General features: G+C 38.5%; 1 long non-coding RNA gene and 1 pseudogene across 1 annotated transcript; one reads left to right on the top strand and one right to left on the bottom strand.

Annotated features, from left to right (window-relative positions):
* Positions 1-17,675: 17,675 nt before the first annotated feature.
* LOC140518185 (trafficking protein particle complex subunit 14-like) lies at positions 17,676-29,542 on the bottom strand (annotated as a pseudogene).
* Positions 29,543-51,014: 21,472 nt separating this feature from the next.
* Positions 51,015-98,414, top strand: LOC140526561 (uncharacterized). Its single transcript, XR_011974428.1, has 3 exons — positions 51,015-51,144; positions 93,344-93,558; positions 96,227-98,414. It is a non-coding gene; the product is annotated as an uncharacterized lncRNA (long non-coding RNA).
* The last annotated feature ends 24,888 nt before the right edge of the window (positions 98,415-123,302 follow it).

Genomic DNA, 123,302 nt, shown 5'->3' with positions numbered 1-123,302 from the left:
TAATTCATTATCTTCCCTCTAATATATGTGAGTGGCTTCCCTTTTTTCTATGCACCATAGCGATTAAGTCGGGATATTGGAAGTTTACTGAGAAAGTATAATAGAGAAGTCTGATCTCCATTTGCATAAATCCCAGAATCCCACCTGTCGAAAACTGTAAGCTATTAATAGGTTATCAGACTGTCACTTGATGTTCATTTATAACATTTTTACTGGAACCTAATGAATATTTGGGACAAAATTTCAAAATCACTGGGATTTAGACCATTTCACTGCCAGAAAATAAAAAGTTTCTTTGTCAAACCAAGAACAATCACCAAGTTAGAACAGTATCTACCTGAGCTGCTTTCCCTTGTAACCTTTCCCTCTACTTCTCTTTTATAGAAAGAATTATAAAATTAGGTTACGTCAGAGTTTAGACCATGAAATGTTAGAGTCACCAAGGGATGTCACAGCTCATTTAGGCTCATTGTCTCACTTACAGAGGCCCTAAGAGATACCGTAACTTAGCCAAGGTCTTATGTGAAGATTCAAATGTAGGTCCCAGAGTTCCAACATGACTCTTTCACTCCATTACATGTACCAGTTTCTTAAAGCATGTTGAATAATGCCACAGATTTTGAGCTACAAGGGACTCAGTCATAGGCTCAAGGGCTCCTAAACGTAGAGCCACAACGGACTCAGGAGACAATTCAGTCCAACCTCCTCATTTATAGGTGAAGAATCTAAGTCCTAAAAAGGTTAAGTGGATTGCCCAAAGTGCTGGGATCTGAATTTAAGTGCTCTGACTCCCATTCAACACTTCTATCACAATGTAACTGCAGATGTGTATTGTCCAGAACTATGCATCTTCCTTCCTCTTCCAGGTTCCACATGGTGTGTTCATAAATGCCTCTGTATATTTGTATGTGTTAATGCCTTTTTGTTCGTTTCCATGGACAGGGTGGAGAAATGATAATCCAGAAATTATACTGGTAAGAGATGTTTATTTTTGAAATTCCATTCTATTACAAGAACCTATAGATCCAAATGAGCATTATCCTCTCCAAAATAGTCCTTTGAAACATAGTCCAGTGACTTCATTTGATTCAATTCAATTGTATTCCGAGAACATTTATGCAGCACTTATGCTGTGTTAGGAACTGTACTAGACACTGGTGACACAAAGACAAAAATTAAGCTGGCACCTGTCCTCCAGCAACTTACATTCTATTGTGGGGATAGAATGGGTACATAGATAAGTAAATACAAAGTCTTATCAGAAGAGAGAAAAGTTTGTTTATATAGGTAGGGATTCTATTAGGAAAAAGTAAAGAAGGACTGCTTTTTAGCTATGGAAACTGCTGGTACACAGGCATGAAAGGAGGAGGAGTTATAGCTACTTTAAGGATCTGTCACCTATCCAGTTTGGCTGGAATATAGAGTGAAGGAAGGAGAATAATGTAACTAGTAATTTATCTGGGAGCCATGGAGTAGAGTGCTTTAATATACAAATATGTATGTGTATGTATATATACACACATACATATACATGTATATATGTATATATACACATACATACATGCGTACATATAATTATAGAAATATATTTGTAGTATATATAATTATATAAGATCTAAATATTATAATCTATCTATATCTATCTACATCTCTATATCTCTATATCTCTCAATCTATACATATATGCATAGGCATACACATATGCATATACATACATGTATACACATGTATATGTGTGTATGTGTGTATATATATGTGTGTGTATGCGTATATATATATATATATATATATATATATATATATATATATATATATATATATATATATATATATGCCAGGGAAGATGTTTGAGCAGGGAAATGAATTGGCAAAATTGATCTCTTCAGAATATTTGTTCACCAGTTACGGGGAAGATGGATTGCAGAAAGGAGAGGATGGAGGCAGAGAGAATTAGAAGTCTGTTCCTCCAGAGGAGGTGTGATGAGGGCCTGGACTATTGAGACTGTGACGGAATTAGAGAAAGAGATGCTTGTGAGAGAGAGATTGGGTATCAGTAAGACTTCACAAATCATTAATGTAAATGTATGTTTGTGTGTATGTGTGTCTAGAAGTCTATATATCCAGGCCCCATTTCTCTTCTGAATTGTATTTTTGAAGTGTGGGTATCATGAAACTTTCCTTCATTTCCCACTAGCTACACCTTTTTCAAATGGATTCCATAATGATGTTGGGAAACTAATTATCCTGTGAAACTGTATAAACCATGGTACTCACACTTCAACACTACCATCACCACCTCCGACCGTAGGGCTAAATGAGAGAGTAAAGAATTCCTCTTAAGCTATCCATTTAAAGAAGACTTCCTGGTCAGTCATATCTATATTTCTCACCAGCTGCGTTACTTTGAACTGGATTCCATCATGCTCCCCCATCCATAGATAACTTCTATTCTACCACTTCCTTCTCTTTTCACGTTCCTTTTGTGTATTATCTTTTATGTTTATATTTTAAGCTCCCTGAGGGTAGGAACTGTTTTGTTTGTGTGTGTGTGTGTGTGTGTGTGTGTGTGTGTGTGTGTGTGTATCCTTATTGCTTATCACAGTCCCTAGCACCTAGTAGGTGCTTAATAAATGTTTACTAACTGTTGACTATGGGGTCATCTCTATTGACATCTCTAAATCAGTTCACCCAAAATAAAACTTACCTTCTCCATTAAGCCAATCATTTCTGTAAACTTCCCTTATCTTGTTGAGAACATTATTCTAGGTTCACGACCTTGGTGACCACCTTAATTCTTCATTCTTCCCCCATTCACATAATGAAAGAGTAGCCAAGTTCATATCTCCCCAGTATCTCTCATATCAATCTTTTTCTCTCCATACACAGCACTGTTTTCATTTAGGACCTCTCACCTCTCACCTAAATGATTTAAATAATCTCATGATTGGTTTGTCTTCCTCCCATCTCTCCTTTCTCCAGTCCTTTCCCCATGGTGATTGCCAGAATGATTGTCCTAAAAGCATACCATGTCACTTCCTACTTGAGAAACTTAAATGGCTCCCTATTCTTTGACAGGATCAAATGCAATTCCTCTGTTTGGTGTTTAAAGCTGTTAATACTCAAGCTCTACTTTATTTTTTTCAAGATTAATTTTATATTGAACCTCAGGACTATTTTCTTTTCCCTGAGTATAGAATTCTATTCCCATTTCCATGTAGCTATACAGGAATGTCCCCCATGTCTAGATTAACTCTCTACCTCCTCTGCCTTTTCAAATTTTTACTTCCCTTCAAGTTTCAGAACAAGTGTGGGAGGTCATTCCTGATCCCCTCCCCCACCTTACTTCTCAGGGCCCTGGGCACTCCTAGGTTTATGTCCCAAAGACATTCAAAAAAAGGGAAAATGATCTATTTGTACAAAATTTGTCCAAAAATTTATAAATTGTAAGTAAGAATTGAAAATCAAAAAGATGCCCATAAATTGGGGAATGACTAAACAAGCTGTGGTATATAATTGTGATGAAATATTATTGTACTATAAGAAATGAAAAGCAGGGTGATTTCAGGAAAACCTAGAAAGACTCACATGAACTGATGCATAGGCAAGTGAACAGAACCAGGAGAATGTTGTGCATAGTAACAGTAACATTGCTTGGTGAAGAATTGTAAATGGCTTAGCTATTCTCAATGACCTAAGACAATCCCAAAGGACTAATGATGAGGTATACTATCCACCTTCAGAGAAAGAACTGGCATTGACTGAATACAGACTGAAGCATGCTATTTTTCACTTTCTTTTTTTTCTTTTATTCAAGTCTTCTTGTACAGAATGGCTGATATGGAAATATTTTCCATATTTTCCTTAATTGCACATGTATAACCTATATCTGATTGCTTACCATCTCAGGAAAAGGGGAGGAGAGGAAGAGAGAGAATTTGGAATTCAAAACTTAAAATAAAAATGTTTCAAAATTGGGGGAAAAACTATAACTCGTATATCTCTGCATGTGTATTTACCATAAATAATCAGCTAAAATTATAATTAGCTCAAAGCAAAGGCTTTTGTGAGGATGGAATCATAAGAACAATAGTTAAACAAAAGCAAACCTGGGACGTACTCTCCCATAATGACACAGAACATTAGTGAGATAAATGGATATATATAAAAAGTTCCCTGGTAGGGAAATGCACATGTAGAAAATATACCAACCCAGGCCACTCCCACCTATGGCAATACAAGGCTCATGCCCTTTCTCCTTTTGTTGTAACCTCATAATTCTCCCCCTATGCAGGCACAAAAGATTTTAGTGAACACTTTGTACAGCTGGGATCTTTTGACCTGATTGTCTCCATGACTCAATTCTTAATTGCCAGGGTGAGTACTGTCTTGACTCACATGGATCTTCCAGTCTTGTACCTTGAATGAGTGGGCCCATTTCTTGATATCTGTTATTTTCTTCTGGGTTAATAGCTCTATTGAAAAACATCATAGACAACAGTGGGATAGAGAAAAGAGAAATACCTTTTACTCTTTACCCAATGCCCCAAGAGATGAAAGATGATTCATTCTCAAAAACTGAGTTCGTCTTCCATAGCTGACTCTCTTTTCTGCTCCCAGAGGCCACACTTCTCATAGCTATTTCCTGCTTCAACTACTTCTTAGAGAATGTATCTTACATTTTAAAGAGCCACCAGGGAGGGGCATGGTTGATCCTTCTGTAAAGCACTAATTCCCTCAAGCTTTACTGAAAAACTATTTAGCAAATAGATAACAAAAACTGCTTTGAAACGCATCCTGCCCCCTCATTTTTTGTAATTTTACAAACTGATCTAGGAAGAAATGTTTGGGTATTTTGCTTAGCTCTCCTTCCCCAACACATCCTAAATATGTATGTTTTTATTTTCTCATCCAAGTTCATGCAGTTTCACCCCAGTAGACTATAAACTCCTTAAGGGCAGGAGAAATACTGCCTTTGTTTTTGTTTGGGTAGCTAGGTGGCACTGTGGATAGAGCGCTGGGCCTGGAAGCAGGAAGACATACATTCAGATTCAGCCTCAGATACTTACAAGCTTTGTGACCCTGGGCAAGTTACTTAACCTTAGTTTCTTCATCTTGTAAAATAAGGACAACAAAACCTACCACGGATTTTTAAGGATCAAATGAGATAATCTTTTTAAAGTGCTTAGCCCAGTGCCTGGCACAAAGTAGGTGCTATATAAATTTTAACTATTATTACTATTAACTAATATTACTTATTATCACTTTTGTCTTTGTATCTTAAACACCTAGCACAGTGCTTGGCACATGGCAGGTAAATAATATTTATTGAATTCCATTGAATGAAAGAGATGAAAAAGTCAAGAATGATTTGAGGTCTGATAGCAGTTAAGGAGATAATGGTAATATTATTAATGGAAATTAGGAATTTTGGAGTAGGGATGGATTTCAGAGGATGGAAATAAAATGTTTTGAATGGGTTAAATTTGAGATTCTAGTTGGATATCTAGGAAAAAATGTCAACAAGTAGAGGGCAATATGGGACTGGAATTCAGAAGGGAGATCAGGACTAGATATATAGATTTTAGAGTCATATACATAGAGATATAATTGAATTCATCTGGATTCTTCTTTGGAACATGTACTTAGAGACAATTTATGAACCATATGAGGAAACCAGTCTCATTCACTCTAATTTATATTCATTTTTAATTACAATTCACTTTTGACTCAAAACACTATATGTCCCAAATCTTGACTATCTAACTTATATCAGCAGACTTGCTTGTCAGCTGACTCACTAGACTTGATTCACTGATCAAAGCAGGAGAATTGGAATACTCTTTGATCCTCAATTACACTTTCAGGATCTTCTTCTGTGTCCAACACTCTTTTGAAGTTTGGTCAACTATTTCTATTATCCAATCAAAATTCTAGTGGCTGTTATCTACAAAACTCTAGGACAACACACCCCTTTCCTCAAAGAGTTCAGTGACTGGCTCATAGTCTTTCATCCCCATCTCCTGTTCTCAAACTAGGGGACTTCAATACACATACTGATATTCACGCAAATATCCTTCCCTCCCTGCTCCTCTGCTTGACTATTTTCCATGAGAGATTGTCATTTTCTTCCTCTTGTCATCACTCATAAATGTTCACTTCTATGTTTCTGAATTCTGAAATTACCTCTCTGATCCCAGTCACAGTTCTACCTCTTCCTCTGCCTTGTAACTCCTAACCTGGTTACTCATTTTCACTGTGACCTCTAACCCAGACCTCTTGGTTCTTTCCTAGGCAATTGCCCCTACCCTGGCTAAACACTCCTCCCTTCTCCACCATGACCCCTTAGTGAACGAGTTCAATTCTATATTGTCTTTTTTCTCTTGAATCTCTTGCCCCTTTTCCTACCGCTGACCTTGCTCTGCCAGACCTCAGTGCTGGATTACTCACATCATCTGTTCCTGCTGACATGCTCCTGAATGAAACTGGAGAAAATCACGAAATTATACTGCCTGGATCTACTACAAATTTATGTTATGTAATCTTAACTGGGCTGTCACTGAAGCAAGACGATCCTTTTACACCTTCCTAATCAATTCACTATCCTACTCCCCATAGCAGCTCTTCTAAACCTTTTTTATCCCTTCTCAAACTTCCCATAATTCCCTCTTCCCCACCCTATTGGCTGAGAATCTTGCTAATGTTTTACTGAAAAATTGAAGCCATTCACTGAAACCTTCTCTTCCCTTCTCCTTAACTCATATTGCCCTGATGTCTTCTTCTACTATCTTTGTCTTCATCCCTATATCACCTAATAAAATGGCTATTCTCCTTGCCAAGAAAAATCTCTTTACAGGTACAAGCAAGCCCATTCTATCTTGATTAATTTACCAGATTGTCCACTCCATAATCCTCATGATCTTATCTTCAGTCTCCCCTTGTCTACTGACTGCTTCTTTATTGCCTGTAAATATACCCCTATCTCTCTCCTTCAAAAACCTTCACTTGATCCATCCATTCCCTCTAGCTATCATGTTATATCTCTATGGTTAAACTACTTGAGGAGGCTGCCTATAATGGGTGTCTCCACTTTCTATACTTTCATTCTCTTCATAACTCCCCTTCTCATTCATACTCTTCTCTGTGGGTTTTTTGTTTGTTTGTTTTTGTTTGTTTTTCCTTGTTTTGTTTTGGTGACATTCCTTTCTCCTGGTTCTCCTCTTTCCTAACTGCTCAGTCTTCTTTGCTGGATCTTCATCCAGGTGAGGTCCACAATCCATACGTGTCCCACAGGGTTCTATCCTGGACCATCTTCCCTTCTTCCTCTATATTATCTCATTTATTGATTTCATCACCTCCCATAGACTAAATTACCAACTCTCTGCAGATGATTATCAAATCTAATTATCCAATCCTAATCTCTCTGCTGACCTCAACTGTCTATTGGACATTTTGACTTGTACGTCTCATAAACATCTTAAATTCAACATATCCAAACATAAACCAATGTATCCAAAACTGAGCTCAACTTCCCTTCCCCAAAATCTCCCTTGTTTTTAACTCTCCTCTTACTATCAAGGTATCACAATCTTTCAAAGCTTACAACCTAGGTATCATCTTCAACTTCTTGCTCTGTCTCATTTTCCCATATCTAATCCAAGGCCTGTTGAGTGTCTCTTCATAACATCTCTTATATATATGGCCTTTTCTCCTCTGACATAGCCACAACCTTAGTGTTGGTACTTATCACCTCATACCTCAGCTATTGCAATGGCCTTTGGTTGGATTGCCTGCCACAAGTCTCTCCCCACTGTAGTCCATCCTCCACTCAGCTGCTAGTAATCCTTCTTAAAATTTAGATCTGACCATGTCATATACACCCTTCTTTTTCCTGCAGCATAGGTTTGTTCATGTCACAACTCAATAAACTCCTGCCTATCAAAGCAGGATCAAATATAAAATCCTCTGTTTGGTGCAAAATGTCTCTCATAACTTGCCACATTCACTTTTCCAGTCTTCTTATCCCCTGTACAGCCCTTTCCTCCATGTACTCTACAATCCACTGGCCTCTTTAATATTCCTCAGACAAGAAGCTCCATTCTCTGATTACGAGGATTTGCACTGGCTGTCCAACATGCCTGGAATTCTCTCTCTCCTTATCTCCCCCTCTTGACTATCCTGGCTGTCTTCAAGTCCAAACAAAAAATCCTATATTCTACAGGAAGCCTTTTATGATGCTCCTTAATTCTAGTGTCTTCTCCATGTTGATTATTTACAATTTATCCTGTGCTTAGCTTGTTTGTTCATAATTATTTATATGTTGCCTTCCCTATTAGACTGTGAGCTCCTTGAGATACGAGACTGTTTCTTGCCTTTCTTTGTATCTCCAGAATTTAGCACAGTGTCTGATATATGGTAAGTACTTAACATATGATTATTTTACTTTATGCTTATACTTTTGCTTGTTTCCTAAAGCCAAACCCATATAGGAGAAACCATCATTTTAGGGTATTTCAAAATTTTTCTGAATTTGTCAATAGGGGGTAATCTCTCCATTGATGCAGATCTCAACCCCATTCCTTATTTTTTACAATAGTTTATTGTGTTACAGTGACTCAAACTTCATTACCTCATGTTCAGTCTTTCAACAGGTAGGCTCTCCAGTCTTAAGTAGAGCAGTGCTTCAAAATTTGACCCAAAAGAATCTCTCAATAGGACTTTTCAAGATGCCATAGCATAGGTTTGAAGATCCTGTGCTCACCTGTACAGTATAATGTGGTATGCGTTTAGCTTATTATTGTAGATCTATGGAGGTTATTCAAAAGAAGTCAGACAGACTATGAAGGCCATTTCCAAAGAGCAATCTGAAAGGGATGTTAGCAGCCTCACCTAGGACCTCTGTTTAAGAGTGCCAAACCTCTGTCTGAATAAGTTCAGGTCTCTTTGTCAAACAGTCACAGTACTTTATAGTCACACCTCCTACGTACACTTGCATTCTCAAATAGAAAAATAGAAATCCATGTGCAGAGAGAGCTAGAAACAGAAACAAACAGAAATAGAGACAGACACCAACCTCCTCCTGCATATGCTAGCTCCCAGGCATCCACACACAGAAGCAAACCCAGATGTGGATAGGTCTACAATCCCTCATCTGGAATGCCGTTCTCCTCCGTGCTGGTGCTTGTCAGTGGAGGAATTACATCGTGGCTCTCTATAAATAACAGCCTCAATAGAGTGACATCCCACACAAGAGCTCCCTTCAGCCCACCCTGATAAATATAGACATTGGATCAGTTCCAGGGGGAGGGGACAAGTGGTTCCCAACTCAAAGAAAACGCTTATGATTTCCATTTGCAGCATGAATATGTTCAGTGGATGTTTCCTTCCAGAAAGACACCAAAATAGCAATTAGCACAAGGCTAATGTTGTAGCTTCTTCCATGCCTCCCCTCCTCCTTAACATTCTTCCCATCTGGTTTTAAATGTGGGCTCCATCGTGTTGAAACATGTATGTCAAATTCCCTCTCTCCTCACACCTGCTCTGTGTTTGCCTCCTCCTTTATCTCTGTCTTTGCCTCTTTCCCTCTCTGTCTGTCTCCTCCATCTATCTCTGTCGGTCTCTGTAGGTCCCTGTGTCTGTCACTCTGTTGGTCCCTCTCCCTCCCTCTTTCCCCCTTCTTCTCCCCCTCCCCCTCTGTGCCTGTCCCTCTCCCTCTCCCCCTTTCACCTTCTCTCTGCCTCTTCTGCTTCCTCTCTCCCTTTCTCCTCATCTATACCAGAAAGAAAATACTATGGTGGTCCAAAGGTCATAGGATCATGGGTCAATAGGTTTTAGTGCTGAAAGGGAACCTAGATATAATCAAATCCAATTTGTTCATTTTACAGAAAAAAAACAAAAACTGAGGCTGAAAAAGAAGGGATTTGCACAAAGCTACACAAAATCATCCAGAGAAAGAACTAATAAATAGAAGTATGTATAGAAGGATTTTTAAGATAGAGATGCATATTTGTGTCTTATGGTAGCCATTTCTAAGCTGGGGTGAAGAGAAGAAAAAGGGGGGAAAATTACATTACAACAATTATATTTAAAAGGAATAACAAGTTGTATACAATAGATTGCAGTTTCATGCACAATCATCTTTTTTAATTATACTGTGTTAGGGAAATGATTCTTTTATAACATAATTTGAAAAAAAAACAAAAAACAAAAGTAAAATCCTGGTTTCAAGCCCTGCTTCTGACACTTAATATCTATGTATCCCTGGGCAAGTTATTTTATCTTAGTTTCTCCAACTCTAAAATGGGGTAAGTAATCCATGTCCTGTTTCAGTAAAAGAGTGGTGCCAAGGTATAAAAGAAATAAACTCCTTAGGTTCAGGGGCTCTGATGTTTTTCCCCCACGTTTGTATTCCCATCATGGAGTTTAGTGCTTGGCCCAGAATAAAATTATTTAATAAGGGCTTGTTGAATTATATTGAAAGTTCTTTTTAAACTGAAAAATGACATATAAACACCATCAATCAGAATTAGAGAATTTCAGAGATGGATGGCATTTAGTTGGAAGGCAATAGAGACCAACTTGTACTTGAATGTGTATTTCCTCTACAACATCCCCCAGAATTGGTCATTAAGATCCCATGAAGACCTCCAGTGACGGAATTCATTATAATCCATACCTGTTTCAGACAGCTATCACTGTAAAGAAGTTTTTACTGACATCAAATAAAATCTACTTCCTTATATCTCATAAGCATTGTTCCTAGTTCTGCCCTCAGAGGCCAATCAGAATAAGGCTAATCGCTTTTTCAAAGAACAATTCTTCAAATACTTGAAAACAGTTTCCCTAGGCCTCTCTGAGGAGCTTACACACACACACACACACACACACACACACACACACACACACACACACACACACTATCTTCAGGTCAAATATCCTTACTTCCTTTAAACGATCCTTTTATGGTATGGTCTCCAGTCTTCTTCGCATCCTGATAGCATTCCTCTGGGTCCATTTCAGATTGCCACTATCATTTCTAAAATGTGGCCCAAGACCTACCTGTACACGACATCCTGGATGTGGTCTGACCAAGGAAGATCAGAATGAGGCTATCCATTCCCTCCCTTCAGACTCTTAACTATTGATGCAACCTTAATAACAATCATGATAATAATTATTATGTAACAGGGTTAGAGTGGTCCATGAGGAATGTGGAAGGAGTGGCACACGTCCCTGAAGCAGTTCCACATGTTCTCCCACCTAGTTTCAGGCCAAGTGACCATGTAGGAACTTAGGGTGAGCCATATGTGACTGAGTGGCTTGTACTGTGTGATGAAGAAACTTATTCTCATTGGTTGTGAAACTGGGGAAAAACACTGGTGATTCAGCAGTTGGTGAGCTAGAACTGCATAGGTATGCAAAGGGCCTCTGTCACTTTCTTTTAAGGGGAACAGGACTTTTTGAGTTGCTTTCTCACATCTTTTTCTCTCATCCATTTATCAGTGGCTGTGATCACATGGCCACTTTTGTCTCATTTGTGTTTGCCTTCCTGATTAGGTGGTGAAGAAGCAAGCTTGCATGGATGTGCTTGGGTAGTTACCTTGTGAATGGTGCAAAGTCTGGAGATCAGTGAGGGCCCTGGAATCTCAGAGAGGACCAACGGCAGTAGAGTAGGCTGGCCCAGCAAAGGAGTGACCCACAACAGCAGCACATTGACCTATGCATCAGGGATATACTTCTCTGTAAGGAGGAAGCCCAGTGGAATAACTCATTATTCACATATACCTGGCTGTGCATTGAAGTTTATGAGGACTATATAAAGTGGGGTGGGGTGGGATGGGGTGAAAGGACTCCCAGAATCAGTAGGTGGGAATTACCCTTTTGCCATACCTGATATCTACACCTTTAGCTCACCATTTTACTTTAAGTTAGTGCCCACTGTCTTCAGGGACACTGTATCTATTTGTGGAAGAATATACCCCAAGGTTTGGGGATGAATATTTTATACTAAATGTTTTTATTCTAGTTTCTTGGTAAATCTCTTTTCAAAAAAGTAAATTTGAATCAACCAGTTCACTGTTGATGAGATTCATAGAAGTAGGGGATTATGAGTGACTGGAAATCTGAGTTCTTTTAGGTTATCCCTAAAACTTCAAGAGAACAGTATCAGTTGAAGTTCTGGGGGGCCCAGATGGTCAAAGTGAAATTTGAGGGGAGTGGCCTCAGATGAATTACTATAATAACTAATATTTGAATAAATATCACCACATAAAATACAAATATTCTTAATCTCCAAGATATGTGCAATAATAAGCTTTCAAAATATAAAATCCTGGCAGAAAAACTCAAAATCCTATAGGAACAGCATTATATATTGTCACCATCATTCTTTCTGCTATTAGAGTTGTCCCCAAAATGCTTTTAGTGAGCTTAGGGAATTGAGTTTATATCCCAACATTTTTATCCAATTTATACAAACCAACTATTTTACCCATCTGTGTAAGTCTACATCAGTTCTTATGGGTTGAGTTGTCATCTCTGCAAATGATTTCTTGGTATCTATCTTCAGCCCTGGTCTCTCTTCTGAGCTCTAGTCCCTAACAACCAACTCTCATTTAGAAATCACCAACTGGATGTCCCATAGGCATCTCTAACTCAATGTGTTCAAAACAGAAGTCATTCTCCCCAAAATCTCTCCTTTGCTACGCTTCCCTATCACTGTTGAAGGCATCACAATCTTTCTAATCACCCAGGCTGGAAATTTCAATATCACTTTTAACTCCTCATTTTCATTTCCCTGATATAACCACTTATCATTTCTATTGTTGCAACTTCTGTTGGATATATCCTCTTCTCTCTTCTCTTCTACCTTCTCTTTTCCTTTCTTTTCTCTTCTCTTCTCCTTTCCTCTCATCTTTTCTAACCTGCTAAAATGCTCATCACTTTTTAACTGAGTTATGAATATAGCCTTCTGATTGACCACCCTTCTTTGTCAATCCTCATTCCATGTGGCCATCAAGAGATTTTCCTGAAACATATATCTGTCCATGTCATTACTCAATAAAATTTAGAGGCTCCCTATTACTTTCAAGATTATATATCAACTATTCTACAATCCAGACACATTCGCCTACTTTCTGCTCCTAATGTTCAAAAATTCACTTTTTGCCTCTATGACTTTGTACTGTCCATCTCTCAAGCCTGAAATGCTTTGCCTCATGACTTCTACATTTTAATTTCCCTCTGTTCTTTCAAGACTCAGCTCAAATCCTACCTTTTGTAGCAGTGTTTTTCTGATTTCTCTATCTGCTAATTCCCTCCTCACTAAGATTAGATTCTATCTACTCTGTGTGTATCATATATATACCTAGCTATTACGAGCTCTCTCTCCCCCACGGCAATGTAAGCTACTTGAAAGTAGAGACTCTTTTTGCCCTTCTTTTTATCCCTAGAGCTTAGCACAGTGCCTAACACATATTGAGTACTTAATAAATGTTTATCTATTGGTTCTTTGAATTTAAATATAAATGAATGATAGCAGGATACTATTTTTGAAACCATTTCTATCTGAACTCCAATAAAAAAGACGGGAAGAATGAAATCAATAGAATAATAATTTTAATTGTATTTTCATTGCAGATATCTACTCATAGAATAATATATTTAATTAGTAAATAAATATATTTCTTGCATTTAATTAGTAAATAGATGCATCACTTGCATAAAGAAATCTTATCTCTATAGAATATTATTACTGTGTTTAATTTTTAACAATTTTTTTGCAAGGACAGAATGTCCATGAATAATGATCCAGGATGGATAAAGATGTTTTAACAATACAACCATGAAGACATTGAAGACTGGTGACTTTGAAAATAGTCAGCTTGTGTTAGTGGGAAAAGTCCTGACTTTGGAATCCTGAGATTCCATTTAGATTTTAAGCTTTGCCGAAGCTGTCTGTGTGACCTTGGGGCCAACCCCTGAACTATGTATACTTCAGTTTCCCAATCTACAGTGTTGGGCATAATAAAATTTGTTTTATCCATCTCATAGGATTGTTGTTTCAAGGATCAGATGGGATAAGAAAAGTAAATATTTTGCAGTGATATAACACTATATTTAATTCAATGTAATCATTGAACCAATTTCTCTTAAGCACCCACTATGGGCCAGATAGATGGTGGCACATCTTCTAGTGCTGGTACATCTCCTAGATGCTGGGGGAAAAATAGAAAAGTTTCAAAGCTGCTTGCAATGAATTAAGTATTATATGGGTAAATACACTGATAAGTAAATATAAAGTAGAAACAAAATAATGGAAAATAATTTCAAGAGAAAGGGAACATAATCTAGCAGTGGGAAGAAAGTAGGGAAGTCTGCATGTAGAAAGCAATACCTCAGCTGTGTCTTGAAGGGAGCAAGGATTCTATCAGATATCAGGAAAAAGAAGTACATTCTAGACATTGGGGGAAAAAGTCAACCTGTGTAAAGGAATAGAGGTGGAAAAGAAAAGTCATGGGCAGGAATTAGACCAGGTTTACTGGAGCAAAAAGAGCTTTAAGGGAGTGATATAAAATAAGACTGGAAGGGTAGGAGGAATATGGAGGGCCTTCTAAGCCAGAAAAAGGATTTTGCATTTTATTCTGGGGGCAATAGGGAGCTCTTGCAGATTTTTTGAGTATGTGTGTATATATTTGCGTGTGTTTGTGTGTGTGTGTGTGTGTGTGTGTGTGTGTGTGTGTGTGTGAGAGAGAGAGAGAGAGAGAGAGAGAGAGAGAGAGAGAGAGAGAGAGAGAGAGAGAGGGAGGGAGGGAGAGAGAGAGATAATAGTATCAGATCTGCGTTTTAGGTATATCAGCTTGGCAGTTGCATGAAGCATGATTGTAGAAGATACATACCATAAGTAAGGAAAAACAATTAAGATTTTATGTAAAACTTTAGATGGGGGCGATGAGGGACTGAACTGGTATATAGGTTATTTAAGTAAGGGAAAGGGGGAGGATATGAGAGAAGACAGAAAATGACTATCTGATAGTAACTGATATTTTGAGATTGCTGAAAGCTTTCTTTACGTTAACCTTGTAAATTAATTCATTTCAGTAGTATTAGTTCTTTGCTGTATATGTCTATGCTCATTTCTTCTTTTAAACACTCAGACTTCCATGTATATGGCCATATAGGTGCTTTCCTCCACTTATTTGGTAAGATGCCAAAATGCTCTTTATCCATCCCTACTCTAGGGTCACTAACTATATTAGTCACTCTTTGAGGCTGAGGCATCGAAAGGGAGCATAATACAGTGTAAAGCCCATTGATATTAAGAGATAGAATCTCTGAGGTCTGGTCCCTGCTGCCCCACTACTTGCTATATGAGCTTATACAAGTCAGTTCTGAGCCTCAGTTATAAAGTGATAAAGGAGTTGAAATAAATGATGTCTAAGGTTTCTTAGAGTTCTAACATGCTTTATTATATGCTCTAACATTCTAAGTTCTACCATTTCAAACGTTTTTCTTCTGAGCAGCAAGCACAGTTCACATTTCAAGCTAGATGTCCCATAGGCATCTCAAATTCAACATATCTAAACCAGAATTCATTATCTTCAAAAACTTTCTTCTTCAGCTGCCCTCTTACTGCTGAGGACACCACAGTTTTCTAAGTCACTAAGGCTCACAATCTCAGTGTCACTCTCCAGATCTTGTCTCTGCTTTCACATTTCTCACATACATCCCCCTCACATACATGCATAGAGCCAACATTTTCATTCAGGCCTTCATTTCCTCTCTCCAGGACTATTGAAATAACATTCTAATTGGTCTCTCTGCCTTGTCTCTCCCTGCACCATTCCATCTTCCACTTAGTTACCAAATGGTGACTTTCCTTTTTTTTTTGGGGGGGGGGGCGAATTTGTTCAAAAATTTCTTTTATTTCTTTATTTTAAATGTTAATATTGTATTTTTTTCCAATTACAGGTAAAAGCAATTTTTAACATTCGTATTTTTTAATTTTTTAATTCCAAATTCTGTCCCTCCTTCCTTCCCTCCTCCCTTTCTTCTACCCTCCCAGAAAAGGCAAGCGTTTTGATATAAACTATATATGTGCAGTCATGTAAAGGATATTTCCATATTAGCCATATTGCAAAAGAAAACACAGACAAAAAAAACAAAGAAAAATAAGGAAAGTTTAAAAAAAAGTCTGCTGGGATTTGCATTCAGACTCCATCAGTTCTTTCTTTGGAAGTAGATGGCATTTTTCATCATAGGTCCTTAGGAATTGTCTTGGATCCTTATATTGCTGAGAACAATAACTCATTCACAGTTGATCACTGTACAATACTACTGTTACTGTGTACACAATTTTCTTGGTTCTGCTCTCTTTGGTTTACATCAGTTCATATAAGTCTTCCCATGTTTTTTCTGAAATCATCCTGCTCATCATTTTATCCCCAGGGCCAGACATTTATTTAATGGTCTCAATGTAGTTAGAAGCAGTAGGAGAACACATGAAAGAATTACATGGACAGACATAAACTTTTAAATTGAAGTGCTTGAGGATATAAACATGAAACATAACATTGCTGCCCCCCTCCACCTAAGTCTGGGGGGAGGCAACCATTGAGATTCACTGAAACGTTTCCACCTTCCAAATTCAGCCCCTGCTGATTGGGGGAGGGAAATATCATAGGCATAAGAAAAATACTTTGCAAACTTAGAATCAGAAAGTGGGGTGAGGGAAAGTGAGGAACAGAACTGAGAATGAAACCAGCCCTTCTAGGCAGGTACATGAGAAAACAGGGATTTTCCCCCCAGCCCTAGTTCCTAATTCAACTTTAACCCTTTCCTTTAAACAGCAGACACCTCTAGGTGAGGGAGGAAGAGCACCTTAGGAACAAGGGCCAGTCAAAACAAAGGCATAGAGACAGAAGATGGACTGGTGTGTTTGAGGAACATCCACTAGGTTGGGATAGCTAGTTTGTAGAATACTTGGAGGGAGTAAAGTGTCATACTGGAAAGAGCTAAGCTGTGCAGAATGTTAAGGCCAAAGGAAGAATTTTATATTTCATCCTGGAGGTAACAGGGAGCCAGTAGGGCTTAATGAGGTGGGAGTAGGGGGTGACATAGAGTGTGAGACTACTTTAGAAAAAATCACTTTGGATGTCCAACAACTGGGGAATGGCTGAACAAGTTGTGGTATATGATTGTGATGGAATATTATTGTCTCAGGTGGAGGGAGGCAGCAATGTTGTGTTTCATGTTTATATCCTCAAGCACTTTAATTTAAAAGTTTATATCTGTCCTTGTAATTTCTTCATGTCTCTTCCTACTGCTTCCAACTACTTTGAGACCATTAAATAATGTCTGCCCCTTGGGGAACGAGGGAGTAAAGTGTCATACTGGAAAGGGCTAACTTGTACAGAATTTTAAGGCCAAAGAGAGGATTTTATATTTGATCCTGGAGGTAATAGGGAGCCAGCAGGGTTTAATGAGCTGGTTTAACCAGCAGGGTTTAATGAATTTCTATTCATCTATTCTATTCATCAGTAGGGGATGACACTACATTATCTCCCACATGTTCCATAGGGAACACCCCAGGAGAGATATTAACCACAAAATGAGGATCCCTTCCAGGGAGTTTCCAGTTTCTAGGAGTGTTTGAATAGGGAATTGGGATCCAGCTTTCGCTACTTGACAGGTTCAACCACCAGGACCTTGCACTCATGCTTGGCAATCTTGTTCAGAGAGAATATGGCCTTATCTGGAGGCAAGTAGAAGGGAGGCCACAGGAGGCATGATGGCATAGCATTTACGCTGCCTGACCTCATGAGGTGACTTCAGAAGGACTGCTAATGGGAGAAGGACTGGGGCTACCCTGATGTCTCTCCATGAAGTCTCAAACAGCCTGGCTGCTAGGGCTGCTCTTGTCTCTTATGTGACAAAGGCCAGCACTTAGATGGAGGTGGGGGCAGGGGGGGGGGGGTGGTACACTGGTAATAAACTACAACTTCAGCTTCATGCCCTGGCTCAATTTAGAGCCCAGCTGTTAGGGCTTAAAAGGTCACACTGAAAGTGAGTGCAGTACCCTTTCTGGAGAAGCTGAGATTATCCAGGGGTATGTGACAAACAAGAGAGTCCGAGGCATACCTGCGTTCTTCTTCACATAGCTGCTTTCAAGTTTGTGCATTCTCTAGGGTCTAGACAAGTCTAACAACAAGGAAGTCCTGTAAATTGTTGAGCAGTGTATAGATAACCGTAAACAGTAAAACTTGTATATTCGCAAGGGGGATTTACATGAGGTAGTCATTACAAAACATGAGTGGTCCAAGCTAGTCAGCCATCAGCAGGTATGGATGCTCTGGGTAAATGGTAACTTAGGTGTAGACCACTGAACTATAGTGACCAGAGACACCTCTAGGCCCTCCTGGCCTTTTGGAGGGGCTTGTTCACCTGTTCCTCCAGAGCACTAAGGGGGCATGAGAAGCAGCCAGAAGAACCAGGGAAATGAGAAAAGGAGCCCATGGAGACCTCCCCAGCCTGGTGTCCACCAGCAACACAGAACCATCAGGCACAACAGGCAGATAACTGGCACTGAAGTTTGGGAGGGGGTGGATGTCTCATTTCCTCTTGTGAGGTACTATGCAGCACCTGGAGCACAGGTGTTCTCCAGCCACGATGATTTGTGGACATTTCAGAAAAGGACGGGGCAGTGGGGTCAGCAGGGTACCTACTTGGGCCTTGAATGCATTCTGTTCCCCTCACAACGTCTCCCCAGGGCTCCGGGTCTGCAGCAGTCTCAGGGAGCCAAGATCTCCGACCTCTGTTGTCTCAACCTCTCTTCTCCACACAGTAACTACAATCCTGGCCTTAAGTGTACCCGGGGGTAGTATGTCCGGTGAAATGGTCAGAGGAAAGGGGACTTCGTTTGTGGACACACTTGATTCTTCCACTGGCAACATGTTTGCTTCCCCGCCTGTGGCAGGGCCCGGGCCATAGGGGAGAAGGGGACTGCGGTATGCGAACAGCTCCTCAGCCTCTGGAGATTGCCCGTTCAGGTCTCCGCAAGTCAGTGCCCCATGACCGAGGCCAGAGCCGCCAGGGCAGGGGCTAGCTCGGCCCGGGTGCCAGCCTCGGCTCCCTGGATGGCGCTGCACCAGCAGGAAGCTCCCTATCTCCCCCAGGTAAAGGTGGTTCCTCCGCGGCAGCCCCAGGTAGGGTCCGGGACCCCAGCCGGGAGCGGGCGGAGTGAGGGATGGTGGACCTGAGACCGCAATGCTGCGAAGGAACGCCTGCTCATCTAGCACAATAATATTCCATCACAATCACATACCACAACTTGTTCAGTCATTCCCCAATTGTTGGACGTCCAAAGTAATTGTTTCTCAAATAGTCCCACGCTCTATGTCACCCCCTGCTCCCAGCTCATTAATCCTTACTGGCTCCCTATTACCTCCAGGATCAAATATAAAATCCTCCCTTTGGCCTTAACATTCTGCACAGCTTAGCCCTTTCCAGTATGACACTTTACTCCCTCCATGTATCCTACAAACTAGCTATCCCAGCCTAGGTGATCGTCCTCAGACACTCTAGTCCATCTTCTGTCTCCATGCCTTTGTTTTGGCTGACCCTTGTTCCTACTGTGCTCTCCCTCCCTCACCTCGATCTCATACCTATTTCTTTCAATTCTTAGTTCACATTCCAGCTTCTGCCTCAGTCCTTTCCCAGTACCTGCCCGCTGTTAGTGCCTTCTCATCTCACATTGCCTTCTATCTTGTCTGTAACACCTACCTCACAGGGTTGTAAAGATTAAATGTGATAACATATATAAACCTCTTTCCAAACCTTGAAATACTATATCAAGGCTAGCTGTCCTTTCCCCTCATTTGAATGGAACTTTTTTAATGGAAGGAATTGTTTCTACTTTTTTTGTGAGTCAGACACTTGATAAATGTTTGTTGACTGAATTCCTAGCCCTCATAGTCCAGTATACTGAGATTTTATATAAAAAAAAGTATTTGCCAAAATAGCCAGTATCTTTTTAATCCATTTATCAAGTTGTCTGAAATTTGAAGGCAGATGATACAACAAAAATAATCATAATATAATCGTAATAAAAGTTATACAGTGCATCTTGCCAACTCTGGTTTTTGCTTAACAGGTTTCCAATTAGCTTGTTATATCAGCTCAGTTAACCTTTTCTGAGCTCACTTCAGATTTTTTCCCCACTTCCCCCACCCCCTTGATCCTCAGCCCTCATTCCTTCATATTGAGTCTCTCTGGAATAGTTGGTTTCTAGCCTGCTGAAGAGCTCCTGAGCGCAGAATAATTGTGATATAATTAATGAATTAAAAGAATGAGATGTTTTTAAGTGCTTTCAATATTCCCGTCCCTATAATTATCTACAGGAAACACATTCATTAACAATCTCAGAATGAGAGTCCCAGGCACTGAATGAGACATCTCAATTTTCAATAAGTCTGTAGATAGATGACCTCTCTGACATCTCAGCTTTGGAGAATTGACACTGAACTGAGCATCAGGAGACCAAGGTACTTGTCCTTGCCCCATCATGGACTCATTCTGTGACTTCGAGCAAATCATATCATTTCCTTCAGCTTCAGTTTTAAAGTATCATAGGGTTTAGAACTGAAAGGGGCCTTAGATGTTATCTAGTTCACTGACTCAGTTTTACATATGATATTGCCCAAGATCAATATTACATACATAAGAAGTAGAACAACCGAACTTCAAAAGCATGTCTTCTTCAAATTCAGTTCTTTTCATCACATCACACTACTTCATTTTTCTTCTCCTCCCTTCTCTTCCTCCTCATCACTGGCATCTATAGAGTGCCTCAAGGTTTTGCACATTTAACAGAAGTTATCTCATTTGATCCTCACAAAACCCTATGGATTAGTTGGAACACATGACTTAAACAGCCTATATTGTTCTGTATTATAACACTCTATTTTTAAATGCTCAGCTCTAATAATCTATTTTTTTCAACATTCTAGATTCTAATGTTACATCCATAATTATATGTTAAAAGAATCCTTTAAGCCCTAGTGGTCTGAGTTTGAAGGTCTCTTCTAGGAAGTACAAAGGGTCTATGGGTTGGCTACACCTTAGAGGAGTACTTATTTACCTTTTAACCCCAACAGGAAAAGAGAAAAAAAAGGAATGTCAGATACTGAAGCAGGCCATTCGGCAGAATGCTTTACAGATGGAGTACCTTCCCAACAACCCTCACATCATAGCACATGGGCTGACTGATTCCTTCAACGTACTAGGTTGCAGGAAAATAACATTTTCTCAATTGCCAGTTTCCTTTATGGCAACTGAATGAAAGGATGAAACAAATTTAAGTTGATACGATGAAAAAGTAGGTGCTAAAAACAGTCAAAGTTTCAAAATATTACTCACATACAGAAGAATCTTCCTCTACTTTCTATCCCACTGCCTTTCCCATCCTTACACAAGAGAGAAAATACAGGAGGTCTTATTCAGCATCAAGCAAAGAATTTATGGTTAAATAAATAGTGGAAGTTTTTTTTTCTTAAGTTTTCCCCCAAACCTTTGTGTCGAACTAAGGAAAACTAGGCTAGAGACAAATATTTTATCTTTCTACTGTCTTTTTTAATGTTGTTGTTTTTGACGAGGTCTTAAGTCTGACTTGGTAGAATCTGTTATAATAACCAGATAGTATAGTGGATAGAGTGTTGGGCTTGGAGTTTGGAAGAGCTGAGTTCAAATCCTGACTTAAACACCTAACCATTTGTTCAAATCTGGCAAGTCATCTAAAGTCACTGAGTCCAAATTTCCTCATCTGTAAAATGGGGATATATTAGCATCTACCTCAAAGGATTATTGTGAAGATCAAATGAGATGCAGGTAAAACTCTTTATTAGCCTTCAAGAACTATTTAAATGCAAGCTATTAAGCATCAACCACATGATTGATATGTTACCCAAATGCATTTTCCCTGCTGTCATCTCCTTTATAGCCTTCCCAGGATAACAATAATAACAATAGCTTTCATTTCTATAGCATGTTGTAGCTTAGGAAGCATTTCCTTGGCAACATCATCATGAGGCAGGTGGGCCAGTTATTATTATCTCTATTTTACAAATGAGGAAACAGATTTCAGAGAGTTCAAGGAACTCTCCCCGCATCACACAATTGGTACACAATAGGTCTGGGATGAGAACCAAGGTCTCTAACTGCACTGGCCTAATTGCTATACTAATATTGTACTTTATATTACCTTTGGAAGCTAAGTGGTTATGTTAGGGATGTTATCAAGGGATTGCTGATTTGACTAGGGGAGAGACTAGATGACCTCTAGGTTAGTGGAAAAATGCTAGATTTAGAGTCAAAGGATTTGGTTTTGAAACCTAGCTCTGATTCTTATTGTATGTGTGAAATCATTAAGTTTTCTGGACCTAGATTTTCTCATCTGTAACAGAAAGGAGCTGATTAGTTTCGATGTAGGATCCATTCTTCTCCCCTCCTTCCCCAACTCTAAAACACATGATTTTAAGATTCCATAGTCCCATAGGAAGGTTTGGGATAGATCAGGCAATGCTGACCAATACAGATCCTCTAACACAACAAAAAGTTTCCCAATTTCCAGAGGTTCTGAATGGTCAAGTGTTATGATGATATCCAGATGTGTCTGGGTCTGGGGCAGAACTATTCATCTTTGACATTCAGTAATCCAATTTCAACCAAGGACAAGTGGCATGTCTTTTGGAAAGAAGCCAAACTGGAGTATCTGTTGAGCATTTCATATGGGGGTACAGAGAGGATGCATCACTGCGAACAAAGACAATTAGAAGGCCTTGTCAATCATGGACCTTATAGTCTAGTTGTGAAGAAAAGACAAATGCACCTGAAGAAGTCAGAGAATAATAAAGGACAGCTTGTGATCAAGTGTTAAATTGTGTGGTATGTGGCTTACTAATAAAGCTATCCAGCAATGGAAGAACCTGCTTTTTTAAAGCAATTGTATCCCTATTAATGATAATGTAGAATAGATGCTACTTCATCACTTGTGAGGAATATTTTAGAGGTCATTGTCAGGCCAGGTATTTGATTGGATTAGATGACCTCAAAAGCTTTTAACTCTAGGACTCTAGGATTCTCTCAAAATATAAATTGAGAAAAGGATGAGATTGTTGGGAATTGGAGTGGTCAGGTAAAGCTTATGAGTTTTGAGGTGGGCCTTGAAGGATAGCTAAGTTTCTGAAAGAATGGAGGAAGACAACATAGGCAGAGGGAAGAACACAAGTTTAAGTATGGGGGAGAAGAAAGCTCATTCGGTGATCAGATATGTGAAGTAGAACAGGAAATCTGGAATGGAGACCAGAGGATTAACTAGGGATCAATCAGGGCCATGTCCAAGGCACTGGCACTGACTGGGATGGGGTGAGGTGGGGTAGGAGGCGGGCATGCTAATACCATGGAGCATTTCTTCTTACAGTTCCCATTCCTCACGGTTCCCTGCACTTAGATGCAATTGCCCCTGCTCTCTTGAATGACCCTGGGCCACAACCTCCAAGGTTGTTTTCATCATTGTATTACTGTCTTATACCCTACCTTCCACCACTGCTGTGCCAATGACTAACTCCACTTCCCTCTGAAAATTGAGGAGCTGGGAAATGTTTGTCCCATAGGGACATGAGGCAGACTCTGTGGCACTGTCTGCCCTCCCTTGGTTATAACCGTGGTTGATGGTGACAGACTGTCTGTCCTTTATCTCAGTCCCTATTCGCAACCTAATTGGCCCTGGGTTCCAGAATTCATAGCTACAACTCTGGAGAGAAATGTACAATGGGAGTAGTGGCAAATTAAGATGGGGAAGCAGAATAAAGCCAGGTTGTAGAGAGGTGCAAATCCCAGGCTTATCTTCTATCCTTGTTCCATGTCTAAAAACAAACAGCACTAGTTCAGAAGCAAGGGGTAAAGCTGTGATCCTGTTTCAACCACCACTACTGACTGTAAGCAGGTCACAACCTGTGTTTTTTCCCACCTCCAAATTATAGAGACAAGTAGCTACCTCCTTCCCATCTTGCTCAGCAGGATGTTTTTAGCATAACAAAATAAGAAATTCAAGAATATTCTACCCACACCCCACTCCTACCTTTCAGTATTTATTCTGGTTTCTGGGTTTGGGGTTGAGGTATTTTTTTAAACTTCTTTTCTTCTTTCTTTGGTTTTCTTTGTAAATTGTAAAAGCTGTAATGGGAAGATGGCTAATTCTGGGACAGTAGCTATAAGGAAGAGTTTGTATTGTTTGGTACAATGAACCATTTTATAATTGAATAAAGACCTCAGACAGAATGAATGAGATCATGTCTATAAAGCAGTCTGAGCTACTCAGAGGCAGACGCTTTATAAATACAAGGTATTATTATTACAGTGATTGTATCAGAATAATGTGAACGTGGCTTATTGGAAGAGGAAAAGGATTCTATACTGGCTTTCATAAACACAAGTGCATGTAGGAACCCTCCCTCCCTTCATCGTACCCAATACTGCACAGCTTTTTAGTTGAGTACAGTGTAGTATCACAGGACGCTAGACATAATAGGGAAACCTGGGTTTGAATCTCACCCCTGCCATATATTAGCTTTTTTACCTCAATCAGGTCACTTGCCCAGAAAGGGGGAGAGCACCAGATTCTAGGCCAGAAGACATGGGTTTGAATCCCAGCTCTGTTCTTACTACATGAGTTGGGACAATTTGATTTATCTCTTGGAGATCCATTTTCTTCACTAAAATGAGGGAGATGGACTGCCTGAATTCTAAGGTTCCTTCTAGCTCTACATCCTATGATCTCATGAACTCTGTAAATCTCAATTTTCTTATCTAAAAAATGGAGATAAAAATGATTGCTGTAATCTCATGGAGTTATAAGGGAAACAGTCTGTAAACCTGTTATAAAAAAAGGAACTATTACTTAATTCCATCTGGCGTCTTGACCCTTTAAAGATGTAAACAACCTGGGTGATTTTCAGGAAGGGGTTTTCAATAGTCATTTAGGAGTTATCCCTGACTAATCCCATCCTACTTTAATTGTTCCCTTGCTGCAGTGGATAGAGCACCACTGCAGGAGTCAGAAGGACCTGAGTTGAAATCTCACATCAGACACTTGACACTCACTAGCTGTGTGACCTTGGGCAAGTCACTTAACCCCAATTGCCTCATCCTGGGTCATCTCCAGTCATCCTGATGAGTATCTGGTCACTGGATTCAGATGGCTCTGGAGGAGAATTGAGGCTGGTGACCTGCACAGTCCTCCCTCACTCAAAACAAAGTCAAATGCAAGTCAAATCATTATTTCTCTGATGGCATGGTCTTCTTCGGCAACAAAGGACAAACACATACACACACACACTTGGACTACTCAATATTGATGCACAGATAGTACCTCTTTTTCATAACAATCAGATTGTTAATTTCTTAAGGATAAGGTCTGGGAAAACAACATGGTGCCATGTGTGAGAGAATTGTCTAGATCAGGCTTTGCCACTAACTAACTTTGTTACTTTGGGCAAGTGACTGGGGCCTCTATTTTTTCATATATAAAATGAGACGGTTGGACCAGAAGATCCTTAAAGCCTAATATTAAGCTCTAATATTTTGTGATTCCTTAAGTCTGGGTTTGGACAGGAAGTAGTAGGTCTTCCAAGCAATAAGAATCTTAACCTTTTCTTAACTGCAAATAGTTTATTGATATCACTACCAAACTGTCTGACTCTCATCCCCTCAACCTCCTTCAGGGTTTCTGGTAGTTCCCAGTTCCTTGGGCTGTGTAACACTTGGACTACAGGTGAGGATCTAGATAGAGATCATCTCTTTTAACAAGCTTTATTGCTAAGGAAACTGAGGCAGAAAGCAGTTAAGGGTCTTGCACTTGGCCAAGATTACTCAGGTTGTAGTTTAAGTAAGAGAATCAAGATACATGCTCAGATGCTCTGATTGAATCCACATAACCAGCAGGGGAGTTACACACTCTAGGCTTGGGATGGTCAAAACATGTGCCTTGTCTCTAGTCAGCATGAGAGTTTCATGCCTTCACATTCAACAACAGTCAGCAACATGACTCATATGTTCTGGAAATAGTCCATTTTCTCTTATTAAGTGTCTGTGGGATAGCGCCAGGCCCACTTTGTGTTTATTCCTTTCTGCTGCCAAAGTCAAATTGACCCTTGTCACCCAGAGGAGCTTCTGCCCAGCCACCTGTAGTCCCTAGGAGTTATAGTATTTGTCCGTAGACAACAAGCCCTGTGAATTTCATAGTGTTCAATATGCTTTGGTAGATTAGAAAAAAATACACTAGGTAAATAATCAGAAAGTGTACATCTTTGGTGATTTGGTCAAGTTACTTAAACTTTCTGGGCCTCCGTATCCTTGTAAGTAGAATGAGAGATTTTGATCCTGTGAGCTTGAAAATCCTACCCACTCTAGCATATAGGTCAAAGAAGGTCACATGATTTTTTTTCATTTACTATTCAATGTTAACTTCCAAGAGATTGGCAGTGAAAGGGGGACACAAGTATCTACCCTTACTAAATGGCATTAGTTTTCCAAGGAAAATTTTTCAACATGTTCTAGAAATGGGTCTGAGGGGTATTTTGCTATGTGTCTTTTAACAGTCCAGTTTCCTGACTTAATAAATCCATAACTAAATAACCACCTTCCAAGAGGAGATTTGAGATCAAAGATCTCCGTGTACTCCTTTAAAAATGTGATACTGCATGAAAAATGCTATGCAAACTTGAAAGTGTCATTAAGTAAGTGTGAACTATCAGTATAACCATCTTCATCCACACCCAGAAGTAGTTTCATCCCTGAAGGCCCAGGAGTGACAGAAGCTAATTACCTTATTCAGTGGGGACCCATATAAGCTTCCATAATGGAATACCCTAAACTAGTTCCGGACCATCCATAGAGTTCCTCGCCAAGGTGGAGAAGAGACATATTCAATCAATCCCTTCTGTGTTGATCTCCTTCTTTGAGACTCTCACAGCTCAAAGTATCACGGAACATGAGAATGGAAGGGACATTGAGATGTCGAATGTCAGAGTTAATAATAGTAACTCACATTTGTATAGATGTTTACAAATGGCAAAGTACTTTCCACAGCACAACCCCAAGAGAGAAGCATTGCGAGTATTATGATTTCCACTTTTCACATGAAGTAGCTGAAACTGAGAAAGGTTAAATGACTTGCCCAGGGTCACAAATCTAGTGTCTCAGAAAGTATCTGAATTCCCGTCTCCTAGGAAGCCTTTGCAAATCCCTCTTAATTGTAGTGACTTCCCTCTGTTAATTATTTCCTATTTATCCTGTATGTAGCTTGCTTTGTATATATATGTGTGTGTGTGTGTGTGTGTGTGTGTGTGTGTGTGTGTGTGTGTGTTTATATATTGTCTACCCCATTCAAGTTCCCTGAGAGCAAGTACTGCCTTTTGTTTCTTTTTGTATTCCCAGTTGCTTAGCAAATGTCTGGCACATATAAAGTGCTTAATAAATGTTTGCTGGAGAATACTGTGTCATAACGGATCACCAAATGTTAGGTCATTAAAAGAAACTTAGAACATAGAATACTGGCATGTAGAAAAAAATGTGAGAACTGGGAGGGAACTCAATCCATAGATTATAAAAGCAGAAAAGGACCTTAGAGATCTTCTAATCTGACTGCCTAATTTTACAGATGGGGAAATTGAGGTCCATAGAAAGTAAAAGACTTATAAAAGGACTCACATGTAGTTAATGGTATGGCAAGTTCCGGGATTTGCTTCATCAGTAGATTTCTCAGGACCTTCCTGTATCAAACTAGAAGGAGGGGGGAGAGGATAGTAAGCTCATGGCTGTGATTTGCTGTACCCTCTGAGAAGGGTTGGTGGAAATTTTCATAAGTATTGGGTCAGCTAACAAATACCCATATGGTTTACTATCATCTCTTCCTATTATGATTTAGAGATATAAGGAATCTTAGATACTATAGATGAGGAAATTGAGGCCTAGAAAAAATTAAGTGACTTTCTCCAAGGTCACACAAGCAACAAGAGGTAAAGCCAGGTTTTGAACTCAGACCATCTGGTTCCAAAGCTCTCCTCTGTACCCTCCTTACTCCATCTGGAGAGAGAAGTGATTTAGTCTCAAGAGCATGACTAAATCAGTCCATCGTTCCCCTTCCTTGGACCAAGGTCAGGGATATAGGTATTTGAGTAACAGAGCAGACCTTTCTTCTCTCTGAATCTCAGACTATTAACTGAACTCCCACACCTCCTTCCTTAGTGAATCACAGCTGTGAACAGGAGTGGGTGGCTCCTCCCTGTCATCTCCTCCCTCCCCCATTCCCCAACAGAGAAGGTGCCTTTGCCAAGTCCCCCCTTTCAATGGCAAGGGACACCACCTGGTATACTGAGTCTTCCTCCTACTCAGAGAGTTGGCAGGCTCCACACACTGTGAGGCCAAGAATCATACTGTAATCTAGTAGGAAAAGCAGTGAATTTAGAGTCAGAGAGCCTGAGTTCGAATCTTAACTACAAAGGCTGTGATACTTATTTGCTTGATGACCTTGGGCACATTGTTTCACCTTTCTGGGTTTCATATGCCTCCTTCATAAAATGAGGGGATTATTTTAATCTATAGCATATTAAAAGTTGAGGGAAGGAACCCTTAACATCATCTGGTCCAGGGGTGGGGAACCTGCAGCCTGGAGGCCACCTGTGACTCTCTAACCTTGATCTAGTTCAATACTTTCCTATTACTGATTGGGAAACCCAGGACCCAAGAAGGGAAATGATTTGCCTAAGGCCTTGTAGCTAGTTAGTGATAGAACTGGGATTAGAACTCATGACTTCTCATTACGTTTCTTTCACTATGGTAAACAGAGTCATTCCTTCGTTCCATCCCCACTGACTTCTGATCCTACCTATCTACTTCTGTCCAGGACCAGGACATAGAAGGATCACCTCCTCAATAGAGAAGGCAACCTCTTCTCAAATCTTTTGGGTCCCCTATACTATTTCTTCCCAAATTCCTTCCTTCTTTAACTTCTCAGCTCCATATTCTTTCAAGATAAAACTAACTGAGTAAAATGTTAAGCCCCTCTCCTATTGCTCCCCCTCCATTCACTAGTCAAATAACTTTGATAGAGGCATAGTTTGCCTCTCAAGAATAGCTCACAATAATATTTAATATCTCTTCCTCACTAAAGTCAGAATTTTTCTAAGTCTCCAACCTTTGCCTCACCATACTCTTTTTCTTCTTCCTCTTCTTCTTTCCCCTTCCCCCTGAAGGTCCATCCCAATCAATGAGAGAAGTGTCTAATGATGCCATGAAAATTCTTTCAAAGGCTATTCCTGAACTCATTAAAGTTGCTGTCTGTTCTTAGCTGGATCCTTGTGTCCGCATTCCTATAAAAAGTCGTACCGTCTGAAAATTTAAAAAAAGAGAAAATGGTCTGTCAGCATTTTCCACTGTAATGAGGGGCCAGCTTCACCAAAATTAGACAGTTTACTTTATCTTTTTGCGTCATGAACCCCTTTGTAAGTCTGGTGAATCTTATGGACTCTTCAGAGAAAAAATATTTTAAATGCAAAAATGAAATTTATAGCATTACAAAGGAAACCCACTAAGTCAAAATAAAGTTGTACTTTTTTTTCCTAACCAAATTTGTGGACATCCTGAAATCTATACATAGACTCCAGTTTAAGAACCCAGCTTTAGGGAATCTGAGACACTCAAGATTACAGTCTTTGTGCTACAAGAGAACTCCCATCCAACTAATGTCTGAAGTACTATGATCCAATCGAAAGAGCACTGAAGGGATAGTAAGAAGACAGGTTGCTATGTTGCTATGGGTGACTGTGCAAAGGGTGACTTTGCACATGCATTTCCTTCTCAGTTTCCCCATTTTTAAACAGAGAGGAAGGAGTTACACTAAGTGATCTTTGAATCAATTCTAAATCCTCTGCTGTGTTGAACGCATATCCCTTCTATGGCATCTCAGACCGGTAGTCATCTAAGTTCTTGTGATTTCTAGGGATGGGAGCCCACAGAGCTCCAAACTCTCATCAAGCTCTTTAGAAAATGGTGTACTTTGATATCCCATTAGATCCTTTAGAACATGCGGAGCTAACCACCCACAACTCTCCACTCTGCTACCTCATCTCTAGTAAAAGTTAGCTATTCTGTTCTCACATTAAGCTGTGTTCATTACTGCTTTCATGTCTTTGCTTTTGATTTTGTTTTCCCTAAATACAAAACCCACTCTACTTTTCCAAGTTCTCAATGCTTCAAGGCCTAGTTCATAATCCCACATCCCCCATGTAGCCTTCCTTAGCCACTGTATTCCACAGTTTCCTCCTCTGAGGACTGGTTGTCTGTATCCCTCACTGAACACATATATCATGCTGCCTGGTGGCAAGATAACTTAGTATGTAATGTATGTGTCATTTGGGACTTGGAGATAGAAGACCTGAATTCTAACTCTCCAGGCTTTCCCACCTGCAGGTAAGTTCAGCAAATTCTAGAATGCTGAAAGTAGAAGAAACCTTAGGAAATAAGATGTTAACATATAGAATGCAGATTGTTGGAGCTGAAAGGGAATATGGAACATCATTTATTAGAATTCAGAATCCTAAAATTAGAATGAACCTTAGAAATCTAGCTTTTGGAACTAGACTTTAAGAAGTGGGAGAAAGGGGAGGGGATGCATCTTATACTGCTCCGCTTACCTTCACAGTGCCTAACACAGTGCCCTCAATGTAGGAGGTACTCAACCAATATTTATTGAAAATTAATGAGGCAGTTTGTCCTGCCATCTTTATTTTCAAAGGATCACAAAATCATCAGAGAATGATATTTAGACTTGAAGGCAATGTTGCAAATCAACTTTGCAGAATCCAACTCTTTCATTCTAAAGATAAGAAACTGAGGCCCAAGGAGGTTATATGATTTTCTTAAAGTCACACAAGCAGTGTGACAGAGCCAAGATTGAGATTAAGGTCCTTTGGCTCAAAATCCAGTGCACAAATGTCACCTCATCTCTTTGACTCTGTCTCTGCTATGTCTGTCTTTCTCCCTGTCTCTCTGTCTCTCTCTCTCCACACACATACACACACACACACACACACACACACACACACACATACACACACACACACACACACACAAGTATCCCACTATTTAGAGGAGAAAGGAGGAAGCCAAGGCCCAGAGATAGGGAGTGAATTGCCCCAGGTGGTTAAGATGGGACCACAACTCAAGCTTCCTGATTCCCAGTCTCGTATTTCTTATATTGCCTTTCACGAAGTGGAAAGCTTAACTTCTATGTTCTCCCACCCATTGAATCTCACTTGACAGCCTCTGACACAAAAAATGACAAATTGACTTCACAAATCCTGCTTTATGCCAGGATGAGGTTGTCTGGTTCACTGGGAGGTAAAAATCACACATGTTTCAGAGAAGACAATTAATACAGCACAGTGTGACAGTGAGCTCACCTCTGCACATGCTGACAACATGCTCAGGACTACAGTGCTGCCGGGCTCACCCAGGTGGGTTGTGAGCCTGGACGCACGCCATCGCCTGTCGAGTCAAAGAGGGGGGGTTGTGGGGTGGGAGGTGGAAATAGGTACCGAGAAAGGAACAGAGAAAGACAATAAAGAGAATATTTGGCAGCAATTTCTAGAGCAATGAAACCTACAAAGCCAGTGACATGCTGGGTTTTCCAAGAATGAATCATGGAATATAAAATCTAAGGAGCCAAAGCCATTTCTAATTAGTACTTTGGCCAAGGGCCATTAGTGCTGTGCTCCTTCCTTGTCCTGGGTCACTGAGAGAAGCCTAGAGTGGGAATGGAATCAATGACAGTTGTTGCCATTTCTATAGTATTTCCCAGTTGGCAAAATCTTGCTGTCATAGTCCTGTGAAACAGGAAGTGGAAGTATCACGACCTTTGTTTTATAGATAAGGAAATTGAGGCTTCAAGAAGTCAAGTGACATTTCCACATGTCATACATTAAATAACAAAGGTGGAAGTCAAGCCTAGGTTTCTTGGACCATAAGGCTGGAAGTGGAGGAAGCAATCTATACTACAAAAATTGTGTCTCCATCAGAGTGAAAGGTTAGACTTCTGTGTATTCAGATGAGGTATTTAGCTATGTGCCATGAACTCATGGACAGTGAGAAACCCTCTCTTTTCTTCCAAGTGTCCCTCCTATACTAGGTGAAATCCAATTTGCTATACTATCATTCCACTATCAGTCCTTTAGATTAAAAATCATTCATTACTTCAAAAGATTTATGATTTCATCAGCAAGGCCATGTTTTCCACCAATGCAGATCACAATCTTTCCTTTCCCTAATAGACATTTCATGACCTACCATGAGAGTAGTTAGATAGCACAGTGGATAGAATGCCAGGTCTAAAATCAGGAAGACTCTTCTTCCTGAGTTCAAATCCAACCTCACACACTTAGTGATTGTGTGATGCTGAGCAAGTCACTTTAATCCTGTTTGCCTCAGTTTCCTCAACTGTAAAATGAAATGGTAAACCACTCTAATATCCTTGCCAAGATAATTCAAAATGGGGTTACAGAGAGTCAGACATGACTGAAAAACTACTGTACAAAAATGACATTCTTTCAGATAGATCTCAGCACTTTACTTTGCACTTCTCCAATTTACTCATCATATTTTGCATATGATGATGATTGGTTCTCCTACTAGACTAAGCTCCATGAAGGCAGATACTATATGTTGTTTAAATTTTATTTCCCCTAGTGTTCTGGACACAATAGATGTTTAGCAAATGGTTGCTAGATGACTGAATAGGAGTCTCCTCTATGAAATTCCCCCAAAGAAGTCATTCAACAGCCATTTGAAGACCTCCCAGTGATTGGGGAACCCACAACTTGGTAAGGAATCCTATTCCACTAATCTAGTCATTAGCAAACATTTCTTTACAATGGACAGAAATCTGCTTCTTTGTAATTTTGCCTCATCTCTCCCTTCCTGCTCTCTAGCTACAAAGAATGGTAAGTCCAAACCTTATATAATACCACCATCCATGTATTTGTAGATCATAGGTCTTCTCTTTCTCAGTATCACCAGCTCTTCTGAATGATTATCTTATATGATCTGTAGTCCTCTCAATATCCTGGTTTTTTTCTTATCTGCATGCTTCATTCTGTCAATGTCCTACCTAAATCATATTGCCCAAATTGAAACCCAGTACTCCAGAGAGGATTCATTTTTTGTTGTTGTTGTTGTTACCTTTGGCATCCTGATGAAACCTATGGATTCTTTCTCACAATAAAATTTTTAAAAGCACAAAACAGAATACATAGAATCACAAAGGAAAATAATTCCATTGAAATGTGTCAAAATATCTTTAAAAGAAAGTCATGGGCCTAGATTAAAATCCCTGCTCAAGACACTGAGGGAGGATTATTCTCATTCTTTATCTAGCCAGTATGATTTTATTAACATGGCCTAAAACTGAATTAACCCTTTTAGATGACAGATCACACTGTTGACTCATACTGTTTTGAACTCGGAGTCCATTAGAACTCCCACATCTTTTACACACATACTGGTTGAACTTTTCATGATTATTCTCTCCAAACTAAGAGACTGAATTTTAGATGCTAGTTTATGTAAGGGTCATACTGAAAACTTTTCTAGATTGATAGAATCTTCTAGATTGATAGATTGATAGAACAGTACTCTATTAACATAGGCTTCAAGAAACTGTAGTTTGGCCTGTGCCATGATGAGGAATTGAAGATTTTAAATTAGTATCCATTGTCATTGTTTTTTAAATTACATACTTCTGGGAGGAGTCATACAAGAATTTAGCTGATCTATCGATCATTAAGAACTTCAGATAAATTAGTATGTTAAAATGACTGCATTATCCTTAATTCTACTATTAGAGGGGGGAGGAGCCAAGATGGCAGAGTAAAAAGACACACTTATGCTAGCTCCAAACCCACAGCCCATAAAATATTTGTAAAGAAGAACTCCCAACAAATTCTGGTGCAGCAGAAGCCACAGAACAACAGAGCAGAGGAGATTTCTGTTCCAGAGAGCCCTGAAAACCTGACTCGAAAGGTGCATCGCACACGAGACCAGAGCAGAGCCCAGCCTTGCCTTGGCCACATGGCACCGAGAGTAGCAGATCTGAGCAGGCTTCAGGGACAGAATCTCCAGCCAGCGCACAGGTCCCTCCACCCACAGGTGACAAGGGGCAGTGAGAGGGTCTCTTTGGCTTGTCGAGAGGGGAGTGGGGTGTCCCCATGGCTCAGGCTCCCTCAGGAGGCAGCAGCAGGGATGGCGGTGGACAGGGGCTCCCCAAGCAGGCAGGAGCCCGGATCCATTGTTGAAGGTCTCTGCATAAATCCCATGAGGGAACTGAGCCCCGAGCTAGTGGCCCTGCCCCCACCTGAGCACCTCAACTTGATCTCACACTGAATAGCAGCCCTGCCCCCACCCAAAGCCCTGAGGCTGGGAAGTAGCATTTGAATCTCAGACCCCAAGCACTGGCTGGGTGGATCTGGAGGCGAGGTGGGTGTGGAAAGAAAACTCAGAAGTCAAGTCACTGGCTGGGAAAATGCCTAGAAAAGGGAAAAAAAATAAGACTACAGAAGGTTACTTTCTTGGTGAACAGATAATTTCTCCCTTCTTTTCAGATGAGGAAGAACAATGCTTACCATCAGGGAAAGACACAGAAGTCAAGGCTTCCGTATCCCAACGCATCCAAAATAAATATACCATGGGCTCAGGCCATGGAAGAGCTCAAAAAGGATTTTGAAAATCAAGTAAGAGAGGTGGAGGAAAAACTGGGAAGAAAAATGAGAGAGATGAAAGAAAAGTATGAGAAGCAGGTCAACACCTTGTGAAAGGAGACCCAAAAAAATGCTGAAGAAAGTAACACCTTGAAAAATAGGCTAACTCAAGTGGCAAAAGAGGTTCAAAAATCCAATGAGGAGAAGAATGCTTTCAAAAGCAGAATTAGCCAAATGGAAAAGGAGGTTCAAAAGCTCACTGAAGAAAATAGTTCTTTCAAAATTAGAATGGAACAGATGGAGGCTAATGACTTTGTGAGAAAGCAAGACCTGGAAAATAGATCCAGGAGAGACAATTTAAAAATTATGGGACTACCTGAAAGCCATGATCAAAAAAAGAGCCTAGACATCATCTTTCATGAAATTATCAAGGAAAACTGCACTGATATTCTAGAACCAGAGGGCAAAATCAATATTGAAAGAATCCACTGATCACCACCAGAAAGAGATCCAAAAAGAGAAACTGCTAGAAACACTGTGGCCAAATTCCAGAGTTCCCAGGTCAAGGAGAAAATATTGCAAGCAGCTAGAAAGAAACAATTCAAGTATTGTGGAAATACAGTCAGGATAACACAAGATCTAGCAGCTTCTACATTAAGGGATTGAAGGGTGTGGAATATGATATTCCGGAAGTCAAAGGAACTAGGACTAAAACCAAGAATCACCTACCCTGCAAAACTAAGTATAATACTTCAGGGAAAAAAAATGGTCTTTCAACGAAATTGGGGACTTTCAAGCATTCTTGATGAAAAGACCAGAGCTGAAAAGAAAATTTGACTTTCAAACATAAGAATGAAGAGAACCATGAAAAGGTAAACAGCAAAGAGAAGTCACAAGGGACTTACTAAAGTTGAACTGTTTACATTCCTACATGGAAAGAAAATATTTGTGACTCTTGAAACTTTTCAGTATCTGGATAGTTGGTGGGATTACACACACACACACACACACACACACACACACACACACAGAGAGAGACAGAGAGCACAGAGTGAATTGAATAGGATGGGATCATATCTTAAAAAAATGAAATTAAGCGGTGAGAGAGAAATATATCGGGAGGAGAAAGGGAGAAATGGAATGGGGCAAATTATCTCTCATAAAAGACGCAAGCAAAAGACTTTTTAGTGGAGGGAAAAAGAAGGGAGGTGGGAGAAAAACATGGAGGTTACTCTCATCACATTCCACTAAAGGAAGGAATAAAATGCACTCATTTTGGTATGAAAACCTATCTTACAATACAGGAAAGTGGGGGATAAGGGGATAAGCAGGGTGGGGGGGATGATGGAAGGGAGGGCAATGGGAGGAGGGAACAATTTGAAGTCAGCATTCTTGGGGAAGGACAGGATCAAAAGAGAGAATAGAAACAGTGGGGGGCAGGATTGGATGGAGGGAAATATAGTTAGTCTTACACAACACAACTATTATGGAAGTCATTTGCAAAACTACACAGATATGGCCTATATTGAATTGCTTGCCTTCCAAAGGGAAGGGGTAGGGAGGGAGGGATGAAGAGAAGTTGGAACTCAAAGTTTTAGGATCAACTGTCGAGTACTCTTCTCACTACTAGGAAATAAGAAATACAGGTAAAGGGGTATAGAAAGTTATGTGGCCCTACAGGACAAAAGAGAAGATGGGGACAAGGGAACGGAGGGATGATAGAAAAGAGGGCAGACTGGTGATAGGGGCAATTAGAATGCTTGGTGTTTTGGGGTGGAGGGAGGGGACAAATGGGGAGAAAATTTGGAACCCAAAATTTTGTGAAAATGAATGTTAAAAGTTAAATAAATTAATAAAAAAAATCTACCATTAGAGATTTATTCTTTTGTATACATATATATATATATATATATATTCTTTCAAAATACATATCTCCCCCTTGCTCCCCTTCTTCTAAAGATAGCACATCTAATTTTATTCCCCAACATTCTAGTGTAAATGAATTTGTCAGCTTTAATTTCTCTGATGGCAATTGAGATCAGGGTACTGACAGAATGGGAGGTTAGTAGAGGTGGGGAATAAGAAAGAAAAAAAGGATAATTTTAGAGCCTGATGCACTTATAAGATCATAGACTCTTACCTCCCTTTTAAATGGATTTTAGGGATCATCTAGTTCAATTCTTACCTGAAAAAGGAATGTCTTCTATAGTATCCTTTATATCCCATGTAAGGGGATTCCTTGTGAGGACTTCCAGTTATGTGGAGGAAAGAGCTACTCTCAAGGCAATCCACTCTACCTATAGACAGTTTAAATAATTAGAATGCTTTGCTCAGACCTTATAAAAATCTTGCATCTTATACCTTTAACCCATTGCTCCTAGTTATAGAGTTAACAGGAGACCATACCTAAGTAGGGCTTTGGTGACCAGAGGCTATGACTACGAGTTCTGGGTACCCAGAAGCTAGACTGAGGGGCCACAGAAAGAGTCACCATTTTACTGAGAAGTAGCTCTTAGAAAAGAGACTGCTTGTATGGAATGGAGGAAAGAGTTGATAGTGTGATCATGCCTGAAATGCCGAGGATACCCTCTCTACAGAAATGTGGAATTTGAGGAAGTCATAAGATTTTAGAATCATAGACTCTGAGATAGAATGTACATTAGAGGTCATATATTCCAACCTCATTTTTACAAACAAGGAAAATAAAGCCCTAGAAAATGTCACTTAACGAAGGTCACACAACTAGATAGTAGCTGGGCCAGGATTTGAACCCAAGTCCTTTGACTTCAAATCCAGTGTGTTTTCAAGTACTTGCATTCAAATCCTGATTCTGTAACTTCCCAAAACCTACAAATGGAGAAGCAACTGAGGCCATGCTAGCAGATCTGAGCAGTTCTGACTATTAATGGACAAGTGGTTATATCAATATCCATAATAATAAATTAATATATTAATCAGACATATAATCAGAAGTTGCATCGAGTACAATGCAAAGCACCAGACACATCTCCAATAAACAGGAAAGCCCAGGATCACTGCAGGTTGTCATGTTCATCTTTAATCATTGACAGTCTGCCTTGGATAACACATTCTCCAAAACAGAAATGAAACAATTCCTGAATTGTCTAGAGTAAATTGTCTATTTTCTTTCTTTCTTTGGTCACCTGCTCAAATGAATGGTTTCACTACTAAAGTCTTTTTTCAGATAGTTTGTGCATCATCTCCATTTGTTTGAAAATGACTGATTTTGCAGGGTGGGAAATTTAAATCTAGGCACTTTTTCTAATTCTTTCTTTGTCATGAAATTCCTGTGTGTGACCTTAGGTAAATCATGGTCCCTTTCTGTGTCTCAATTTGCTCCTCAATAAAAGGAAAGAATTCTACCCTTTACTTTTAAGATTCTTTCTAGCTCTGAAATTCTGTACAAAGTCTTGGACCCAGGTTTCCTGACTCCCATTTCAATGCTCTTTTCATTCTATCTAATTTTCCCCCTTCACTCGCTTCCTTGCTCTTCCCTCTCTAATCTGTTATTTTGGGATAGAGGGAATTTATGTATCATCGACACAGAAAATTCCTGATAAGGAAATGTCCTCTAGTAATGCCAATTAGAAGTGCTATGACTGGAGAAGAAGGACAGACCTGCTGTAGCTCTACCCCCATATCCCATAAAATACCTGTAAAAATGACTCTAAACAAATTCTAGAGCAGCAGAAGCCACAAAATGACAGAGTGAAAAAGATTTCCAGCCCAAGAGAGCCTAGAAGGTCAACAGGAAAGGTCTATCACAGTGGACTTGGAATGGAGCACAGCCCAGCCTTGTCTGGGCTGTGCAGCATGGACAGTAAGGAAGCAGGCTTCAGGGTGCGGAATCACTGGCAGCAACTGCTGTTCCCAGATTTCTCAACCAACAAAAGGCAAGACAGCTTCAAAGGTCAGTAAGAAAGCTCTTTCACCTAGATGAGAAGGGAGCAGGGTTCAGCCCTAGCCCTGGGTCCAGGGTTGTAGCAGCCACTTTTGGAGCCCTTGGCCTAAACACCCTGGGGTAATCACACAGCTGATCAGGATCTCAGCCCTGAGTGGCAGCCATGGGGTGAGAAGGAGCACTGTCATGGTGGAGCTGGTGGAGGCTCTGGAGAGGGGATTCTACTCACAGATACTGGGCAGGAAAGTTTGTGGTTGCTTCCAGATCAGAATACAGGCCAGCAGAGGAGTAAACTCCTATCCCTTGATTGTACCACGTTGGAGGAATTGAGAACTTACAGGTCCTTAAACTATACCTTCCACTTGACAAAGGACTCAAAAATCAAGTAACAGGCTGGGGAAATGCCCTAAAAAGGAAAAAAAAAATGAGACTATAGGAGATTACTTTCTTGGTGAACAGACATTTTCTTCCATCCTTTTGGAAGAGGAAGAACAAGGCATACCATCAGAGGAAGACATAAAAGTCAAGGCTTCTGCATTCAAAACCTCCAAAAAAAATATGCAATGGTCTCAGGCCATGGAAGACCTCAAAAAAGATTTTGAAAATCAATTAAGAGAGATGGAGGAAAATTTAGGAAGAGAAATGAGAGTGATGCAAGAAAATCATGAAAAGTGAGTCAACAGCTTGCTAAAGGAGACCCAGAAAAATTCTGAAGAAAATAACACCTTTAAAAATAGACTAACCCAAATGCAAAAGAGATCCAGAAAGCCAATGTGGAGAAGAATACTTTAAAAAGCAGAATTAGTCAAATGGAAAAGGAGGTTCAAAAGTTCACTGAAGAAAATAGTATTTTTACAAATTAGAATGGAACAGTTGGAAGCTAATGAATTTATGAGAAAACAAGAAATTACAAAACAAAACCAAAAGAATGAAAAAATAGAAGAAAATGTGAAATATCTCACTGGAAAAACAACTGACCTGAAAAATAGATCCAGGAGAGACAACTTAAAAATTATGGGACTACTTGAAAGCCATGATCAAAAAAGAGCCTAGGCATCATCTTTCATGAAATTATCAAGGAAGAGTGCCCTGATATTCTAGCACCAGAGGGTAAAATAAATATCGAAAGAATCCACTGATCACCTCCTGAAAGAGATCCAAAAAGAAAAACTTCTAGGAATATTGTAACCAAATTCCATAGTTCCCAGGTCAAGGAGAAAATATTACAAGTAGCCAGAAAGATGAAATTCGTGTATTGTGGAAGCACAATCAGGATAACACAAGATCTAGCAGTTTCTACATTAAGGATCAAAGGGCTTGGAATATGATATTCCCGAAGTCAAAGGAACTAGGACTAAAACTAAGAATCACCTACCCAGCAAAATTGAGTATAATACTTCAGGGGAAAAAAATTGCCATTCAATGAAATAGAGGACTTTCAAGTATTTTTGATGAAAAGACCAGAGCTGAAAACAAAATTTGACTTTCAAACACAAGCCCAAGAGAAACATGAAAAGGTAAACAGGAAAGAGAAATCATAAGGGACTTACTAAAGTTGAACTGTTTGCATTCCTACATGGAAAGATAATATTTGTAATTCTTGAAACTTTTCTCAGTATTTGGGTAGTTGGAGGGATTATATATATATGTATGTATGTATCGACAAAGGGCACAGGGTGAGTTGAATAGGAAGGGATGATATCTAAAAAAATTTAGGGGTGAGAGAGGAATATATTGGGAAGAGAAAGGGAGAAATGGAATGGGGCAAATTATCTCTCATAAAAGAGGGAAGAAAAACCTTTTTCAATGGAGGAGAAAAGGGGGGAAGTGAGGGGGAAAAGTGAAGCTTACTCCCATCATATTTAGCTTAAGGAGGAAATAACATGCACACTCAATTTGGTATGAAAATCTATCTTACACTACAGAAAAGTAGGGAAGAAGGAGATAAGCGGGGTGTGGGGGGATGATAAATGAGAGGTGGGAGTAATTAAGACTAAACACTTTTGGGGAGGGATAAAATCAAAAGAGAGAACAGAATAAATGGAAGGCAAGATAGGAAGGAGGCAAATATAGTCAGTCTTTCACAATATGACTATTATGGAAGTCTTTTGCAAAGCTACACATGTATAGCCTATCTTGAATTACTTGTCTTCTCAGCTGGGATGGGTGGGGAGGGAGTAAAGGAGAGAAGTTGGAACTCAAAATTTTATGAACAAACGTTGAGAATTGTTTTTTCATACAACTGGGAAATAAAAAATACAGGTAATGGGGTATAGAAATCTATCTTGCACTACATGAAAAGAGAGAAGATGAGGATAAGGCAAGGAAGGAGTATGATAGAAGAGAGGGCAGATTGGGGGAAGGGGTAATCAGAATGCACAGTGTCTTGGGGTAGGGGGAGGAGAGAGACAGGAAAAACTGAAACTCAAAATCTTGTGGAAATGAATGTTGAAAACTAAAAATAAATAAATTAATTTTAAAAAAGAAGTTCTATGACTTACAGTCTTATATAGTTGCCTAGGGTACAGAGAGGTAGGGATGTACCTCTACCACATAATCAGTATTTACCAGAGGCAGAACTTAAGCCCAAATTTTCCAGGCTCTGAAATTAGGTCTCTGTTCAATGTTGTTGCAGGCTCTCCTTTTGGAGAATAACAGTACTGTCATTGTGTTAGCGTCTAAGTTTCCAGAGATCAGAGGCAGATGTACAGGTTTCTTTGTACTGTCTTTATAGGACCATTCACACAGTGTTTAATTAATGGATGGTAGTGGCAGTAATGATTGTTCTGGTGGTGGTAATGTGATTGATGGTGATAACAGTGGTAGAGATGGTTATCATGTAGATGGCTGTAGACTGGGCCAAGAAGCATTTTCTACAATATTATTTTCCCAAGTTCCGATCATAAATCCAAACACAAGGGCATAAAAAGTATATACCTATCTATATCTAATCTAAACTTTTATCTATATTTTTATATCTACATCTAAAGGTAGATATAGATATATTACTATGACTATATAGACAGATGGATAGATAGATAGATAGATAGATAGATAGATAGATAGATAGATAGATAGATAGATAGATAGATAGATAGATAGATGGGTGGGTGGGTGGATGGATGGATGGATGGATGGATGGAATCTCAGAACCAGAAGAGGGTTTGGAGGACGTCTAGTCCAATCCATATTTTAATAAAAAGATTCATATCCTGATTCTGCTGATAACATCTTGTGTGACCTTAGAAAAGGTCATTAATATCTCTCAGTCTATTTCTTCATTTATAAAATAAGGGGCTTAGACTAAATGATATGTATGGTCTCATTCAATTCTAAATCTCTCCTACTATCATCTTATACCTCTAAAGATCTCCTCTATGACATACCCCACAAGTGTCCACCCGTAAAGTCTATTCCTAAAGACCTCTAGGATATTTTTCATTTGTATGACTAATTATTAAGAAAACAAAACACCCACTACTCTGGCCTTATTTTCCTTACTTCTAACTCTCTTCTCTTTACTTAATCAATTCAACTTTACATTGTCCTCTATCCTTGAGACCTTTTTCCTGACTTTCTTCATCTGCCATTCTTTTTGCTATAGAGACCAACCCTAGCTTATGTTCACTTACCTTAAAATCATTATCATGCCCAAGTCTAGCTCACGTGTTTCTGAAGTCCACAGGGAAAGTCACACAAATGTTCTGACTTGGGACCACTGCCTCTTGTATCTAGGATCTGGAGTAACATCCTGTCTCAGATACTAATACCTTTGTAACAGTATCAGTTAACCTCCTTGGTCCTCAGTTTCCCCATCTGTAAAAATAAAAGGTTGGACTAGATGTCTTCTGAGGTCATATGGCCTTAATGTAAAGTTTGTTAAACTTCTTTAAATTTTTATGTATATCACAGACCTTTCTTACTGTCTAGTAAAGCTGATGAGACTCTTTTTCAGAAAAGAATTTTTAAGTATCTAAAGGAAATGCTAAGTTTCAGTTAGGGAGTAGTTAAAATAAAGGCACAATTTAGTTTCCATCCAAATAAGGAGACCTCCAGAAATTGATTCACAAATTTGTGGACTTTAGGTTAAGAACTTTGACCTTAGTGAAATATAAGATCCTTGGGGACAGAAAATGTCTTGTTTGTGTGGTTGGCTTTTTTTGTTTGTTTGTTGTTGTTGTTTTTGTATTTGCATGTCCAGAATCTAGTAGAGTGATTGACATGGTCGATCTTTTTCAATGGTGGCTGATTGGTTTCTTTTATCACACCTAAATTTATTCCTTTCCAACTTCTGCCCTCTGAGGCCAAGCAGAAAAAGTCTAATCTCTCATTCTTGTGAGAGTCTTTCAAATGCTTGATGACAGCTATCATCCTCCCACTTTCATCCAAATCTATTTGTCCTTCAATCCTCATCACAAGGCCTAATTTCAAGGTCATTCATCTGATTGGTTGTCTCCTATATGCATTCCAACATATCAATGTCCTATATAAAATTTGATCCCCTCCCCAAAACTAATTATCTAGATGTTGCCTGACCAGGAAAAAGATCATCCGAATTAAGTATCACCTCTTTATTCCTAAGCACTATGTTTTCTGAGTGCTGTGTAACAATGTTGTCCTACCTTTACCTTGCAACCCACTGATGATCCTATTCATATAAATTGCTGTCTATCAATGTCTGCAATTGTGACATTGATTCTTTGGACCCATGTGTAACACTTTGCATTTCTTCTTTTTAATTTTCATGTTATTAGAATCAGACTAATGTTATCCTATTAAAATGTTTTTCAATCTGTCCCAGATCTGTTGCATCCAATTTTAGGACTTAGGCTAGTAATGATGACTTTTAGTGTGAGATTTTAACTCAAAAAGGGAGAGCCTAACTTGAAACATCTGAGAATAGGAAGAAGAGGAGTGGGACAAGAAAAAGAGGGTTGAAAGCAATGAATAGATCCATATAATAGTCACCAGGGAGACAGATATGACCAGATCATGGTAACCAAGGGACACAATATATTTGGAGCTCTATCAGTGGAGAAACATGAATGAAGAAGTGGAATATCACTGCTCATGATCTTAAGGCCACAGAAAGGAGAGGAAGGGAAATAGCAATTATGCAATCAGGTCTGCCTTCAGCCCCAGGTTATACCAGGCTCTGGCCATTTCTCCATTCAAGGTAATATTGCTGCCTGCATGTAATACCACATGGAGATGTACACTAGAGATTCTAGTCTAGCGGAAGAGGCAAGAGTTCTCATTCAAGAACATCCAACTGGGTTTCTATCTCTGATGTCACAGGAAAGGAGACACTAGTGTTTGATTAATAAGTTCTCTGTCTCTTCACCTAGTCTACCATAGGACATGTAGGTTTCTGGATATTCAGTGTTCCAACAAAGGGATAAGATTGGGGGAGGGGGTGCCAGAAAAGAAGAGAGGGCATGTCTAGAACAGAGTTAGTCTGTCATCCAAAAAGAATTTACCAAGACCACACACACACACACACACACACACACACACACCAGCAGTAAATATATGTAAGTAAGTATATGTATGTGTGTATATGTATATGTACATATACATACATATATATATATACATATAAAGTATACATATATTTTTTCACTCTATACATTCATGGAGACATTGTACTGGAATATACCTTCCAAGTGGACAACACAATCACCTTTGAATCCATAGAAGTTTACTACCAGCTTTCCCCATCTCTCTCAATGCTAATGCAACAGTCTGTTGAATCCCCCCTATTTACATGCAGAGACTTTGTTTGCACATAGTTAATTGCATATTGCTTCCCCTACTAGAGAGCAGATACTGCCTTTGCTTTTCTTTGTTTCCTCGGTGCTTAGTGGTGTCTGGCCTAGTTGTTCATTTGTTTCAGTCATGTCCAACTCTATGTGACCCCATTATTTATTTATTTATTTTGTAGGGCAAAGAGACTGGAGTGGTTCGCCATATGAGGAAACAGAGGCAAATGGAGTTACACAGCTAGTAAGTGTTCAAAGCCATATTTGAACTCATCTTCCTGACTCCAGCCCCAGCCTGTCATCCACTGTATCACCCAGCTGCCTGCTCTGTGTCTGGCATAGAGTAGGCACTTAATAAATCCATATTGACTGTTATTTAATCCTCATGACACCATCTTTTTTATAAGAATAGCATGAGAAATATGTCTATGTTTGTGAGGGAAGTGGAGAAGGGAGTGAGGCAGAGAATTCAAAACTGAAAATAAAATCGAATTAAAAAAATAAGACTAGCATAAGAGACTGTCAGATACTTTGCCAAGATCTATATAATGCTACCAAATATTCCCCTGATTCACCAAAATAGTTGCCCTCTTAAAAAAGGAAATGAGTTAGTCCAGTTATGGATAGAGTTACTACTTATTGATTGTACTGTGTGCCTACCACTTACCACTTCTAAATGCTGCCTAGCCATACCTTTCATAATATGTTTTAGAATTTTGCTAATATCAAACTGAAACTCATTAGCATTTAGTATGTAAACCCTATTTTCTGTCTCTTACCCCCTCTTTTGGAAAATTGGAACTTTTTTCTAACCTTGTAGTAAGTCTCCTGTTCTCTACAGTCTTTCAAAGATTATTGAGTGGAGGAGCCATCATATCTGTTCATTATTCTAGGGTGTCAAGAGGAGGGTACCTGCAGCCTTGATGCCACATGTGGCCTTCTGGGTCCTTGAGTGTGGCCTTATGACTGACTCCAAGTTTTATAGAATGAATCCTTTTAAAGGGATTTGTTCTATGAAGTTTGAATTCAATCAAATAGTCACACCTGAGGACCTAGAGGGTCATATGTGGCCTTGAAGTCCTAAGTTCCTCACCCCTGAGTAGGTCATATGGGTCTGGTGATATAATATACCAAGGTATCTAAGTATTCTCTTAGTCTCCTCTGACTTAGAGTAGATTTAAACTTCCTAATAGCTGCGTTGTTCTGTCCTTTTGAGCCCAGTGATCATTTTTCTTGGATAAGAAAACAGAAGCAAATTAAGAGTTGAACCACTCAAAGTATTCTGTATCATTTCCTATTATTAACTTGCCTCTCCCTCTCCTATTCTTTGATTCTTCTATGATCCTCCAGTTTAACTAAAGCAAAAGCCAAAACCCTCTTTGCCTAGTCCTTCGCTTTCCTTACGAACTTCAGTTCATCCTACATGTTAACTCCCTTGGCAGTATTCTTATAGAACTGTGCCATGTTTTATATTTATTCTCCATTACCTTCCTTAGCTTCCATTTTCTACTATGACATCATTCTTCTAAGTCCTGAAAGAACTTATACTAGCCCATAATACATGCATACATATAGATAGAGCAGGAAATCATATCAAGCATTGAAGGATCAAAGGTCTCATTACATGGATCCTATGATGAGTGCAGTAGGCATTCAGAGAAGGAAGAGATCAAGATCATTTGGGTACTTTTGGGTCCTTGGGTCTGAGAACCAGTGTTGCCTGCCTGTAACCCAGTCTCCCCTTTGACTTTATGGAACTTCAGAAAGTATGTCAATATTGCCAAGAAAGAAGGAGGCCAACCAGTCCTATATCAAGTTCCCTTGTGGCTGTCTCCCTATCACCACAGCAGAGCAAGGATGGACCAGACCCAGCCCTGAGAAAACAGGCCCCTCTAATGAGGAACAACTCTGACCTATTTTCTTGGCAAATGTCCTTTTTAAAAAAAAATCTGCGGGTAAGCACGTGGTAGGGAGAGGAGTTACTATTCATAGCAAGATACCATTCTTCCCCAAGTATCAGACTGGGAGCAAGTAATTATCAGCCTGTGGCGAGGGAAGCCCCAATCCCCCTCATCGTCCTTGGAGGGGCATAGTGTTTCAGGCTGCCCCCAATTCCCCTTGCTTTGCAGATGCAGCCAGCAGAAAGGCTGAGTATGGGAGAATTCTTTTTGCTACTTCTTGCTAATTTCATCATTTTATTCATGCAAGGTTCTCAAAACTTGTAATCAACAGGAACGTGGCCACCTGAGATTGGGCTAAAGAGTTACATCTTCAAGGTCCTTAGGACAGTTGCCTCCTTTATGAAACAGAAGATAATGATATCCACATATACAATGCCATGAACTGCTTATGTGATTCTGGTCAGATCACCTAATCATCTTGACACTTAGCTTCTCCATCTTCTAAATAAGGGATTTGACTAGATGAGCTTTAAGATATGTTGCAGTTCTAAAACTTAATGATTCTAGGGAGCTCTTAAGGCCCCTTCTTTGCTGGTGATTCTAGAAATAACCCCCCTCCCTCCAACAAAGAATGACTATTCCTGCATTTAACATTGGTGAACTGATACAAGCCAAGGAACAAGAATTTCCTGAGGGCAGACTGATGCTAGGCCCAGACATCAAAGAATGTTGGTTGAGAAATTGACTGCAAAGTACCCCTGCCCCAACATCACAGATTTTTAAGGCTGTAAGAGATCTTAGAGTTTATCAAGCCCTAATGGGAAAACTGAAGCACAGTGATTTTTACAGGATAAGTGGTAGAGCCAGGAACAGAACCCAGTCTTTCTAACTCCCAGTTCAACATTCTTTTCCATTGTACCATATTAACTTTAGTCCATTCATTTTTTCTAAATGCTCTTCCTGAAATTGGTCCTACCTATAACCACACAAGACAACTTGAAGAGAGCTGGTAAGCCAGTAAACTCCCCGCTCAATGCATATCTACCCCAAGTTGTCTGTCACATGCTTGGGATTCCATCATCCGTGATTCATTCCTGTGGGTTAAATTCTTTTATTTTATTTTTTTTTTGGAGGGGGGAAGGCAAGGCAATTGGGGTTAAGTGATTTGCCCAAGGTCACATAACTAGTAAGTGTCAAGTGTCTGGGACTAGATTTGAACTCAGGTCCTCCTGACTCCAGGACAGTCTGCTCTATTCACCACAGCACCTAGTGCTTCTTTTAAAATGAATACATCACTGAGAGTGAGGCAGGGTTCCTTAGAGGAGAGTTGTGCTGAGAATACATAGGTTCAAGTCCCTTCTGTGATCTAATACTGTTGACATTATATTGGGAAAGTCACTTAACCTTTCAATGTCCTGTAAAGAAGGAGGTAGGTGGTGATATACATTAATAGAGAAAGTTTCTCACTGGGAGGTCTGTAAGTTCACATGCAGATGAAAACAGGTCTATTCTCTTTCTTTTAATGTCTGTGTCTCTGTCTTTGTCCCTTTCTCCCTATCTCTCTTTTACACACACACACACACACACACACACACACACACACACATACACACACTAGATATAGATATATATACATGTATATATATCTATATCTAGTGTGTATGTATGTATGTGTGTGTGTATGCATGTATATGTATATATAGTGGTGGTGGTTGTTCAATCATTCAGTCATGTCTGACTTTTTGTGACCCTATAAACCATACTGTCCATAGGGTTTTCTTGGTAAAGATAATGGAGTGGTAATAATTTTCCATTTCCTTCTCCAGTGGATTAAGGCAAACAGAAGTTAAGTGACTTACCCAGGGTCACATAGCTAATGTCTAAGGTTGGATTTGAACTCAGATCTTCCTAACTCTAGATCTAGCAATCTATCTACTGAGCCACCAGCTACCTCCTTTTATATGTACATGGACACACACATTCACATACATACATACATACACACACACACACATATAGTTGTCCAGTTGTGCCCCATTTGAGGTTTTCTTGGTAAAGATATTTGAGTAGTTTGCAATTTTCTTCTCTAGCTTATTTTATAGATTAGGAAACTGAGTTAACAGGATTAAGTGACTTGCCCAGGGTCACACAGCTAGTAAGTTTCTGATGCCAGATTTGAACTCAGGTCTAACTGACTCCAGACCCAGCTCTCTGTCCACTGAGCTGCCTAATTGCCTCCATACAAAATAAATAGAGATAATATGTTTAATGTTATAATATTGATTATTATAATATTATTAATAAATAATCAATAGATATAAAAATAGGGCTCTGTCTTTATCAGTCATGTACAATTTAGTGTAAATATCCACAGAGCCTTTTTTTCTCCCTGGCAATTCACCAAAATTCAACATTAGGGAGGGTCACTGGGGACTGGTTATAGGAGTACAGGGTACTGCCCAGGATATGATCCACAGTGGAAGTATAGAGAGCAGAGGCCAGGTGGTGAAAGAGAACCGATGCATTACCTCAGATGTCTGGACCTGGCTGGAACCAGCCCTTTTGGATGTCCCATTCCACCCAACCCCCTCTGGAGCCATCTCTAACTGACAGCCGTGGGCAGGTGGAGCGGGTGGGTGGCAGGTTGAGTGCACAAGATGATACAGTGAGGCTGAGAGCGGAGAGCAGGCTAAGTGACTGCCGGTGATTTACAGCTTTTAAATGGCTCTCCCTTTCTGCAAAACTCTTAATTTAATAGACAAACATCTTGGGATAAAGGCTCACTAGAGACAGTACTGATGGGATAAATGCTGGAAGATTAAAGACCTGCAGGGGGGAGTGCATAATTCTATTATGAAAATCTGAAGGCACTTCTTGAAAAATAAAACCCTCCACCCCAGAAACTGCTGTGAGAATGGAGCAATAGCAAGGACTGAGGAGGTTCAGACTTCCCGGATAGGTACATTATGTTCTAAACAAAGTAAACTAGAAAAATGAAAGGGAACTGAACCATGAGGAGTTCTTTTTTCCTCTCCCTTTTGCCTTCCCTACACTTAATAAAGATATTTTGAAGAAGAATAAGAAAAAGAAAAGAAAATACCCATTGGCAGATGGGTTTGGAGTCCTTACTCTCTTTGTGACCTTGAGTAAAATATTTAACTTTACTGGATTCGACTGCTACCCTTGAATGTAAGTGGGTTGGACTAAATCATCTTCTGAACTATGAACTGGCACCTTCAGTAAACTCCCCACCCATGAAAGGGGCTCTGAACCAGCAAATGAAGGAAGAGGCCTGTGGTGTGTGGGAATCGTTCCTGATTCTGAGTCAGAGTCATCGTGTTCTTGTTCCAAGCATGACAATCAACTTGCCCTGTGACTTTGAGCAAGTCACCTAACATCTGTCTGCTTTGCTTTCTTCAGAGAGAAAATGGGCATGAGAATAATGCCCCTCGTTATCACCAAGCTCGTTATGAGGATCAAGAATAACCAACCTACATTTGTACAGTATTTGACAGTTTACAAATTGCTTTTAAAGGCTGTCTCACTGAACTTCACAGTAAGTCTGGATGATCGATTCAACAGCCATTCTCATTCCCATTTTGCAGAAAATGAGTTTCAGAGAAATGATGAAATTTGTCTCTGATCTCACAGCTAGTGAGTGCTTGAGGCAGAATATGAACCCAGGTCTTCCCGATTCCTTGGCTGGCATTCTATCTGCTATACACCATTCCCTTTCCAAGCAAGCTCCTTTGTGTATATGAAACTAGAGCATCGGATGGACAGAAAAGAAAATAGAACTTAAGAGTCCGAATAATAGTAACTGACAATTCTATGGCATGTTACTATGTAGAAAGTGCTTTCTTCATAGTTGCCTTGTAAAGAAATTGGTATAAATGATCATCATCCCCATTTTACACTCAGCACCAGAGTGACTTATCCAGAGTGAAATAGATGCTAAGTGATAAAAGTGGTATTCAAACCATATGTCCCAACTCTAGCTCTTAAGTATTTCTATTATGCCGTATGCAGTGTTTTAACCTCCTGACTCTGCCAGTTATGAGCTAGGTGATCAGACCATGTTTGCCTCAGTTTTCCCATCTGCAAAATGGGAATAATAAGCTTCACACTTTCTAACTCAAATTATATTGTAAAGATCAAAGAAGAAGAGGCATACAAAACATTGTATAAACCAAATTCTCTCTCAGGCCAGTGACTGAATTGATCTAGGGAAATTCCAGTAAGGAATCTCTCCTCTGCATTTTACAGCCTTAGAGAGCTGTCTGGGGCACTGGGAGACTTAGTAACTTAGAGTCACACAGCTGGTATATGTCAGGGTGGGACTTGAACTCAGGTCTTCTTCACTCGAAATCCCACTCTTCACTAAGAGGTACTGCTTATGTTAATCATAAAGTCCTGTCTAAATGTCAGCTGTTGTTATTATTACAAAGGCAAGCATAATGAGCTTCTCTAAGTTGATTATAAACTCCTTAAGGGCTATGTCTTAAACTTCTTTGTATCTCCCACAGCACTGAGCACTGGACTCAGCAAATATTTGTTGAATGAATGATTAAAAGTCAGTTAACAATAATCCCATGGATGACTTAACATGATAGGAGGGAAGGAGAAGAAACTGAAACCTGAACTTTTCAGTCTGTAAAGACAAAATCTAAGGGGTTTTAAGAAGGGGTCAGAGAATGTGATCACAGGCTTGCTAAGACTCAATATATGGAACTGAGGGCAATGCAAAGAGAAGATCCCAGGTAAGAAGAGGGTCAGTGCTCACAGCCAAGCATTAGGCACTTGCAATTTATTTTAAAAAATTAATTAAAACCACTTAGGGTTTTTCTAGTCTCTCTAACATAGGACCCAAGTCCAAAGCTGCTAGTGAAATGGAAGTTGCTTGTCCTCACTGCCACTCTTTCTGTAACGGACACCTGGATAGGTAGCAAAAGGTCTGGGTTTTGAATATGAGAGCTGGCCCCCTGCTGGTCTGCCTTACCTTCCTGTCTGCCTGGGGTTGCTCACTTTACAGGAAACTCCCTTGATGTTTGGAGGAGGGAGTTGTAGGACAAACAAAAGGCAGTCTTACTTGACACAAGCAGGAAACTGAAGGTATAAAATTCATTACTCTTTGAGGTGGCACAGTCTGGAAATATAAATGGGTAGTAGATATAAATCTATACAATGGTATAGAATATAAAATGTCAGATCCAGAAAGAACTTGAGAACACAGAATGTAAAACACAGAACACAGGATTTTAAAAGCATAAAATAATAGAATGTTAGTACTTAAAGGGACCTCAGAATATAGAAGACTAGCATACAGCTTTTAGAGATAGAAAGGCCCTTAGAACATAGAATGTTGAAACTGGAAGGGCCCATGAAACATAGAATTTCAGAGTCATCAGTGAATTTTAGGGTTGGAAAGGGCTTTATAGATCAACTACCTGACCTCCACATGGTTCAAATAAGGAAAATAAGAGTCAGAGAGGGGAGGTAATTCATCTAAGGTCATACTTTGTGGGTAAATAGGAAAGTTATCTTTGTGCCTATTTTATGGCTAAAGAAACTAAGACAGACATTACTTACTTTTCAAGCCTCACTTGAAAATAACTGAGGGAATTAGTGGCAGACCTGAGACATGAACCCAAATCTTCTGACTTTCTAGTCAGAGTTCTTACCACTTTACAAAATGATTTCTTCCTCCATTCAAAGGTTCAGAACTCCTGTCATGAGTAGTTTTCTCATGGCTTTGGGATCATAAATGACAATAGAAGGGTTGAAATCTGAACCCACATACTCTAAGAGTGCCCTTTTAGCTATCTTTTTCTGCTGTGATAAGGAAAAAGTGCATGGGGAAAATGACAAAGAAAAGAAGGAAGGAAGCAAGGAAGGAAGGAAGGAAGGAAGAAAGGAAGGAAGAAAGAAAGAAAGAAAGAAAGAAAGAAAGAAAGAAAGAAAGAAAGAAAGAAAGAAAGAAAGAAAGAAAGAAAGAAAGAAAAAGAAGGAAGGAAGGAAAGAAAGAAAGAGAAAGAAAGAAAGAATGAAAGAAAGAAAGAAAGAAAGAAAGAAAGAGAGAAAGAAAAAGAAGGAAGGAAGGAAGGAAGAAAGGAAGGAAGGAAGGAAAGAAAGAAAGAAAGAGAAAGAAAGAAAGAATGAATGAAAGAAAGAAAGAGAAAGAAAGAAAGAAAGAATGAAAGAAAGAAAGAGAAAGAAAGAAAGAAAGAAGGAAAGAAAGAAAGAAAGAAAGAGAAAGAAAGAAAGGAAGAAGGAAAGAATGAAAGAAAGAAAGAAAGAAGGAAAGAATGAAAGAAAGAAAGACCAGGGACTTGAGGCAGAAAGATCAAAGTTGAGGTGGGATAAATGCTTCTATGTTGATGGCCTCATGGTTTTGCTCCAGCTCACCACACAGTGCTTGGTGGGAAGAGGGGGAGAGAATGATGTGTCTGCTGGGGGTTGTACATTATTACTTTGCAGCAGTGAACAGGTAGTTTTGAAAATTACATGCTACTGTGGCAGGTAATTTATTTTTTTATAAATTGCAAGTCTTGAGTAGAGATTTGGAAAAGGTCTCCAAATGATTAGGAAGAAATTGTGGAGGCCACTGCTGAGAATGCTGGATCACAGGAGGGAGTGGAGTTTGACAGAAAGAGGAAGAGTGACTTTCTTTGCGTAGTAACAATGTCTGTCTGGCATCCTGAAGCCTACTTAGTATGGCATGCCCAGTGACTAGACCCACAGATTATGAGGTTTGGAAAGGACCTTACTTATATCATAGAATATCAGAGTGAGAAGAGACCTTAAAATATTGGATGGTGGAATAGGAAGTGTTAGAATAAAAAATAGAATTTTAGAATACAAAATAGAATGGAACATAGAGGGATAGAACATAAAATGTAGGATATGGAAAAGCATAAAATGTTAAAGCATATGATGTTATGAGTTGGACAGAACATCAAAAGTTATCTAGTCCAATCTTTCATTGAAGCATGAAGTCTGTCTACAATGTCACAACAAGCAGTTTTCCAGATTCTGGTGGAAAACCTCTAGACACAAAAAACTCACTTATAAGGCAGCTTGTTGGACTTTTCACTTTTGGTTTTCCTCTTACCTGTTTAACTGAACCTTCTCCATCTCCTTTGATGGATAATCATGGATGGATGATTTTATGTATCATAAATGACCATCACTCCCTATGACTTACCATCTAACTGTGGTTGTTCACTAAGTATCTGCCTTTATCCTCTTTGTTTCTATCTTTACTTGGTCTTTCCTGGCAATCTCATAAATTCCTCTAGATTCATTTATCATCTCTATGCAAAAGACTCTCAGATTGAAATACTCACCAAACTTATACTCTGTTCTGAATTCCATACCTCATCATCAGGTGCCTGTTGAAATGTCTCATTTTGACATCCTGTACGTGCTTAAACCCAATATATCCAAAATTGAAATGATTTATCTCCCTCCAAGTTGATCTGTCCTCCACACTTCCCTATTTTGGTTGAGGTTTACTACCATTCTTCCAGGCATTTAGGTTTGAAACCTTGATTCTTTTTTCTCCCTCGTTCTCTGTGTCTACTCAATTGTCAAAACTTGTTGAATCTATCACTACAGATTTTTCCCATTTGTCTTTTCTCTCCACTTATACCACCATCAGCCTAGTTAAGACCTAAAATACATCATCAATTACTTGAATGACTATAAGAGTTATATGTTGGCTTCCTGATTTTCAAGTCCTTCCCTTCCCAATTCATCTTCTTCATTCCACTGAAGTATCTTCTGAAGGCATATAGCTTACCATATTATTTCCCTGCTTCACAGATCTCAAGATCTCCTTATTAACTCTAGGAAAAAATACAAACTCTTTATCTCTTATGCTTGGAGTCCATCACAATATGACCCTAATTTACCTTTTCATGTTTACTTCATCTTAATTCACTTTGTATATTTGCCTTTGCAACCAAATGCATCCACTTTCTGATCTCTGAATTTAACAGCCCATTTCTCTAACCCTTGCCTTTGCAAAGGCCATCCCCAATTTTAACCCTTCATCTCTTAGAATTTCTGACTTCCTCCAAGACTCAGCTCACATAACATTCTCTGCAAGAAACCTTTTTCTTGACTCTTTAGATATTAATGATCTTTCTTCCTTAAATTTAGGGACAGCTAGGGTGGTGCAATGGATAGAGCACCAGTGCAGGAGTCAGGAGGACCTGAGTTCAAATCTCACCTCAGACACTTGACACTCACTGACTGTGTGACCTTGGGCACTCACTTAACCCCAACTGCCTCATCCTGAGTCATCTCCAGTCATCCTGATGAATATCTGGTCACTGGATTCAGATGGCTCTGGAGGAAAAGTGAGGCTGGTGACCTGCACAGCCCACCTTCACTCAAAACAAAGTCAAGTGCAAGTCAAATCATTATTTCTCTGATGGCATGGTCTTCTTTGGCAATGAAGGACAAACACACACACACACACACACACACACACACACACGCCACACACACACACACATATATATATATATATATATATATATATGCAAATATATGAGAGTATATAGGTAATTACCGATTACATACGTATTATATGTGTTACATATAATACATGTGGTTAGGTTATAATATATATAATATATGTAGTTAGTACATGTGTGTATATCTATATCTACCTATAGATATATAGTTACTCTATACATATACATATATACATATATGTTATCCATAAGTATTTACATATATACTTTCAGAAACATGTAGGCAGTTGGGGGCAGTGACTGGTTTTAATTTTGTATTTATCATTCCCAGGATTCTGTATTGTCCTGTACATATTCAATACTTAATAAGCATTTCTTGCATTGTATTAAATTGTCTCAAAGTTTTCTTTTCCCTTATTCTGAATTTAAAAATTCTATCAATTAATGTATCACCAGACATTTATTAAGCACCTAATTTCTATCTGCTTGTCTTCACTCCTGCTACTTGTCTTCTACCACAAAGCAGAAAGCCTAATACCTTTTCTTTGTTGCAACTTCGTGGTGTGAAGGACTTTAGACTGGATTTAGGACTTTGATTTAGGATTTGATTATTTAGAACTTGAGGCTTTGTTTCAAATCTTGATGCTGGCGTTTACTAATTGTAAGCCACTTAAACTTATTTGGGCCTCAGTGTCTTCACATGTAAAATAGAGGGTTAAGACTACATAATCTATATGGTCTCTTTGCTTTCAGTTTTATGGCCCTTTTAAAGGTCTTTTGACATCTATCACATACCCTCTAGATCTCTTCTTTTCCAAGTTAAATATCTTTAGTTCCTTCAGCTAAAACTCAGTTAAAGCCTGGCATATTTTCATTTCCCTCACCAACGTGGACACCCTTCAGCTGATAATGATGGCCTTCCAAAAAGGTTCAGATGTGGTTTGACCAGACAGAGGATATAAGGACTCTCATCTGTCTCACATTCTGGACAGACACTCTATTTCTCTTAATACCACCTAAGAGCTCATTAACTTTTTGTCATTACCACGTCATATTTTGGGCTGATATCGAGTGGTTCACAACTAAGATTTAATAGGCTCTTGAATCCTCCCTTCTCCTCCCCAAAATTTGAACTAGTTTTGAGTCATGAATTTTCTACCTTCTGCTTCTGTTGTTGTTGGTTATTGCTTTTTTTAGTTTTTAAACATTTGATATTTTGTTTTTACATCCCCTTCATTTCTAAATATATCCTTCCCTCCTCTGCTACTCAATGACTCAACCCTTGTAACAAAGGTTTTTAGAAAGCATGAAAAACGCAAGCAATTCAGCAAAACTAAGAAATATATCAAGTCTGACAGATGTGCAATACTCCATGTCCATAGGTCCTCACCTTTGGAAAGTGCAGAAGAAGGAGTGCGGGTGTTTTAACAACATTTATCTCTTCAACATCTATCTCTCCTCTAGGAAACCTTTTTACATTTAATGCAAATTATCTTTTCCTGATCATTCACATAACACATAGTCTACTGTCCCAACGGGCCTTACCGTAGCCAATGTCTATGCTTCCACTAAGTTATTTTTTGAGGTTTGCTTGGGATCCTGAGAAGTTAAGTGGCTTATGCGACATCACACAGCAGTAAATGCCACACAGATAGGACTTGAACTCAGTTCATTCTAACTTCACTATCTAAAGTCTTGACTCTCCCTGACTTTCTACAGTGGACTGTCATCTGGACATCCTTTGCAACAATTTAATCCAATACATATTTTTGTATGGTTATTGGCCCTCAGTTTTGTGACATGTAAAATAAAGGATTAGGACTACATAATCTATAAGGTCCCTTTTAACACTTCATTTTATCCTCACCACAACCTTGAGAGATAGGCACTATTATTATCTGCATTTTACAGATGGGAAAACTGAGGCTGACAGGTCAAGTGACTTATCCAGGGTCCCATAGGTAGTAAGTAAGTGCCTGAGGCTGGATTTGAACTCAAGTATTCCTGATTCTGGGTCTAGGGCTTTAGCCACCGCGTCACTTTGCTGCCTCTATATTCGATAACATATGTGCTCTGTCACCTCTTAAGTACGTAACTTTTTTCTAATAGTTTCTAATAATTTCTTTTGTCTGTTTTTAGTGTTTATCTTAGTTTTTTCACAAGTAAGTAGTCAAGAGTGGCAGTATTGAAATGCCAAATTATCACTACAGAAATCCTTCTATATGGATGGGTTCTGTATTCATAGTTAAAGGATGTTAGAGGTGGAGGGGACTTTGTAGCATAGAATGTTAGGACATAGAATGCTAGAGCTGGGTGAAACCTTAGAACAGACTGTTAAAAGATAAAAAAATATAGAAGGTTGGAACTATAAAGGATTTTGACACATAGAATACTACAGCAGGGCTTTTTAACCTTTTTGTGTTATGAAACTCCCTATTTGTCCATCTTTGATGAGGCCTAGAATGTGTGAATATCTGGTAAATTTATGAAGCAAAAGATAACAAGATTACAAAGAAAATAAATTATACAGAAAGAGTTATATATATAAATATAAGTATACATAAATATCTCTACATGTGTATATGTATGTATGTGTATGTGTATATATACCCACACATATATGTGTGTATGCATATATACATGCATATATTTATATACATGTAGAGTTAGAGAGCAAGAAACACTTACTTCTAATTTTGCTTCCACTAGATGCCATTCTAAGGTCACCATTCTTCAAACTGGTGAAGGCTGCATGTCCTTGGGGCCTCACCATTGTACTCTTGATAACTCAGGTCCTGCCATTTGGGTGGGCATTGCTGCTAATCACCGAGGTTTTCATGGCTGCTTGTCAGCAATGGCCAACAGGTTCAAACAGCAGCCAGGTATGGAAGAAATTGCTTACTGGTGACTTCACAGAGACTGGGAGACTGCCCTAGGCAATTACTAACCTTTTGCAGAAACCTTGCTGGGGTCCCACAGAATCCAAAGTTGTTGATAAGCGATGCCTTTAACCATCAATCATCATTCATACAAAGAAGAAAAGAGAAGAGATAGAAACCCAAGCAAAAAAAAAAATAAAGCAGACATTCTGTCTTGGATTCATCCTTTCCTGGAAAGTACTACATTTTCAGAAGCCCTTCCCATAGATGTATTTTACCATATAGTACGGATTCACATGGGCAGATCAAAGCATTTCAGCGACAACTCTTCTAAGCGTGACCTCGGTGGAGTTTGGCAGTTATTACATGGAGATAGTCCAAATAAGTCCAGCACATATGTCCCACCTGACTGAGATTGCCCTTGAAATAGCAGAGGTTATCCCTTTTCTAAGAAGCTTCAAGAATGCAAAAATAATGAATCAGAGTGCAAATCCCTTGAGAAATGGGACCGATTTTTGTTGTTGTCATTGTTTTTGTACCCTTTGATCTACAGCAATGACTTGAACAGAATAACACAGCAATGTTTCTCTTTTACCAGGACAATCAGAGTCTACATTACTTAAAAATGAATAAATAAAGGCATCTAATAAATGTTTATCGAATTGATTTGAATTGGATGAATTAGAAGTCAGAAGACCTGGGTGTCATTCCTGATTCCTCTAACTAGCTTTGCTGCATCATTTAACTTCCTATAGAGGTTTCATTTCCAAATCATGATGCTCTTAACATTGGTTAAAATGGAAGGAAAGGTAAGAGATACAGAGTGCCAACCCTGAAGTCAGTAGGACTTGCGTTCAAATCTAGCTTCAAACGCTTACTAGTTGTGTGACACTGGCAAGTCACTTAACCCTGTTTGCCTCAGTTTCATCATCTGTAAAATGAGCTGGAGAAGGCTCCAATATTTTTGCCAAGAAAATCCCTAAATAGGGTCATAGAGAGTCAGACAGATTTAGCAGTCTCACTAACAACAAGGGACTCAAATGAATGGATTGAGAATGAGCCTCTGACTTAGTACAGGCCTGTAATCCGTGGAGGTGATTGAAACTAATGGATCTCTGAAGTTCAGGAATTCTAAATTGTAGTAAGGTTAAAGACCATAAGGTATCTGCACTAAATCTTGTACCAATCAGATGAGACTCCAGAGAATGAAGGCCACCAGGCTGTCTAGGGGATGAACCAGCTCAGGCTAAATAAAAACAGAGGAGGTAAAATCTTCTGTGCTGATCAATATTATTATCAGTCCATGAGTGGATATTGCACTTCCAACCTGGAAGAAATAGAGAAACATGTTCCCAACGAACAAATATTCAAACAAGAAAGGGTCAGAAGACCCTGGCTTTGATTCCCAGTTCTGCTACTACCTAGCTGTGTAGTCTAAGGTAAATCATTTAATCTCCTGGAGGTTCAATTTTCTAATCATAATGCTTAGCATATTTGCTTTAAGATAAGGCACTTAGCACATCCTGACTTATGTTATTAGTTTCATTTTTATGTGTATATGCATTGCTCCAGCTAGGCTATAAACAGGTTGAGGGATTGATTGCTCAGGCTTCATTGTACATGTCTCTAGGGATGACCTTCAGCAGAATAATGGACTAAGTTTAATTTGTCTATGGTAAGCTTTCAACACTCCTTTCTGTCAAATTCACATCTTACAACATGTTTGTGTTCCTTCCTTGCTGACAGGGATGCTCACCATGCTGACCAAGCCAAACCTTCTTCTTCTGCCAGTGCCTCAGGCTCCAGATGTTTTCCTCCTCTATGTCCCTATGGTCACAACTCTTTTATTGTATTTCAAATCGGGGTCAGGGAAATTGCAACAAACCAGAGTTGACAAGGATAAGAATTCTGACTAGACAGAAGGGACCTGATGAGCTTTATGGATGAGTTAGACTATGAGTCCATTCTAGAGATACAGACTGGGCTGAAAGATCAGTCAACTAAAGAAGATAATGCTCATAAAATTCACGGTTCAACTGGTAAGAAGGGCCAGGCAGGTCAGATTGTTCATGAAGATTGTTCATGAAGGTGTAGGCATGAAGAGCTCAGATTCCAAAAGGTCAAAGAAAAGACCACCAACAAATCAGGAAGAACAATTGTGAGCTGTCATACTAAGATATTCAGCTAGATCCAGGCAATGATGGTTAAGAACAGATACCAGAGAAAGTGTAAGATCCCAAGGGTAGCTCACTTCTAATTAAAATGGAGCAGATATGAAAACTTCCACATATTTCTTCAATCCAGCATTATTCCCCTTTTGAACTCCTTTCTTTTCCTGGAAAATGATTGAATTGAACTGATCGGAGTAATAGATGATGGCTTAATTCAACTCTGAGCCCCTTGAAAGCTACTCCATAATAAAGATATGGTATGGAACAACTTCTCTTCAAAAGCACTATTTGCAGGCCCCCAACAATGTTTCTTTTTTATCAGGACAACCAGAGGCTACATTACTTAAAAATAAATAAATAAATAGATAGATAAATGGATAAATAAATAAATAGATAGATAAATAAATGAATGAATGAATGAATAAATAAATAAAGGCATCTAAAAGAAAGATAAATGGCAAAAAAAGAAAGCTTATTCCACCACCACCTCCAAACACTCAGAGGTGCACTGTCTCATAAAATCCCCTGCCACCAATGGGAAAGGAAAAAAGAAAAGCACAGAATTAGGGAACACATGTGGGAAAAGGTACATGTAAAGAGACCATATATAGTCATGTAGTCAAGGACATAAAAATAGAGACCTTCTAGGACAGCATCCAAGTTGGAACACATTTCTGTATGTACCACTTCCCCCTGATGTTTTCTCCATTGTACTGAAATATAGTGTGGTCCTCTGCTAAGCTATTTTCTCTGGTGTGCAGCAAACTAATGCTTAATCAACAGTGCTGCCATCTTATGGTTTTTCTTACTATTCTAAGCCATCATCTATTGGTTATCCACCAAAATGAAACTTCCATGTAGCCTATTCCTCTTATGGGAAGGGTCTTAGATATTTTAAAACATAACCTTAGGGACTACCTCAACTTTTTTTTTCTGTACTGAAACTCATCTATCCTGTCAAATATTGGAGCCAGGGCAACAGCAATTCTAGTATCTTTATGTTCATTCCCATATGGGTCAGACCTATAGTTCATTCAGCTACTCATCAAAAGACTTAGGATTATCTGTCATTTGAGCTTTGATTCTGCCTCAGCTGCCACTCTTTGAACTTAGTCTGCTATTTTATATGAGAACAAACACATTCATTTCTATTTCCATCAGGACATTATATACCAGCTTAAGTTCATGAAAATTTCTCTCAGGATCTTGACTTAGTAAGACTGGAGGAGTAGAGTGGATTGAATGAACTTAGTTCTGATATCCTTTGTGTATGTAAATCATTTCTCTCACTACAATTGTATCTTATATCATTTACGTATCTATAATATGAAGAGGTTGAACTAGAGTTTATATGGTATAATGAATACATAAATATCCTTATTAGAATGGTATGACTTCACTTGAAACTTCAATCTTGAGCCAATAATTACTATTTCAACTATGAATTATTCCCTCCATGTTCATATTGTAACAATTCATGCTCTAACATATCTTGACCCTAGCTTACATCTATCATTGCTTTGATCAACCTCTTCCAAACACTGATGGGGAAAGTCATATAGCCCTGTTAACTAGATCTATTATAAATTCACATTACCTATCTGTAACTTGGCCATCACTGCTGCAGAGCAACCTTGTTATTTTTTCAAACAGTAAATGATCTGAGCCTCCTGTCCCTAAGAAAAGCAGGAGTTTCCTCAACTACCCTAGTTAGTCACAAAACCCTTGTATGTCTTTACCTTTCTTGTCTTAACATATTTCAGTTTGTGAGGAACAGGTAGCCCCTTTTGTCAAAACTTAGCCTGCTATGTGCACTTCTGATCCCATCTCCTGCAACGCTGATCTCCTCTTGTGACTTGCCCTCTCTCTCCCTCATTTTTCATCTCTCTATTTTTATTGAATATTTTCCTGCTATGTATATGCATTTCCAGTTATTTTCCAATGTTAAAAAAATCTTTTTAGGAACCTGCCATTCCCTGAAGCTATTGTCCTATCTTTTTCCCCCTTCTTTTCACTGCCAAGCTCCTAGAAAGAACTGTATACTCCTACTTCTTCTATCTATTTTCTGTAACTTCATAAGTCTGTGTAATCTAGCTTCTTATCTATCATTCTATCAAAACTATTATCTTCAGAAATGATCCCAGAGAGCTCTTAAATGCTAAATCCAATGGACCTCATCCTCCTTGATATCTCTAAAGTTATTGAAATTGTTGAATATCCTCTCTTCCAGGTTATTCTTTCCTCCCTTGGCTTATGCGACATTTCTCCCACTCCTTTTCAGTGGGAGTTTTATTTTTGTGGGGTTTTCATATATCTCTTATCCCTTAAGTTTGAATATCCTTTATGGTTCTGTACTGCATTGTCTCCTTCATCCTTTCTTCTTGGTGATCTCATACCTCCTCTGTCATCTTGACTCAGAAGCTTCTAAAAGAGATTTTTATCTAATCTCTCTACTAAATTCCAGTTCCCCATTGCCAGCTGCCTCCTGGATATATCAATTTTGATACCCCACTGACATCTCAGACTCAAATATTACAAAATGTAACTTGATAGTCTTTTACCCTAATTCATATTTGTTGTTCACTTGTTTTTCAGTGGTGTCCTACTTTCTGTGACCCCTTTTAGGGTTTTCTTGGCAAAGATACTGGAGTGGTTTGCCATTTCCTTCTCCCCCTCACGTTATAGATGAGGAAACTGAGATAAATAGGGTTCGATGACTTTCCTAGGGTCTCGCAGCTAGTAAGTGCCTGAGCTGGATTTGAACTCCAGTCTCCCTGACTCCAATCCTGGTTCTCTATCCACTGTGCCACCTAGCTGCCCTAAATTCATTACAATCTTTTATTTATGTTGAGAGCCCTACCATGTTCCCAGTTCCCAGGTTCATAACTGGGAGCACTCTTGACTCTTTTCCTTCCTAATGTTCTAGTCTCTCCCCTCTCAAATAGTTATTCTACATATTTACCAAAATATTGTTTTTTCAGAAACATATGTCCAAGTGTTTCACTGTCTTCCTCAGAAGCCTTCAGAGCCTCTAGGTTAAGATGTAAAATTTTTTGGCCTGTTGTGTAAGACCCTCCGTTATCTGGCTCTAATCTGCCTTTCAAACATTACTCTCCTCCCTATAATTTGCATTCCCTAAATTGTATTACTGGTTGAATTGATATTGTTTCATTCACTCCCTCCATAAACAATCTATCCAACATGATGAGACTTTACTGCTTCCCTGACTCTACTTTTCAGAATCCTTACTTTCAGCTCATCTCATTTTCTACATGAAACTTTTCCTGATTCTTCTAGTTGTTCTCTTTCCTTTGTAGAATTGCTTTGTATTTACTTATTAGTGCAAGTGTTCCATCTCCTAGTTGCATTTAAGTTCTTTGAAGACAGAGATTTCATCTTAGTTTTCCCAGTACCGAGTGTAATGTCTTGTATAAACTGGTCACTTAATAAATGTTGAATTGCTTGAAACTGAATTGGGATGAAATACAAAACAAACATATTATATTTTGTTCATTATATAAGATACCCTACATAAGATATATTGTATCTTCAAAATTTTTTGGACCAGATATATGATTTTATTGTTATGTGAAATTCAAGTGGAATGAAGAAATTCATTATACCAAATCACCTATATGCAACTACTCTACCCAGTATAGTCTTAGAGGTCTTCCTGAGAAACTGGGAGATTAAATGACTTGCCTAGGGTTACACTTTAGTATGTGTCAGAAGAAGGAAGTTGAACTCAGACCTTCTTAACTCTGGGGCCAGATATTTCTCCACTATGTCACAATTACTCTCATGGATGAATGGTTATGTTAGACATAAAGGATAAGGTACATACAATGTATCTGAATAATGAGTGAAATGCAACCATTCCCAACATATTTCATTCTAATATATAAGGAGAATTGATATAAAGCAGTTTATGACACTATTCCTGACTCAAATAACTTAAAATCTGGTTAGGACAAGTAATGTACAGGTAAGAAGAGAAATAGTAATACAAATCAAGATGTAATAATTTTCAGATAAATGAGGCAAAAAAAGTAGGTACAATAGGAATTCATAGGGGAAAAAATGTCAGCCTGGCTAGAGCAATCAGAAAAATAAGAATGGAATACCATGTGTATCAAGTGGGGATAATACATGGAAAGAAACGTAGGTTGCTATGCCTTTGGCATGTGTGGACAATAATGAATAACCAGTCTGTTTGAATATAGTAGGTCATCAATAAATATGTGTTTGATAAGCTGTTACCACATCTAGTAATAATAGCTCACATTTATAAAGCATATTACAGTTTATGAGTGATGGCCAAATGTTCCATACAAATATATTTTTTATTGCCTTTGGTTAGAGAATGAAATGAACCCCTCTAAATACTAAGCTTCTCAGAGGAGAACCTGTGAGCCATACTTGTATTTGTCTTTCTAACTTTTGGTATCCGTTTTTGTCAGAATGACAGTATATCAAATCACTGGTTATTGGCCAAAGACCTCTTGCTTTAAAGTACAATCATTTAGTGTTTATAGATGTTTAAAAATGTGTGATTCTTACCCAGTTCTGATGGTTTTACATCACTCTAACATTATTCCTGTAGAAGTTGAATGGTCCTTCACAGGATAGTAGACTACTTGGACATCTCATTTTGCATTTCCCATGAAAATATAAAAGGGGAAGGGAATACTATGAAGATAATTATAGCTTTTACATCAACATATGTTGTAAATGATGGCGAGGTAGAGAAATCCCGTATGAATTTTGACACTCAACAACTTCACTTCAAAGGTGAGCATAAGCTGAATGTAAAATAAGTTAGAAAATGTGAATCAGATGTAAGAAATGAGAAAGGCTGAAAATCCTGCGCTGTTTAGAAGATTTCCAGTTTTGAATAAAGATTACTTTTTTCTTGAATGCACTGAACATGGTAAGCACTAATCAATATTTTAAGACACTAAATTGATTATATCTTAATGAACAGGAAACAATTGGAAATCAAATCAAATTTAGTCACCTATGAAGTCAGACTATCTAGTTAGAATGAAGGTAAAGATGAACAAATTAGAAAGATAAAGATGAGAAGACATAATGTATAATCACAACTTCAATCTGACATTCAAAGAAGGTAATAACTTTTTAATGAAAAATGAAAAAAATAAAAGTTATTGACTTTGACTATTACCATGTCCTATAAAAGCTTAATCCAAGTAAAGTTGTTTAGAAAAAAGTAAAAAAAATCCAGAAATCATTTTACTCAGCAAATATTTCATCTCCTTGAAAAGAAGAAATGGGTGACAACTGAAGTCAATACCAGTTTAGATTCCAAACTTATTAATAAAACAACATAGAATATGATACTGGATTATTATCAAACATAGGGAAGAAAATAAGTCTTCAAAAATGGACATGAGAAACAACCAAGAAATTGCATCCAGTGGGCATTCATAGATTAAGGTAGCAGTAGGGTAACAAACAGATAGAAAATGGAATAGGTCTGTGAGTGTTTCTGAAATTATTTATTTTGGTTTATCAATTGCAGTGGAACCACCATATTTTATCTCTAACATCCCAGTTTTTGATATGTTGTTTTAGGAAGTAGAAATGACACTTAAGAAGATCAGTTAGAAAGAATAGTTACTTCAAAGCAAGTATACACAAAGGAAATCTGTGCTGGAGGCAACACAATCTTAAAAGTATTAAGGAATCATTTCATAAAACATCTCAGGGAGGGGAATATACCAAAATAATGAAAAAAGGGACAAAAACTCGTTGATGACACCACTACTCAGAAAAGGTGATATGGAGTCAATGTGCCCAACATGTAGTCTGCTAGTCACATGCAGCCACAACACTCTCAAGTGTGGACTGAACTGGATTAAAATGTAATTGAGAAGTTTTTAACAAAATAAATAAAAATCCAAAAAAGCCATATATAATATGATATTTTAAAATGAAAATAACATGTGGCCCACAGGAATTCTTATATATGGATAAGTGGCCCTATTTCTACTTGAGTTTGACACCACTGATTTAGAGGATATCAATAACTACTAACCTATGCCTACATTCTCTTTTTAATAAAATTTTTATTAGAATGATATTCAACATATCAAAGTTATCATTGGCAAAAATATAATAAAAGAATTGGAAGCCTTTCATAAATGATGTCCTATAACAAATCATATCTTTATGATGATAAAATTGACTGAAATGTGCACATATATAAGATTTTGCTTTTTATATTACAAAAAAAATTAATGCAGTAGAGCAAAAAGTCACCTTAAAGACTCTCCATAAGCAGTTTCTGATGCATATGCTAAGATCCTACAAGATTCTTTGATTAATATAAGTGCAGAGATGACTTTGTTTATCAAATCTCTCATAACCAATGTATAAAACAGGGAGGTATAAACCAGCTAGAGAAGTTTATCAGTACATATGTCTCACACAGGATTCAAATAAGAAAAAAATATGTATATATAAATACATACAGAAATATATATACACACATATACATATGTGTGTGTGTATATATATATGTGTGTGTGTGTGTGTGTATTCCCTATAGATAGTGCTGCCCTCTATATCCTCCAAAATTATAGATGAGAGTGTGCTGATTTAATGAAATCCAGAATGTTCCAGAGTCTCTTCAATGAGATCCATAAGTAATTGCTTTAAAGAGGTCAGTCTGATATACCACATGAGGAAATTATAATTGGATGAAAATTGTAAGTAAATATGACTGTTTGTCATACTGCCTGAAAGTTGAACTGTTGACTCAAAAACACTATAGATGGTATAGTGAATAGATTGTTGGACCTAGAGTCAAGAACAGTGAGTTCAAATCCCGCATCAGACACTTAACTAACTATGTGATCCTGACCAAGTCATTTAACTTTTGTCTCAGTTTCCTCAAATATGGATGAGAACAACACATACTTCCCAGGATTGTTGTAAGGATAAAAATGAGTTAATATTCAAGTACAGGACATAAGTAATAACTAAAGCACTTTACAGACTTTAAAGATTTATGTAAATGCTATTATCATTACTACTACTGTTGCTGCTGCTGCTGCTACTACTACTACTATTACTATTACTACTACTACTAGTTCTATTACTATATGGACAATGGGTTTAGTCCAGGATTGCATAGGAGGAAAAGAATGGAAGGTATTGCTTTCAGGAAATTTGGCAGTGCTTTTAATGATCCCAAGCTGTTCCCTGACATCAAAAGCCATCTTTTTAAACAAATGTTCTCTCAATGATGCCATATAGTTGTGAATTTTGAAGCATCACTATCTCCAAAGAAATAAAGATATGAGTGAACCAAAATGCAGTAGAGAAATGTACGAGCAGAGGGACTAGGCTTCCAAGAAATTTCAATGATGGTCACTACACCGTGAAAAATGTTTGATCAGAAAGGATGGCGTATTCACCACACAATGGCATTAAGGAATGCTAAGGGGAAAACTGCTGCTTTGCTGCTCATAAAATATAGGAAGGCTTAGAGAACAGTCTTCAGCTTGTTGGAATGACCCCTACAGAGTACATGAATAAGAATTGCACAGGATGAGAATGTTCAGTTGGATTGGTATCGATTAAGTGATATTTACTAACCAGTAGAGGAAATATCCATTTTTAGTAAAAATCATTATCTATTGGATAATTGAAATACTAAAGTTTACAAAGTTATTGTATCGTTTTGTTTTTTGGCCTATATAAGCTAGATCATGCGAGTATTTGTGTTACAAAAGTCTTGAGCAGTTTTAAGATTTCATAGTTTAAAACTTCACTAAGATGTTTGGGATATCGTGAATTACTTTCATTTTGCAGATTAGAAAATATATGTCCAAAGAGGTAGTGTTGTGCCTTGTTTTAAACTCTCCCCTGGATCTTGTTTGTGCTAATCTCCTACTCAGTACATCTTTTTTTTTCCCAAAAAGATTACAAAGGTAAGCAGGTAGATTCTTCCCTGGAGGAATAATCATCATCTTCAATTTAGGGATTATAATATTTTAGTATTGTAAGGGGTTTTGGAGATCAAATCCAAACCATTTATCTTTGGGCTAATGAAACAGAGACCCAGTGAGCTTAAGACATTTGTCTAAAGTCACACAGAAAGTAAGTTGTGGTTTTCTAAATTGGTGGGTTTTGTTACAAATTCAAGGAGCTAAAGAAGGGTAAGATTTTCTTCTAAGAAAAAAAGGCAATTGGATAGAAATCTTTTTCTTATTTTGAGTAACATTTATACAGTGCCTTAAAGTTTTCAAAGTCCCTCATGTACATTGTACTGTGAAGGTAGCTATAAATCTTTGAGATAGATGTAACATTATTATGCCCATTTGTTATTTTATGTAGGAAAAAACTGAGGCTGAAGTTGTTATTTAGCCATAGTGATGCATACAATAAGCTTTACAGTTGGCAGAGTTTGAATTCATATCTTTCTGACTCTACTACATCTTGCTTGAGTGCCTAACCTTGAGCTGGGGACCTAGATTCTAATCCTGCCTCTGTTATTTACCACCTACTTTACAGTAGACAAGTCCTTTACCCTCCCTCTCTGGGATTTGGTTTTTCTAAAAAAATGAGGTCTTATATACTAAGACCCCTTCCAACTCTGTGCTCTAATAATCTATTTTCTCAGTGAATTAGTCAATAAGCATTTTATTAAGTGCCAACCATGTTCTGGGCTCTGTGCTAAGCATTGGGAATACAAAGAAAGGCAAAAAGCAATGCCTGTCTTCAAGAAACTCACAAGTTAGTGGGGAAAACAAAAAAAAAAACGAATATGTACAGCAATGCTACATACAAGATAAAGAGAAAATAATCATCAGAGGGAAGACAATCACAGTAAGAGGGATTAGGAAAGGATTTTTCTAGAAAGTGGAATGATATCTGAGAATTGCGGGAAGATAGGGAAGCAAGGAGATGGGGATGAGGAGGGTAAGCATTCTAGTCATGGGGGACAATCAGAGAACATTCCTGGAGCTGAGAGACGGAATAGTCTTGTTCTAGAATAGCAAAGAAAGCAGTGTCACTGGAGCAAATGGTACATGGAGTGGAGGAGGTGTAACAAAACTTGAAAGGTGGAGGGGAGGGGATAGATGGTAAAGGTAAAAAGAAGTTTGCATTTTGTTCTCGTAGTGATAAGGAGTCACTGAAGTTTATTGATTTGGGGGGATGACATGACCAGATGGTACATTAGGAAAAGAACTTTCACAGTTGAGTGGAGGGTGGACTGGAATGGAGAGAGGCTTGGACAGGAACACTAACCAATAGGGCATTGAAACAGACCATCTACAAGGTGATAAAGGCCACCACTAGTGTGGTGGCAAGATCAGAGGAGAAAATTGGAGCACTTGAGAGATGTTGCAAAAGGTGAAATTAATAGATCTTCAAAACAGATTGAATATGGAGAGAGAGAGAGAGAGAGAGAGAGAGAGAGAGAGAGAGAGAGAGAGAGAGAGAAACAGAGAGACAGAGAGGGAGGGAGAAAGAGAGAGAGAGTAGTTGAAGAGAACAACTAGATTTTTTGAGAATTCCACTTCTAAGTTCTACGGCATAAGCAGTGGGAACCATCTGTTATGAACTCTGCTGCCTTTCTCAGGTCAGAAGTAGCCAGGAGAAATGTCCAACACTCTGAAGCTTCAACTTTCCCAGAAAAGTAAATAGAGATATGCCTTCAATGATCCTGAGCCACGCACGAGTCCTGAGTTGGGATGGTGCTGCAGCCTGCTGCAGGGAGCTCAATATTTCATCTTCATAAAATAAACATAGATCTGCTCATCATAAAATATATATCAAAAATGTTTAAACATGTTAATTATTAAACCAATATTGATTCATATTGGATGAGGCATTAAGGGGAAAATTAGCTAATGTATTTAATATCTCCTGCACAGTTGACTAATATCAATATTCATCATGTCTAACCACCAATAATCATAAAAGTGACAGACGATATTTATGATCTTGGGTGGGTGAGCACCAGGCAGAAAGACAGGATGAACTGAGAAAATATGAAGATGCAAAGGACAGAACCTTTCAGTTGTCACAGCTGAGCCTCATAATTCTAGGCATAAATCACAAAGTTCAGTCATATCATGAATGTTTGATAAACCTTTGAAAGGCCATGCAGTGTAGGAAAAAAAGAACCACTGGCCTTGGAAACAGATGACCAAGATGGAAAGTATGGGGTGGTAGCTATTCCACTGGACTTAAGATCTGGGGAACTGAGTTTTTGTTCTGGACCTGCCACTTATTAGTTATATCATCTTTGGCAAATCACTTCCTTTTCTGATCATGACTTTCCTTATCTATAAAAGGAGGGAGAGGGTTGGATTAAATGAGTCTAAGAACCATTTTTGTTCTAATTTTCTGTGAGTATATATATATATATATATATCATCCTATGACCTGGTTTTACTTTTCACTAGTTTTGAATCTATGAGTGTTAATTTCTTCATCATTAAATTGGAGACTGGCACGATCTACCTTATAGGGTTGTGGAAAAAGAAGTGTTCTGGAAAAACATGATTTAACAAAATATGAGCTACTATCCCATTTTGTGATAGCAATTGGCCGCCTTTCTGAGATAGCAAGCTTTTGTGTTCATTCATTCAGTCATTCCATCTATCCATGTATCTATCAATGTCAATCTCTTTTGCTTAGACATTTTCATTAGAGACTTGGACCTGTGGTCAGGATGACCTGGGTTCAGATTTTGCCTTTTACATTTGCTAGTTGTATCCATAGACAAACCATCTAATCCATTTTTGCCTCAGTTTTTTCCTTTATATAATAGGTATGATAATACCTTCTCCACAGCGTTGTTTTAAGCAAGGAAACAGGTTATAGCAGGTGCTATATAAATGTCAGTTGCCATTATTATTATTACCTCCTTTTCCTTCTCACCTCTCTCTTTTCCCCTTAGGAGATCCTAGGTTAGGAAATCTCTCTTATATGTGTTGGTAGATGGATCTTCCTGTGTCCCCTTATCTCAGACTTATCTTTCTGTTCTCTCTGCCAGCCAAACCAAAACACCTTTGTAAGTTCATTCCTTAGCTCAGTGCCAGGGAAAACAGCCGACACATGGCTATTTCCCTGCAACCTCATATTTCATGTGATGTTTTTGGCAGCTAGGAAAGGTTGATGGAAAATGACTTGCCATTATGCACCAGGCCATCAAATTCAGAGATGGAAAACCTCTCCAGCAGCATTTCTAGGCTGCCAGATGTTCAGCAGCTGCATTGTCAATTGTTATCCAAGCTCAAAGAGAAGAGAGGGAGAGATGTTTAGAGCCTACATAGGCTTATGACACAGTAAACTGTGCATTTAATTTCTATTTAATGTGAGAGAGAGCATGCATTAGATAAATATCATTTCATCATTAAAAACATATTTATGGAAGTTTAGCAACTTTGTCAGGGATGTGTGACTAATAATATATAGTAGTGAGGGCTCCAAAAACATATTTGTCTTAATCGGTTGGTATTCAGTTCAGGAATATTGGCTGCTAAATGAAAAACCAGTTTGCGCCTGGGACTTCTCATTCCATTTGTGATGGATCTGTCTTCATTGAGATACTTGTCTCTGACACCTAGTTTGCCCATAAACAAAACCACATATCACTTGCTGGAGCATGGCAGGCTGTATTGCTCCATTGAATCCCAGTTCCCATTGCCCAGATCTAATGATATTGAATTGTGGAATGCCAGGGGCAGGGATCTTAGAACACCAAATGTTAGAACATAGAATGTTGGAGCTTGAACTAACCTTTGAGGTAATCTACCTCAATGCCCTCAACTTATTGCTTACGTACCTAAGACTCGGAGAGGAGAAATGACGTAGGCAAGGTTATATATGCAACAAAACATGAATTTGAATCAACGGGTAGCCCAGCCTACAGCTTTTTAAAAATACATCATGTTATGATCCCAAACTTAACTGTCTCCTCTCAACTCTGTTTTGAAACAGGGAAGGTGTTTTAAGTATTTTAACTTCAAAGGGCTTCCCTATGGACTTCAAGCCACATGCAAAGCAAAAGTAAATAGAATTAGCTGTCAACCCAGAAAGTAATTAGGTAAAATAGGTGTTATTAATAAAACTTGAAAGCAAGATCAATCAATCCATCAGCCAACAAGGATTTTATTGAGTGAAGATGTTTACCTAACACTGTCCTTGATTGACTCTATTAGGAAGCATAGAGGTCTAAAACGTGGCTCCTGGCCTATAGGATGCTTACAATCTATTCAAGAAGAAATGACAGACACAAAAAAGAGTCAGTGAACAAAACAGCCTTGTATACTCTATTGTTCTGAATCTAAGATGCCCCACATCTTAAAGAGTTCTTTGAACAGAAAATCTACATCCATTGAAAAATAAATACATACCATCAGCTAAGAAAAATGTAAGGACTGTGAATATTTTGTTTATACTTCTTTCAATTCAAACAAAAGTGATTCATTCATTTTATCATCATGGAAGTAAATATGTCTAAAAGTTCCATCATAGGCCACATTTAGGTTTTGATATTGCATTTTATATCCTAAAAATAAATAAAACTAAGTATGTTATCATAATCTAAGTTTAAATTCTGTACAGGATAGATTTTCCTGGAAAGTGTAGCCTATATTTGAGAAAATGCTGCTTGAAGAAATCAAATGAAATCAGAAACATTAAATAACCAACTATTTTTTGCAGAGCAGTAGACTAGGTTGCTAAGGAAAGATACAAGGTTTAGCTATAAATGGTTCCCTCCTTCAGAGAACTCACAGAGTTTTAAGGGATAAGAGACAGACATAGGGAACCATTTCCTAGAGTGTGCAGATGTGGATATATTTCTTTTAATTTTTTCATAGCCCCTATCTACATAAACAATTTGACTAAGATGTATCCTGTAAAGTTCATAGGCCTACCTGAGATATACTGACTGAATGATAAAGATTTAGAATAATGGTAGAGAAGAGACACTCACACATATGTTTATTGTCCAATTGGTGCATGTAAAAATGGTTCACATTGTTCAGGCACCATTTCTTTCTATTCAGATCCAGTAACCATTTCTTCATGTTCTTTTTGTCAACTACACCATTCTTGAAACTACTCATGTGGTAATTCTGTGTAGTAGCGCAGGGCCAATAGTTAAAGAGTCAATCTCCCACCTTTCTTCTCGGATATTTACACAACTCTTCTTCAAATATTATAGGAAAACTGTTTACACATCAAGAACTTAGGCCTTGACTCATTCCTATGCTTTTGGCAGTCCCTCAACACACCACAAATAGCAATAGCTTCATTTTATGAAATATTTTCAACACCATTTGTTAGTTGATAACCTGAAAGTTAGAATACATTGAACTTTCTGTTATCAGTCCCCAGTAACATACAAAAGAGAAGTGGACATCAGGAGCTATAGGAATGTGTAATTATCCCATTCAATATAGGACATAAAAAAACCTGAAATTTTTAAAGTTTTTTCAACGGTGAGTGTGTTAAAGAACAAAATAAGTTACCTTTATCATAAACTGACTCTGTTTTGATGCATTCAAGTAGAAAAAATGCTCTTCATAGACATTACTGTTTATGTTTTTCAAGAAATAGATATGCTTTTAAATATATCATTTTTACATCATACACTGAAGCTTAACTTGTTCTTTTTAAATATTATTTGTTATGTTGGCAATACAAATAAGCCAAAGAATAGAATGTTGATTTTGTCTTTATATTTAACAATGCCTTATTCTTTAAACAAAATAAGTTTCTCAAAATTAAAAGAATAATCATTTTTCACTCAATATATAACAAGTCAATTTTATAATTTAAGGAAGTAAAATCAATGTTTCAGTTGTTGATAAGAATGACTTTTATTTTATGTTAGTCATGTTAAAAAATAAATAACAACTCCCCCACACAAAGAAAACACAAATTAAAATAAAGCTTTAAAAGTATGCTTCAATTCACATTCAGACTCCATCAGTTCTTTTTCTGGGCCTGGATAGCCCCAGAGGATAAGTCCTTCAGAGTTGTCTTGGATCATCGCATTGCTGAGAATAGTTAAGTTATTCATAGTTGATCATCTTATAACATTGTTCTTACTGTGCACAATGTTCTCCTGGTTCTACTCATTTCACTTTGCATCAGTTTATATACCAGGTTTTTTGTTTTTTCTGAGAGCTTCTTGATCATCATTTCTTATAGCACAATAGTATTCCATCCTAGTCATATGTCACAACTTGTTCAACTATTCTTCAATTAATGGGCATCCCCTCAATTTCCAATCCTTTGCCACCAGAAAAGAGCTGCTATAAAAAGTTTTTTACATATAGGTCCTTTTCTTTTCTTTTTTTTTAAATCTCTTTTGGGATGCAGATCTAGTAGTGCTATTGCTAGATCAATGAGTATATGCATGATTTTTAGGCCTATGGGCATAGTTCCAAATTGTTCTACATAATATTATCTCAGTTTTTCCACATCCCCTCCAACATTTGTCATTTTCCTTTCTGTCCTATTAGCCAATACAATAGGTGTGAGGGAGTACCTCAGAATTGGTTTAATTTGCGTTTTTCCAATCAATAGTGATTTAGAACATTTTTTTTAATATGGCTATTGATAGCTTTGATTACTTCATCTGAAAACCGACTGTTTATATCTTTTGATCATTTATCAATTGGGCAATGGCTTTTTATTTTTTATAAAGTTGATGTATTTCTCTATATATTTAAGAAACGAGGCCTTTATCAGAGAAACTTGCTTCAAAAATATTTCCACAGTTATGATTGCTAACTGTATTTTCCTCCATCCAATTTTCCCCCCTGTTTATCCTACTCTCTCTCTCTCTCTTCAACCTATTCTTTCTCAAAAGAAAAAACTTTTAAGAATTTTAAGAATATTTTCATTGTTAAATTGCACCACAGTTTTTTACATTATAGTTTATGGCAGTTTACATACACACACACACACACACACACACAAAGTACATAATTAAACTACTCTGTTCTATATACAGACTGTCCAGCCTCTGATATATCATTACATAACAAAAGACCCCAGTCTACGTAAATTGATAAGCTAATGAACAAGCTCATTTTTAAAGTGACTGACAATTTGTCACTTCTTTAAATAGGATAATTTGAAATTTAAAATTTATTACAGCTATAGTCATAACATTAATAACATTATTCAATTTTTAAAATTGCAGAAATAGTTGCTTGTTTTGTGAATTAAGAATTTAAGTAAAGCACTGAGAATTTTTAAGCAAAGTGGACCATATTAGAAATTCTCCAAAGCAAATACAAGACATCAAAAGCAGTTAACTTTTCAGAATGTAGAAAGCATGCCACTAATATCCAATATTTGAAGATTAACATTCCTCATACTGCAATGTAATAGATTTTCATGTCGTAAACCTCCACTGTATGGGAAATGTCAAAATAAAATCCTGAAATTCAGCAGTGATGTTTTGGTACTTACTTCAGGTCAGAAAAATATTACCATCAATGTTGTCCCCAATACAAGTTGTCAACTGTGACTGACTGCTAGCATAGTACCAGTCATCTTGCCACATTTCTCTCATAAAACAGCATCTTGTAACAGCATATAGAGTCCTTGCCCACATGTTCCTGCACATGTTTGTGTACATTTATGTTGTTATTAAATTTATCATGTACAACTGTACATTCAGTCAACAGCATACATTGTATTTCCAAGTGACTCATGACAATTAACGAGCAGCAAATCTATCAGCATTTGAGAAATTCATGAAAAGAAGGGACAAGTGGAAGTTTCACTGTGGAAGACTTTGGGTGAATGTAGGACATTTTGAGACTCTTCTTTATATGGATATTGGAGTCTATAATTATCCCATCTAATCCAGGATAGCTAGGTGGCACAGGGAATAGAGCGCTGGACCTCAAGTCAGGAAGATTCATTTTTATGAGTTCAAATCTATCCTTAAACACTTCTGATTCTAAGCAAATCCCTTGGCCCTGTTTGCCTCAATTTCCTCATTTATAAAATGAGCTGGAGAAGAAAATGGCAAACCATTCCACTATCTTTGCCAAGAAAACCCCAAATAGCGTCACAAAGAGTCAGATGTGACTGAAAAGCAATTCAGCAACAACAAATCTAGGATAACTGGCTGGTTTGAGTTAGTTGAATTCAGACATTCCCGTATTTCAAACAATATGATCCCATACAAACATGGTAAGATTTGCTTTGTCTAGGTCACTCATAATTATATTGTTTTGCTTTTCACATTTCACTTTTATCTTAATGATTTTTGTGCCCATGATGAGGGGGATTCTCAAAATGTTGGGCCCCCTGAAACAAGGCGGGTCAGAGTCCTCGCTTGCCTAAGTACTAAAGGTATTCTAACCCTCTCATTTTACAGAAGATGATGCCAAAGCCCAGAAAAGTTAATTTCCCAGGTTCACAAAAGAATTGACAGAGTCAAAATTTGAATACAGGAGTTCTCATCTAAGAACATACAGCTTTAGAGCTTACTTAGAGTTCTTCTAACATAAGTACTTCATTTTGAAGATAAGGACACTGAGGCCCAGAGAGGCTAGATGCCTTGCCTGAGATCACACAAGAAGTGAGTGACAGGACTAGGATTTGAACCCATATCCTCTGAGTCTGGATCCAGAACTCTTTTCCACTGTGCAATACTACCTTTCAATGTTAAAAATCATAGTAAGAGAGTGATAGAGAACAGTGGTTTCAAACTCAAATAGAAATAGGTAAATTCTATATAAGGATACCCTATGGGTGTCATATTGACTTAGAAAAACCACATATTGCCACTATTTATGTTCTATATTGCTTCTGTATTTGCTTTGTTAAATATTTGCCAATAGCATTTTGGGGGGAAGCAATCAGGGTTAAGTGACTTGCCCAGGGTCACACAGCTAGTAAGTGTCTGAGGCTAAATTTGAAGTTAAGTGCTCCTGACTCTAGGGCCAGTGCTCTATTCATTGTTCCACCTAGCTGCTACTCCTCCCCCGTTGCGTTTTAAACTGGTTCAGGCCACAGAGGGAACTGTTGCTCGACTCATGTTTGACCCCTCTGGTGTAAAGGGTCTTTATTGGAAGAGTGCAATGGAACGAATTAAGTGGTATTGATCTTAGAGAAGTTGACAAGAAGTGGTTAACTAATTGGATATGAGAAAGGGGGAAAAGTCAAAAACATTTTAATAGCATTCCTTGCAGATAGAACAAAGTGCTAAACTGTTCAACAGTGTCCTTTTGAAATCATGTGCTAATAGTTCACAAAAGATAATAAGTGCAAAAAGGAAAGATCGCTGTGGTTCCTAAGGGAACTACCTCAACCATGTAATAATATCTAACAGTTTTTTGGAACTTATTAATTTTAAAAATCCTATAACAACTGGGGATAGAGATTATTATCCCCATTTTCTAGAGGGAGAAATTAAGACTCAGACAAAGAAAATGAGTTGCCTAAGGTCATAGAATGACTGGGGTTGGAATGGCATTCGTAATTCTTTGCTCCAGACTGCTTCCATCATCACCACATTTCAGTAATGTCATGTGCAAAGTTCACTGCCCAGTGAGGTTGTGGGATGTCGGCCATGGCCTCAATTGATAAAAGCACTCTATAAATATGCCTAGTGGAAATGCTGCCATGACCCCTGTGACCATCATGTTACACACTGGGAAAAGAGAGATGAAGGATATGGTCTCTGCATTATAATTTTAAATGTGTTCATCATAAAGGGACAATTTCTTATCCCATGTAACTCAACTCAAGAGTGTTAATAAATCCAAACCCTGTGCTGGACTCAATGACCCCTTAGTATATTGTACTGCAGTTGTAGATAAAAGGAAATATCTCTTCCTACTTGGTGCTTGGACCAACACACTCTTTAATGGGATCATATGGACTTGTCACTGTGCTTTTTTGACTTTATTTTAGAATATTCTACAGACAAATTTGAACCATTCACCCCTACAGAAGCCATGAGGACACTGTGCAAAGTGATCTGTACACCTCTTTCCCACTTTCCTACCCCAAGTGTTATGTATAAATTTCATCTCCTGTCATTCTTCAATATATCCTCCTACTCCTCATATTTCTTAAAACTTAGGGGAAGGGAGAGTTAGGGATGAGAAATGAACAAACATGATAAGCATTCTACTCTCTGCACTGCATGAATCACCTCTGGAGTATTGTGTCCATTTATGAGAATCATGTTTTAAGAAAGAAATTAAACTTCTGCTTTTAATGCAGAATGACATAGCTGTTGCTGGGGGATACTTGAAGAGGACCTCAAAACCTTATGGAAATGTATGGAAGGAATTAGAATTTTAGCCTTGAGAGAAGAGAGTTGTGTTTGTCTTCTAATTATCCCAAAGTAGAGAGAGGTGCCTTGGGAGTAGCTGGATTTCCTGTCACTATAGGGCTTTAATCTTAGTCTGGATATCTACTTGTTGAAGATGTTGTAGATGAAATTCTTGATTAAATAGTGCTTAAGTCATCGCTTTTGATTTTCCTTTTAACTCTGACTCTGATTGAATCTATTATTTTGGAAAACTAGTATTAAGTGCTGGTAGGATAGCAACAAGAACAAAAAGCAAGACAGCTTAAATCAAAAGACCTAGGTTTAGATCCCATTTCTTCTCTTTACCTCCTGTGTGACCTTGGAGAAATCCTTTCCCTTCTCTATTCCTCATTTTTCTGATCTGCAAGACAAAGGATCAGACCAGATGAACTCTAATGTTCCTTGCACCTCTTAATCCTTTTGTACTATGGTCATATCTAGAGGGCTACCATGTAGAAGACAGATTAGATTTAGTTGGTTTGTCCCTAAAGGGTGTAGCAGCAGACACCCCAGCACACCCAGGATGGCTTGCTACCATAGATTCTTTGATTTGCCTTTCCAAAAGAAAGACAGCTTTTAAGGGGTTAACAATCTTCTTTAATTAAACATATATAAGTCATTCACTAGTTCAGAGGAAATGTCAACACCTTGAATGTGGAGAAAATACAAACAGAGAAAATATAAGCATAGAAATTAGCACAAAGATCAACAGACAGGGCTCCAATTGTATGAACAGAGTAATACAACCACCTACATACACCACCAGATGGTGGAGCACCAACATCTGGTTGAAGGTGGGTGGCTCTTAACAAAGAAGTACTCAGAGTCCCATCCAGGGAATCAAAAGTTCCTTCTCATAAGCAAAAATCCAAAAGCAAAATACTAATTTCAGAATATATATATATATATATATATATATATATATATATATATATATATATATATATATATATATATATATATATATATATATATATATATATATATATATATATATATATATATACATTTTCAGAACCAGAAGGCATCACAAGTCTTGTGACTCAGTGCCTACTTATCTTAGTAACCAAATGTGTGAAAACCTTCCTACAAGTAAGCTTTCCTGTAAGAAAGTCTCCTCCTAAGCAAGCTCCTCCTTAGGCAAGTTCCTCCCCCAATGCATTCTGTGTGACTCAGGACGTATCACAGCTGGTCCAGAGTTTAAAGCAATAAGACATCTATGATTGAACACATTTTGTCACATAGGCCTATTAATGAATGGAGGAAGATCTTCACATTCTATTAACATTAGAGAGGGCAGGCAGGACTAGAAGCTAAGAGGGGAAGTTGTAGGGAGACATGTTTCTGTTCAATGTATCAAAGAACTAACAACAAGTCAACTAGAGCTGTTCAGCAATGGAAAAGAATGTCATCAATCAAAGTATAAACATTTTTTTAGAAACCTACTATAGTAGGTGTTGAGAACACAAAGAAAAAAAGTAAAACTGTCCCGTTCACCAGGAACATCACATCCTGCTGGGGGAGAAGGCAGTTTTGTGGGAGGAGATCATCAACTTTTGGGGGAAACAGGAGAATGTACCTTTATATATCTTCCAAATAAAAATATATGTGAACTCTATGTTGTATTCTTCTGCCTCCAATATAATGACATGCTTATCAGATTGAGAGATAAATTGTACTTATCTTTATGGCTCCTAAGGCCCATTTTAAAAATTATTTTTAGACTATTCGATAGCAAGGGACCTTAAACACCATATAAACCAGTCTCTTCATTTTGAAAATGAGAAAACTGAGGCTGAAAATGGTTCACTGACTTGCTGAAGGTCACATAGTTAGCAAATGACAGACCTAGGATTTGTACCTGGTTTAGTGTTATGACTTCAGCTCCTCTGCTCCCTCAATTCACTATACCTTACAGCTAGGGTGTAGAGTATGTTCAGGGAGGACCAGTACCTTTGGTGTGATGGCTGCCAAGCCTTTTTTGGGGGCTCTCTCCACCTTTGGTGTACACCTGTTCCACCTAACTCTCATCTGTGGCTCCAAGAAGCTTCAGCATGCTCAGTAGCCACATCGTGGTAAACCATTTCAGCAGATGGGCCAAACCAGGCTGAGAGTAACCAAAGGTTCTCAAACCTGTGTCTACCCCAAGCATGTGAAGACTTCCTCTGGTGGAATGGGTAGATGAGAACAATTTGTTCCAACATCCATGAAGGCAGATGAAGCAGGAGCTTGGTTAGATACCAAAGACACCAAGATCACTCACTGTATCCTGAGCCATCATCACCTATCTTGACTCTGTCCTGCCACTGGACCATGATGACTCTGGAAGAGAGAGTGAGGCTGTCAACTTGTGTAACTCTGCCTCACTTAAATCCAGTTTATACACAAATCAAAAGACATCTCCCATATCATTTCAATGTTATGCCTCAAAGGCAAGTGATGAAGTAGCAGGTGCAGATACACAGGAAGCTGTAGTAACAACCCTGCACACAGGCAGCCCAGGCCATAGGGTCGTTTCTCACCAGAAGCAGCAGTGGGACTCAGCAGCCCCCTACGTGTCTGAGCAGCTTTTTAAGGATCGCACTGCTCACCTCCTGGTGTGAAGAAGGGGGCTAGAAAAAGGTGCCCTAAACATTGTCTGCTTACCCAACCCTGGCCGGATTATTACAACAGGCAGGGAATCCCACTAAGTGGCTGAAACACAAAAAAATGTACAAAATGTACAAAAAGATCTGCAAAAATGATTCCACTCACCATTGGCACATGCAATGCAATAGACAGCACAAAATCCAGTAGACCTGAAAGAGGAACTGCTCTTGTGGCAAGACAACTCAACAGGTATCACATCCAAATAGCAGCCCTGAGTGAAAGAAGGTTGGCAAATGAAGGCCAGCTTACTGAAGTTGGAGCTAGATACACTTTTTTTCTGAAGTGGGCACAGTGAAGGAGAGTGTCATGAAGCTGGCGTAGATTTTGCCATCAAAAATAATTAATCAGCAAGCTGGTATGCCTGCCGAAAGGAGTGAATGACAGGCTCATGACAATGCGATTTCCACTCACAGGAAAAGTGTATTTCCACTCACAGAAAAACTCATCATCATCGTGCCTATGCTCCCACCATGGCAAATCCTGATGAAGTGAAAGAAAAGTTTTATGAAGATCTAGAGACCTTTATTGTCAATGTACCAACAGAGGACAAGCTTACAATTCTGGGCGACTTCAATGCTAGAGTAGGCTCAGACTACCAGACTTGGCAGGAAGTCCTACGGAGGAATAGAGTTGGAAATAGCAACAGCAGTGGTCATTTACTGCTGAAAACTTGTGCATCGCATGACCTTCTCATCACCAACATTGTCTTCCATTTACCTAAATGCAATAAAACTTCATGGATGCACCCTGGCAGCAAACATTGACATCTAATAGACTATGTGATTGTAAGGAGAAGAGACAGACAAGATGTGACAGTAACAAAGGCAATGTGTGGTGCAGAGTTCTGGACTGATCATAGACTTATCCTTTCCAAGCTAAATATTCACATTCATCAAAAGTGCCAACCCCATGGCAAAATGATTGCCAGAAGAATTAATGTCAACAAATTAGAGTTCTTCTCTGAGCATAAATAGTTTGTTGCTGGCTTGGAGGGAAAGTTGAGCCAACACACAGTTGGCATCAGTGGAGCAGAAAAGGAGAGGTCAATTTTCAGAGATTTGGTGTACAGCACTGCATTTGCTCATCTGGGTCAGAACACTTGCAAACACCAAGACTGGTTTGATGAAAATGATGGGGAAATTCAGAAGCTGTTAAATTAAAAACAAGAACTCCATAGGATTTACCAACATGATAGTTCATCCGCCTCTAAGAAGGCAGCATTTAATTCCATCAAAAGCAAAGTATAAGCAAAGCTTAGATAGATACAGGATTCCTGGCTCAGTAAGAAGGCAGATGAAATTCAGTTTTATGCTGGTAGTAACAATCTAAAGCACTTTTATGATTTCCTGAAAGCTATTTATGGACCAAAACTCTATGGTGCATCACAACTACTCAGTGCTGAAGGAGCCACACTAATTAATGATAAGGGCATGATCCTAGAGAGATGGGCTGAACACTTCCAGAGTGTTCTCAACAGACCATCATCAATCAGTACTGAAAACATTGACTGTTTACCTCAGGTTGAAGTCAATCCTTCCTTAACTGAACTTCCAACTGAAGAAGAGGTTTTGAGGGGCATTAGGCTCCTTTCATGTGACAAAGCACCTGGTGCTGATTCTATTCCAGCTGGGATTTACAAGGTAGGGGGCCACTGCTCATACAAAAGCTGACTGAAATTATATGGCAAAAAGAAGTCATCCCCCAGGAGTTCAAGGATGCCTCCATTGTCCATCTCTGTAAAGGTAAAGGGAATAGATTATCCTGTGACAATCACAAGCGGATCTCTCTCTTAGTCATGCTGGTAAAATTCTTGCTAGAGTCCTCAATATGCTGATCCTTCAACTGGAAGATGGTCATATACCTGAAAGTCAGTGTGGCTTCAGAAAGGGCTGAGGAACAGTTGATATGGTGTTACTGCCCGACAACTCCAGGAGAAATACCAGGAGCAGAACAGAGGTCTGTACACAACATTTGTAGATCTGACCAAGGCCTTTGACACTGTTAGTCATGAGGGCTTATGGAAAATTATGTCAAAATTTGATTGCCTGGAGAATTTCATCAATATTGTATGTCAATTTCATGATGGCATGTTTGCCTGGGTTCTGGATAACAGAGAATGCTCTTGTGCCTTCCCAGTCACCAATGGAGGGAAACAGGCCTGGGTGCTTGCTCCCATGCTTTTTACCATGATGTTTTCAGTCATGTTGACAAATACTTTCAATGAAGATGAACATGGCATCAAGGTCAACTACCGTACTGATGGTAAGTTCTTCAATTTGAAAAGGCTACAAGCCAAGACCAAAGTGGAGGGAGTGTTGGTGCATGGTTTTCTGTTTGCAGATGACTGTGCACTCAATGCAGCCTCTGAAGCTGAGATGCAACAAAGTATGGATCAATTCTCTGCTGCCTGTGACAATTTTGGCCTAATAATTAACACCAAAAAAACACAGGTGCTCCATCAGCCACCACCACACCATCCATACATGGAACCATCAATTATAACAAATGGATAAGTTTTGAATGCTGTGGATATGTTCTCTAACCTTGGTATTGTACTTTTCAGGGATGTACACATTGACAATGAGGTTGATGCCTGCATTGCCAGAGCCAGTTTAGTGTTTGGGAGGCTCTGAAGAAAAGTTTAGGAGAGAAGAGGTATTAGACTGACTACCATACTGAAGGTCTACAGAGCCATTGTGCTGATCTCATTGTTATATGCTTGTGAAACATGGACAATTCACCAGTACCATGCCAGGAAACTGAATTGCTTCCATTTGAACTGTTTTCTGACACTGGACAGAATAAGGTACCAGACACTGAAATCCTTGCTTGAGCTGAACTGCTAAGTATTCAAACTATGCTTCAGAGACAGCAACTCTGATAAGCGGGCCACGTTGTTCGAATGCAAAATGTATGCTTGCCAAAAAGGCTATTTTATGGAGAACTCGCATGGGGCATGCAATCACATGGTGGCCAGAAGAAGCGATACAAGGACACTCTCAAGGTCTCTCTCAAGAACTCTGTATTTGACCGTGTAACATGGGAAACACTGGCACAGGACTGCTCAGCATGGCCTGCTTGCATCAGAAAGGGCGCTGTGCTCTTTGAGCAAAGCAGAATTGAGACAGCACAAAGTAAATTCAGGATGTGCAAATTTGGAATATCCACCCCACATATTCACATGGATTGTCTGTGTCCAACCTGTGGGAGAGCATTCTGAACTCATATTAGTCTGATCAGCCACAGCTGCACACACTGAAATTTCACTTTATCATGGTGATGTCATTTTGGTCCTCTTCAAAGACAAAGGACAACAACCACCACAACCACCACCACATACCTAACAGCTAGTGCTTAGAATTTAGGTTGGATATGGATGCTTCAGTCTCTTTGCTAACTTTGGTTGGGGCTTTAAGCAAAGCTTCTTCACCTCTCCGAGCTCTAGTTTTCTCATTTGTCAAATGGGAAAAATAGAAAATTGTTCTGCCTATCTCATAGGGTTGCTGTCAAATGAGACAAAGGATTTTAGAGCAATTTTGAAAGTAAATGCAAATTACTGTTACTAGTTGGATGTATTATTATGGGGCAATCCCAGGAATTGGTATGATATGATCTCATGGGATTTGGGGATTTAGAGCTACAAGGAAACCCACAGATCATCTCGTTTAGCCTCCTCATTTTACAAGAGAAGAAATTGAGAAAGAAAAATTTAGTGATATCCAAGACTGAAGAAGAAGAAGAAACCTAGCTAAGATTTCATTTTAATTTCGCTGACTCCAAATCCAATGCTTTGTTCTACTATACCATAATGACTCTTAATGCAGTCTTTTTGACATTTTTGGAAATATACTGAAAGGCATTAAGGTACAGTGAGAAGAACACATGAATTGGAATCAGAGGAGCTGGGCTTGAATCCCAAATCTGCTACTTGAGACCTGTTTGATCTTGGGCAAGATACATGTTTTCCAGATAACAGTTTTCTCCTGTACATAATGAGACAGGTGGGGGTTAAACAATATTATTTCTAAGGTCTCTTCCAGCTTTAAATCACAAAATCCAATCCTAGATATTTAAAGTGAAGGGAATTTTGTCATCCATGGAATAGCAATATGAAATAGGTCTAGTGTTCCCTTCTCTTCCACATCCTAAGACCCTAGTTACCTCTAAGTTACTCTTTCTGTAATGCTCTGGAGGAAAGTTCTCTTCCAGATGTGGTACCAGGAATTGACTAGGATTGGTTCTCTCTGCCTATCCATCATATATCTGTCCCCAAACCCTTCCAAGAATAACTGCAGCTGCTCTTGTACAAGCTGGGATGAGCCCCAGCATGTCAGACAAGCAAATGGAATGGAGGCCCCTGCACATTATAGCATCTGGAAGCCTCCTGAGCCAAGAGTCAGTCCAGGCTGAAGTGACAGGGTCTGACTGAAAACAAGAGAAAAAAAGTTACTAAAGGAAAAAACAGCCACGATGACTCTGATGTGAAGTATGAAGGGAATGGATTGTCTTTATCCATTTGTCCAGGATGTGTTTTCAGACTCTGTGAGAATAGCAGAAGATACTCAAATGCCAACTGCTACAAGCCTGAGTGAAAGTAGAATTACAAAAAGAAATGAACACTTATTTTGGAGTCAGGACACCTAAATGTATATCCTTACTCTGTTACTACTTGTGTGACCCTGAGCAAATCATAAAATGGGACACAAGACAGGGAAGAAAGTAGATTAGAAAATCCTTAAAAATCTTTCCAGAACTACATTCTGTGATAATGTATCATTCTTCCACTAGTGACTAGGCATAAATAATTACATCACCACAGTAAAAAAATCAGCAAATTGGGAATCAGAGATCTGTCTTCTTCTAAAATAAGTTCTATTGCTAACTTACACTGTAACCCGGGCTAAGGTATTTCCCCTCTCTGAGGACTTAGATACTCATCTTTAAAATCATATTGTTTAACTAAGTCATCTTTAATATAATTTCTGATTCTAACCTTATTTGTTCTCATCTAGACCTCTCACACCCAACATTCTAAGTTCTGATTCTCTGTTCTCAGGTCACATACAGTTTCAGCGATGAAAGAGACCTTGGAGGTCATCTAGTGCAACCGAGGTCTATGTATAAGTATCACTTCTATAATCCTCCAAATAAGTGATCATCCAATGCTCTGCTTAAAAAATAGGAAAGAAATACTCTCTGTCTCTAGAAGGCAGTCCATTCTATTTTGGAATCACTCTAATTTTAAGATTTTATTTTTCCTCACAATGAACTGAAATCTTTCTATAATTTCCACCTCTTGCTCCCACTTCTGCTCTCTTTAGCCAAATATTAAATGTATTTTCCCTATTACAGATAGCAGACTTTCAAAAACTCAAAGACAATCAATCAACCCACTAATCAATCAATAAGCATTTAAGTACCTACTTTGTTCCAGACACTGTGAAAGGCTCAGGTGATACAAATACAGGAAATGAAATTATTTCTACTTGTAAGGAATTTACATAATAACAAGGGAGCCACAAAGGACACACTAGTATTGTGTCAACCCTAGTATTGAATAAACATAGAGAATATACTTACATAATACATTCATGAACACACACACACACACACAAAGTGGGTTTATAAGGAGGGAACTAACCACTGAAGGGATCAGGAAAGGCTTCATTCCCCCCATCTTTCTAAGTCATTTCGTCTAACACCCACCCCACATTCCCACCCTATAATGTTCTCTTCTCCAAGATAAATCTTTTCAATTATTTCAATTAAGCTTTGTAAAATGTGAGCTTTGGTCCTCTCCATATCCTTTTAGCTCTCCTATATGTACTCCAATCTGTGAACATCCTTCCCAGAAGATGGTTGTCAGAACTGAATAAAGTATCATAGATTGATGAGGGCAGAGTAGCAAGTTTTCTCTCTGTGGACATTTGACTTCTCTTAATGAAGCATACGATGGAAGTAGTTTTTGTTTATTTATGTTCCTTTTTTACTTTATCATAGTCAATTCATTTTGATCTAGCAGTCAACTAAAATCCCAAGACACTTATCACACTAATTCTTTTCTAGCTCTCCCTCTACCTTTCTGTACTCACAGAGGTTATTTTTTTGAAATCAAGTATATAAACTTTTCATTTATCCCTATTAAATTTTATCTTATTAGTGTCTGCCCATTGCCCTAGTTATACAGTAATTGCTAAGAGTAGTTCTCTGATCAACTTAAAGAGTTTATATTGTGACAACTTTTGTTTGGGATTTGTTGCATCTTCCCAAAGAGAATTTAGCCAGGCTCAGTGTTATTGGATTAAAGTGCTTGAGGAACATCTATAAAGGTCTTCTCTGTCCTCCATTATTCCTGTGAATTAGTCCTCTGGGGAGGATCCAAAAAGATGACTTTTGAATAATTAGCTTGGATTTCTATTGAGTGGAGTAATATCTTTTTGCTGGCCAAAAAAAAAAGGAGTTCCGGGCAGCTTTTCCCCTCTTTTTTTCTCTTTTTACCCCATTGATAACTGTCTGCTTTGACTCAGTAAAACATGGGAGGTATGTGTGCTTTTGGTCAAGAGGTGAGCTACATACCTTAGTTCCTGGTCTCAGCTTTGGACCGGAGTAGTGGAACCACTCAACCTAAGATGTGGTATTGGTGGAGAAGAGTAATATTATGTGGCCAAGTGATGATAATTCCTTAAATCTAGTCTCCCAGCATGCTGGGATCCAGCCTTATACTGGATGGAGGCAGCCAGGTAACACAATGGAGAGATCATGAGTTTTGGAGTCAGGAAGACCAAAATTCAAATCCTCCTTTAGACATTCACTAGCTCTATGATCCTGATAAAGTTGTTTAATATCTTTCAACCTCAGTTTTCTCTTTTGTAAAATGGAGATAATAATAGTAACTATTTCTAGGAGCTATTGTATGGGTCAAAAAATTTACACATAGAAAGCACTTTATGGACATTCAAGTGTTGTATAAATGCTAGTTAATAACTATTATACAGAGAAAAGAATATTTCCTAGGAATTCTTAGTCTCAATGTTACCATATTATCATCTCCTAAAAATTAAAGAGCTGTTGATTCCAGCCTTTCAGAGAAAAAAGTAGAATTCCCCAGGTAAGGAAACCCTGGAATTCAATACTTTAATAAGGAAAGGAGAATTCCTGAGTAGTATTAGCCTTTTATACTCTCCTTGGAAGCGAATTATAAATGTGATTCCCCAAAACTAATGGAAAAGAAGGGGATTCTAAGCCATAATGTGGGGAGAAGAAGACCTGAACTTTGTCATCTGCTGTTTCTATGAGTTGTTTAGTTTCCATCTTGTGGCAAGAAGATAACCTATCTAGTAAGCCCAAGGGGAGTTCAATCTAAAGGGAGGTGCTATAAACCTTGAAGACTATAGGACAATGAGAAAAAATGGGACTCACCAGAGGGGAAAGAGAAGAGTACCAATCATTTCTGAGCCATTGTGAGTCCTTTATGCATTTTATGTATGAGGGAAAATAATGCTATCTTATTCTGGATACATGCACTGTTACCTTGAATGCTTATAACGGAGTTGGGGACACCTTTACCTGTATTCATGGAACTGTAGACAAGAACCATATTTAAGATATGTTCTGAAATTTTCCAATGGGCAAGGATAATATAAGCCAGAGTTATGATTTGGGAAGGGAGTGAAAGTGGGCTGGGTTGCTTTTAAGATTGGATTCAGTAAAAGCTCAAAGTTGGGGTTGTGGACCATAAATCACACAATCTGTCAATATGTTTTTGGGTGGGGTTTGGAACTTGTTATTCAAGTTCATTTTCTTTCCCAGATTCAAGGTAACTGCACATTTTGCAAACATGACATCTGTACCTTCACCTGTCATCAATAAAAATGTTAAACAACATAGGACAAGGACAAACCATTATTAGGCATTCCAATCTAGCCTTCCTTACAAGCCAACATCCACTTATAACTGGGGACTCATTGGGTCTTGTTGTTCAACAACTTCTGAATCAACACAACTATAGTAGTATTTAGCCCACATTCCTTTATCTTATCCACAAAGATAGCTTGAGAATCTTTGCAAAGTAGAGCATTCCCTGATCTACCAGTCTAATTACCCTTTCAAAAAAGGAAATGAGATTAATCTCCATAAACTATTCTTTATGAAGTCATACTGGTTGTTAGTGATCATCACTTTCCTTTCTTAATGCTTATATAGCATGTCTTTAATCACGCATTTTAGAATTTGGCCAGGAATCAAAGTCAAGCTCCCTGGCCTGTGGTTTATAAATACTTCTCTTCTCACAGTAAGGTAGTAGAGGCTGCCAGATGTCATTACGGAGAATAGCATATCTCTTCATCCATTCCTCTAGCACTTTTTCCCCTTTCTCCATTCTCTTTCAAACACAACCCACAATGGCTCAGTAATCATATTTGGCAGTTCCCATTTCCTTAGGATGTACTTCTTTAGAACAAAAAATATGAACAAAATAGGAGTTCAATAGTTCTACCTTCTTTCCACTTTCTATTATCATTATCCCATTTTATCCACCTGAGCAGGGGTCCTATTCAGGCAAATGTTTAACAATGGACTGTCCAGAGGTGAAAATGTACTCATCACACACTTCCAAGTTTAATCTGCAATATTAACATTTTCTCCTTCACTTCCTTAATTCTAGACATCAACAAAACAATAAACCAAGTTCTGATTTGTAACATTTCTGATTTCTGAGGTGTAAATGCTGATACTGAAAATTTTACATTTCGGTGATCATCAGGCTACATGAGCTGATTCTAGCACATCCCTGTTTCTATCCTTTCTTTGATTTTCCTTTTGTTTTCAGAATGACTAAAAATCCCATTCCAGCTCTAACATTTTTTGTTCTGAAGTATGTGTCATTATTATCTCCATTTTACAGTGAGGAAGCTGAGACAAAGAGCAGCTAAAAGACTTGTCTAGTGTCATACATCTAGGAAATATTGCACACCCGATTTGAACTCAGGTGTTCCTAATTCCAGGTCTACTATGCCATCAGCTGAGCACCAGAGAGGGCAAAAATTATTGTCGAAAAAAATTTACGTCTTTCACTCCAAAGCTATTTTTTTCACAATTAATCTGGGATATGAGGAATATAAGTCTACCCATTTTAGAGATAAGAAAAATGAGGCTTGAAGAGTTTAGGAAATTTGTCCAGTAGTATGGTAAAGAGATGGCAATGTCAAGACTCAGATCCAGGTACTCTGACACCAAGTACACTGCACCATGTAATCTCCTTTACAGCTCTATTCCTCAAGTTCCAGGTCAATGTATCACGGTCTGATATCCAGGATTCTGACTCCTGGAGAAAAGAGAGTTAAATCCCATTACAGAAATTCCTAAGCTTGAGGCACCATGCTCCTTCTTTACTTATTTGTCCATTAAGAGACTGTCAATGTGAAAAGTCAGGAAATGTCTTTAAGAGTTCGTGTCTTTTGGAGCTAGGAGATAGAATGATGGGGCTATAAATCTTTCTCCCTAAAATATAGATTTATGGTCCTGGTTGAGAAAAATTGGCAGAACTGTGTATGTGGGTGTGGTTGTGAGTGTGTTTATGCACAGCATTGTGAAGTCAAAAAATACCAACCAGAAATGATAGCTGAGATTTGGTCCTGATTCTGTCAATGATACCTTAGGTGTCATGGTTCAAGACAGTTTCTCCTCTCTGGTCTTCAGTTTCCTCAATCATAAAGTAAGATCTCTTCCAGCTTTAAAGTGCTGAGTGAAAGGGTCTTGTTTAGCTCAAATATTCTATTATTTGCATATACCCATAGAGTCATGTATACATATACACGCTGAAACATGTATATGCACACTTAGATATATACCCCCCACTCACAGATATATACCCACACATTCAGATACAAACACATACCAGAAATATACTTGTCTACCATATGTACTACTTTATAGATACATATATAGATACAAAATAATGAGACTGCTCCCACAAGCCACTCACAAAAATTTATGTGTTTATATATCTTTACATGTACACAGAAATGGCAATTTGTATAGAGGATCCATAGAAAAATATAAATTTGTAACTGCACTCATATATACAGATTTCCCCAAATACAGAACAAGCACACATGTTCATGAATACATTTTCGTATGTATATATATGTATTCATATATCATACACACACTTCTATAACATACATATATACATACCACACTCTCACATAGATCTAAAGATAACACAAATACACTAATATCCACCCACCAGTAAACAGACACATAAACTCCACCTATGAATTTTAGTCTCAATAGAAAAACTAACTCAAGAGGAAATGAATCTCTGGAATGGCAGTCCCTGGGAAAAGTCAAATTACTTTTCATGACTTTCAAAATGGCTTGAGGAAGACAGGTTGGTTTGTGTATTAAATTTATCTAGAATTTACATTTTGATTGGCCGACAGTCTGGGCAAATTCCACAGTAACCTATTGATCTGACAGAGACATCTGACAGCTCCTAACAATTGCTGAAAATGGCCTTTAGAGTCCAACCTGGGAGAGCTAAGAAAAAAACTGGGCTGGTGAGTGATCTCTTTCATCTGCCAAAAGCTCTTCCAGCCCTAGTGCCTGGGGCTGGCTTTAAATAAAACCAATGGAGACATATCTTCAGGAATGGGAAATGAAAACCATCCCAAAGCATTTCCCCATCTCTTCTTTTTCCCTGGGCCACTCGTTTACTTTCTCTCACTCTCCATCATGCGCAGGCTCTCTTGCTCCTTGTCAGCACTCACTTAGTCTCCATTGATGTCAATCTAGGAAGCACACAGGTGTGTCTCTACTGTGCCTATCCAGGCCTCCCTTCAAAATTCTTTCCTGTTCCTGAGGCTTAAAATGCAGACTGTACCTCTCTTCACAATTCCTTCTAACCTGGAATCATATGACCTTAGAGAATAGACCTCAGAGGGTATACAGAACATCCCCTGCCCAAAGCATTAATCTCCCCCTACAAAATCCCTGGTAAGTGTTCCTCTCTTCTCTGCTTGAAGACTTCAGAAATAAAGAACTCACTACCTAAAAAGCAGTCCATTCCATTGTAGGACAGTTCTGATGGTTAGAACAATCTTTCTTATTATTTGATCTTCCATTCAGTTCATAAAATGATTTTCCTAAAACGCAAGTCCAAACATGTCAAACCCCTACTTAATAAACTTCAGTGACTTCCTATTACTTGCAATATCAAATACAAAATTTTTTTTGGCATTTAAAGTCCTTCCTTCATAAACTAGTTTTGTTCTACTTTTGCCATTTTCTTATGCTTTACTCTGGATTCCTACCCTTCAATTGCAGTGAGACTAGACAGCTGAGTGTTTCATGACTAAGAGTCCCCATCTCTCAATTCTAGGTGTTTTCTCTGCTTGTTATTTTTTGGAATGTTCTCCCTCTTCCACTCTATCAGTTGACCTCCCTGGCTTCCCTTAAGTACCAACTAAAATTCCTTCCTTTACTCAAAGCATTTCCCAGCTCCTCTTAATTCTGGTATCTCTGTTGATCATTTCCTGTTTATCTTGTATCTAGCTTGCTTTTTATATATTTGTCTGCATCTTGTCTCCCACTTTAGATTATAAACTCCTTGAGGGCAGGAGCCTCTGTCTGTATCCACAGCACTCAGCACAGTGCCTGGCACATAGCTGGCACTTAATAAATGCTTATTAATCAATTGATTATGATGACATGCTGTCTTCCCTCTCAACATGCCTAGATCTGTTCTCTGGGGTTAAGCAGAATTGTAACCTTCCCATTCCTCTCTACCTATTTAAAAACTATTCACCCTTCAAAGTCTACCTGAAGACATACTTCCTCCCTCCATGAATCCTTCCCTAACCACTCACAAAGAAATCCCCCACTTCTAAAATTCTATAGCAGTTATGTGACACTTCTTACAATTGCCTTTATGCAAGTTTTTTTGTTTTCATCCTTCCTTCCTTCCTTCCTTCCTTCCTTCCTTCCTTCCTTCCTTCCTTCCTTCCTTCCTTCCTTCCTTCCTTCCTTCTTCTTCCTATTTTTTTCTTTCTTTCTCTCTCTTTCTCTCCCTCTCTTTCTTTCTTCCTTTCTTTCTTTTTTTCTGTTCAGTTTCTTTCTGTTCAGATTCTTATCATCTGGAGTGCAGGGCCAGTACCTAGCACATAATCATATAAATAAGCAAATAGTGGTAAATTATTGTTCCTGATAATTATTATGCCATAGATGGCATAATGTCGATTCTGATGCAGGAGAAGCTTCCTGTTTCCCCACAAAACATGAGTTCTCAAACTTTTTTGCATATATTATGGGCCCATTTGACAGTCTAATAAATCCTGTGGTCCCTTTCTTAGATTTTTAAAAAATTTCTAACTGAAGGAAATGCCACATTTTAAAAGCTAGTGAAAATAAAGATGCTAATTCTTTTCCCCATCCAGATTCACAGACCCCATGAAATCTTGGCAAGACTGTGGACCCCAGGTGAAGAACTCCTGCCATAAAGCATCCTTCATTGCCCCTGCCAGACAGGCTTCCATCTGGATTGGCTCAACAATGGGTCTAGCATAGTGGAAATGATCTGATATCATATGATTACACCCAACATTGTTAATGAAGATGGCTGACTGAGAAAATCTAAGAAACAAAAAAAATGGTAGGGAACCATTTTTGACTGGTGGAATGAGGGGAGAACTGGGCCACCTTGGATCCTATAGTGCTAGAACTGGAAGGAACTTTAGTTCGTAGATTGTTAGAGCTACAAGAGACCAAAGATAACTTTTTTTTTTCTAATTCCCTCATTTTATAGTCGAGGAATGTGAGACCCTGGGAAAGTGACTTGGCAGAGTCCATTGAGTTATAGTATAGGGCACCATGCACATGCTCTCATAGTGCAACATAAAGTGCAAAGGGAAATTAATTTCATTTTCACTTAAGTTCTTAGGAACAATTCTGTTTCATGAAATGTGGTACCTATGTCTTCCATTGAATTGTATTCATAGGATCCTATATCTAGAAACCTAAGCCACCTCAGAAATAATCTAGTCCAGGAGATAACTTTTCGTGTATAACATAGACCCCTTTGGCAGGCTGGTGAAGCCAATGGATCCCCTTCTCAGAATGTTTTCCAATGAATAAAAATTTTCAAAAGATTAAAAAAGAAACCAATTATTTTGATGTGCATTTGTCAATGTGTTTTTTTAAATAAAACAAGTCCACAGACCTCAATTTAAGAACCCTTGATCTAGTCAAAACATTTACTTTGTAGAGGATGAGATTGAAATGATTTGGACAAGATTACAAAGTCAGAGAAGATATTGAGGCCATGGGGCCATGATCAAGACCCATACACATGTATACACATATGTGTATTACATACCCATGCATGTATACATATATACACCCATGCGTATACACATACAAATATGTGTGTATATATGTATATACATATATATGCATGTGCAAGTGAGTACAAGGCACTACAATTCCTACTATGTGCAAGGCACTGAGTTTGCAAAGACAAAAATTAAAATTGCCCCTTTTCTCATAAAGTTTACATTCTACTGTAGGATACAATATGTATGCAAGTCAACAGGATAGCTTGAATTTGGTGAGAAAAAATATACACACACATGTATATTATGTTTATATGTGTATTACATGTATACATGTGTGTGGCTATGCACATATGTCCATATAGAAATATATTATATGTATGTATATCTATGTATGTGTGTATGTGAGAAAGAGAGGTGTATATATGTTTGTATATATATATATGAGTATATACATGTATATATATGTATATTATATACATATATGTATTTTATGTACGTGTGTGTGCGTAGTATATAGTATACAATATAGAGAGAGTCACAACTGTTCAAGCCTTTCTTGGAACACAGTAAGAGGAAAATGTCCCTGATCTGGAAAAATCTGAGGCTCCAGCATAGCATGCTCCAAGAAAGGTTTGATCAATTGTGACTCACAGGCGCCTCCCCATTTAATATGGCAGGCTCTTTACTCTTTAAAAGCAGAATTCAGCTTGCAGCTTCTTTAGCCTGAAGGGGTTGACAGATTGACTGTGACTTTCTGAGTAAATATACCTGAGGGATAAAGACTGAATATCAGCAGGAAAAACAATTAGCAAATCCATAAAGTGGTCTTCTACTTATATTCATGGTGTGAGGAATAATTATTTGTTAGCTTGATACCATTATAGTGCAATAAGACTAAACATCTAGCCAAGAGACTTGGGTTCTACTCTCAGTTTTACCCCTGTCTTACTGTGTGATCTTGAGCAATTTCCTTAATTTGAATTTGGCAAACATTTTTTTCAATTCCTACTACGTGCAAGACACTGTTTCACAAAAAACAAAAATCATTTTATCACAAAGTTTACATTCCACATAGGATACAATAGATACACAAGTAAACAGGGCAATTTGAGGATAGTAAAAATGCTAATCCCCAAGGGGTGATCAGGGAAAACCTCCTGTGAAGGTTGTAAATGGGATAAGAGTGGGGAGGATGGTATAATTCAATATCCTTATTTTTAAAATGAAGATGTTGGTCTCATAGGTTCTCAGGTCTCTTCCAGTTCTAAAATTCTGTGGTTCTAAGATCTAGGCTTTGATAGGGGGAAGAGAATAAGTATTTGTTATGCACCTACTACATGTCAGAAATTGTACTTAGTGATTTTCAGATGTCATCTCATTTGAGCATGGCAATAACCTTGTGAGGTGAATGTTATCATTTTTATCCCCATTTTGTGGGTGGGAGTACAAAAAGAAGTGACTGACTCAAAATCACACAGCCAGTGAGTATCTGAGACTGAGTTTGAACTCAGGTCTTCTTGATTCCAGGTCACTGCTCTATCTATTGTGCTAGCTATGGATAGCTCATATAAGAGTGTTTGCTTAGAGTACAAGCATATGCAATTCAACATGCTTGCAGATATACAAATACAAGACTCTCTTTACTCATGATCTCTACTGGATGGACCCCTTATTTCAAACAAATGATTGTAATAGATGATACAAATAGAAACCAATTCTAATTCACATGTATTCATTGTTGCTCACTAATATGGATACAGGGAGACAGATTTTATGAGTCCCTTTTTTTTTAATCTCTATCTGCCTGATAGCCTCAGGGTAACTTCCTAGACTGGTTTAATTCCCTCAAATAGGTTTCCCTTCTCAAGTTCAGTAAGGTATCTGAGTAGGTCAACTGATTGTGGAGCTCTGCTCTGGGAAGGGAAACTGTGGGAGATAACTTTCACATATGGGGGTTAACTGCATTTCTTGTTTTCTCTCTTACAGTGGTCATCAAGAGCAATTTCCATCAAGCCACCTTGAACTCCAAAGAAGTCAGCAATCCATTGACTGCAGCCCCTGGATCAAATCACATGCAGACTTCAGTTTATAAAATACACTTCAAACATGTAACACCAATGCTGATTGCAAATCTGAAGACATTTCCATTTTGCCCCAGGCCAGGATTTTTAATTTAAAAAAAATAAACCTGTCAAGGTCTGTGAAAAAGGTTCTTAGATATTCAAGCCAACAGTTTATTTAAAAATTCAATAAGGCAATTTCCACAAAGGCTAGACACAGCAACCCCCCTCTGCAGGTTGAATGTCCCATAACTGGATGGAAAACTGGCAGACAGTATGTGCAATGAAATGAACTTGACCCTTTTGTCTTTCTTCCTTGGGGACCAGATAGTGAGGTCTTTTTCCTTGTCTGTTCTGATTCAAATGAAGACATTTATACTGGGCAACCCTCATCCCATACTGAACCTGAAGCTATCTGCCAAATGTGGCAAAGAGTCCTTCAAAGGTCATTACCCTTCTCCATACTGTACTGGCCACATTGACTTCTTCAGCTGTACCTCATCAATAGGAATAAGAACTTAGAACTGGAAGGAACATTAGAGATCATCTTTAATTCAATTGTATAAATGAGGAAACTGAGGTCCAGAGAGAATTATCTGACTTTCTGAAGGATATGTGTGTATGTATATGTATGTATATGTGTATATATGTATGTATGTGTGTGTATTATATATCAAGAGGGAGATGAAAGGATTTTAACCCAGGTCTTCTGACTTCCAAATTTAATTTTTCCCTGACTTCATCACATAGAGCAATAACCATTTTACCACTTATGTAGGCTTACTACACACTGTCATACAGAGTTAGTTATATTTTCATGAGATGTGAGTCAGAACCATAGTGGAATGGAAAAGAGGTTGTACTTGGAAGTCTGGAAGCCCATGTGTGAGTCCCATCATTGGCACATGTTAGCCATGGAGCAAAGGGCAAGTGATTTCCCTGCTCTGTGTCTCAGTTCCTTCATCTATAGGACAGAAATACCTGCTAGACCGGCTTCAAAGGGATTTTGTAAGGATTAGATATGAGATGTATGGAAACAATTCTTAGAGTATCCTAAAAATGTAAAGAAATCTAAAGCACCTTATTCCAACAACTAGAGCAGAGTCTCACTGGGCACAAACTCTGTACTTTTTCTCCCCTGGTGCCCAAGCCATGCGCATTATAGTTTCTCAGGTTCTTGTTGTTGTTGGTTTTTTGACTGATTGAAAGATATAGTGTCACGTCATGTTACAATAATACTTGGTTATTAGACTCTTCTGCTTCACTGAATTTTCTGATTGTTACAGGATTGATTCAAAAATCCTTTCTGTCTGTCTGTCTCTCACTCTCTTGAGCAAGTAACCTCTGGATCTCAGTTTCTTCTCCTATAAAATGAGAGAATTAGACTACACTGGGAAGTCTCTTCTAGTTCTCACACTTTCCATTTGAGAAACAGCATGGTACAGTGGAAGGAACACTGGCTTTGAAGGTAGGAGACATCAGTTAGAGTCCCTTCATCTCCTTTGACATTTATAAGTGCTATGACCATGGGTAAGTCATTCAATCTCAATGCACTCATTTGTAAAATCAGAAGTATAATAATACTACCTGGCCCATAGGGCTGTTGTGAAGAAAGTGCTTTGTAAACCTTAACGGACTGTAAGAATGTCATTGTGTTGAGTGGCTTCACTTGCATCTCACTTGCCATTATCCCATTGGGGTTTTCTTGGCAAAGATTTGGAGTGATTTGTCATTTCCTTCTCCAGCATATTTTATAGATGAGGAACTGAGGCCAACAGGGTCCAGAGACTTGCTCAGTGTCACACAGCTAATAAATGTCGAGAACCAGATTTAAACTAAAGTCCTCCTGACTCTAGGGCCAGTGCGCTACCCACTGTGCCATCAAGCTGTCCACTATAAGAATTGGATGCACAACTAGGGTCCCTTCCAGCATTAAATCCCATTATTCATCCTTCAGAATACCCTGCTGGACACTGGGATACTGTTTTGATTAAATCCCCACTTGAAGCTGCTTTTTTTGGATTATCTTTGCTTTTTTTTTCTTTTAACAATCTATCTCAGAAAAAAGAATCCTGCATTGAAGGGTTAAATGAAAAGGTGTGCTTTACTGTGTGATGCCAGGAACTCATACATCAACAGAAGACATCACTATCATTGGCTATTGTCATCTCTTTTTAATTACCTAGGCTTAGGAAGCTGGGGAGGGTGGGAGAGGAGTGGTGGCAGATTCATCAGTTATTATTAATGATTACAAATTAGGTTTCTTAATAATGACAGCAGTATACGTGCCCAACCTCCTCAAAGGAGCACTGAGACAAGCAGTGCCATTTGAAGAACTTTGACAGGGCTCAGTAGAAGTTTTACAGCTGGCAAATGACTCATAGAATACTGGAGTTGAAAAGAGCAAATAGGTTCATTAAGCCCAGGGATTCTTCACCTATTTGTGTGTGTGTGTGTGTGTGTGTGTGTGTGTGTGTGTGTGTGTGATGGGTCCACTTAAGAGTCTAGTGATCCTTTCTCAAAATTATGTTTTACAAAGTAAAAAATAAAATATTTAGTAAACCAATTATATAACTATAGCTATCAAACTACATGTTTTAAAATTCATGGATCTTAGAGAAAGAAAAGAAACGACTTGCCCTAAATTCACATTGAAAGAATTAGTACTAAAACATGAATCTTAGTGGTCTTGGCATCTAAGTGGCGTAAATGGACTCGAAGTAAAGAAGACCTGAGATCAAAACTTGACCCAGACACTTTGGCCATCCTAGGTAAATCACTTAACCATTCTGTGTTGACTTTCTTCATCTGAAAAATTAGAGTAATAATTACACCTACTTCCCAGAGTTGGTGTGAGGATCAAATGAGATATCGTACCTGATGTGTTTTGCCGGCCTTAAAGTGCTATATAAATGCTTGGAAGATGTATCTTTTCTGATTCTAAACTCAGTTTTGTCATCTGTAGAACTGAGAAAAATAAATTTTAAGATCTTCCCATTTTCACATTTTCTGTTAAATTCAGTTCAGCAAAGATTGAATAAGTACATACTCCATTCAATGCTTTGTGTTTGACATGGCAATAAAAAATAATAAAGGAATTGTTCTTAACCTCTAGAACTTAGTCTTGTGGAGGGTTGATAGTTTTTAAAATAGATTTTAGAAATATATATCTATATCTATATATATACATAGGTGTGTCTTATGCCATTTTTACTTTGGGGGGGGGGGAATAGTAGACCTGTAATTGCACTGAAAACAATGATCTTCCAGTGAAGAAACTCAAGGATTAAGGACTCAAGGCATAGAATGAGAGGTACAATTTCAGAGACAGACAACGTGGGGATTTGCTTTGTTTTGCTATACATATTTATGCAAATGACTTTGTTTTTCTTTCTCAAGGGAGTAGGGGAGGAGGTGGGAGGAAGAGAAAATTCAAGTTCATTAATTGAAAAAAAATTAATATAATTAAAAAAAAAGAAACTTCCTCTACAGAAGAAGGACACTGACTATTCTGGAACTTTGTCTTAGGGAGCTGCCTAGAACACTGAGAGGTTAAGTGATTTACCCAGGGTCAACAGCCAGGATATGGTCAAGATGGGACCTGTATGTAGTTTTCCTGACTGCAGAGAAATCTCTCTGGCCTTGTTTCTTCCTACTCTTTATCATTATAATTATATGGCACTGCCTACTGCCACCTCCCCCCCCCCCCCCCAAACACTCACAAAGATCATCAGGTTCACTCTCTAATAATAATCTCCACACTCCTCTGGCCCATCCTCTCTGACAACAGATATGGGCCATTACTGAAGGTCTTTACAACTTGGCAGGACTGAGCTCCACCAGGATAGAGTTCAAGAAACTGGGCTCATCTTCAGGCCATAATGAAGTCATGGATATGGAGCCAGAAAGGGTTTCAGATGCCATCTGCTCATAAGATCATAGATTTTCTATCTTAGGCACCATCAAGTCCAACCCCTCATTTTAAGTGTGAGGAAACTGAGGTTAAGTTACATCTCCAGGATCACACAGTAGTAAATGGTGGGATTTGAACAGAGGTGTTCCTGATTCCAAGTCCATTGCCCTATCCTCTATCAGGGCTTCTTAAACTTTTTCCACTCTTGACTCCTTTTCAAATTGAAGCAGCTTTTGTGGTTGTTGTTTGACCTGAGGGCATGCACAGTGCAAAGTGTGCATGCTTTGTGTTCAGAACCAAGGCTGCTGTGAAGGTGCCCATTGCAAAGTAGTCAAGTGCTGCCAGAAACACCTCAGATTCATTATGTATTTGATTTTTAATTAATTTTTGGTTATTGTGCATTCAGAAACCTTCTACTGTTGCCAAGTTTTTCATAATCCCATATGGGGTTTCCACCCACAGTTTATGAAGAGCTGTACTACACTATGCTGCTTCTCTAATGGGTGTTAGACCTTGGAGGGACCTTTAAGGTACTCTGTTGAGAGAACTGAGGCCTGTGGAAGTTAAGTGACTTGGCCAATGTCACATGTAGAAAATAACGGAGATAGCAGTTAAACTCAGTTCCTGGGAGGACTTTTCAGGAGACAGATCTTGATCTATACTGGTGGAAGAGGTATCTTCATAGAAGTCACATATACTAAAGCATTGAGGTTTATAATTATGATGATCATGTTGGATGATGATGATGAATCTTATTATCTTTATCAAATGGGAATTTTGTTTTCCTTTTAGTTTCATGGAGTTCCAAATATACTTCCCTATGGCTCTACTACTTTATATCTCTTCTCCTGAGGAGATGTGTTCAAAATGAAAGAAAGAGGAATGAAGAGGCCTCTAGGGGTTAACCATAAGCCTTTGCTTTTCAGGCTGCAGTCAGGGACCACTTTGTCTCTCCCTCTGGCGCTCAAGGTCATCATTGATCAGTGTCCTGAGTGCTTTACAGCGCTAGCCTTGGACAGGCAGCAAGGGAAATTGATTGCAGCCAATTCCCAGCAGATTGAACTGCATTGACTTGTCTCCTATTCACACCAACAAGCAATGTTGCTACCTTTTAATTACCCTGCTGGGGAACCTTCTTTGTATCAGCCTGGGTGTGCAAGGGAGGGCCAGGGAGAAGACAAGGCAAAGGTGGGTCAATTCCTTTCCCTTCCTCCTTAGTGGGATGGGTCTCTTGATACTGGATCATAGATCATGGATTTTCTGTTTGATGTGCTTACCTATATTATCTGAGACATATCCCCCCTAAGAGGGATAGATAGGCTTTAAACCTGAAAGAACCCTTAGAGATCGCTTTATACACAATGAAACTGAGTGAAAGGGACTAGACCAAGGTGATACTGGAAGTAAATAGCCAAACTAGGATTCTAAACCAGATCTCCTGATTCCAAAATCTTGCCTCTGTACCATGTTAACTGCACAAATGAGTTTTGAGGCAGCTTTGTTGCTGCTGTTTAGTCATTTTCAGTCGTGTCTGACTCTTTGTGACCCTTTGTGGGGTTTTCTTGGCAAAGATACTGGAGTGCTTTGCCATTTCCTTCTCCTTTTTACAAATAAGGAAACTGAGGCAAATAGAGGTAAGTTACTTGCCCAGGATCACACAGCTGATAAATGTCTGAGGTTATATTTGAATTTGGCTCCAGGGCCATCATTCTATCCACTGCACCATCTAGCTGCCTTTGAGGCAGCTTACCATAGTAGAAATCATAAATATAATTTAAAATAGGAAAATTAAGAAGAAAACAGAATATATAGACAACATAGTCAATAGAAAGCAAGCCTTAGAACCAGGAAGACCTGCCTCTCAAAGGTCCTGGTTATATGACTCTAAGAAAATCATCAAGCCTCTTAGTGTCTCGAACTATGAGTTACAGAATGATCTAAATTTTTAAAGGGAGGTTCCTCACTGGGAGTTCCCTATACCAATGAAAGGTCTTGATCAAAACCAAAATAAGGACTGTATAGATCAGGAGCAGAGGAAATTACGGGGAATCTGGGATAAGACAATTATAACTAAGTACCAAATTTAGCTCTTCATGTCCTAAGGCATGTAGCTGCTAGGGGTATCTGTTACCCAGTGCCTTACTTATGGTAGTAATAAGGACCAAATTCTACCAGTTTCTAATTTATCTCTACTCAATATCAGTGCTCTGAGTAACTGAAAATTTCTCTCTGACTCTCAAAGAGGGGTCCACTTCTTTACCTTTATCTCTAGATCTTTGTGAATGTTTTGGTTTTTCTCCTATTGGTCTAGGATTTGGTGTGAGCTAATAACAAGTAGGAATGAACACTTGATTCCACAGCCACTGGCCATTTACTACTGAATAGCCTCAGATTGTCCTCTAGCTGCTGCAGATGGGGTCTCATTCAGAGCAATCTTTCTAGTCTGACAACTATAAGCATATACATTTATTTATAGAGATTTTTAAAATGATAACAGCACTCCAAAGTTTACAAAGCAGATTCCTCACAACAATTTTGTAAGGCAAATGGAATAAATGTTATTTTCTGCATTTATAAAGAAACTGAAGTTCAGAGAAGAGATATGTTGCAGTGGATAAAGTGTTGGACATGGAGTCCGAAAGACCTTCATTTAAAGCCAGTCTCAGACACTTGCTAGCTCTGTTTCCCTAGGTAAGTTACTTAACCTCTGTTTGTCTCAGTTTCTGTATCTGTGAAATGGGGATAATAATAGCATCTCCCTTCTTGAGTTTTTGTGAGGAGCAAATGAGATAATATTTATAATATGTGCCTGGCACATAGTAAGTGATATATAAAATTTAAGTCAGCATTATTATTATCTCAGAATCACATAGATAGTAAGCAGGATTAAAAATTTAAAGGATCAAAACCCAATATGATACAGTGGTGAGAACATCCCATTTGGAAGCAAAAGATGAGCTATTTAGTTCTGCCACGTGCTAGCTATGAGACCTGGAGGAAGTAATTTAACCTATCTAGGCCTCAGTTTCCTCATGTGTAAAGTAAGAGACTAGAATAGCTGGCCTATAAGACCCAGTTCAAGTTCTATGATTCTGCAATTTTTTAAAAAATTTGTTTTACTAAAATTCCAGTGTGCTTTGAACAGTAGCATAACAGCATTTGAATTCAACTCAGGGAGAAACCTGTCGTGTAGATCATTGTATTAAAGATGCTGTTGTCGGTTAGTCATTTTTCTGTCATTTCCAACTCTTTGTGATCCTATTTGAGATTTTCTTGGTGAAGATACTAGAGTGGTTTGCTTCTCCAGCTCATTTTATAGATGGGGAAATTGAGGTAAAGAGGGCTAAATGACTTGCTCAGGGTCACACAGCTAGTAAGTGTCTGAGGTCAGATTTGAATTCACCAAGAGAAATCATACTGACTCCAGGCCTGGCACTTTATCCTACCTGCCTCACCTGTGTGTGTGTTAGTCTTTCGTTGCCAAAGAAGACCATGCCATCAGAGATATAATGACATGATTTGCACTTGATTTTGTTTTGAGTGAGGGAGGGCTGTGCAGGTCACCAGCCTCACTTCCCCTCCAGAGCCATCTGAATCCAGTGACCAGATATTCATCAGGATGACTGGAGATGACCCAGGATGAGGCAATTGGGGTTAAGAGACTTGCCCAAGGTCACATAACTTGTGAGTGCCAAGTGTCTGAGGTGAGATTTGAACTCAGATCCTCCTGACTCCTGCATTGGTGCTCTATCCACTCCACCACCTAGCTGCCTATTAAAGAACATTAAATAATTTAATAGATAACATTTCATAGAATCCTAATATTAAAACCTAGAACTCAGAATGTTAGAACTGGCAGGGGTCTTAGAACGTTGATCATCACAGTTAAACTCAAAGTTAGAAGGGACTTCAGAGGTCCTATCCATACCAGGATAAGAATTCTCGTGATGGTAACTTTCCAAAGTGGCCATCTAACCTCCACTTTAAAAATATCTGCAATAGAGAATCTTCTAGTCTATGCCTATCATTTTATGGATGAGAAAACTGAGTCCTGAAGAGGTTAAGTACTGAATGTCACTAAACCACAAATTTGAAAAGGGGCTAGGGACAGTTTTTCAAATGGAAAATTCTTACTTCACTCCTCTATAAATATAGAAGTCAGAGCAGTGAGGACATTTCTTGGAGAGAACAGAGAGCTTTGTTAATACAGTCCAGGTAGTTTGCATTCTGATGACTGAAATTAATCCAAGGACAGACCTTGGAGAACTCAGAAGAAGGGATAGTTAACATGTCCATTAGACTATCTTTCTCAAGTATCACATACCTTAAGTGACTCTTTGGCAGGTATTGGATCCCAGTCAATTCATGATTGAATTCACTAACGAGTGCCTATAGTGTAAGTATTGAAGACTGATTGAAAGGAGAGTCATATGCTTGAGAAAGCAAGATTGAAAAGAGAAATTTGCCATGTTTCTGTGTGATTTTAAGAAACAGATTTTTTACTTTACTTTCTACCTGAATCCTTTTCTTATTCCTCCAGCTGTAATTTCTTCCACCCCCAGAAAATTACCTTAAATCAATTAGTGGAGGAATGAAAGCAAAAACACTTATTAAATGCTAAGTGCAAAGAACTACGTTAAATCCCAGGGATACAAACAGAAAAAGAAGATGGTCCCTGCTCTCAAGAAGCTTGTATTCATTATAATAGGGAGATACAATGCACATAGGAGGGCCCGGGGTTGTTAGGGTATGGAGCCAAAGCAAATAGTAGTACTTCAACTTTAATTTCCAAAGAAAAAGTCCTGAACTCCCTATTACTGCTGAGAACACCAATAATTCTCCTAGTCCCCTGAGTTCTCCAAGCTTGCACTCCTCATTCATACTCATCCCACATATCCAGTCCACTGCCAAGTCTTGTAATTTTTAACTTTGAAGCATCTTTCATATATTTCTTCTTTTCTTCACTCAAATGGCTGCTATCCCAACATAGGTCTTCATTTTCTCCTACGTGGACTACCACAATAACCTGGTAGGTAGTCTCCCTACCTTCTGTCTTTCCCCAATCCAATTGATCTCCCCCTCAGCTGCCAAAATGATCTTCCTAAAATGTAAGACTGGTCATATTACCTTGCATCATATTCAGTAAAGGCCAGTTGCTCCCTATCACTTCCAGGAAAAATTATAAAATCTTCTGTTTGATATTGAAAGACCCTTACAACAGGAGCTTTTCAGTCTTCTCACACTCCCTTTCTATGGTTTGGCTACCATAGCCTTAGTGTTCTTCATGTTGAATCCTCCATCTTCTGAATCTGTGTTTCTCCTCTGTCTCTTTCCTCATCTCTGCCTTCTGCATTCCTCCAAGAGAACTTAAATTTCACCTTCTGACTGAAACCTTTCTCAAACCCTTCTAGCACATCCCTCCATTCCAATACACACAGCCTTTGATATTATCTCCCATTTACATTGTATATATCTTATGGGTACAACTTTTTGCATGTTCTATCTTCTGTTAGAATGTGACCTCTTTGAGGATAGGGAGTATGTCTTTCCTAATAGTTTTATGCTCAGTGATTAGCAGAGTTCCTGGCATATAGTAAATGCTTCACAAATATTTGTTGACTGACTAACTGACCAAGCACTTTGGCTGTGAGAATTTTCTTTTTCCAGGTCCAATTCAGTAATCCAATAAATATTTATTAAATACCTTCCATATGGCAGGCACTGCATGGAACTCTGAGGCTACAATTAATGAAAAGAACAGTCTCTACCCTCAAGGAACTCACAATCTGAAGGAGGAGATGATATACAGAAGGAGGCAGGAAAGCAGGACACCAGGGGGTAAGTGGCATGGCAATATCTTGTTCTTTAGAGTTATAAACAGGCAGAGCAGCACATGCAAAGTGGAGTGAGTTGAGAGTCTAGACTGTTTCTGCTCTCTGTAAAGGAAGGCATTGGGAAGTGTTTTTATACTCTACCTTCAATCAGAGGGGAAGTGGTGAGTTAGGCTTCAAGGCTTGAGTTAGTGGAATGATGGTGAGTTTAGAAGGGATGAGATTATCCTTGGAGGAGCATCTTATTCCATGGGGTTGAAAGCATGCAGGGAAGCAGATGAAAAGTGAAAACTCTTGCAAGTTTTCAATAAGTATGGCTACTAAGCTCTAGGAAACTACACTGTACAGAGGCAGGTGTTAGATTATATCTCCATAGGTGTTGCTTTGCTTCATGATGGATATAGGGCTCTAGGATGGAAGCAGGACCAGTGGTCCAAGCTAGCATTTAACATAGTACCTGGTACATACTAGGTGCTTCCTAAGTATTTGTTGACTGACATTAATCTGGCAGCTAAGAACTGCAATTTCTGGGGCTCTTAAGCCTATTAGCCTGTTGTAGCGATTGGTCAGTAGCTGATGTTGGTGGTGGAAGGTATGATAGAACCTTTCTTCATAAGAGATGATTCTTTTGATGTTGGCTTGAGAGGTTGGGTTGATAGCAAGGTCAATGATATGGGAGATGTTGTTATTCCCAGGACTTTTAGTCTCATGGTCTTTAGCAATTTCTTCATTGGAATTTGAGGGAGGTAGTAATTTAGGTGGTGGCAATGGTTTGACTCATCTGATAATGCCATCTTCTGTTTTTGTTTTTTTTTTTTCCCTCAGGATGCCTTGCTATATACCAGCTAGACTGGATCTTTTCTCTATCACTTACACTGACAGAAGTTGTTTTTTTTATATGTTTTGTGTATTCTTATTTATGTACGTATTCTCTTGTCTTATTAAAATATAAGCACTTGAAGTAAGCACTATTGTTTTTTTTGTCTTTGTATCTCCATTACTTAACGTAGTGTCTAATATCTGATGTATGATCAATAAATGTTTATTGGTTGATTGATTGATTTGTTGATTGGTTGATGGACCTACAGAATGAAAGCCTACATACTTTTCACCACGACTGAAGGTAGCAAAGGTGCTTGCAAATAATATCAGTCCATTCCTTCAGAAAAGGCATTAAATGTTAAGCACTCATACAAGTAGAGGATTTGGAGGTCAGAGAGTGTAGAGACAGTAGTGATCAATGGATCAATTGATAAGGCTGAGTGGTATTACAGAAAGAAAAGTAGATTTGAAGGAAAGGGAGATGAATAAGTAGCATGCCAGCCCCTTTTTAGTGCCAAGTACTTTTTAGCCTTGGGCAAGCCAGTTTGCTACCATGGACTTCAATTTTTTTTCCCCTGTAAAATGAAGGTATTGGACCAATTGATCCCATAATTGCCAGGCTTCTTCTGAATCCTTATCCTCTGTGATCTGTTTGCAATATTTGACACTGTTGATCATCCTTCCTCCAGGATACCCTCTCCTCTAGGGTTTTGTTGCATGGCTCTCTCCTCATTCTCCTCCTACTTGTCTGACCACTCTTTTCATTTATCAGTTATGTCATGCCCACTCATTGGGGGTATACCACAAGATTCTGGCCTAGGACATCTTCTCTCTTCATCTGCTCCAATTGATTGAATTATCATGTCTATGCCAATAATTCCTAGATCTATATATCCAGCTCTAGTCTCTCTCCTGAGCTCCTACATCCTTCACTGCCCATTTGATATATTTAACTGGATAGCAATCTAAAACTCAACATGTTCATAAACAGCTCAGGACATTTGTCCTCAAATACCTCCCTCTTCCAAACTTCCCTATTACTATAAAAAATACCCCCAGTTCATCCAATCAACCATGTTCAAAATCTAGAAGCTATGCTTGACTCCTTTTTCTCACTTACCCTATGTATGCAATGAGTTACCAAATCTTGAAGCTTCTGTCTTAATAACATGTCTCAAATCTGTTCCATTCTCTCTGTCCACATAGCCTCCACTCTTCTGCAGACTCTCATAACCTTACATCTAGACTATCTCAGGAGACTCCTATTTGGTCTCCCTGCCTAAGATCTCTTAGCATTCCAGTTCATCCTATACATAGCCACCAACTCAATAAACTCCAGTGTCTCACATACCACAGAGATCTGTTAGGCATTTAAAACTTTTCACCTGTCCACTTTCTACATTTCCATTCCTCTTATATATTATATATATAATATTACATATTATATAATATTTTAATTATATAATATAATATAATTATATAATATAACAAATATAATACAATATTATATATAATATTATATATTATCTCCCTGTGTGCGTTTTATGATTCAGCCATATTAACTAATAGTACTTGCTGTCGCTGCTCACAAACCTCCCAGTTTCCATGACTATGCACTTCCTGTTCCTCAGACTTGTAATGTTCTTCCTCTACATCTTCCCAGGGATGTGCTGGTAAATGTATAATGACCAGCTCTCTGGGGGGAGAAAAAAACAAAAGTACGTACATCAGATATGCTTTCAAGTTTAATCTACGTTCTTAACATTTTCGATCACTTTCTTAAGTCTAGAAAGTCAGCAAACAGTGTATAAAGCTCTGATTCGTAGCTTTTGCCAGTTTCTGAAGTGTAAGAGTTTGAATGCTAAACATTTAACAATCAGCTGTCAAGAACTAATTCCATCTAGGTTCTAACCCAGGTCTAGCCTCCTTCTTTTGGAAACCCTAATTTTCTTCAATATTCAGTTCATGTATGACTTTCTACATGAAACCTTTTCTGATTACTCCCAGCTACTAGGACACCTCCCCAAACTGCATTGAATTCATTATCATTATATTATATTATTTTCTGTTTATACTTATATATGCACTTGGTAGAATATCTTCTTCTTGAGAAGAGAGGCTGATTCCCTTTTATCTTTGTATCCCCAGTACCTGTGTAGCACATTGCCTGGTGCATCACTGGTGTTTAATCAATTTATGTTGATAGATTAATTGATTGATATCTAATCTACCTCTAACTTCTGTGACACAAAAGGGACCCTACATGTGACCCTGGGCCCACCAAGAAAAGTAAGCTGCAAAATTGCCCTTCCCTATCCCCTACCCTCAAGTTGAATTAGCTATTGGATGGGTTATATTTATTTTGAAGGTTTGGAAGATGATACTTGACTTGTCCTTTCATTATACAGACCTTTAAGAAATTCACTTGTATGGTATGCTGTACCAAAAACATATATATGATTCAGATATATGTCAAAGTCACCCAAAAAGCGAAGTCACTTTAATGTCTAAGAAAAAAATAGTAAAGTCAGAAAGAATGCATGGGTGTGAGAGTGATTACTAAGCCATAAGGTGCTATATAAAGGCCTCTTTCATCATTGGTACTGCTCTTAACAATAGTCTGAATTCTACATAATTTAACCTATGCTTCTCAGGACCATTCTGTTACCTGAAATTAAGGTAAAAATTTTCTTCCCTATCTCTATATGGGTTCAAAAGTTTTTGTGCTCTATGAGCCACAGCATTCTGTGCTTGGGAGCATGCCCTAGGGCAAGAGAAAATTCCAACCTATAACCATTGCAAGGAATCTGAGGCCCTGCACTAATCTCCCTGGCATGAGCTGTTGTAGCAAATTCTTTCCCAGGTTAGTAAGAAGGCCTCAGGCCCCTGGGGAACAGGTGCTCACTTGACCTAAGTGTCATGAGCATCCATCTAATATATCACATTTGCCTAGGGGAAATACAGCCTCCTTCAGCCCACAGAAAAGAAGCAACTAGCAGGCTCACAGAAAGAAGAAAGCAGAGTCTTTCTCCTCTTCCAGGACTCATGGAAAGGCTGTGACCTCCATTTAGCTGGAAAAGGACTACTTTGTGATATAGTACCTCATCCTAATCCTAGTACAGCCTATATTTGGAAGATGACTTTAATCTGATGACTATGAAATCAAATCTTTGTGGGATAACTGAAGAACCTGCCTAGCCTCAAGGGTTTGAAGAGTGACAAAGGCACAACACAGGTAAAAAAAAAAGTTAGTTTAGATGGCAAAAGAACAAGTTCAGTCACTTATTAGATATGTGATCTTAGGCAAGTCATTGCTTCTCTGAGTCCCAGCTTCTTCACCCTTAAAATAAAGGGGTTTGGACTAGAATCTTATTGTTAGATGACCTCTGCCTCTTCAAGATTAACATTCCATGGTTCACATTCTAGTGTTCTATGTTCCAAAGTCTTCTTTAAAAAAAATGCGAGTGCCTCTAGGAGGATTAATGCACTGAAGTATTATTAGTCATATACACCTTAGTGTGAATCAACTTAGCTCTTCAGAAACTTGAGGAAATTAGTTTTGATGAGGGATAATGGAGGTATTTTGTTTTATTTTATGTTGCTTTTACAGAGGGATAGTAAAAGATATAACAATATCAAAAGTCCAAGCATCTCTTGCCTGTGATCGGTGTGAGGGGACGTACTCTCTCCAATATTTCCTCAGTCTCTGTGGAAAGTGGGCTCAAACCTACAATAAGCCCCAAGTTCACCTTCCAAAGCAGTGTAGCTGGTAGATGAATGTTAATGTAAGCTACTTCTGGACTAGCTTAGACAGGCTCTTCAGGACTTCTTTCATCACCGGTAAATCCTGCCATGGACTCCAGTTCCTAGACTTCTAGTGACTATCAGTTAAAAGCAGGAAAATCATAGATACAACAGAGACAGGAGCAACAAAAGAGCCAGGTATTCTCAGGTTCTTGCTCCTAAAAGTAAGAAAGGGACTGAGGTCCCTTTGCCATGCAGAAGTCTACTACAGCTCCTCTTCCTTTCTTGAATGCCTGATAGGTAGCAAAAAGGAAGGGAAGGAAATTTTTGGAGATAAGGCAGAGAGAAAACTTGAATGTTAAAAAAAGATACAATAATAAAAAGAGGAGGATACTAAGTTTATGATTTGACTTTTTTATTTAAAAAAAAAAACTCCACATGCTCCCAGATCCCAACTTCGCTCTAAAAAAGTCAAAATTTAAACCCTTCTTAAGCACCCTAAGTGAGCCTTGAAGGGAACTGAGGGAGATCATGAGAAGGAGTAATCACTTGTCACAAACCTGGATCATTGACAATATGGGAAATAATGACAACTCTCACACCGCTTGGGTTCTGTTTATGAAATTATCAGTTGACTGGTGATTTCCACATCTAATAAAGCCTTTGAAAATAAATGGTGTAGAAAACACTACAATTAAACAAAGTGGAGGCAAAAATAATTGTGAATGAACAATGCTTCAAAGGGTTTCATAGGCTCAGACAGCCAGGTTAGTTCAGTATGTAAGTTTGTGAGGGAATGCATATGTGGGAGCTAGGGTATGTACGATGAGGATTATATATGCGTATAATGGAGAGACAGTGTGTGTGTGTATGACTCTGTGTGTTTCTGTAAGGGATTATGTGTAAGGCATGATTGTATGCCTGCTGGTAAAAGGTTGTGTACATATCAAGAGCTGTCTCTATGTGTTGGTAAGATGAGGGGAGAAGCATATATTAATGGGATGTGTGTTTTTCAGAGAGCAGGGAATCCTCACCTTTTTCCTGTGTTCCTGCCTTTCAATCATCACTCCTACCCATTCTCTCTCTCTCTCTCTCTCTCTCTCTCTCTCTCTCTCTCTCTCTCTCTCTCTCTCTCTCTCTCTCCTTCCTATCCCACCTTCATTTTTATTTCTGTGTGTCTCTTTGTATGTGTCTCTGTGTTTCTTTCTGTGTCTCTTTCTTTCTCTGTATCCCTGTCTCTCTGTCTCTAGCTCTCAGATACCTATCCCACCCTCCTTTTATTTCTCTCTCCTTTTATTCCTTTCTCCTTTTATTTCTCTTTCTCTATCGTTCTCATTGCTTCAAGAGGAGCAGAAATTCCTTTCTTTCCTTGAAAAGCCATCACTTCCACGGTAACCATCTCCTATCTTGGAAACTTCCTGAAGCTCAGTTAGGTGACAACCTAGTCATTTTCTAAGTGAGGCTTTCTTAAAGGGGGCAGATTTGGTAGTGGTGGTAAGGGGAATTCTTCTAGAAATGCTGTTATTTGGAAATTGTTGACAATTGTTCTCTGCCAGCCTAACTCACCTTTCCCTTCCATGTCCTTTTTACTCCAACAGCAGCAGAACCAGTAACAAGAACTGACATTACTAGAGTGATTTATGGTTTTCAAAGTACATTATATACATTATCTCATTTCATTCTCAAATTAGCCCTAGGATTGAAGTGCTGGATGTATTCTGATATTGTGGATGATAAAACTGAGTAATAACAAAGTCAAATGACTTGGCCAGGGTCATACAGCTTGGTTAATTTCTGAGACAGGATCAAACCCAAGACTTCCCAACCCCCAGACTAGCACTCTATCCATTTCATCCATATTACCTTCAAGAAGAATTCCTTGACTAATATTACCCTGGTTGAATATACCTCAGTTCCTAGCCAGGAAATAGAATTTTACTACATTTATCCTTTCATTAGAGACATTGTGGAATAATGGAAAACCTTCCACTAACTTTCCGTGTGATCCTTGGCAAATTATGGCCTGTCTCAGAGCTCACTTTCACCATCTATTAAAATATAGAATTGACTGGGTGATTTCTAAAGATCCTTCTATTTTTTTCAACTTTCATTTTACTGCAATATTATACCTTATAAGTTTCCTTTCAACTTTCATAGTTAGAAAGATAAAGCATTTATTTCGGAGTTTATTCCAGCTGCTGTGCTAAATGCTGAGAATACAAATACAAGCAAACAAGATGATCTCTGACTTCAAGAAGTTTATGTTCTACTGGAGGAGATGATACATAAAGGGGAAGTGGAAAGGTTCAGTGAGAAAGGTAGAAGGGGGAGTATAGCATGGAGATGACAGAGATGTGAGTTGGAGGCCTGGATTCAGGCATAAGATCAGGTGAAAGCCAATCAGAGACTGGGTAATTCTAGGAGGAGATATACAGCAGAGGTGTCAAACACAAAGTCCAGGAGCTACATGCAGTCCACAATACCCTCAAATCTGGCCTCAACCAGATAACAAAGAAATTGGGAACAGTTTAACAAAATAAATAAAATATAATAAAACAGACAATATTATATCTTAAAACTAAATCAATATGTGGTTCTTAGAGATGGTAATTTATAGATTAGTGGTCCCGTTTTCTATTTGACTCTGACATCGTTGATGTAGGGGATTACCCAAGAGGAGAAGAAATGGCATGGAGACAGCCAGGAATAATATTCTATGTTATTTCTTCTATGTCTACAATTCTAACGTCTCTGTTCTAATATTCCATATTCTAAGATTCCTTCTTATTTTGTGTAGAATATTAGCTATTGAAGTCAGGGGCTCTTTGTAGATTTTGGTTTTGGAGACACAGCACTTAGCATAATGCCTTTTATATAGCTTAGTAAATACTTATTGAATTGAATTACATTCTATTAAAATCTAATGTTACTAATTATATTCTTTCATTGTTTTGAGTTTGACTTGTTTCTGTTACCCAGTCTGTAAGCTCTGTGAAAAATGAGGTATGTTATTTTTTACATCCCCATAATATATAACATAGGACCTTGAACAAAGTCTATGTCAATAAATACTCAGTGAATTAATGGGTAGATGGATGGATGGATGGATGGATGGATGGATGGATGGATGGATGGATGGATGGACTCTCTCTTCCCGTACATAAACTATGCATTATATCACCTTTCTGATGGTGGTTCTTGACACAGGAGATTCCTGGTAAAGTCTTCTTCATGTTTGCTGTTCACATAAACCAACCCCTCATTAGAGCTAATGCTATATAGTTAAAGGAGTGATGCTAACAATCTCTCATGTTTCCTGAATTTTCCTAGAAGATTCTCCTCTGTTTCTCTGGCTCTAACCTTAATTGTTTGACCTTTGTTTATACCACTCACATGCAAAGTATGTCATTAGGGGAAAAATGGATAAACATGCAAATATAAACAAATCCATATAGACCAAAACACATGAAGTAAATGCCAACTATTATTGCTATTATGTGCAGGCACAGGGGTCCACAGAGACCCTCCACACACATATATCAATATAGCACAGTCAATGATTTGAGATTCTTAAAACTAAAGCCCTCAAATTTTAGATAGCTTTAGAAATCTTAGATAGCTACCTGAAACTTAGAAGGATTAAATGAATTGCCCAAGATCATGTAAAGGTGGGATGGCACTGTGCACTATGGAAAAAAATCACTGTATTCTGAGTAAGAAAATAAGGGTTCAAATCCCTGTTCTACCTTTTATTTCCCATATGACTTTGAACAAATCACTTAATCTGTCTGGGCCCCAGAATACTCATCTATAAAATCGGGGCTAGAGAGGGAAGAGAAGATGACTGTTAAAGTCACTTCCAATTCTAAATCTAGAAAACTATAACTCCAGGTCTTTTTGAGTCCAGTTGAAGATTTTTTTCATTATGCCCTACTTCCTCACAAGCACATGCAACAAACAATCCAATCAGAGGCACATGCTTATACTCCAACCCCTCAACATGTTGCCCTCCTCCATATGTAGACATACTTCCCACACATAGTAATAATCAATGATCAGTTTCCCAACAATCTTACCATGCTTACAATCCCTCCACTTTTCCCCAAGCAACCAAGCAATCAATAAGCATTTTTAAACACTTACTATGGGACTGATTCTAGGGATACAAAGAAAAAATAAAGGTCATTTTCCCTATAGAACACACATTTTCCATATGCACACATATAACCATCCTCCACATACAGTCTGAAAAATAAGTCATCGTCCTTCATCCATGTCACATTCACTGATAATGAGTGATCCCCAAGTCTCTGATCTGGTCCCTCTTCTCTTTTTCCTCTATAGTATCTAACACTTGGTGATCTCATAAGCTCTCATTGATTCAATTACAATCTCTATTTCAAATCTATACATCTAGACCTAGACAGTCCATTACCTTAACTCTTACTAGTTTTTCAGTCTTATAACTTAACTCCCTTTCATGTATCCTGTGTGTTTGTCCTTCCTTGCCAAAGAAAACCATGCCATCAGAGAAATAATGACATGACTTGCACTTGATTTTGTTTTGAGTGAGGGAGGTCTGTACAGGTCACCAGCCTCACTTCTTCTCCAGAGCCATCTGAATCCAGTGACCAGATATTCATCAGGATGATTGGAGATGACCCAGGATGAGGCAATTGGGATTAAGTGACTTGCCCAAGGTCACACAGCTAGTGAGTGTTAAGTGTCTGAGGTGAGGTTTGAACTCAGGTCCGCCTGACTCCTGCTCTACCCACTGCACCATCTAGCTGTCCCTTCATGTGCCCCATAATCCAGTGAAATTGCCCTTTTTGCTATTTCTCAAAAAGATCTCCTTTCCCAACTCTATGCCTTTTCAGTGCTTTCCCTCATGCCTGAAATGCTTTCACCTCCTCTTCTCCATTTGGAGGAAAAGCCATTTCCTGGTTTTTCAGGCTTCCTTAAAGACTCACTTCGTATCTTAGCTTTTGCAGGTGGTCTTTGCTGGTTCTCCCTGCTGCCATTTGCTTCTTGTTCTTTCCCTTTAAGATTATCTTTTATTTATGCTTTAAAAATCTGGAAGGTACTTTTATTTTTGCATATTTTCACCTTTATTTAGAATGTGAGCTCCTTGAGGGGGAGCAGGGAATTATGTTTGTGTCACTCTTTGTATTTCCCATGATTGGGGCAGTGACTAGCCCATAATAAGCGCTTAATAAATATTGGTTGATTGACCTCACAAAACTTGATGTTAACTTATACACACAGATATATACATATATATATATGTATCTTTATATATACACACACATACACATATATATGTACATATGTATATGTGTGTGCATATATATATCTATATTTATATTTCCTTTAAGCATAAACACTAGACTCTAGTCTATCTCCATGTACACAAACCCCTTCCCCATATGCAGGTACTGTGAATGTACACAAGTTCATCCATATGAATGAAGAAAAAACACACAATTGAATACATAAGCAAAAAAATGAAAAATCATTTATCAAGTCAAACCCAATGCTAAATTCTGTGAACACAAATTCAGAGAATTTCCTCCCCTCAATGAACTTATAATAGGAGGAGAGAGTATATATGGGAGTAGTGGCCAGGAAAATGTATTTTGGTTTAGAAAGTTACCTGAATGGTGAACAAAGTCATAGAAGGGTTAGACTTCTTGGTTCCAGTGATCTGGCCATCCAAGTTTGAATATGGTTCCCAAATGAGAAGAAGTATGGGGGTAAAGGAGTCCCAAAAATAATATGTTCAGTGGAAAGACTATGACCACCAAAGAAGTACTGTCATAGTGGGAAGCATGAAGCACTCATTTGTCAGGACATTAGGGACTCAGGTTGGGAATTCTGGAGATGTTCCATCCTTCAGGGCATGGTTTTGGGTACCAACAGCAAGACAACAGGTGGGGAGATAGCCTCGGAATAATGAATCATTTTATGCATAGATAGTCCTCTCCTCCCACCCCCCTCCCAGACATGTGCACACACCCTACCCCCAAATACACAAGCACATGCCTCTACCCCTACTTCACAGAAGAAAGGAGAAGGGAACATGCAGTGCCTTTGTCTCCATAGATGTGACACTATCCAAGTGGCAAGAGATCAGACCCAGTATCCCTTAGTGGTGCAATAGGATCTATATCAAATGCCTGAACCCTGGGGCACTAGCAGCAGTTCCACAATTCCTGCTTTGACATAAACTTTTAAATTAAAAAAAAATCCAACTACAGAAGATGATTTTAATCAATAGCTTGCCTATGTGGGGAAAGGAAGAGGTCTGAGGGACCATTGAGAACTGAATACTTTGATCTCTATTGGGACCAGGGCTGAATTCTTCAACCCTTTTTGACAAGTCAACCTATGGGTGTTTCCATGGAATGATTAAGTTAGCTAACACCAAGACCAGGTGTAACATTTTTAAAATTAATATTACCTCAGCAGAAGCTGCACACATAGAAAACTGCATATGTTATAAAATGTTACAATCCTCTATAAATGCATTTGAGCATCTGATTTCCAAACCATGACAGAGAGGAAAGAACTGTTAAGTAGAAGATGAAAACTGAGGGAAAGATGTTTGGAAGAAAAATAGATAACATTAGATTGTGGAATCTTGTCTGTGCTGCAACTATTGTGACCTTGATCATTGAATCAATTAATCAAAAAGCATGTATTAACTGCATATTATGTGCCAGGCCATGTACTAATTCCTTGGGAAACAAAGACAAAAGTGAAACACACCCTCAAGGAACTGACACTCTTCTTCTACTAAAGGAGCCAACATGTATACATATACACACATATATAACAAAACACAAAATAAATTCAAGATAATTTTGTTTGTGATGGCATTAGAAGCTAAAAAGAATTGCTAAAGGTTAAATTATGCAATAACTGGTTTTCAAGCTGAGTTATGGAGGAAATAAAGTATTCTAAAGACAGAGGTGAGGACGGAATAACTTATACACAGGGAGATGAATTGTCATGTATGAGGAACAACATGTCCTGCATGACTGGGTCACAGAGCATGGAAAGGGGAGTCATGTATAGCAAAGTTAAAAAGATAGAGAGGAGTCAGGATATGAAAGTTTGAAAAACCAGACAGAGGAGCTTATATTTGATCCTAAAAGCAATAGGGGGACTTTGGAATTTACTGAATAGGGCAGTGATATGGTCAGACCTTCTCTTTAAGGAAGCAATAGGAATACAATGAAATTTGCTGAGTGGGGGGTAGGGTGGGGAGAGTGACATCTGCCCTTAAGGAATATAGCTTTGTGGAGGTTAGAGTGAAACAGGAAGACACAAGGCAGAGAGGCCAACTGGAAAGGCTTTTTCAATGATGTATGTGAGAGATGATGAGGGGCTGAAACAAGAATTATGTGAGTAGAGAATAGGGGTCAAATTGAGAGATGCAGAAATGAGATTTGTCAAATGATTACATATGTGAACTGAGGAAGAGTGAATAGAAGGAATAATGCCGATGTTCTAAATTTGGGAGACTGAAACAATTGGGGTACAATCAAAAGAAACAGGAGTTTGGAAGAGGAGGGATTTGGGGTAGATGGAGAACAGTAGTTCTGTTTTGGAAAGGATGAGTTTGAGATTTCTCTGGCATAACCATTTTTGAATGTGTTATAAGTGAGTGGTGATGAGAGGCTAAAAGTTAGGCATGAGACTAGATCTGGATGTATAAATCTGAAAGTCATCAGAACAGAGATAATTAAATGCATGGGAGATGCCAAAGTGTGTGTGTGTGTGTGTGTGTGTGTGTGTGTGTGTGTGTGTGTGTGTGTGTGTCAGTGCGTGAGAAAGAGACAGAGACAAGACAGAGACAGAGAAAGACAGACAGAGAAATATAATTTGACAAATTGTTTCATATGTGAGGTGATGGAGAGTTAAGATTTTAAAATAATCATGAGCTTGAAAACCTATATGACTAGAAGGATGGTGATGACCCTCATAGAAATAGACAAGTTCACAAAAGGTATGGGGTAGAGGAAATGCTGATGAGTTCTATTTGGATATGTTGATTTTGAGAGGCCTATGAGATTCCCCAGTTTTAAATGTCCACTAGGCTATTGGAGACTAGAATTCAGGAAAGAGACTAGGACTAGTTACATAGCTCTGGGAATAAACTACATAGGAATGATAATTAAACTCATGGGAACTAATAAAGTTCCCAAGTGAGAGACTGAAGAAGAAAAGGTAAGTTACAGGTGATCAAGTCACTCAGTGGACCTGACTTTCCTAATTTTAAATTGAGAAGATTAGATACCTGAAGGATTTTTCTAAAGAAAGATTGGTGTAAGGAACTATCTATCCAGATATCCATAGGTGTCTTTCTGCAAAGGAACTGTGACTTTTTTTCACCAACTGTGAAAACTGAGGCAGTAGAAATTCCTTATATAACTAGGATGGTCTCCTTGCATATATTTCTCTGCCTCTGTGATTTTGATTCCCCTGCTTAAAAGAATTCCCCCCCCTCCCATAGTACCTCTCTGTTAATAAAAGTTTAGCTTCAAAATTGCCTATTGTGCTTAGAGATCTCAAACACTGGCTAACAGAATTTCAGACAGTTTCCATATTAGAGATATAGTCAGAGTGCTGTCTCAGAAAAGCCTCATCATCAAAGACTCACTTCTGAAATGTTGACCCCCAACCCCACTCTAGTCACTGGGGAAGGGCCAAGTAAAGTTATGTGTACACAGACACTCAGAGGGAGGAAAAAAAGAGCAGACAAAATAATCAATCCCTTTGACTACCTGCCAAAGGTCAGAATTTTGGGAGAGATGGACAAAAATGAAGCTACATCAGAAAAGACTCCTGAAGATCCCAATAAAGTTAGTCTTACCATTCATGTGGCTCACAGGCTTATGAATCTGGTTGTGAATTAGTCCATAAAAATTTCCTCACAGGTTCCTTAATAGTGTCCAGTCTTATAACTAATAATAATTAAATAAACAAAAATGGTTTTTATATAGCATCTACTAAGTGTCAGGTACTATGCTAAGTGTTTTATAAAAATCACTTCATTTGATCCTCATAGCAACCCCTGGGAGGATTAATTATTATCCCCATTTTACAGTTGAATAAGTGACACAATCAGAGGTGAAGTGACTTACCCCAAATCAGACAACTAGTAAGTACCTGAAGCTTGATTTGAACTCACTTCTTTCTAACTCCATGCACAGTGCTCTATCTATTGTCCTACCAAACTGTAAAACTACTGGCAAGAGATGGTGATCTTTCTTCTCCTTCAGTTATCATCTGACACATTCTAAGACACACAATAATCTCACATTGAAGCTCAGTTGGGTCCAGCTTTGCTGGTCATAGTACTGATACCATCTCTTCCATGTAGGTCATCTGATGCAAAGTGAGTTCTTCCTCCTTTGAACTCCCATAGTACTGATTATCCAGGAGAATATAGCCTACATCCCCAGTATCTAGAAAGATACTATCTCGTTAACTTTTGTTTAGTCAACCTATTGAACACTTAGCCTTTACGCTGGCGTTATTAGTTCTATTTTCATGTGTGTCAATCCTGTCTCTTTAAGCAGAATATGAGTTCCCTCAATTTACAAATGAGACTGAATCTTTAAAAGAAACAAAAGGAATCATTCTTCATTCCCTCGAAATCTACCAGAGAGGTGGTCATATATTCCACTTATGATTAGTTCTTCTCTGAGTTCAACTCAAGTGTTAGTCCTCAAGAGAACTGAGAAAGAATTTCAGCTTCCATCATGCTCTTCAAAGTATTATCTTAATTAATCCCTTTAAGAATTTTCTATGGATGACTTGACAGTCATCATGATAAGCATATACCCTTAATGCAGAGAATATGATCACTTTTCCCTTTTGTTATTGTGGAATGTACTAGACAAATCAAGCCTCCATATTTTAATGCTTGTCAGATTATATTTAGAGACTCTTCCTTTAATATTTACCCCAGAAAAGACATTGTTGGGGGAAGTAAGAGAAGAGTAAGGAATAGTTAATGTGTAGTTATTCCCAGTAAATTATCTTGAAATGTGAGGTCTATGGTTCCATCCAAGTCTTCAAGCTGTGGCTGTTTTGTACTGATGTGAGTACTTTGGGCTTTATCTTGGGGGAGAGGATCCACATAAACTCATTAAAATTTATCTGTACCCAGATGCTTCTAAGAGTCTTTAAAAATAACATGAGAGTGTGTCCCTGTAACACAGACAATGATTACTATTTAAACTGTCCAGTAAATGTGTTTGGGGGTACAGAGGGGCACAGTTGAAATTCATTGTGACAAAATCAGACTCTATCTACTGAAAAGAATATGAGAAGTGTTTACATATCTGAGAAAAGTCAAGTTTCTGCAACCTTCACTTTATTTAAAGAAGTAGAAATAAAAGAATATGTGAAAAAGTGCCAGATCAGGAACAAGGAGCCCCTGGATTTGAATCCTGGCTCTTCCAGAATGACTTTGGGTAATTTACTTCTCCACTTGAAGACTGTTTATTTGTCTAAAAAGAGATACTGATGCTCAGAAAGATTTTCAACTTTCTCAAGATCCCATATTAGTCGAGTGAGGATTTGAACTCAGGTCCCCTTTCTCCAAGGTAGGCACTCTTTCAACTACACAATTTGGAGGAAGTCAAGGCCAGGAAAGAAGTCCTTGCCAAAGATCACACAGTAAATCAATGAAAAATTCAGGACCATACCCAGGTCCCTTAGCTCCGGGCGGAATGTTCTTTTCACCTCTTTTTAAAAAGTAAACTGTCATAAGGGGCAGCTATGTGGTACAGTAGATATAACACTAACTCTAGAGGCCAGGAGGATCTGAGTTCAAATTTGTCCCCAGACACTTGATACTTACTAGCTGTGTGACCCTGGGCAAGTAACTTAGCCCCACTTGCCTTGCAAAAAAAAAAAATTAAGAAGTTAAAAAAAAGTAAACTGACATAGTGTAAAGAATCCTGAATTTTGCATTACAAGAACTAAGTTTAGATCTCAATTCAGCCCAAGAGTTTTGTGACTTTGGGCAAATCATTCAACTCTCAGTGCCTCAGTTTCCTCATTTGTAAAATGAAGGGACAGATTAAGTGTCCACTAAGGTCTCTTATGACTCTAAATCCTTTATACAGGTGATAGCCCCAGACTCTAGCCTACTCTGTACCTTCTTGGAATTATACCAATTAGATCATGAGAAATCAAATATAATACATTTGATATATTTTGATAATATACATATTTGAATATAAAATGTATAATTTTAGATGAAAGAAGGACATTAGTAATCATTTAGTATAATCTAAATTTATAGGAGGCCCACAGTGGTCAGTGTCTTAACTAAGTTCATAAAGTGAGTCAATGACAAAAGTGAGACTAGAACCTAGGTCTTCTGAGCCTAACAAAAACTATAATTAAAAGACATGATTTTAGGGGTCCTTCCAATTCTCTCTCTGCCTCTGTCTCTGTCTCTGTCTGTCTCTCCATCTTGGTTTGTCTTTTTGTCTATTTTATATATATGTATATGTATACATATATATATGTATGTGTATACATATATATATGTATATATATATGTATAGTTTCTACATCATGAGCAAGAGACAATCCCATGGAAAAAAACTGCATCTTATCTTTGATTTTCTACCAAATCCATCTTTTTTACCCCTCCTCCAGGTGGGTAAAACCCACCCAGGGATTACTCCAAAACAGATGTTTCATCTCCCATCCACCACCAACCACTCTCCATGGAGCAAAGAAAAAGGACCTGGAAAATTTGGGGCTAGTTGGGTACCGTGTGAATTAACCTTTTTGACAGGAACATAACTTACCTGTAGGGAGTAGTGGGAGATGAGGCTGCAAAGGGAGGCTAGGGACAGATTATGCAGGGCCTGGAGTTCAAAAGAAAGGAGGTAGGAATATATAATGAAGGCAACTGGGAACCTCTGAAGGGCTCTGCACAGGGCAGGGTCATGATCAGAGACATACATTAAGAAGATTAATTTGGCATTGGTGTACACTTATAGTGGTGACCATAATTTTTCCTTCTCTTGTATAATTCACAACACCTAAATGAACCTGGAAAATACTCAATAAACAGTAGAATTATAAGGTTTTCTAGCTAAAAAATATATGTTAGATATCACTTAGCTCAACCTTTCATTCTACTAATAAAGAAATTAAGGCCCAGAGAGGGGAAAAATGTGTTGCCCAAGGCCATATAGGTAGAAATGAGTTGAACCTAGGGCCCTTCCTTGCAAATCCAGGACTCTTCCCCTCATACCATGTTGCCTTTTGTTAAATGATTAACTCTAGCCCCACATCCACCAATCACTAGCTGTGAGACCTTGAACAAGTTACTTCCTTATACTGGGGCTCAATTTCCCCTTCAGTAAAATGAGGCAGTTGGATTCAGTGATCTTCAAATACCCTTCCAGGTCTCATGACCCTATGATTGATTCTGGGAAAGATATGTAGACTCCTCAGGTCCAAAAGTCCAGTTATTAGGGAATACAGATAATTGCGGCATGGCTGAGCTTCAGAGATACATAGGAAGTCTTCTTTCTGAGGCTACTAAGTTGCCAACCATGAATTCAATGGCCTTTCACTTCGTGAAGTCATCCTCACTGGCTGTATAGATCCCACACTGCTATACCAGCCAGGTCCTGATAATCACATGGAAA

The sequence above is a fragment of the Notamacropus eugenii genome, chromosome 1 (genome assembly GCF_028372415.1).
Source record: "Notamacropus eugenii isolate mMacEug1 chromosome 1, mMacEug1.pri_v2, whole genome shotgun sequence".
NCBI classification, from domain to species: Eukaryota; Metazoa; Chordata; class Mammalia; order Diprotodontia; family Macropodidae; genus Notamacropus; species Notamacropus eugenii.
Note: the sequence above shows the minus strand (reverse complement) of the source record. Positions and strands in the feature narration are given on the sequence as shown.